Below are 144,179 nucleotides of genomic sequence, written 5' to 3'. Positions count from 1 at the left end.
TTTACTCACTCTGAGTTCTCAAAAAGGGTTTCTTCACCCCGGGAAGTTAATTAAATACCATTTGGAGGTATTTAATGTTCAAGCAAAAACGGCTGATTTTCGACAAAAGAGATAAGACCCCCCCATTACGTCATGCTTCAGAAATGTGGAAAATGGTCCGTTTTCAAATGTTTTATTTTTGAACGTCAGTTCACATTTGTAGGTGGATCATCAGTGTTAGAGCTAAAATTAGCATGTTTAAAGTGATTTTCATGCTTCCAGGGGCCCTAAACACAAGATTTATGGAATGGTTAAAAGTGCATGAAAATGGCCAATTTACTCACTCTGAGTTCGCAAAAAGGGGTTCTTCACCCCGGGAAGTTAATTAAATACCATTTGGAGGCATTTAATGTTCAAGCAAAAATGGCTGATTTTCGACAAAAGAGATAACACCCCCCCATTACGTCATGCTTCAGAAATGTGGAAAATGGTCCGTTTTCAAATGTTTTATTTTTGACCGTCAGTTCACATTTGTAGGTGGATCATCAGTGTTAGAGCTAAAATTAGCATGTTTAAAGTGATTTTCATGCTTCCAGGGGCCCTAAACACAAGATTTATGGAATGGTTAAAAGTGCATGAAAATGGCCAATTTACTCACTCTGAGTTCTCAAAAAGGGTTTCTTCACCCCGGGAAGTTAATTAAATACCATTTGGAGGCATTTAATGTTCGAGCAAAAACGGCTGATTTTCGACAAAAGAGATAACACCCCCCCCCATTACGTCATGCTTCAGAAATGTGGAAAATGGTCTGTTTTCAAATGTTTTATTTTTGAATGTCAGTTCACATTTGTAGGTGGATCATCAGTGTTAGAGCTAAAATTAGCATGTTTAAAGTGATTTTCATGCTTCCAGGGGCCCTAAACACAAGATTTATGGAATGGTTAAAAGTGCATGAAAATGCCCAATTTACTCACTCTGAGTTCTCAAAAAGGGTTTCTTCACCCCGGGAAGTTAATTAAATACCATTTGGAGGCATTTAATGTTCAAGCAAAAACAGCTGATTGTCGACAAAAGAGATAACACCCCCCCATTACGTCATGCTTCAGAAATGTGGAAAATGGTCCGTTTTCAAATGTTTTATTTTTGAACGTCAGTTCACATTTGTAGGTGGATCATCAGTGTTAGAGCTAAAATTAGCATGTTTAAAGTGATTTTCATGCTTCCAGGAGCTCGGGAAGTGAATTAAATACTATTTGGAGGCATTTAATGTTCAAGCAAAAACTGCTGATTTTCGACAAAAGAGATAACACCCCCCCATTACGTCATGCTTCAGAAATGTGGAAAATGGTCCGTTTTCAAATGTTTTATTTTTGAACGTCAGTTCACATTTGTAGGTGGATCATCAGTATTAGAGCTAAAATTAGCATGTTTAAAGTGATTTTCATGCTTCCAGGGCCCCTAAACACAAGATTTATGGAATGGTTAAAAGTGCATGAAAATGGCCAATTTACTCACTCTGAGTTCTCAAAAAGGGTTTCTTCACCCCGGGAAGTTAATTAAATACCATTTGTAGGCATTTAATGTTCAAGCAAAAACGGCTGATTTTCGACAAAAGAGATAACACCCCCCCATTACGTCATGCTTCAGAAATGTGGAAAATGGTCCGTTTTCAAATGTTTTATTTTTGAACGTCAGTTCACATTTGTAGGTGGATCATCAGTGTTAGAGCTAAAATTAGCATGTTTAGAGTGATTTTCATGCTTCCAGGGGCCCTAAACACAAGATTTATGGAATGGTTAAAAGTGCATGAAAATGGCCAATTTACTCACTCTGAGTTCTCAAAAAGGGTTTCTTAACCCCGGGAAGTTAATTAAATACCATTTGGAGGCATTTAATGTTCGAGCAAAAACTGCTGATTTTCGACAAAAGAGATAACACCCCCCCATTACGTCATGCTTCAGGAATGTAGAAAATGGTCCGTTTTCAAATGTTTTATTTTTGAACGTCAGTTCACATTTGTAGGTGGATCATCAGTGTTAGAGCTAAAATTAGCAGGTTTAAAGTGATTTTCATGCTTCCAGGGGCTCGGGAAGTGAATTAAATACTATTTGGAGGCATTTAATGTTCAAGCAAAAACGGCTGATTTTCAACAAAAGAGATAACACCCCCCATTACGTCATGCTTCAGAAATGTGGAAAATGGTCCGTTTTCAATTTTTTTATTTTTGAATGTCTTTTCACATTTGTAGGTGGATCATCAGTGTTAGAGCTAAAATTAGCATGTTTAACGTGATTTTCATGCTTCCAGGGGCCCTAAACACAAGATTTATGGAATGGTTAAAAGTGCATGAAAATGGCCACTTTACTCACTCTGAGTTCTCAAAAAGGGTTTCTTCACCCCGGGAAGTTAATTAAATACCATTTGGATGCATTTAATGTTCGAGCAAAAACGGCTGATTTTCGACAAAAGAGATAACACCCCCCCATTACGTCATGCTTCAGAAATGTGGAAAATGGTCCATTTTCACATTTTTTATTTTGGAACGTCAGTTCACATTTGTAGGTGGATCATCAGTGTTAGAGCTAAAATTAGCATGTTTAAAGTGATTTTCATGCTTCCAGGGGCTCGGGAAGTGAATTAAATACTATTTGGAGGCATTTAATGTTCAAGCAAAAACAGCTGATTTCTGACAAAAGAGATAACACCCCCCATTACGTCATGCTTCAGAAATGTGGAAAATGGTCTGTTTTCAAATGTTTAATTTTTGAACGTCAGTTTACATTTGTAGGTGGATCATCAGTGTTAGAGGTAAAATTAGCATGTTTAAAGTGATTTTCATGCTTCCAGGGGCTCGGGAAGTGAATTAAATACTATTTGGAGGCATTTAATGTTCAAGCAAAAACGGCTGATTTTCGACAAAAGAGATAACACCCCCCCATTACGTCATGCTTCAGAAATGTGGAAAATGGTCCGTTTTCAAATGTTTTATTTTTGAACGTCAGTTCACATTTGTAGGTGGATCATCAGTGTTAGAGCTAAAATTAGCATGTTTAAAGTGATTTTCATGCTTCCAGGGGCCCTAAACACAAGATTTATGGAATGGTAAAAAGTGCATGAAAATGCCCAATTTACTCACTCTGAGTTCTCAAAAAGGGTTTCTTCACCCCGGGAAGTTAATTAAATACCATTTGTAGGCATTTAATGTTCAAGCAAAAACGGCTGATTTTCGACAAAAGAGATAACACCCCCCCATTACGTCATGCTTCAGAAATGTGGAAAATGGTCCGTTTTCAAATGTTTTATTTTTGAACGTCAGTTCACATTTGTAGGTGGATCATCAGTGTTAGAGCTAAAATTAGCATGTTTAAAGTGATTTTCATGCTTCCAGGGGCCCTAAACACAAGATTTATGGAATGGTTAAAAGTGCATGAAAATGGCCAATTTACTCACTCTGAGTTCTCAAAAAGGGTTTCTTCACCCCGGGAAGTTAATTAAATACCATTTGGAGGTATTTAATGTTCAAGCAAAAACGGCTGATTTTCGACAAAAGAGATAAGACCCCCCCATTACGTCATGCTTCAGAAATGTGGAAAATGGTCCGTTTTCAAATGTTTTATTTTTGAACGTCAGTTCACATTTGTAGGTGGATCATCAGTGTTAGAGCTAAAATTAGCATGTTTAAAGTGATTTTCATGCTTCCAGGGGCCCTAAACACAAGATTTATGGAATGGTTAAAAGTGCATGAAAATGGCCAATTTACTCACTCTGAGTTCGCAAAAAGGGGTTCTTCACCCCGGGAAGTTAATTAAATACCATTTGGAGGCATTTAATGTTCAAGCAAAAACGGCTGATTTTCGACAAAAGAGATAACACCCCCCCATTACGTCATGCTTCAGAAATGTGGAAAATGGTCCGTTTTCAAATGTTTTATTTTTGACCGTCAGTTCACATTTGTAGGTGGATCATCAGTGTTAGAGCTAAAATTAGCATGTTTAAAGTGATTTTCATGCTTCCAGGAGCTCGGGAAGTGAATTAAATACTATTTGGAGGCATTTAATGTTCAAGCAAAAACTGCTGATTTTCGACAAAAGAGATAACACCCCCCCATTACGTCATGCTTCAGAAATGTGGAAAATGGTCCGTTTTCAAATGTTTTATTTTTGAACGTCAGTTCACATTTGTAGGTGGATCATCAGTGTTAGAGCTAAAATTAGCATGTTTAAAGTGATTTTCATGCTTCCAGGGGCCCTAAACACAAGATTTATGGAATGGTTAAAAGTGCATGAAAATGCCCAATTTACTCACTCTGAGTTCTCAAAAAGGGTTTCTTCACCCCGGGAAGTTAATTAAATACCATTTGGAGGCATTTAATGTTGAAGCAAAAACGGCTGATTTTCGACAAAAGAGATAACACCCCCCATTACGTCATGCTTCAGAAATGTGGAAAATGGTCTGTTTTCAAATGTTTAATTTTTGAACGTCAGTTTACATTTGTAGGTGGATCATCAGTGTTAGAGGTAAAATTAGCATGTTTAAAGTGATTTTCATGCTTCCAGGGGCTCGGGAAGTGAATTAAATACTATTTGGAGGCATTTAATGTTCAAGCAAAAACGGCTGATTTTCGACAAAAGAGATAACACCCCCCCATTACGTCATGCTTCAGAAATGTGGAAAATGGTCCGTTTTCAAATGTTTTATTTTTGAACGTCAGTTCACATTTGTAGGTGGATCATCAGTGTTAGAGCTAAAATTAGCATGTTTAAAGTGATTTTCATGCTTCCAGGGGCCCTAAACACAAGATTTATGGAATGGTAAAAAGTGCATGAAAATGCCCAATTTACTCACTCTGAGTTCTCAAAAAGGGTTTCTTCACCCCGGGAAGTTAATTAAATACCATTTGTAGGCATTTAATGTTCAAGCAAAAACGGCTGATTTTCGACAAAAGAGATAACACCCCCCCATTACGTCATGCTTCAGAAATGTGGAAAATGGTCCATTTTCAAATGTTTTATTTTTGAACGTCAGTTCACATTTGTAGGTGGATCATCAGTGTTAGAGCTAAAATTAGCATGTTTAAAGTGATTTTCATGCTTCCAGGGGCCCTAAACACAAGATTTATGGAATGGTTAAAAGTGCATGAAAATGGCCAATTTACTCACTCTGAGTTCTCAAAAAGGGTTTCTTAACCCCGGGAAGTTAATTAAATACCATTTGGAGGCATTTAATGTTCGAGCAAAAACTGCTGATTTTCGACAAAAGAGATAACACCCCCCCATTATGTCATGCTTCAGAAATGTAGAAAATGGTCCGTTTTCAAATGTTTTATTTTTGAACGTCAGTTCACATTTGTAGGTGGATCATCAGTGTTAGAGCTAAAATTAGCATGTTTAAAGTGATTTTCATGCTTCCAGGGGCCCTAAACACAAGATTTATGGAATGGTTAAAAGTGCATGAAAATGGCCAATTTACTCACTCTGAGTTCTCAAAAAGGGTTTCTTAACCCCGGGAAGTTAATTAAATACCATTTGGAGGCATTTAATGTTCGAGCAAAAACTGCTGATTTTCGACAAAAGAGATAACACCCCCCCATTATGTCATGCTTCAGAAATGTAGAAAATGGTCCGTTTTCAAATGTTTTATTTTTGAACGTCAGTTCACATTTGTAGGTGGATCATCAGTGTTAGAGCTAAAATTAGCATGTTTAAAGTGATTTTCATGCTTCCAGGGGCCCTAAACACAAGATTTATGGAATGGTTAAAAGTGCATGAAAATGGCCAATTTACTCACTCTGAGTTCTCAAAAAGGGTTTCTTAACCCCGGGAAGTTAATTAATTACCATTTGGAGGCATTTAATGTTCAAGCAAAAACAGCTGATTTTCGATAAAAGAGATTAACCCCCCCCCATTACGTCATGCTTCAGAAATGTGGAAAATGGTCCGTTTTCAAATGTTTTATTTTTGAACGTCAGTTCACATTTGTAGGTGGATCATCAGTGTTAGAGCTAAAATTAGCATGTTTAAAGTGATTTTCATGCTTCCAGGGGCTCGGGAAGTGAATTAAATACTATTTGGAGGCATTTAATGTTCAAGCAAAAACGGCTGATTTTCAACAAAAGAGATAACACCCCCCCATTACGTCATGCTTCAGAAATGTGGAAAATGGTCCGTTTTGAAATTTTTTATTTTTGAATGTCTTTTCACATTTGTAGGTGGATCATCAGTGTTAGAGCTAAAATTAGCATGTTTAAAGTGATTTTCATGCTTCCAGGGGCCCTAAACACAAGATTTATGGAATGGTTAAAAGTGCATGAAAATGGCCAATTTACTCACTCTGAGTTCTCAAAAAGGGTTTCTTCACCCCGGGAAGTTAATTAAATACCATTTGGAGGCATTTAATGTTCGAGCAAAAACGGCTGATTTTCGACAAAAGAGATAACACCCCCCTTACGTCATGCTTCAGAAATGTGGAAAATGGTCCGTTTTCAAATGTTTTATTTTTGAACGTCAGTTCACATTTGTAGGTGGATCATCAGTGTTAGAGCTAAAATTAGCATGTTTAAAGGGATTTTCATGCTTCCAGGGGCTCGGGAAGTGAATTAAATACTATTTGGAGACATTTAATGTTCAAGCAAAAACAGCTGATTTCTGACAAAAGAGATAACCCCCCCCCATTACGTCATGCTTCAGAAATGTGGAAAATGGTCCGTTTTCAAATGTTTAATTTTTAACGTCAGTTCACATTTGTAGGTCGATCATCAGTGTTAGAGCTAAAATTAGCATGTTTAAAGTGATTTTCATGCTTCCAGGGGCCCTAAACACAAGATTTATGGAATGGTTAAAAGTGCATGAAAATGGCCAATTTACTCACTCTGAGTTCTCAAAAAGGGTTTCTTCACCCCGGGAAGTTAATTAAATACCATTTGGAGGTATTTAATGTTCAAGCAAAAACGGCTGATTTTCGACAAAAGAGATAAGACCCCCCCATTACGTCATGCTTCAGAAATGTGGAAAATGGTCCGTTTTCAAATGTTTTATTTTTGAACGTCAGTTCACATTTGTAGGTGGATCATCAGTGTTAGAGCTAAAATTAGCATGTTTAAAGTGATTTTCATGCTTCCAGGGGCCCTAAACACAAGATTTATGGAATGGTTAAAAGTGCATGAAAATGGCCAATTTACTCACTCTGAGTTCGCAAAAAGGGGTTCTTCACCCCGGGAAGTTAATTAAATACCATTTGGAGGCATTTAATGTTCAAGCAAAAATGGCTGATTTTCGACAAAAGAGATAACACCCCCCCATTACGTCATGCTTCAGAAATGTGGAAAATGGTCCGTTTTCAAATGTTTTATTTTTGACCGTCAGTTCACATTTGTAGGTGGATCATCAGTGTTAGAGCTAAAATTAGCATGTTTAAAGTGATTTTCATGCTTCCAGGGGCCCTAAACACAAGATTTATGGAATGGTTAAAAGTGCATGAAAATGGCCAATTTACTCACTCTGAGTTCTCAAAAAGGGTTTCTTCACCCCGGGAAGTTAATTAAATACCATTTGGAGGCATTTAATGTTCGAGCAAAAACGGCTGATTTTCGACAAAAGAGATAACACCCCCCCCCATTACGTCATGCTTCAGAAATGTGGAAAATGGTCTGTTTTCAAATGTTTTATTTTTGAATGTCAGTTCACATTTGTAGGTGGATCATCAGTGTTAGAGCTAAAATTAGCATGTTTAAAGTGATTTTCATGCTTCCAGGGGCCCTAAACACAAGATTTATGGAATGGTTAAAAGTGCATGAAAATGCCCAATTTACTCACTCTGAGTTCTCAAAAAGGGTTTCTTCACCCCGGGAAGTTAATTAAATACCATTTGGAGGCATTTAATGTTCAAGCAAAAACAGCTGATTTTCGACAAAAGAGATAACACCCCCCCATTACGTCATGCTTCAGAAATGTGGAAAATGGTCCGTTTTCAAATGTTTTATTTTTGAACGTCAGTTCACATTTGTAGGTGGATCATCAGTGTTAGAGCTAAAATTAGCATGTTTAAAGTGATTTTCATGCTTCCAGGAGCTCGGGAAGTGAATTAAATACTATTTGGAGGCATTTAATGTTCAAGCAAAAACTGCTGATTTTCGACAAAAGAGATAACACCCCCCCATTACGTCATGCTTCAGAAATGTGGAAAATGGTCCGTTTTCAAATGTTTTATTTTTGAACGTCAGTTCACATTTGTAGGTGGATCATCAGTATTAGAGCTAAAATTAGCATGTTTAAAGTGATTTTCATGCTTCCAGGGCCCCTAAACACAAGATTTATGGAATGGTTAAAAGTGCATGAAAATGGCCAATTTACTCACTCTGAGTTCTCAAAAAGGGTTTCTTCACCCCGGGAAGTTAATTAAATACCATTTGTAGGCATTTAATGTTCAAGCAAAAACGGCTGATTTTCGACAAAAGAGATAACACCCCCCCATTACGTCATGCTTCAGAAATGTGGAAAATGGTCCGTTTTCAAATGTTTTATTTTTGAACGTCAGTTCACATTTGTAGGTGGATCATCAGTGTTAGAGCTAAAATTAGCATGTTTAGAGTGATTTTCATGCTTCCAGGGGCCCTAAACACAAGATTTATGGAATGGTTAAAAGTGCATGAAAATGGCCAATTTACTCACTCTGAGTTCTCAAAAAGGGTTTCTTAACCCCGGGAAGTTAATTAAATACCATTTGGAGGCATTTAATGTTCGAGCAAAAACTGCTGATTTTCGACAAAAGAGATAACACCCCCCCATTACGTCATGCTTCAGGAATGTAGAAAATGGTCCGTTTTCAAATGTTTTATTTTTGAACGTCAGTTCACATTTGTAGGTGGATCATCAGTGTTAGAGCTAAAATTAGCAGGTTTAAAGTGATTTTCATGCTTCCAGGGGCTCGGGAAGTGAATTAAATACTATTTGGAGGCATTTAATGTTCAAGCAAAAACGGCTGATTTTCAACAAAAGAGATAACACCCCCCATTACGTCATGCTTCAGAAATGTGGAAAATGGTCCGTTTTCAATTTTTTTATTTTTGAATGTCTTTTCACATTTGTAGGTGGATCATCAGTGTTAGAGCTAAAATTAGCATGTTTAACGTGATTTTCATGCTTCCAGGGACCCTAAACACAAGATTTATGGAATGGTTAAAAGTGCATGAAAATGGCCACTTTACTCACTCTGAGTTCTCAAAAAGGGTTTCTTCACCCCGGGAAGTTAATTAAATACCATTTGGATGCATTTAATGTTCGAGCAAAAACGGCTGATTTTCGACAAAAGAGATAACACCCCCCCATTACGTCATGCTTCAGAAATGTGGAAAATGGTCCATTTTCACATTTTTTATTTTGGAACGTCAGTTCACATTTGTAGGTGGATCATCAGTGTTAGAGCTAAAATTAGCATGTTTAAAGTGATTTTCATGCTTCCAGGGGCTCGGGAAGTGAATTAAATACTATTTGGAGGCATTTAATGTTCAAGCAAAAACAGCTGATTTCTGACAAAAGAGATAACACCCCCCATTACGTCATGCTTCAGAAATGTGGAAAATGGTCTGTTTTCAAATGTTTAATTTTTGAACGTCAGTTTACATTTGTAGGTGGATCATCAGTGTTAGAGGTAAAATTAGCATGTTTAAAGTGATTTTCATGCTTCCAGGGGCTCGGGAAGTGAATTAAATACTATTTGGAGGCATTTAATGTTCAAGCAAAAACGGCTGATTTTCGACAAAAGAGATAACACCCCCCCATTACGTCATGCTTCAGAAATGTGGAAAATGGTCCGTTTTCAAATGTTTTATTTTTGAACGTCAGTTCACATTTGTAGGTGGATCATCAGTGTTAGAGCTAAAATTAGCATGTTTAAAGTGATTTTCATGCTTCCAGGGGCCCTAAACACAAGATTTATGGAATGGTAAAAAGTGCATGAAAATGCCCAATTTACTCACTCTGAGTTCTCAAAAAGGGTTTCTTCACCCCGGGAAGTTAATTAAATACCATTTGTAGGCATTTAATGTTCAAGCAAAAACGGCTGATTTTCGACAAAAGAGATAACACCCCCCCATTACGTCATGCTTCAGAAATGTGGAAAATGGTCCGTTTTCAAATGTTTTATTTTTGAACGTCAGTTCACATTTGTAGGTGGATCATCAGTGTTAGAGCTAAAATTAGCATGTTTAAAGTGATTTTCATGCTTCCAGGGGCCCTAAACACAAGATTTATGGAATGGTTAAAAGTGCATGAAAATGGCCAATTTACTCACTCTGAGTTCTCAAAAAGGGTTTCTTCACCCCGGGAAGTTAATTAAATACCATTTGGAGGTATTTAATGTTCAAGCAAAAACGGCTGATTTTCGACAAAAGAGATAAGACCCCCCCATTACGTCATGCTTCAGAAATGTGGAAAATGGTCCGTTTTCAAATGTTTTATTTTTGAACGTCAGTTCACATTTGTAGGTGGATCATCAGTGTTAGAGCTAAAATTAGCATGTTTAAAGTGATTTTCATGCTTCCAGGGGCCCTAAACACAAGATTTATGGAATGGTTAAAAGTGCATGAAAATGGCCAATTTACTCACTCTGAGTTCGCAAAAAGGGGTTCTTCACCCCGGGAAGTTAATTAAATACCATTTGGAGGCATTTAATGTTCAAGCAAAAATGGCTGATTTTCGACAAAAGAGATAACACCCCCCCATTACGTCATGCTTCAGAAATGTGGAAAATGGTCCGTTTTCAAATGTTTTATTTTTGACCGTCAGTTCACATTTGTAGGTGGATCATCAGTGTTAGAGCTAAAATTAGCATGTTTAAAGTGATTTTCATGCTTCCAGGGGCCCTAAACACAAGATTTATGGAATGGTTAAAAGTGCATGAAAATGGCCAATTTACTCACTCTGAGTTCTCAAAAAGGGTTTCTTCACCCCGGGAAGTTAATTAAATACCATTTGGAGGCATTTAATGTTCGAGCAAAAACGGCTGATTTTCGACAAAAGAGATAACACCCCCCCCCATTACGTCATGCTTCAGAAATGTGGAAAATGGTCTGTTTTCAAATGTTTTATTTTTGAATGTCAGTTCACATTTGTAGGTGGATCATCAGTGTTAGAGCTAAAATTAGCATGTTTAAAGTGATTTTCATGCTTCCAGGGGCCCTAAACACAAGATTTATGGAATGGTTAAAAGTGCATGAAAATGCCCAATTTACTCACTCTGAGTTCTCAAAAAGGGTTTCTTCACCCCGGGAAGTTAATTAAATACCATTTGGAGGCATTTAATGTTCAAGCAAAAACAGCTGATTTTCGACAAAAGAGATAACACCCCCCCATTACGTCATGCTTCAGAAATGTGGAAAATGGTCCGTTTTCAAATGTTTTATTTTTGAACGTCAGTTCACATTTGTAGGTGGATCATCAGTGTTAGAGCTAAAATTAGCATGTTTAAAGTGATTTTCATGCTTCCAGGAGCTCGGGAAGTGAATTAAATACTATTTGGAGGCATTTAATGTTCAAGCAAAAACTGCTGATTTTCGACAAAAGAGATAACACCCCCCCATTACGTCATGCTTCAGAAATGTGGAAAATGGTCCGTTTTCAAATGTTTTATTTTTGAACGTCAGTTCACATTTGTAGGTGGATCATCAGTATTAGAGCTAAAATTAGCATGTTTAAAGTGATTTTCATGCTTCCAGGGGCCCTAAACACAAGATTTATGGAATGGTTAAAAGTGCATGAAAATGGCCAATTTACTCACTCTGAGTTCTCAAAAAGGGTTTCTTCACCCCGGGAAGTTAATTAAATACCATTTGTAGGCATTTAATGTTCGAGCAAAAACGGCTGATTTTCGACAAAAGAGATAACACCCCCCCATTACGTCATGCTTCAGAAATGTGGAAAATGGTCCGTTTTCAAATGTTTTATTTTTGAACGTCAGTTCACATTTGTAGGTGGATCATCAGTGTTAGAGCTAAAATTAGCATGTTTAAAGTGATTTTCATGCTTCCAGGGGCTCGGGAAGTGAATTAAATACTATTTGGAGGCATTTAATGTTCAAGCAAAAACAGCTGATTTCTGACAAAAGAGATAACACCCCCCCCATTACGTCATGCTTCAGAAATGTGGAAAATGGTCCGTTTTCAAATGTTTTATTTTTGAACGTCAGTTCACATTTGTAGGTGGATCATCAGTATTAGAGCTAAAATTAGCATGTTTAAAGTGATTTTCATGCTTCCAGGGGCCCTAAACACAAGATTTATGGAATGGTTAAAAGTGCATGAAAATGGCCAATTTACTCACTCTGAGTTCTCAAAAAGGGTTTCTTCACCCCGGGAAGTTAATTAAATACCATTTGTAGGCATTTAATGTTCGAGCAAAAACGGCTGATTTTCGACAAAAGAGATAACACCCCCCCATTACGTCATGCTTCAGAAATGTGGAAAATGGTCCGTTTTCAAATGTTTTATTTTTGAATGTCAGTTCACATTTGTAGGTGGATCATCAGTGTTAGAGCTAAAATTAGCATGTTTAAAGTGATTTTCATGCTTCCAGGGGCTCGGGAAGTGAATTAAATACTATTTGGAGGCATTTAATGTTCAAGCAAAAACGGCTGATTTTCAACAAAAGAGATAACACCCCCCCATTACGTCATGCTTCAGAAATGTGGAAAATGGTCCGTTTTGAAATTTTTTATTTTTGAATGTCTTTTCACATTTGTAGGTGGATCATCAGTGTTAGAGCTAAAATTAGCATGTTTAAAGTGATTTTCATGCTTCCAGGGGCCCTAAACACAAGATTTATGGAATGGTTAAAAGTGCATGAAAATGGCCAATTTACTCACTCTGAGTTCTCAAAAAGGGGTTCTTCACCCCGGGAAGTTAATTAAATACCATTTGGAGGCATTTAATGTTCGAGCAAAAACTGCTGATTTTCGACAAAAGAGATAACACCCCCCCATTATGTCATGCTTCAGAAATGTAGAAAATGGTCCGTTTTCAAATGTTTTATTTTTGAACGTCAGTTCACATTTGTAGGTGGATCATCAGTGTTAGAGCTAAAATTAGCATGTTTAAAGTGATTTTCATGCTTCCAGGGGCCCTAAACACAAGATTTATGGAATGGTTAAAAGTGCATGAAAATGGCCAATTTACTCACTCTGAGTTCTCAAAAAGGGTTTCTTCACCCCGGGAAGTTAATTAAATACCATTTGGAGGCATTTAATGTTCGAGCAAAAACGGCTGATTTTCGACAAAAGAGATAACACCCCCCTTACGTCATGCTTCAGAAATGTGGAAAATGGTCCGTTTTCAAATGTTTTATTTTTGAACGTCAGTTCACATTTGTAGGTGGATCATCAGTGTTAGAGCTAAAATTAGCATGTTTAAAGGGATTTTCATGCTTCCAGGGGCTCGGGAAGTGAATTAAATACTATTTGGAGGCATTTAATGTTCAAGCAAAAACAGCTGATTTCTGACAAAAGAGATAACACCCCCCCATTACGTCATGCTTCAGAAATGTGGAAAATGGTCCGTTTTCAAATGTTTAATTTTTAACGTCAGTTCACATTTGTAGGTCGATCATCAGTGTTAGAGCTAAAATTAGCATGTTTAAAGTGATTTTCATGCTTCCAGGGGCCCTAAACACAAGATTTATGGAATGGTTAAAAGTGCATGAAAATGGCCAATTTACTCACTCTGAGTTCTCAAAAAGGGTTTCTTCACCCCGGGAAGTTAATTAAATACCATTTGGAGGTATTTAATGTTCAAGCAAAAACGGCTGATTTTCGACAAAAGAGATAAGACCCCCCCATTACGTCATGCTTCAGAAATGTGGAAAATGGTCCGTTTTCAAATGTTTTATTTTTGAACGTCAGTTCACATTTGTAGGTGGATCATCAGTGTTAGAGCTAAAATTAGCATGTTTAAAGTGATTTTCATGCTTCCAGGGGCCCTAAACACAAGATTTATGGAATGGTTAAAAGTGCATGAAAATGGCCAATTTACTCACTCTGAGTTCGCAAAAAGGGGTTCTTCACCCCGGGAAGTTAATTAAATACCATTTGGAGGCATTTAATGTTCAAGCAAAAATGGCTGATTTTCGACAAAAGAGATAACACCCCCCCATTACGTCATGCTTCAGAAATGTGGAAAATGGTCCGTTTTCAAATGTTTTATTTTTGACCGTCAGTTCACATTTGTAGGTGGATCATCAGTGTTAGAGCTAAAATTAGCATGTTTAAAGTGATTTTCATGCTTCCAGGGGCCCTAAACACAAGATTTATGGAATGGTTAAAAGTGCATGAAAATGGCCAATTTACTCACTCTGAGTTCTCAAAAAGGGTTTCTTCACCCCGGGAAGTTAATTAAATACCATTTGGAGGCATTTAATGTTCGAGCAAAAACGGCTGATTTTCGACAAAAGAGATAACACCCCCCCCCATTACGTCATGCTTCAGAAATGTGGAAAATGGTCTGTTTTCAAATGTTTTATTTTTGAATGTCAGTTCACATTTGTAGGTGGATCATCAGTGTTAGGGCTAAAATTAGCATGTTTAAAGTGATTTTCATGCTTCCAGGGGCCCTAAACACAAGATTTATGGAATGGTTAAAAGTGCATGAAAATGCCCAATTTACTCACTCTGAGTTCTCAAAAAGGGTTTCTTCACCCCGGGAAGTTAATTAAATACCATTTGGAGGCATTTAATGTTCAAGCAAAAACAGCTGATTTTCGACAAAAGAGATAACACCCCCCATTACGTCATGCTTCAGAAATGTGGAAAATGGTCCGTTTTCAAATGTTTTATTTTTGAACGTCAGTTCACATTTGTAGGTGGATCATCAGTGTTAGAGCTAAAATTAGCATGTTTAAAGTGATTTTCATGCTTCCAGGAGCTCGGGAAGTGAATTAAATACTATTTGGAGGCATTTAATGTTCAAGCAAAAACTGCTGATTTTCGACAAAAGAGATAACACCCCCCCATTACGTCATGCTTCAGAAATGTGGAAAATGGTCCGTTTTCAAATGTTTTATTTTTGAACGTCAGTTCACATTTGTAGGTGGATCATCAGTATTAGAGCTAAAATTAGCATGTTTAAAGTGATTTTCATGCTTCCAGGGGCCCTAAACACAAGATTTATGGAATGGTTAAAAGTGCATGAAAATGGCCAATTTACTCACTCTGAGTTCTCAAAAAGGGTTTCTTCACCCCGGGAAGTTAATTAAATACCATTTGTAGGCATTTAATGTTCGAGCAAAAACGGCTGATTTTCGACAAAAGAGATAACACCCCCCCATTACGTCATGCTTCAGAAATGTGGAAAATGGTCCGTTTTCAAATGTTTTATTTTTGAACGTCAGTTCACATTTGTAGGTGGATCATCAGTGTTAGAGCTAAAATTAGCATGTTTAAAGTGATTTTCATGCTTCCAGGGGCTCGGGAAGTGAATTAAATACTATTTGGAGGCATTTAATGTTCAAGCAAAAACAGCTGATTTCTGACAAAAGAGATAACACCCCCCCCATTACGTCATGCTTCAGAAATGTGGAAAATGGTCCGTTTTCAAATGTTTTATTTTTGAACGTCAGTTCACATTTGTAGGTGGATCATCAGTATTAGAGCTAAAATTAGCATGTTTAAAGTGATTTTCATGCTTCCAGGGGCCCTAAACACAAGATTTATGGAATGGTTAAAAGTGCATGAAAATGGCCAATTTACTCACTCTGAGTTCTCAAAAAGGGTTTCTTCACCCCGGGAAGTTAATTAAATACCATTTGTAGGCATTTAATGTTCGAGCAAAAACGGCTGATTTTCGACAAAAGAGATAACACCCCCCCATTACGTCATGCTTCAGAAATGTGGAAAATGGTCCGTTTTCAAATGTTTTATTTTTGAATGTCAGTTCACATTTGTAGGTGGATCATCAGTGTTAGAGCTAAAATTAGCATGTTTAAAGTGATTTTCATGCTTCCAGGGGCTCGGGAAGTGAATTAAATACTATTTGGAGGCATTTAATGTTCAAGCAAAAACGGCTGATTTTCAACAAAAGAGATAACACCCCCCCATTACGTCATGCTTCAGAAATGTGGAAAATGGTCCGTTTTCAAATGTTTAATTTTTGAATGTCTTTTCACATTTGTAGGTGGATCATCAGTGTTAGAGCTAAAATTAGCATGTTTAAAGTGATTTTCATGCTTCCAGGGGCCCTAAACACAAGATTTATGGAATGGTTAAAAGTGCATGAAAATGGCCAATTTACTCACTCTGAGTTCTCAAAAAGGGTTTCTTCACCCCGGGAAGTTAATTAAATACCATTTGGAGGCATTTAATGTTCGAGCAAAAACGGCTGATTTTCGAGAAAAGAGATAACACCCCCCATTACGTCATGCTTCAGAAATGTGGAAAATGGTCCGTTTTCAAATGTTTTATTTTTGAACGTCAGTTCACATTTGTAGGTGGATCATCAGTGTTAGAGCTAAAATTAGCATGTTTAAAGGGATTTTCATGCTTCCAGGGGCTCGGGAAGTGAATTAAATACTATTTGGAGGCATTTAATGTTCAAGCAAAAACAGCTGATTTCTGACAAAAGAGATAACACCCCCCCATTACGTCATGCTTCAGAAATGTGGAAAATGGTCCGTTTTCAAATGTTTAATTTTTAACGTCAGTTCACATTTGTAGGTCGATCATCAGTGTTAGAGCTAAAATTAGCATGTTTAAAGTGATTTTCATGCTTCCAGGGGCCCTAAACACAAGATTTATGGAATGGTTAAAAGTGCATGAAAATGGCCAATTTACTCACTCTGAGTTCTCAAAAAGGGTTTCTTCACCCCGGGAAGTTAATTAAATACCATTTGGAGGTATTTAATGTTCAAGCAAAAACGGCTGATTTTCGACAAAAGAGATAAGACCCCCCCATTACGTCATGCTTCAGAAATGTGGAAAATGGTCCGTTTTCAAATGTTTTATTTTTGAACGTCAGTTCACATTTGTAGGTGGATCATCAGTGTTAGAGCTAAAATTAGCATGTTTAAAGTGATTTTCATGCTTCCAGGGGCCCTAAACACAAGATTTATGGAATGGTTAAAAGTGCATGAAAATGGCCAATTTACTCACTCTGAGTTCGCAAAAAGGGGTTCTTCACCCCGGGAAGTTAATTAAATACCATTTGGAGGCATTTAATGTTCAAGCAAAAATGGCTGATTTTCGACAAAAGAGATAACACCCCCCCATTACGTCATGCTTCAGAAATGTGGAAAATGGTCCGTTTTCAAATGTTTTATTTTTGACCGTCAGTTCACATTTGTAGGTGGATCATCAGTGTTAGAGCTAAAATTAGCATGTTTAAAGTGATTTTCATGCTTCCAGGAGCTCGGGAAGTGAATTAAATACTATTTGGAGGCATTTAATGTTCAAGCAAAAACTGCTGATTTTCGACAAAAGAGATAACACCCCCCCATTACGTCATGCTTCAGAAATGTGGAAAATGGTCCGTTTTCAAATGTTTTATTTTTGAACGTCAGTTCACATTTGTAGGTGGATCATCAGTATTAGAGCTAAAATTAGCATGTTTAAAGTGATTTTCATGCTTCCAGGGCCCCTAAACACAAGATTTATGGAATGGTTAAAAGTGCATGAAAATGGCCAATTTACTCACTCTGAGTTCTCAAAAAGGGTTTCTTCACCCCGGGAAGTTAATTAAATACCATTTGTAGGCATTTAATGTTCAAGCAAAAACGGCTGATTTTCGACAAAAGAGATAACACCCCCCCATTACGTCATGCTTCAGAAATGTGGAAAATGGTCCGTTTTCAAATGTTTTATTTTTGAACGTCAGTTCACATTTGTAGGTGGATCATCAGTGTTAGAGCTAAAATTAGCATGTTTAGAGTGATTTTCATGCTTCCAGGGGCCCTAAACACAAGATTTATGGAATGGTTAAAAGTGCATGAAAATGGCCAATTTACTCACTCTGAGTTCTCAAAAAGGGTTTCTTAACCCCGGGAAGTTAATTAAATACCATTTGGAGGCATTTAATGTTCGAGCAAAAACTGCTGATTTTCGACAAAAGAGATAACACCCCCCCATTACGTCATGCTTCAGGAATGTAGAAAATGGTCCGTTTTCAAATGTTTTATTTTTGAACGTCAGTTCACATTTGTAGGTGGATCATCAGTGTTAGAGCTAAAATTAGCAGGTTTAAAGTGATTTTCATGCTTCCAGGGGCTCGGGAAGTGAATTAAATACTATTTGGAGGCATTTAATGTTCAAGCAAAAACGGCTGATTTTCAACAAAAGAGATAACACCCCCCATTACGTCATGCTTCAGAAATGTGGAAAATGGTCCGTTTTCAATTTTTTTATTTTTGAATGTCTTTTCACATTTGTAGGTGGATCATCAGTGTTAGAGCTAAAATTAGCATGTTTAACGTGATTTTCATGCTTCCAGGGGCCCTAAACACAAGATTTATGGAATGGTTAAAAGTGCATGAAAATGGCCACTTTACTCACTCTGAGTTCTCAAAAAGGGTTTCTTCACCCCGGGAAGTTAATTAAATACCATTTGGATGCATTTAATGTTCGAGCAAAAACGGCTGATTTTCGACAAAAGAGATAACACCCCCCCATTACGTCATGCTTCAGAAATGTGGAAAATGGTCCATTTTCACATTTTTTATTTTGGAACGTCAGTTCACATTTGTAGGTGGATCATCAGTGTTAGAGCTAAAATTAGCATGTTTAAAGTGATTTTCATGCTTCCAGGGGCTCGGGAAGTGAATTAAATACTATTTGGAGGCATTTAATGTTCAAGCAAAAACAGCTGATTTCTGACAAAAGAGATAACACCCCCCATTACGTCATGCTTCAGAAATGTGGAAAATGGTCTGTTTTCAAATGTTTAATTTTTGAACGTCAGTTTACATTTGTAGGTGGATCATCAGTGTTAGAGGTAAAATTAGCATGTTTAAAGTGATTTTCATGCTTCCAGGGGCTCGGGAAGTGAATTAAATACTATTTGGAGGCATTTAATGTTCAAGCAAAAACGGCTGATTTTCGACAAAAGAGATAACACCCCCCCATTACGTCATGCTTCAGAAATGTGGAAAATGGTCCGTTTTCAAATGTTTTATTTTTGAACGTCAGTTCACATTTGTAGGTGGATCATCAGTGTTAGAGCTAAAATTAGCATGTTTAAAGTGATTTTCATGCTTCCAGGGGCCCTAAACACTAGATTTATGGAATGGTAAAAAGTGCATGAAAATGCCCAATTTACTCACTCTGAGTTCTCAAAAAGGGTTTCTTCACCCCGGGAAGTTAATTAAATACCATTTGTAGGCATTTAATGTTCAAGCAAAAACGGCTGATTTTCGACAAAAGAGATAACACCCCCCCATTACGTCATGCTTCAGAAATGTGGAAAATGGTCCGTTTTCAAATGTTTTATTTTTGAACGTCAGTTCACATTTGTAGGTGGATCATCAGTGTTAGAGCTAAAATTAGCATGTTTAAAGTGATTTTCATGCTTCCAGGGGCCCTAAACACAAGATTTATGGAATGGTTAAAAGTGCATGAAAATGGCCAATTTACTCACTCTGAGTTCTCAAAAAGGGTTTCTTCACCCCGGGAAGTTAATTAAATACCATTTGGAGGTATTTAATGTTCAAGCAAAAACGGCTGATTTTCGACAAAAGAGATAAGACCCCCCCATTACGTCATGCTTCAGAAATGTGGAAAATGGTCCGTTTTCAAATGTTTTATTTTTGAACGTCAGTTCACATTTGTAGGTGGATCATCAGTGTTAGAGCTAAAATTAGCATGTTTAAAGTGATTTTCATGCTTCCAGGGGCCCTAAACACAAGATTTATGGAATGGTTAAAAGTGCATGAAAATGGCCAATTTACTCACTCTGAGTTCGCAAAAAGGGGTTCTTCACCCCGGGAAGTTAATTAAATACCATTTGGAGGCATTTAATGTTCAAGCAAAAATGGCTGATTTTCGACAAAAGAGATAACACCCCCCCATTACGTCATGCTTCAGAAATGTGGAAAATGGTCCGTTTTCAAATGTTTTATTTTTGACCGTCAGTTCACATTTGTAGGTGGATCATCAGTGTTAGAGCTAAAATTAGCATGTTTAAAGTGATTTTCATGCTTCCAGGGGCCCTAAACACAAGATTTATGGAATGGTTAAAAGTGCATGAAAATGGCCAATTTACTCACTCTGAGTTCTCAAAAAGGGTTTCTTCACCCCGGGAAGTTAATTAAATACCATTTGGAGGCATTTAATGTTCGAGCAAAAACGGCTGATTTTCGACAAAAGAGATAACACCCCCCCCCATTACGTCATGCTTCAGAAATGTGGAAAATGGTCTGTTTTCAAATGTTTTATTTTTGAATGTCAGTTCACATTTGTAGGTGGATCATCAGTGTTAGAGCTAAAATTAGCATGTTTAAAGTGATTTTCATGCTTCCAGGAGCTCGGGAAGTGAATTAAATACTATTTGGAGGCATTTAATGTTCAAGCAAAAACTGCTGATTTTCGACAAAAGAGATAACACCCCCCCATTACGTCATGCTTCAGAAATGTGGAAAATGGTCCGTTTTCAAATGTTTTATTTTTGAACGTCAGTTCACATTTGTAGGTGGATCATCAGTATTAGAGCTAAAATTAGCATGTTTAAAGTGATTTTCATGCTTCCAGGGGCCCTAAACACAAGATTTATGGAATGGTTAAAAGTGCATGAAAATGGCCAATTTACTCACTCTGAGTTCTCAAAAAGGGTTTCTTCACCCCGGGAAGTTAATTAAATACCATTTGTAGGCATTTAATGTTCGAGCAAAAACGGCTGATTTTCGACAAAAGAGATAACACCCCCCCATTACGTCATGCTTCAGAAATGTGGAAAATGGTCCGTTTTCAAATGTTTTATTTTTGAACGTCAGTTCACATTTGTAGGTGGATCATCAGTGTTAGAGCTAAAATTAGCATGTTTAAAGTGATTTTCATGCTTCCAGGGGCTCGGGAAGTGAATTAAATACTATTTGGAGGCATTTAATGTTCAAGCAAAAACAGCTGATTTCTGACAAAAGAGATAACACCCCCCCCCATTACGTCATGCTTCAGAAATGTGGAAAATGGTCCGTTTTCAAATGTTTTATTTTTGAACGTCAGTTCACATTTGTAGGTGGATCATCAGTATTAGAGCTAAAATTAGCATGTTTAAAGTGATTTTCATGCTTCCAGGGGCCCTAAACACAAGATTTATGGAATGGTTAAAAGTGCATGAAAATGGCCAATTTACTCACTCTGAGTTCTCAAAAAGGGTTTCTTCACCCCGGGAAGTTAATTAAATACCATTTGTAGGCATTTAATGTTCGAGCAAAAACGGCTGATTTTCGACAAAAGAGATAACACCCCCCCATTACGTCATGCTTCAGAAATGTGGAAAATGGTCCGTTTTCAAATGTTTTATTTTTGAATGTCAGTTCACATTTGTAGGTGGATCATCAGTGTTAGAGCTAAAATTAGCATGTTTAAAGTGATTTTCATGCTTCCAGGGGCTCGGGAAGTGAATTAAATACTATTTGGAGGCATTTAATGTTCAAGCAAAAACGGCTGATTTTCAACAAAAGAGATAACACCCCCCCATTACGTCATGCTTCAGAAATGTGGAAAATGGTCCGTTTTGAAATTTTTTATTTTTGAATGTCTTTTCACATTTGTAGGTGGATCATCAGTGTTAGAGCTAAAATTAGCATGTTTAAAGTGATTTTCATGCTTCCAGGGGCCCTAAACACAAGATTTATGGAATGGTTAAAAGTGCATGAAAATGGCCAATTTACTCACTCTGAGTTCTCAAAAAGGGGTTCTTCACCCCGGGAAGTTAATTAAATACCATTTGGAGGCATTTAATGTTCGAGCAAAAACTGCTGATTTTCGACAAAAGAGATAACACCCCCCCATTATGTCATGCTTCAGAAATGTAGAAAATGGTCCGTTTTCAAATGTTTTATTTTTGAACGTCAGTTCACATTTGTAGGTGGATCATCAGTGTTAGAGCTAAAATTAGCATGTTTAAAGTGATTTTCATGCTTCCAGGGGCTCGGGAAGTGAATTAAATACTATTTGGAGGCATTTAATGTTCAAGCAAAAACGGCTGATTTTCAACAAAAGAGATAACACCCCCCCATTACGTCATGCTTCAGAAATGTGGAAAATGGTCCGTTTTGAAATTTTTTATTTTTGAATGTCTTTTCACATTTGTAGGTGGATCATCAGTGTTAGAGCTAAAATTAGCATGTTTAAAGTGATTTTCATGCTTCCAGGGGCCCTAAACACAAGATTTATGGAATGGTTAAAAGTGCATGAAAATGGCCAATTTACTCACTCTGAGTTCTCAAAAAGGGTTTCTTCACCCCGGGAAGTTAATTAAATACCATTTGGAGGCATTTAATGTTCGAGCAAAAACGGCTGATTTTCGACAAAAGAGATAACACCCCCCTTACGTCATGCTTCAGAAATGTGGAAAATGGTCCGTTTTCAAATGTTTTATTTTTGAACGTCAGTTCACATTTGTAGGTGGATCATCAGTGTTAGAGCTAAAATTAGCATGTTTAAAGGGATTTTCATGCTTCCAGGGGCTCGGGAAGTGAATTAAATACTATTTGGAGGCATTTAATGTTCAAGCAAAAACAGCTGATTTCTGACAAAAGAGATAACACCCCCCCATTACGTCATGCTTCAGAAATGTGGAAAATGGTCCGTTTTCAAATGTTTAATTTTTAACGTCAGTTCACATTTGTAGGTCGATCATCAGTGTTAGAGCTAAAATTAGCATGTTTAAAGTGATTTTCATGCTTCCAGGGGCCCTAAACACAAGATTTATGGAATGGTTAAAAGTGCATGAAAATGGCCAATTTACTCACTCTGAGTTCTCAAAAAGGGTTTCTTCACCCCGGGAAGTTAATTAAATACCATTTGGAGGTATTTAATGTTCAAGCAAAAACGGCTGATTTTCGACAAAAGAGATAAGACCCCCCCATTACGTCATGCTTCAGAAATGTGGAAAATGGTCCGTTTTCAAATGTTTTATTTTTGAACGTCAGTTCACATTTGTAGGTGGATCATCAGTGTTAGAGCTAAAATTAGCATGTTTAAAGTGATTTTCATGCTTCCAGGGGCCCTAAACACAAGATTTATGGAATGGTTAAAAGTGCATGAAAATGGCCAATTTACTCACTCTGAGTTCGCAAAAAGGGGTTCTTCACCCCGGGAAGTTAATTAAATACCATTTGGAGGCATTTAATGTTCAAGCAAAAATGGCTGATTTTCGACAAAAGAGATAACACCCCCCCATTACGTCATGCTTCAGAAATGTGGAAAATGGTCCGTTTTCAAATGTTTTATTTTTGACCGTCAGTTCACATTTGTAGGTGGATCATCAGTGTTAGAGCTAAAATTAGCATGTTTAAAGTGATTTTCATGCTTCCAGGGGCCCTAAACACAAGATTTATGGAATGGTTAAAAGTGCATGAAAATGGCCAATTTACTCACTCTGAGTTCTCAAAAAGGGTTTCTTCACCCCGGGAAGTTAATTAAATACCATTTGGAGGCATTTAATGTTCGAGCAAAAACGGCTGATTTTCGACAAAAGAGATAACACCCCCCCCCATTACGTCATGCTTCAGAAATGTGGAAAATGGTCTGTTTTCAAATGTTTTATTTTTGAATGTCAGTTCACATTTGTAGGTGGATCATCAGTGTTAGAGCTAAAATTAGCATGTTTAAAGTGATTTTCATGCTTCCAGGGGCCCTAAACACAAGATTTATGGAATGGTTAAAAGTGCATGAAAATGCCCAATTTACTCACTCTGAGTTCTCAAAAAGGGTTTCTTCACCCCGGGAAGTTAATTAAATACCATTTGGAGGCATTTAATGTTCAAGCAAAAACAGCTGATTTTCGACAAAAGAGATAACACCCCCCATTACGTCATGCTTCAGAAATGTGGAAAATGGTCCGTTTTCAAATGTTTTATTTTTGAACGTCAGTTCACATTTGTAGGTGGATCATCAGTGTTAGAGCTAAAATTAGCATGTTTAAAGTGATTTTCATGCTTCCAGGAGCTCGGGAAGTGAATTAAATACTATTTGGAGGCATTTAATGTTCAAGCAAAAACTGCTGATTTTCGACAAAAGAGATAACACCCCCCCATTACGTCATGCTTCAGAAATGTGGAAAATGGTCCGTTTTCAAATGTTTTATTTTTGAACGTCAGTTCACATTTGTAGGTGGATCATCAGTATTAGAGCTAAAATTAGCATGTTTAAAGTGATTTTCATGCTTCCAGGGGCCCTAAACACAAGATTTATGGAATGGTTAAAAGTGCATGAAAATGGCCAATTTACTCACTCTGAGTTCTCAAAAAGGGTTTCTTCACCCCGGGAAGTTAATTAAATACCATTTGTAGGCATTTAATGTTCGAGCAAAAACGGCTGATTTTCGACAAAAGAGATAACACCCCCCCATTACGTCATGCTTCAGAAATGTGGAAAATGGTCCGTTTTCAAATGTTTTATTTTTGAACGTCAGTTCACATTTGTAGGTGGATCATCAGTGTTAGAGCTAAAATTAGCATGTTTAAAGTGATTTTCATGCTTCCAGGGGCTCGGGAAGTGAATTAAATACTATTTGGAGGCATTTAATGTTCAAGCAAAAACAGCTGATTTCTGACAAAAGAGATAACACCCCCCCCATTACGTCATGCTTCAGAAATGTGGAAAATGGTCCGTTTTCAAATGTTTTATTTTTGAACGTCAGTTCACATTTGTAGGTGGATCATCAGTATTAGAGCTAAAATTAGCATGTTTAAAGTGATTTTCATGCTTCCAGGGGCCCTAAACACAAGATTTATGGAATGGTTAAAAGTGCATGAAAATGGCCAATTTACTCACTCTGAGTTCTCAAAAAGGGTTTCTTCACCCCGGGAAGTTAATTAAATACCATTTGTAGGCATTTAATGTTCGAGCAAAAACGGCTGATTTTCGACAAAAGAGATAACACCCCCCCATTACGTCATGCTTCAGAAATGTGGAAAATGGTCCGTTTTCAAATGTTTTATTTTTGAATGTCAGTTCACATTTGTAGGTGGATCATCAGTGTTAGAGCTAAAATTAGCATGTTTAAAGTGATTTTCATGCTTCCAGGGGCTCGGGAAGTGAATTAAATACTATTTGGAGGCATTTAATGTTCAAGCAAAAACGGCTCATTTTCAACAAAAGAGATAACACCCCCCCATTACGTCATGCTTCAGAAATGTGGAAAATGGTCCGTTTTGAAATTTTTTATTTTTGAATGTCTTTTCACATTTGTAGGTGGATCATCAGTGTTAGAGCTAAAATTAGCATGTTTAAAGTGATTTTCATGCTTCCAGGGGCCCTAAACACAAGATTTATGGAATGGTTAAAAGTGCATGAAAATGGCCAATTTACTCACTCTGAGTTCTCAAAAAGGGTTTCTTCACCCCGGGAAGTTAATTAAATACCATTTGGAGGCATTTAATGTTCGAGCAAAAACGGCTAATTTTCGAGAAAAGAGATAACACCCCCCATTACGTCATGCTTCAGAAATGTGGAAAATGGTCCGTTTTCAAATGTTTTATTTTTGAACGTCAGTTCACATTTGTAGGTGGATCATCAGTGTTAGAGCTAAAATTAGAATGTTTAAAGGGATTTTCATGCTTCCAGGGGCTCGGGAAGTGAATTAAATACTATTTGGAGGCATTTAATGTTCAAGCAAAAACAGCTGATTTCTGACAAAAGAGATAACACCCCCCCATTACGTCATGCTTCAGAAATGTGGAAAATGGTCCGTTTTCAAATGTTTAATTTTTAACGTCAGTTCACATTTGTAGGTCGATCATCAGTGTTAGAGCTAAAATTAGCATGTTTAAAGTGATTTTCATGCTTCCAGGGGCCCTAAACACAAGATTTATGGAATGGTTAAAAGTGCATGAAAATGGCCAATTTACTCACTCTGAGTTCTCAAAAAGGGTTTCTTCACCCCGGGAAGTTAATTAAATACCATTTGGAGGTATTTAATGTTCAAGCAAAAACGGCTGATTTTCGACAAAAGAGATAAGACCCCCCCATTACGTCATGCTTCAGAAATGTGGAAAATGGTCCGTTTTCAAATGTTTTATTTTTGAACGTCAGTTCACATTTGTAGGTGGATCATCAGTGTTAGAGCTAAAATTAGCATGTTTAAAGTGATTTTCATGCTTCCAGGGGCCCTAAACACAAGATTTATGGAATGGTTAAAAGTGCATGAAAATGGCCAATTTACTCACTCTGAGTTCGCAAAAAGGGGTTCTTCACCCCGGGAAGTTAATTAAATACCATTTGGAGGCATTTAATGTTCAAGCAAAAATGGCTGATTTTCGACAAAAGAGATAACACCCCCCCATTACGTCATGCTTCAGAAATGTGGAAAATGGTCCGTTTTCAAATGTTTTATTTTTGACCGTCAGTTCACATTTGTAGGTGGATCATCAGTGTTAGAGCTAAAATTAGCATGTTTAAAGTGATTTTCATGCTTCCAGGGGCCCTAAACACAAGATTTATGGAATGGTTAAAAGTGCATGAAAATGGCCAATTTACTCACTCTGAGTTCTCAAAAAGGGTTTCTTCACCCCGGGAAGTTAATTAAATACCATTTGGAGGCATTTAATGTTCGAGCAAAAACGGCTGATTTTCGACAAAAGAGATAACACCCCCCCCATTACGTCATGCTTCAGAAATGTGGAAAATGGTCTGTTTTCAAATGTTTTATTTTTGAATGTCAGTTCACATTTGTAGGTGGATCATCAGTGTTAGAGCTAAAATTAGCATGTTTAAAGTGATTTTCATGCTTCCAGGGGCCCTAAACACAAGATTTATGGAATGGTTAAAAGTGCATGAAAATGCCCAATTTACTCACTCTGAGTTCTCAAAAAGGGTTTCTTCACCCCGGGAAGTTAATTAAATACCATTTGGAGGCATTTAATGTTCAAGCAAAAACAGCTGATTTTCGACAAAAGAGATAACACCCCCCCATTACGTCATGCTTCAGAAATGTGGAAAATGGTCCGTTTTCAAATGTTTTATTTTTGAACGTCAGTTCACATTTGTAGGTGGATCATCAGTGTTAGAGCTAAAATTAGCATGTTTAAAGTGATTTTCATGCTTCCAGGGGCTCGGGAAGTGAATTAAATACTATTTGGAGGCATTTAATGTTCAAGCAAAAACAGCTGATTTCTGACAAAAGAGATAACACCCCCCCCATTACGTCATGCTTCAGAAATGTGGAAAATGGTCCGTTTTCAAATGTTTTATTTTTGAACGTCAGTTCACATTTGTAGGTGGATCATCAGTATTAGAGCTAAAATTAGCATGTTTAAAGTGATTTTCATGCTTCCAGGGGCCCTAAACACAAGATTTATGGAATGGTTAAAAGTGCATGAAAATGGCCAATTTACTCACTCTGAGTTCTCAAAAAGGGTTTCTTCACCCCGGGAAGTTAATTAAATACCATTTGTAGGCATTTAATGTTCGAGCAAAAACGGCTGATTTTCGACAAAAGAGATAACACCCCCCCATTACGTCATGCTTCAGAAATGTGGAAAATGGTCCGTTTTCAAATGTTTTATTTTTGAATGTCAGTTCACATTTGTAGGTGGATCATCAGTGTTAGAGCTAAAATTAGCATGTTTAAAGTGATTTTCATGCTTCCAGGGGCTCGGGAAGTGAATTAAATACTATTTGGAGGCATTTAATGTTCAAGCAAAAACGGCTGATTTTCAACAAAAGAGATAACACCCCCCCATTACGTCATGCTTCAGAAATGTGGAAAATGGTCCGTTTTGAAATTTTTTATTTTTGAATGTCTTTTCACATTTGTAGGTGGATCATCAGTGTTAGAGCTAAAATTAGCATGTTTAAAGTGATTTTCATGCTTCCAGGGGCCCTAAACACAAGATTTATGGAATGGTTAAAAGTGCATGAAAATGGCCAATTTACTCACTCTGAGTTCTCAAAAAGGGTTTCTTCACCCCGGGAAGTTAATTAAATACCATTTGGAGGCATTTAATGTTCGAGCAAAAATGGCTGATTTTCGACAAAAGAGATAACACCCCCCATTACGTCATGCTTCAGAAATGTGGAAAATGGTCCGTTTTCAAATGTTTTATTTTTGAACGTCAGTTCACATTTGTAGGTGGATCATCAGTGTTAGAGCTAAAATTAGCATGTTTAAAGGGATTTTCATGCTTCCAGGGGCTCGGGAAGTGAATTAAATACTATTTGGAGGCATTTAATGTTCAAGCAAAAACAGCTGATTTCTGACAAAAGAGATAACACCCCCCCATTACGTCATGCTTCAGAAATGTGGAAAATGGTCCGTTTTCAAATGTTTAATTTTTAACGTCAGTTCACATTTGTAGGTCGATCATCAGTGTTAGAGCTAAAATTAGCATGTTTAAAGTGATTTTCATGCTTCCAGGGGCCCTAAACACAAGATTTATGGAATGGTTAAAAGTGCATGAAAATGGCCAATTTACTCACTCTGAGTTCTCAAAAAGGGTTTCTTCACCCCGGGAAGTTAATTAAATACCATTTGGAGGTATTTAATGTTCAAGCAAAAACGGCTGATTTTCGACAAAAGAGATAAGACCCCCCCATTAAGTCATGTTTCAGAAATGTGGAAAATGGTCCGTTTTCAAATGTTTTATTTTTGAACGTCAGTTCACATTTGTAGGTGGATCATCAGTGTTAGAGCTAAAATTAGCATGTTTAAAGTGATTTTCATGCTTCCAGGGGCCCTAAACACAAGATTTATGGAATGGTTAAAAGTGCATGAAAATGGCCAATTTACTCACTCTGAGTTCGCAAAAAGGGGTTCTTCACCCCGGGAAGTTAATTAAATACCATTTGGAGGCATTTAATGTTCAAGCAAAAATGGCTGATTTTCGACAAAAGATATAACACCCCCCCATTACGTCATGCTTCAGAAATGTGGAAAATGGTCCGTTTTCAAATGTTTTATTTTTGACCGTCAGTTCACATTTGTAGGTGGATCATCAGTGTTAGAGCTAAAATTAGCATGTTTAAAGTGATTTTCATGCTTCCAGGGGCCCTAAACACAAGATTTATGGAATGGTTAAAAGTGCATGAAAATGGCCAATTTACTCACTCTGAGTTCTCAAAAAGGGTTTCTTCACCCCGGGAAGTTAATTAAATACCATTTGGAGGCATTTAATGTTCGAGCAAAAACGGCTGATTTTCGACAAAAGAGATAACACCCCCCCCCATTACGTCATGCTTCAGAAATGTGGAAAATGGTCTGTTTTCAAATGTTTTATTTTTGAATGTCAGTTCACATTTGTAGGTGGATCATCAGTGTTAGAGCTAAAATTAGCATGTTTAAAGTGATTTTCATGCTTCCAGGGGCCCTAAACACAAGATTTATGGAATGGTTAAAAGTGCATGAAAATGCCCAATTTACTCACTCTGAGTTCTCAAAAAGGGTTTCTTCACCCCGGGAAGTTAATTAAATACCATTTGGAGGCATTTAATGTTCAAGCAAAAACAGCTGATTTTCGACAAAAGAGATAACACCCCCCCATTACGTCATGCTTCAGAAATGTGGAAAATGGTCCGTTTTCAAATGTTTTATTTTTGAACGTCAGTTCACATTTGTAGGTGGATCATCAGTGTTAGAGCTAAAATTAGCATGTTTAAAGTGATTTTCATGCTTCCAGGAGCTCGGGAAGTGAATTAAATACTATTTGGAGGCATTTAATGTTCAAGCAAAAACTGCTGATTTTCGACAAAAGAGATAACACCCCCCCATTACGTCATGCTTCAGAAATGTGGAAAATGGTCCGTTTTCAAATGTTTTATTTTTGAACGTCAGTTCACATTTGTAGGTGGATCATCAGTATTAGAGCTAAAATTAGCATGTTTAAAGTGATTTTCATGCTTCCAGGGGCCCTAAACACAAGATTTATGGAATGGTTAAAAGTGCATGAAAATGGCCAATTTACTCACTCTGAGTTCTCAAAAAGGGTTTCTTCACCCCGGGAAGTTAATTAAATACCATTTGTAGGCATTTAATGTTCGAGCAAAAACGGCTGATTTTCGACAAAAGAGATAACACCCCCCCATTACGTCATGCTTCAGAAATGTGGAAAATGGTCCGTTTTCAAATGTTTTATTTTTGAACGTCAGTTCACATTTGTAGGTGGATCATCAGTGTTAGAGCTAAAATTAGCATGTTTAAAGTGATTTTCATGCTTCCAGGGGCTCGGGAAGTGAATTAAATACTATTTGGAGGCATTTAATGTTCAAGCAAAAACAGCTGATTTCTGACAAAAGAGATAACACCCCCCCCATTACGTCATGCTTCAGAAATGTGGAAAATGGTCCGTTTTCAAATGTTTTATTTTTGAACGTCAGTTCACATTTGTAGGTGGATCATCAGTATTAGAGCTAAAATTAGCATGTTTAAAGTGATTTTCATGCTTCCAGGGGCCCTAAACACAAGATTTATGGAATGGTTAAAAGTGCATGAAAATGGCCAATTTACTCACTCTGAGTTCGCAAGAAGGGTTTCTTCACCCCGGAAAGTTATTTAAATACCATTTGGAGGCATTTAATGTTCGAGCAAAAACGGCTGATTTTCGACAAAAGAGATAACACCCCCCCATTACGTCATGCTTCAGAAATGTGGAAAATGGTCCGTTTTCAAATGTTTTATTTTTGAACGTCAGTTCACATTTGTAGGTGGATCATCAGTGTTAGAGCTAAAATTAGCATGTTTAAAGTGATTTTCATGCTTCCAGGAGCTCGGGAAGTGAATTAAATACTATTTGGAGGCATTTAATGTTCAAGCAAAAACGGCTGATTTTCGACAAAAGAGATAACACCCCCCCCCATTACGTCATGCTTCAGAAATGTGGAAAATGGTCCGTTTTCAAATGTTTTATTTTTGAACGTCAGTTCACATTTGTAGGTGGATCATCAGTGTTAGAGCTAAAATTAGCATGTTTAAAGTGATTTTCATGCTTCCAGGGGCCCTAAACACAAGATTTATGGAATGGTTAAAAGTGCATGAAAATGGCCAATTTACTCACTCTGAGTTCTCAAAAAGGGTTTCTTCACCCCGGGAAGTTAATTAAATACCATTTGTAGGCATTTAATGTTCGAGCAAAAACGGCTGATTTTCGACAAAAGAGATAACACCCCCCCATTACGTCATGCTTCAGAAATGTGGAAAATGGTCCGTTTTCAAATGTTTTATTTTTGAATGTCAGTTCACATTTGTAGGTGGATCATCAGTGTTAGAGCTAAAATTAGCATGTTTAAAGTGATTTTCATGCTTCCAGGGGCTCGGGAAGTGAATTAAATACTATTTGGAGGCATTTAATGTTCAAGCAAAAACAGCTGATTTCTGACAAAAGAGATAACACCCCCCCCATTACGTCATGCTTCAGAAATGTGGAAAATGGTCCGTTTTCAAATGTTTTATTTTTGAACGTCAGTTCACATTTGTAGGTGGAGCATCAGTGTTACAGCTAAAATTAGCATGTTTAAAGTGATTTTCATGCTTCCAGGGGCCCTAAACACAAGATTTATGGAATGGTTAAAAGTGCATGAAAATGGCCAATTTACCCACTCTGAGTTCGCAAAAAGGGTTTCTTCACCCCGGGAAGTTAATTAAATACCATTTGGAGGCATTTAATGTTCAAGCCAAAACGGCTGATTTTCGACAAAAGAGATAACACCCCCCCATTACGTCATGCTTCAGAAATGTGGAAAATGGTCAGTTTTCAAATGTTTTATTTTTGAACGTCATTTCACATTTGTAGGTGGATCATCGGTGTTAGAGCTAAAATTAGCATGTTTAAAGTGATTTTCATGCTTACAGGGGCTCGGGAAGTGAATTAAATACTATTTGGAGGCATTTAATGTTCAAGCAAAAACAGCTGATTTCTGACAAAAGAGATAACACCCCCCATTACGTCATGATTCAGAAATGTGGAAAATGGTCTGTTTTCAAATGTTTTATTTTTGAACGTCAGTTCACATTTGTAGGTGGATCATCAGTGTTAGAGCTAAAATTAGCATGTTTAAAGTGATTTTCATGCTTCCAGGGGCCCTAAACACAAGATTTATGGAATGGTTAAAAGTGCATGAAAATGCCCAATTTACTCACTCTGAGTTCTCAAAAAGGGTTTCTTCACCCCGGGAAGTTAATTGAATACCATTTGGAGGCATTTAGTGTTCAAGCAAAAACGGCTGATTTTCGACAAAAGAGATAACACCCCCCCAATACGTCATGCTTCAGAAATGTGGAAAATGGTCTGTTTTCAAATGTTTTATTTTTGAATGTCAGTTCACATTTGTAGGTGGATCATCAGTGTTAGAGCTAAAATTAGCATGTTTAAAGTGATTTTCATGCTTCCAGGGGCTCGGGAAGTGAATTAAATACTATTTGGAGGCATTTAATGTTCAAGCAAAAACAGCTGATTTCTGACAAAAGAGATAACACCCCCCCATTACGTCATGCTTCAGAAATGTGGAAAATGGTCCGTTTTCAAATGTTTTATTTTTGAACGTCAGTTCACATTTGTAGGTGGATCATCAGTGTTAGAGCTAAAATTAGCATGTTTAAAGTGATTTTCATGCTTCCAGGGGCTCTGGAAGTGAATTAAATACTATTTGGAGGCATTTAATGTTCAAGCAAAAACAGCTGATTTCTGACAAAAGAGATAACACCCCCCATTATGTCATGCTTCAGAAATGTGGAAAATGGTCCGTTTTCAAATGTTTTATTTTTGAACGTCAGTTCACATTTGTAGGTGGATCATCAGTGTTAGAGCTAAAATTAGCATGTTTAAAGTGATTTTCATGCTTCCAGGGGCCCTAAACACAAGATTTATGGAATGGTTAAAAATGCATGAAAATGGCCAATTTACTCACTCTGAGTTCTCAAAAAGGGTTTCTTCACCCCGGGAAGTTAATTAAATACCATTTGGAGGCATTTAATGTTCAAACAAAAACGGCTGATTTTCGACAAAAGAGATAACACCCCCCATTACGTCATGCTTCAGAAATGTGAAAAATGGTCCGTTTTCAAATGTTTTATTTTTGAACGTCAGTTCACATTTGTAGGTGGATCATCAGTGTTAGAGCTAAAATTAGCATGTTTAAAGTGATTTTCATGCTTCCAGGGGCTCTGGAAGTGAATTAAATACAATTTGGAGGCATTTAATGTTCAATCAAAAACAGCTGATTTCTGACAAAAGAGATAACACCCCCCCATTACGTCCTGCTTCAGAAATGTGGAAAATGGTCCGTTTTCAAATGTTTTATTTTTGAACATCAGTTCACATTTGTAGGTGGATCATCAGTGTTAGAGCTAAAATTAGCATGTTTAAAGTGATTTTCATGCTTCCAGGGGCCCTAAACACAAGATTTATGGAATGGTTAAAAGTGCATGAAAATGGCCAATTTACTCACTCTGAGTTCGCAAAAAGGGTTTCTTCACCCCGGGAAGTTAATTAAATACCATTTGGAGGCATTTAATGTTCGAGCAAAAACGGCTGATTTTCGACAAAAGAGATAACACCCCCCCATTACGTCATGCTTCAGAAATGTGGAAAATGGTCCGTTTTCAAATGTTTTATTTTTGAACGTCAGTTCACATTTGTAGGTGGATCATCAGTGTTAGAGCTAAAATTAGCATGTTTAAAGTGATTTTCATGCTTCCAGGGGCCCTAAACACAAGATTTATGGAATGGTTAAAAGTGCATGAAAATGGCCAATTTACTCACTCTGAGTTCTCAAAAATGGTTTCTTAACCCCGGGAAGTTAATTAAATACAATTTGGAGGCATTTAATGTTCGAGCAAAAACTGCTGATTTTCGACAAAAGAGATAACACCCCCCCTATTACGTCATGCTTCAGAAATGTAGAAAATGGTCCGTTTTCAAATGTTTTATTTTTGAACGTCAGTTCACATTTGTAGGTGGATCATCAGTGTTAGAGCTAAAATTAGCACGTTTAAAGTGATTTTCATGCTTCCAGGGGCTCGGGAAGTGAATTAAATACAATTTGGAGGCATTTAATGTTCAATCAAAAACAGCTGATTTCTGACAAAAGCGATAACACCCCCCCATTTCGTCCTGCTTCAGAAATGTGGAAAATGGTCCGTTTTCAAATGTTTTATTTTTGAATATCAGTTCACATTTGTAGGTGGATCATCAGTGTTAGAGCTAAAATTAGCATGTTTAAAGTGATTTTCATGCTTCCAGGGGCCCTAAACACAAGATTTATGGAATGGTTAAAAGTGCATGAAATTTGGCCAATTTACTCACTCTGAGTTCTCAAAAAGGGTTTCTTCACCCCGGGAAGTTAATTAAATACCATTTGGAGGCATTTAATGTTCAAGCAAAAACAGCTGATTTCTGACAAAAGAGATAACACCCCCCTATTACGTCATGCTTCAGAAATGTGGAAAATGGTCCGTTTTCAAATGTTTTATTTTTGAACGTCAGTTCACATTTGTAGGTGGATCATCAGTGTTAGAGCTAAAATTAGCATGTTTAAAGTGATTTTCATGCTTCCAGGGGCCCTAAACACAAGATTTATGGAATGGTTAAAAGTGCATGAAAATGGCCAATTTACTCACTCTGAGTTCGCAAAAAGGGTTTCTTCACCCCGGAAAGTTATTTAAATACCATTTGGAGGCATTTAATGTTCGAGCAAAAACGGCTGATTTTCGACAAAAGAGATAACACCCCCCCATTACGTCATGCTTCAGAAATGTGGAAAATGGTCCGTTTTCAAATGTTTTATTTTTGAACGTCAGTTCACATTTGTAGGTGGATCATCAGTGTTAGAGCTAAAATTAGCATGTTTAAAGTGATTTTCATGCTTCCAGGAGCTCGGGAAGTGAATTAAATACTATTTGGAGGCATTTAATGTTCAAGCAAAAACGGCTGATTTTCGACAAAAGAGATAACACCCCCCCCCCATTACATCATGCTTCAGAAATGTGGAAAATGGTCCGTTTTCAAATGTTTTATTTTTGAACGTCAGTTCACATTTGTAGGTGGATCATCAGTGTTAGAGCTAAAATTAGCATGTTTAAAGTGATTTTCATGCTTCCAGGGGCCCTAAACACAAGATTTATGGAATGGTTAAAAGTGCATGAAAATGGCCAATTTACTCACTCTGAGTTCTCAAAAAGGGTTTCTTCACCCCGGGAAGTTAATTAAATACCATTTGTAGGCATTTAATGTTCGAGCAAAAACGGCTGATTTTCGACGAAAGAGATAACACCCCCCCATTACGTCATGCTTCAGAAATGTGGAAAATGGTCCGTTTTCAAATGTTTTATTTTTGAATGTCAGTTCACATTTGTAGGTGGATCATCAGTGTTAGAGCTAAAATTAGCATGTTTAAAGTGATTTTCATGCTTCCAGGGGCTCAGGAAGTGAATTAAATACTATTTGGAGGCATTTAATGTTCAAGCAAAAACAGCTGATTTCTGACAAAAGAGATAACACCCCCCCCCCATTACGTCATGCTTCAGAAATGTGGAAAATGGTCCGTTTTCAAATGTTTTATTTTTGAACGTCAGTTCACATTTGTAGGTGGAGCATCAGTGTTACAGCTAAAATTAGCATGTTTAAAGTGATTTTCATGCTTCCAGGGGCCCTAAACACAAGATTTATGGAATGGTTAAAAGTGCATGAAAATGGCCAATTTACCCACTCTGAGTTCGCAAAAAGGGTTTCTTCACCCCGGGAAGTTAATTAAATACCATTTGGAGGCATTTAATGTTCGAGCAAAAACGGCTGATTTTCGACAAAAGAGATAAACCCCCCCATTACGTCATGCTTCAGAAATGTGGAAAATGGTCCGTTTTCAAATGTTTTATTTTTGAACGTCAGTTCACATTTGTAGGTGGATCATCAGTGTTAGAGCTAAAATTAGCATGTTTAAAGTGATTTTCATGCTTCCAGGGGCTCGGGAAGTGAATTAAATACTATTTGGAGGCATTTAATGTTCAAGCAAAAACAGCTGATTTCTGACAAAAGAGATAACACCCCCCATTACGTCATGCTTCAGAAATGTGGAAAATGGTCTGTTTTCAAATGTTTTATTTTTGAACGTCAGTTCACATTTGTAGGTGGATCATCAGTGTTAGAGCTAAAATTAGCATGTTTAAAGTGATTTTCATGCTTCCAGGGGCTCGGGAAGTGAATTAAATACTATTTGGAGGCATTTAATGTTCAAGCAAAAACAGCTGATTTCTGACAAAAGAGATAACACCCCCCATTACGTCATGATTCAGAAATGTGGAAAATGGTCCGTTTTCAAATGTTTTATTTTTGAACGTCAGTTCACATTTGTAGGTGGATCATCAGTGTTAGAGCTAAAATTAGCATGTTTAAAGTGATTTTCATGCTTCCAGGGGCCCTAAACACAAGATTTATGGAATGGTTAAAAGTGCATGAAAATGGCCAATTTACTCACTCTGAGTTCGTAAAAAGGGTTTCTTCACCCCGGGAAGTTAATTAAATACCATTTGGAGGCATTTAATGTTCGAGCAAAAACAGCTGATTTTCGACAAAAGAGATAACACCCCCCCATTACGTCATGCTTCAGAAATGTGGAAAATGGTCCGTTTTCAAATGTTTTATTTTTGAACGTCAGTTCACATTTGTAGGTGGATCATCAGTGTTAGAGCTAAAATTAGCATGTTTAAAGTGATTTTCATGCTTCCAGGGGCTCTGGAAGTGAATTAAATACTATTTGGAGGCATTTAATGTTCAAGCAAAAACAGCTGATTTCTGACAAAAGAGATAACACCCCCCATTACGTCATGCTTCAGAAATGTGGAAAATGGTCCGTTTTCAAATGTTTTATTTTTGAACATCAGTTCACATTTGTAGGTGGATCATCAGTGTTAGAGCTAAAATTAGCATGTTTAAAGTGATTTTCATGCTTCCAGGGGCCCTAAACACAAGATTCATGGAATGGTTAAAAATGCATGAAAATGGCCAATTTACTCACTCTGAGTTCTCAAAAAGGGTTTCTTCACCCCGGGAAGTTAATTAAATACCATTTGGAGGCATTTAATGTTCGAACAAAAACGGCTGATTTTCGACAAAAGAGATAACACCCCCCATTACGTCATGCTTCAGAAATGTGAAAAATGGTCCGTTTTCAAATGTTTTATTTTTGAACGTCAGTTCACATTTGTAGGTGGATCATCAGTGTTAGAGCTAAAATTAGCATGTTTAAAGTGATTTTCATGCTTCCAGGGGCTCTGGAAGTGAATTAAATACAATTTGGAGGCATTTAATGTTCAATCAAAAACAGCTGATTTCTGACAAAAGAGATAACACCCCCCCATTACGTCCTGCTTCAGAAATGTGGAAAATGGTCCGTTTTCAAATGTTTTATTTTTGAACATCAGTTCACATTTGTAGGTGGATCATCAGTGTTAGAGCTAAAATTAGCATGTTTAAAGTGATTTTCATGCTTCTAGGGGCCCTAAACATAAGATTTATGGAATGGTTAAAAGTGCATGAAAATGGCCAATTTACTCACTCTGAGTTCGCAAAAAGGGTTTCTTCACCCCGGGAAGTTAATTAAATACCATTTGGAGGCATTTAATGTTCGAGCAAAAACGGCTGATTTTCGACAAAAGAGATAACACCCCCCCATTACGTCATGCTTCAGAAATGTGGAAAATGGTCCGTTTTCAAATGTTTTATTTTTGAACGTCAGTTCACATTTGTAGGTGGATCATCAGTGTTAGAGCTAAAATTAGCATGTTTAAAGTGATTTTCATGCTTCCAGGGGCCCTAAACACAAGATTTATGGAATGGTTAAAAGTGCATGAAAATGGCCAATTTACTCACTCTGAGTTCTCAAAAATGGTTTCTTAACCCCGGGAAGTTAATTAAATACCATTTGGAGGCATTTAATGTTCGAGCAAAAACTGCTGATTTTCGACAAAAGAGATAACACCCCCCCATTACGTCATGCTTCAGAAATGTAGAAAATGGTCCGTTTTCAAATGTTTTATTTTTGAAGTCAGTTCACATTTGTAGGTGGATTATCAGTGTTAGAGCTAAAATTAGCATGTTTAAAGTGATTTTCATGCTTCCAGGGGCCCGAAACACAAGATTTATGGAATGGTTAAAAGTGCATGAAAATGGCCAATTTACTCACTCTGAGTTCTCAAAAAGGGTTTCTTCAAGCCGGAAAGTTAATTAAATACCATTTGGAGGCATTTAATGTTCAAGCAAAAACGGCTGATTTTCGACAAAAGAGATAACATCCCCCCATTACGTCATGCTTCAGAAATGTGGAAAATGGTCCGTTTTCAAATGTTTTATTTTTGAACGTCAGTTCACATTTGTAGGTGGATCATCAGTGTTAGAGCTAAAATTAGCACGTTTAAAGGGATTTTCATGCTTCCAGGGGCTCTGGAAGTGAATTAAATACAATTTGGAGGCATTTAATGTTCAATCAAAAACAGCTGATTTCTGACAAAAGCGATAACACCCCCCCATTTCGTCCTGCTTCAGAAATGTGGAAAATGGTCCGTTTTCAAATATTTTATTTTTGAATATCAGTTCACATTTGTAGGTGGATCATCAGTGTTAGAGCTAAAATTAGCATGTTTAAAGTGATTTTCATGCTTCCAGGGGCCCTAAACACAAGATTTATGGAATGGTTAAAAGTGCATGAAATTTGGCCAATTTACTCACTCTGAGTTCTCAAAAAGGGTTTCTTCACCCCGGGAAGTTAATTAAATACCATTTGGAGGCATTTAATGTTCAAGCAAAAACAGCTGATTTTCAACAAAAGAGATAACACCCCCCCATTACGTCATGCTTCAGAAATGTGGAAAATGGTCCGTTTTCAAATGTTTTATTTTTGAACGTCAGTTCACATTTGTAGGTGGATCATCAGTGTTAGAGCTAAAATTAGCATGTTTAAAGTGATTTTCATGCTTCCAGGGGCCCTAAACACAAGATTTATGGAATGGTTAAAAGTGCATGAAAATGGCCAATTTACTCACTCTGAGTTCGCAAAAAGGGTTTCTTCACCCCGGAAAGTTAATTAAATACCATTTGGAGGCATTTAATGTTCGAGCAAAAACGGCTGATTTTCGACAAAAGAGATAACACCCCCCCATTACGTCATGCTTCAGAAATGTGGAAAATGGTCCGTTTTTAAAATTTTTATTTTTGAACGTCAGTTCACATTTGTAGGTGGATCATCAGTGTTAGAGCTAAAATTAGCATGTTTAAAGTGATTTTCCTGCTTCCAGGGGCCCTAAACACAAGATTTATGGAATGGTTAAAAGTGCATGAAAATGGCCAATTTACTCACTCTGAGTTCTCAAAAAGGGTTTCTTCACCCCGGGAATTTAATTAAATACCATTTGTAGGCATTTAATATTCGAGCAAAAACGGCTGATTTTCGACAAAAGAGATAACACCCCCCCATTACGTCATGCTTCAGAAATGTGGAAAATGGTCCGTTTTCAAATGTTTTATTTTTGAATGTCAGTTCACATTTGTAGGTGGATCATCAGTGTTAGAGCTAAAATTAGCATGTTTAAAGTGATTTTCATGCTTCCAGGGGCTCGGGAAGTGAATTAAATACTATTTGGAGGCATTTAATGTTCAAGCAAAAACAGCTGATTTCTGACAAAAGAGATAACACCCCCCCCCATTACGTCATGCTTCAGAAATGTGGAAAATGGTCCGTTTTCAAATGTTTTATTTTTGAACGTCAGTTCACATTTGTAGGTGGAGCATCAGTGTTACAGCTAAAATTAGCATGTTTAAAGTGATTTTCATGCTTCCAGGGGCCCTAAACACAAGATTTATGGAATGGTTAAAAGTGCATGAAAATGGCCAATTTACCCACTCTGAGTTCGCAAAAAGGGTTTCTTCACCCCGGGAAGTTAATTAAATACCATTTGGAGGCATTTAATGTTCGAGCAAAAACGGCTGATTTTCGACAAAAGAGATAAACCCCCCCATTACGTCATGCTTCAGAAATGTGGAAAATGGTCCGTTTTCAAATGTTTTATTTTTGAACGTCAGTTCACATTTGTAGGTGGATCATCAGTGTTAGAGCTAAAATTAGCATGTTTAAAGTGATTTTCATGCTTCCAGGGGCTCGGGAAGTGAATTAAATACTATTTGGAGGCATTTAATGTTCAAGCAAAAACAGCTGATTTCTGACAAAAGAGATAACACCCCCCATTACGTCATGCTTCAGAAATGTGGAAAATGGTCTGTTTTCAAATGTTTTATTTTTGAACGTCAGTTCACATTTGTAGGTGGATCATCAGTGTTAGAGCTAAAATTAGCATGTTTAAAGTGATTTTCATGCTTCCAGGGGCTCGGGAAGTGAATTAAATACTATTTGGAGGCATTTAATGTTCAAGCAAAAACAGCTGATTTCTGACAAAAGAGATAACACCCCCCATTACGTCATGATTCAGAAATGTGGAAAATGGTCCGTTTTCAAATGTTTTATTTTTGAACGTCAGTTCACATTTGTAGGTGGATCATCAGTGTTAGAGCTAAAATTAGCATGTTTAAAGTGATTTTCATGCTTCCAGGGGCCCTAAACACAAGATTTATGGAATGGTTAAACGTGCATGAAAATGGCCAATTTACCCACTCTGAGTTCGCAAAAAGGGTTTCTTCACCCCGGGAAGTTAATTAAATACCATTTGGAGGCATTTAATGTTCGAGCAAAAATGGCTGATTTTCGACAAAAGAGATAACACCCCCCATTACGTCATGCTTCAGAAATGTGGAAAATGGTCCGTTTTCAAATGTTTTATTTTTGAACGTCAGTTCACATTTGTAGGTGGATCATCAGTGTTAGAGCTAAAATTAGCATGTTTAAAGTGATTTTCATGCTTCCAGGGGCTCGGGAAGTGAATTAAATACTATTTGGAGGCATTTAATGTTCAAGCAAAAACAGCTGATTTCTGACAAAAGAGATAACACCCCCCCATTACGTCATGCTTCAGAAATGTGGAAAATGGTCCGTTTTCAAATGTTTTATTTTTGAACGTCAGTTCACATTTGTAGGTGGATCATCAGTGTTAGAGCTAAAATTAGCATGTTTAAAGTGATTTTCATGCTTCCAGGGGCCCTAAACACAAGATTTATGGAATGGTTAAAAGTGCATGAAAATGGCCAATTTACTCACTCTGAGTTCGCAAAAAGGGTTTCTTCACCTCGGGAAGTTAATTAAATACCATTTGGAGGCATTTAATGTTCGAGCAAAAACAGCTGATTTTCGACAAAAGAGATAACACCCCCCCATTACGTCATGCTTCAGAAATGTGGAAAATGGTCCGTTTTCAAATGTTTTATTTTTGAACGTCAGTTCACATTTGTAGGTGGATCATCAGTGTTAGAGCTAAAATTTGCATGTTTAAAGTGATTTTCATGCTTCCAGGGGCTCTGGAAGTGAATTAAATACTATTTGGAGGCATTTAATGTTCAAGCAAAAACAGCTGATTTCTGACAAAAGAGATAACACCCCCCATTACGTCATGCTTCAGAAATGTGGAAAATGGTCCGTTTTCAAATGTTTTATTTTTGAACTCCAGTTCACATTTGTAGGTGGATCATCAGTGTTAGAGCTAAAATTAGCATGTTTAAAGTGATTTTCATGCTTCCAGGGGCCCTAAACACAAGATTTATGGAATGGTTAAAAATGCATGAAAATGGCCAATTTACTCACTCTGAGTTCTCAAAAAGGGTTTCTTCACCCCGGGAAGTTAATTAAATACCATTTGGAGGCATTTAATGTTCGAACAAAAATGGCTGATTTTCGACAAAAGAGATAACACCCCCCATTACGTCATGCTTCAGAAATGTGAAAAATGGTCCGTTTTCAAATGTTTTATTTTTGAACGTCAGTTCACATTTGTAGGTGGATCATCAGTGTTAGAGCTAAAATTAGCATGTTTAAAGTGATTTTCATGCTTCCAGGAGCTCGGGAAGTGAATTAAATACTATTTGGAGGCATTTAATGTTCAAGCAAAAACGGCTGATTTTCGACAAAAGAGATAACACCCCCCCCCATTACGTCATGCTTCAGAAATGTGGAAAATGGTCCGTTTTCAAATGTTTTATTTTTGAACGTCAGTTCACATTTGTAGGTGGATCATCAGTGTTAGAGCTAAAATTAGCATGTTTAAAGTGATTTTCATGCTTCCAGGGGCCCTAAACACAAGATTTATGGAATGGTTAAAAGTGCATGAAAATGCCCAATTTACTCACTCTGAGTTCTCAAAAAGGGTTTCTTCACCCCGGGAAGTTAATTGAATACCATTTGGAGGCATTTAGTGTTCAAGCAAAAACGGCTGATTTTCGACAAAAGAGATAACACCCCCCCAATACGTCATGCTTCAGAAATGTGGAAAATGGTCTGTTTTCAAATGTTTTATTTTGGAATGTCAGTTCACATTTGTAGGTGGATCATCAGTGTTAGAGCTAAAATTAGCATGTTTAAAGTGATTTTCATGCTTCCAGGGGCTCGGGAAGTGAATTAAATACTATTTGGAGGCATTTAATGTTCAAGCAAAAACAGCTGATTTCTGACAAAAGAGATAACACCCCCCCATTACGTCATGCTTCAGAAATGTGGAAAATGGTCCGTTTTCAAATGTTTTATTTTTGAACGTCAGTTCACATTTGTAGGTGGATCATCAGTGTTAGAGCTAAAATTAGCATGTTTAAAGTGATTTTCATGCTTCCAGGGGCCCTAAACACAAGATTTATGGAATGGTTAAAAGTGCATGAAAATGGCCAATTTACTCACTCTGAGTTCGTAAAAAGGGTTTCTTCACCCCGGGAAGTTAATTAAATACCATTTGGAGGCATTTAATGTTCGAGCAAAAACAGCTGATTTTCGACAAAAGAGATAACACCCCCCCATTACGTCATGCTTCAGAAATGTGGAAAATGGTCCGTTTTCAAATGTTTTATTTTTGAACGTCAGTTCACATTTGTAGGTGGATCATCAGTGTTAGAGCTAAAATTAGCATGTTTAAAGTGATTTTCATGCTTCCAGGGGCTCTGGAAGTGAATTAAATACTATTTGGAGGCATTTAATGTTCAAGCAAAAACAGCTGATTTCTGACAAAAGAGATAACACCCCCCATTACGTCATGCTTCAGAAATGTGGAAAATGGTCCGTTTTCAAATGTTTTATTTTTGAACATCAGTTCACATTTGTAGGTGGATCATCAGTGTTAGAGCTAAAATTAGCATGTTTAAAGTGATTTTCATGCTTCCAGGGGCCCTAAACACAAGATTCATGGAATGGTTAAAAATGCATGAAAATGGCCAATTTACTCACTCTGAGTTCTCAAAAAGGGTTTCTTCACCCCGGGAAGTTAATTAAATACCATTTGGAGGCATTTAATGTTCGAACAAAAACGGCTGATTTTCGACAAAAGAGATAACACCCCCCATTACGTCATGCTTCAGAAATGTGAAAAATGGTCCGTTTTCAAATGTTTTATTTTTGAACGTCAGTTCACATTTGTAGGTGGATCATCAGTGTTAGAGCTAAAATTAGCATGTTTAAAGTGATTTTCATGCTTCCAGGGGCTCTGGAAGTGAATTAAATACAATTTGGAGGCATTTAATGTTCAATCAAAAACAGCTGATTTCTGACAAAAGAGATAACACCCCCCCATTACGTCCTGCTTCAGAAATGTGGAAAATGGTCAGTTTTCAAATGTTTTATTTTTGAACATCAGTTCACATTTGTAGGTGGATCATCAGTGTTAGAGCTAAAATTAGCATGTTTAAAGTGATTTTCATGCTTCTAGGGGCCCTAAACATAAGATTTATGGAATGGTTAAAAGTGCATGAAAATGGCCAATTTACTCACTCTGAGTTCGCAAAAAGTGTTTCTTCACCCCGGGAAGTTAATTAAATACCATTTGGAGGCATTTAATGTTCGAGCAAAAACGGCTGATTTTCGACAAAAGAGATAACACCCCCCCATTACGTCATGCTTCAGAAATGTGGAAAATGGTCCGTTTTCAAATGTTTTATTTTTGAACGTCAGTTCACATTTGTAGGTGGATCATCAGTGTTAGAGCTAAAATTAGCATGTTTAAAGTGATTTTCATGCTTCCAGGGGCCCTAAACACAAGATTTATGGAATGGTTAAAAGTGCATGAAAATGGCCAATTTACTCACTCTGAGTTCTCAAAAATGGTTTCTTAACCCCGGGAAGTTAATTAAATACCATTTGGAGGCATTTATTGTTCGGGAAAAAACTGCTGATTTTCGACAAAAGAGATAACACCCCCCCATTACGTCATGCTTCAGAAATGTAGAAAATGGTCCGTTTTCAAATGTTTTATTTTTGAAGTCAGTTCACATTTGTAGGTGGATTATCAGTGTTAGAGCTAAAATTAGCATGTTTAAAGTGATTTTCATGCTTCCAGGGGCCCGAAACACAAGATTTATGGAATGGTTAAAAGTGCATGAAAATGGCCAATTTACTCACTCTGAGTTCTCAAAAAGGGTTTCTTCAAGCCGGAAAGTTAATTAAATACCATTTGGAGGCATTTAATGTTCAAGCAAAAATGGCTGATTTTCGACAAAAGAGATAACATCCCCCCATTACGTCATGCTTCAGAAATGTGGAAAATGGTCCGTTTTCAAATGTTTTATTTTTGAACGTCAGTTCACATTTGTAGGTGGATCATCAGTGTTAGAGCTAAAATTAGCACGTTTAAAGTGATTTTCATGCTTCCAGGGGCTCTGGAAGTGAATTAAATACAATTTGGAGGCATTTAATGTTCAATCAAAAACAGCTGATTTCTGACAAAAGCGATAACACCCCCCCATTTCGTCCTGCTTCAGAAATGTGGAAAATGGTCCGTTTTCAAATGTTTTATTTTTGAATATCAGTTCACATTTGTAGGTGGATCATCAGTGTTAGAGCTAAAATTAGCATGTTTAAAGTGATTTTCATGCTTCCAGGGGCCCTAAACACAAGATTTATGGAATGGTTAAAAGTGCATGAAATTTGGCCAATTTACTCACTCTGAGTTCTCAAAAAGGGTTTCTTCACCCCGGGAAGTTAATTAAATACCATTTGGAGGCATTTAATGTTCAAGCAAAAACAGCTGATTTTCAACAAAAGAGATAACACCCCCCCATTACGTCATGCTTCAGAAATGTGGAAAATGGTCCGTTTTCAAATGTTTTATTTTTGAACGTCAGTTCACATTTGTAGGTGGATCATCAGTGTTAGAGCTAAAATTAGCATGTTTAAAGTGATTTTCATGCTTCCAGGGGCCCTAAACACAAGATTTATGGAATGGTTAAAAGTGCATGAAAATGGCCAATTTACTCACTCTGAGTTCGCAAAAAGGGTTTCTTCACCCCGGAAAGTTAATTAAATACCATTTGGAGGCATTTAATGTTCGAGCAAAAACGGCTGATTTTCGACAAAAGAGATAACACCCCCCCATTACGTCATGCTTCAGAAATGTGGAAAATGGTCCGTTTTCAAAATTTTTATTTTTGAACGTCAGTTCACATTTGTAGGTGGATCATCAGTGTTAGAGCTAAAATTAGCATGTTTAAAGTGATTTTCATGCTTCCAGGAGCTCGGGAAGTGAATTAAATACTATTTGGAGGCATTTAATGTTCAAGCAAAAACGGCTGATTTTCAACAAAAGAGATAACACCCCCCCCATTACGTCATGCTTCAGAAATGTGGAAAATGGTCCGTTTTCAAATGTTTAATTTTTGAACGTCAGTTCACATTTGTAGGTGGATCATCAGTGTTAGAGCTAAAATTAGCATGTTTAAAGTGATTTTCATGCTTCCAGGGGCTCGGGAAGTGAATTAAATACTATTTGGAGGCATTTAATGTTCAAGCAAAAACAGCTGATTTCTGACAAAAGAGATAACACCCCCCCCCATTACGTCATGCTTCAGAAATGTGGAAAATGGTCCGTTTTCAAATGTTTTATTTTTGAACGTCAGTTCACATTTGTAGGTGGAGCATCAGTGTTACAGCTAAAATTAGCATGTTTAAAGTGATTTTCATGCTTCCAGGGGCCCTAAACACAAGATTTATGGAATGGTTAAAAGTGCATGAAAATGGCCAATTTACCCACTCTGAGTTCGCAAAAAGGGTTTCTTCACCCCGGGAAGTTAATTAAATACCATTTGGAGGCATTTAATGTTCGAGCAAAAATGGCTGATTTTCGACAAAAGAGATAACACCCCCCATTACGTCATGCTTCAGAAATGTGGAAAATGGTCCGTTTTCAAATGTTTTATTTTTGAACGTCAGTTCACATTTGTAGGTGGATCATCAGTGTTAGAGCTAAAATTAGCATGTTTAAAGTGATTTTCATGCTTCCAGGGGCTCGGGAAGTGAATTAAATACTATTTGGAGGCATTTAATGTTCAAGCAAAAACAGCTGATTTCTGACAAAAGAGATAACACCCCCCCATTACGTCATGCTTCAGAAATGTGGAAAATGGTCCGTTTTCAAATGTTTTATTTTTGAACGTCAGTTCACATTTGTAGGTGGATCATCAGTGTTAGAGCTAAAATTAGCATGTTTAAAGTGATTTTCATGCTTCCAGGGGCCCTAAACACAAGATTTATGGAATGGTTAAAAGTGCATGAAAATGGCCAATTTACTCACTCTGAGTTCGCAAAAAGGGTTTCTTCACCTCGGGAAGTTAATTAAATACCATTTGGAGGCATTTAATGTTCGAGCAAAAACAGCTGATTTTCGACAAAAGAGATAACACCCCCCCATTACGTCATGCTTCAGAAATGTGGAAAATGGTCCGTTTTCAAATGTTTTATTTTTGAACGTCAGTTCACATTTGTAGGTGGATCATCAGTGTTAGAGCTAAAATTTGCATGTTTAAAGTGATTTTCATGCTTCCAGGGGCTCTGGAAGTGAATTAAGTACTATTTGGAGGCATTTAATGTTCAAGCAAAAACAGCTGATTTCTGACAAAAGAGATAACACCCCCCATTACGTCATGCTTCAGAAATGTGGAAAATGGTCCGTTTTCAAATGTTTTATTTTTGAACTCCAGTTCACATTTGTAGGTGGATCATCAGTGTTAGAGCTAAAATTAGCATGTTTAAAGTGATTTTCATGCTTCCAGGGGCCCTAAACACAAGATTTATGGAATGGTTAAAAGTGCATGAAAATGGCCAATTTACCCACTCTGAGTTCGCAAAAAGTGTTTCTTCACCCCGGGAAGTTAATTAAATACCATTTGGAGGCATTTAATGTTCAAGCCAAAACCGCTGATTTTCGACAAAAGAGATAACACCCCCCCATTACGTCATGCTTCAGAAATGTGGAAAATGGTCAGTTTTCAAATGTTTTATTTTTGAACGTCAGTTCACATTTGTAGGTGGATCATCAGTGTTAGAGCTAAAATTAGCATGTTTAAAGTGATTTTCATGCTTCCAGGGGCTCGGGAAGTGAATTAAATACTATTTGGAGGCATTTAATGTTCAAGCAAAAACAGCTGATTTCTGACAAAAGAGATAACACCCCCCATTACGTCATGATTCAGAAATGTGGAAAATGGTCTGTTTTCAAATGTTTTATTTTTGAACGTCAGTTCACATTTGTAGGTGGATCATCAGTGTTAGAGCTAAAATTAGCATGTTTAAAGTGATTTTCATGCTTCCAGGGGCCCTAAACACAAGATTTATGGAATGGTTAAAAGTGCATGAAAATGCCCAATTTACTCACTCTGAGTTCTCAAAAAGGGTTTCTTCACCCCGGGAATTTAATTAAATACCATTTGTAGGCATTTAATATTCGAGCAAAAACGGCTGATTTTCGACAAAAGAGATAACACCCCCCCATTACGTCATGCTTCAGAAATGTGGAAAATGGTCCATTTTCAAATGTTTTATTTTTGAATGTCAGTTCACATTTGTAGGTGGATCATCAGTGTTAGAGCTAAAATTAGCATGTTTAAAGTGATTTTCATGCTTCCAGGGGCTCGGGAAGTGAATTAAATACTATTTGGAGGCATTTAATGTTCAAGCAAAAACAGCTGATTTATGACAAAAGAGATAACACCCCCCCCATTACGTCATGCTTCAGAAATGTGGAAAATGGTCCGTTTTCAAATGTTTTATTTTTGAACGTCAGTTCACATTTGTAGGTGGAGCATCAGTGTTACAGCTAAAATTAGCATGTTTAAAGTGATTTTCATGCTTCCAGGGGCCCTAAACACAAGATTTATGGAATGGTTAAAAGTGCATGAAAATGGCCAATTTACCCACTCTGAGTTCGCAAAAAGGGTTTCTTCACCCCGGGAAGTGAATTAAATACTATTTGGAGGCATTTAATGTTCAAGCAAAAACGGCTGATTTTCGACAAAAGAGATAACACCCCCCCCCATTACGTCATGCTTCAGAAATGTGGAAAATGGTCCGTTTTCAAATGTTTTATTTTTGAACGTCAGTTCACATTTGTAGGTGGATCATCAGTGTTAGAGCTAAAATTAGCATGTTTAAAGTGATTTTCATGCTTCCAGGGGCCCTAAACACAAGATTTATGGAATGGTTAAAAGTGCAAGAAAATGGCCAATTTACTCACTCTGAGTTCTCAAAAAGGGTTTCTTCACCCCGGGAAGTTAATTAAATACCATTTGTAGGCATTTAATGTTCGAGCAAAAACGGCTGATTTTCGACGAAAGAGATAACACCCCCCCATTACGTCATGCTTCAGAAATGTGGAAAATGGTCCGTTTTCAAATGTTTTATTTTTGAATGTCAGTTCACATTTGTAGGTGGATCATCAGTGTTAGAGCTAAAATTAGCATGTTTAAAGTGATTTTCATGCTTCCAGGGGCTCAGGAAGTGAATTAAATACTATTTGGAGGCATTTCATGTTCAAGCAAAAACAGCTGATTTCTGACAAAAGAGATAACACCCCCCATTACGTCATGCTTCAGAAATGTGGAAAATGGTCTGTTTTCAAATGTTTTATTTTTGAACGTCAGTTCACATTTGTAGGTGGATCATCAGTGTTAGAGCTAAAATTAGCATGTTTAAAGTGATTTTCATGCTTCCAGGGGCCCTAAACACAAGATTTATGGAATGGTTAAAAGTGCATGAAAATGCCCAATTTACTCACTCTGAGTTCTCAAAAAGGGTTTCTTCACCCCGGGAAGTTAATTGAATACCATTTGGAGGCATTTAGTGTTCAAGCAAAAACGGCTGATTTTCGACAAAAGAGATAACACCCCCCCAATACGTCATGCTTCAGAAATGTGGAAAATGGTCTGTTTTCAAATGTTTTATTTTGGAATGTCAGTTCACATTTGTAGGTGGATCATCAGTGTTAGAGCTAAAATTAGCATGTTTAAAGTGATTTTCATGCTTCCAGGGGCTCGGGAAGTGAATTAAATACTATTTGGAGGCATTTAATGTTCAAGCAAAAACAGCTGATTTCTGACAAAAGAGATAACACCCCCCCATTACGTCATGCTTCAGAAATGTGGAAAATGGTCCGTTTTCAAATGTTTTATTTTTGAACGTCAGTTCACATTTGTAGGTGGATCATCAGTGTTAGAGCTAAAATTAGCATGTTTAAAGTGATTTTCATGCTTCCAGGGGCCCTAAACACAAGATTTATGGAATGGTTAAAAGTGCATGAAAATGGCCAATTTACTCACTCTGAGTTCGTAAAAAGGGTTTCTTCACCCCGGAAAGTTAATTAAATACCATTTGGAGGCATTTAATGTTCGAGCAAAAACGGCTGATTTTCGACAAAAGAGATAACACCCCCCCATTACGTCATGCTTCAGAAATGTGGAAAATGGTCCGTTTTCAAAATTTTTATTTTTGAACGTCAGTTCACATTTGTAGGTGGATCATCAGTGTTAGAGCTAAAATTAGCATGTTTAAAGTGATTTTCATGCTTCCAGGAGCTCGGGAAGTGAATTAAATACTATTTGGAGGCATTTAATGTTCAAGCAAAAACGGCTGATTTTCGACAAAAGAGATAACACCCCCCCCATTACGTCATGCTTCAGAAATGTGGAAAATGGTCCGTTTTCAAATGTTTAATTTTTGAACGTCAGTTCACATTTGTAGGTGGATCATCAGTGTTAGAGCTAAAATTAGCATGTTTAAAGTGATTTTCATGCTTCCAGGGGCCCTAAACACAAGATTTATGGAATGGTTAAAAGTGCATGAAAATGGCCACTTTACTCACTCTGAGTTCTCAAAAAGGGTTTCTTCACCCCGGGAATTTAATTAAATACCATTTGTAGGCATTTAATATTCGAGCAAAAACGGCTGATTTTCGACAAAAGAGATAACACCCCCCCATTACGTCATGCTTCAGAAATGTGGAAAATGGTCCGTTTTCAAATGTTTTATTTTTGAATGTCAGTTCACATTTGTAGGTGGATCATCAGTGTTAGAGCTAAAATTAGCATGTTTAAAGTGATTTTCATGCTTCCAGGGGCTCGGGAAGTGAATTAAATACTATTTGGAGGCATTTAATGTTCAAGCAAAAACAGCTGATTTCTGACAAAAGAGATAACACCCCCCCCCCATTACGTCATGCTTCAGAAATGTGGAAAATGGTCCGTTTTCAAATGTTTTATTTTTGAACGTCAGTTCACATTTGTAGGTGGAGCATCAGTGTTACAGCTAAAATTAGCATGTTTAAAGTGATTTTCATGCTTCCAGGGGCCCTAAACACAAGATTTATGGAATGGTTAAAAGTGCATGAAAATGGCCAATTTACCCACTCTGAGTTCGCAAAAAGGGTTTCTTCACCCCGGGAAGTTAATTAAATACCATTTGGAGGCATTTAATGTTCGAGCAAAAATGGCTGATTTTCGACAAAAGAGATAACACCCCCCATTACGTCATGCTTCAGAAATGTGGAAAATGGTCCGTTTTCAAATGTTTTATTTTTGAACGTCAGTTCACATTTGTAGGTGGATCATCAGTGTTAGAGCTAAAATTAGCATGTTTAAAGTGATTTTCATGCTTCCAGGGGCTCGGGAAGTGAATTAAATACTATTTGGAGGCATTTAATGTTCAAGCAAAAACAGCTGATTTCTGACAAAAGAGATAACACCCCCCCATTACGTCATGCTTCAGAAATGTGGAAAATGGTCCGTTTTCAAATGTTTTATTTTTGAACGTCAGTTCACATTTGTAGGTGGATCATCAGTGTTAGAGCTAAAATTAGCATGTTTAAAGTGATTTTCATGCTTCCAGGGGCCCTAAACACAAGATTTATGGAATGGTTAAAAGTGCATGAAAATGGCCAATTTACTCACTCTGAGTTCGCAAAAAGGGTTTCTTCACCTCGGGAAGTTAATTAAATACCATTTGGAGGCATTTAATGTTCGAGCAAAAACAGCTGATTTTCGACAAAAGAGATAACACCCCCCATTACGTCATGCTTCAGAAATGTGGAAAATGGTCCGTTTTCAAATGTTTTATTTTTGAACGTCAGTTCACATTTGTAGGTGGATCATCAGTGTTAGAGCTAAAATTTGCATGTTTAAAGTGATTTTCATGCTTCCAGGGGCTCTGGAAGTGAATTAAGTACTATTTGGAGGCATTTAATGTTCAAGCAAAAACAGCTGATTTCTGACAAAAGAGATAACACCCCCCATTACGTCATGCTTCAGAAATGTGGAAAATGGTCCGTTTTCAAATGTTTTATTTTTGAACTCCAGTTCACATTTGTAGGTGGATCATCAGTGTTAGAGCTAAAATTAGCATGTTTAAAGTGATTTTCATGCTTCCAGGGGCCCTAAACACAAGATTTATGGAATGGTTAAAAATGCATGAAAATGGCCAATTTACTCACTCTGAGTTCTCAAAAAGGGTTTCTTCACCCCGGGAAGTTAATTAAATACCATTTGGAGGCATTTAATGTTCGAACAAAAATGGCTGATTTTCGACAAAAGAGATAACACCCCCCATTACGTCATGCTTCAGAAATGTGAAAAATGGTCCGTTTTCAAATGTTTTATTTTTGAACGTCAGTTCACATTTGTAGGTGGATCATCAGTGTTAGAGCTAAAATTAGCATGTTTAAAGTGATTTTCATGCTTCCAGGGGCTCTGGAAGTGAATTAAATACAATTTGGAGGCATTTAATGTTCAATCAAAAACAGCTGATTTCTGACAAAAGAGATAACACCCCCCCATTACGTCCTGCTTCAGAAATGTGGAAAATGGTCCGTTTTCAAATGTTTTATTTTTGAACATCAGTTCACATTTGTAGGTGGATCATCAGTGTTAGAGCTAAAATTAGCATGTTTAAAGTGATTTTCATGCTTCCAGGGGCTCGGGAAGTGAATTAAATACTATTTGGAGGCATTTAATGTTCAAGCAAAAACAGCTGATTTCTGACAAAAGAGATAACACCCCCCCCATTACGTCATGCTTCAGAAATGTGGAAAATGGTCCGTTTTCAAATGTTTTATTTTTGAACGTCAGTTCACATTTGTAGGTGGAGCATCAGTGTTACAGCTAAAATTAGCATGTTTAAAGTGATTTTCATGCTTCCAGGGGCCCTAAACACAAGATTTATGGAATGGTTAAAAGTGCATGAAAATGGCCAATTTACCCACTCTGAGTTCGCAAAAAGTGTTTCTTCACCCCGGGAAGTTAATTAAATACCATTTGGAGGCATTTAATGTTCAAGCCAAAACGGCTGATTTTCGACAAAAGAGATAACACCCCCCCATTACGTCATGCTTCAGAAATGTGGAAAATGGTCAGTTTTCAAATGTTTTATTTTTGAACGTCAGTTCACATTTGTAGGTGGATCATCAGTGTTAGAGCTAAAATTAGCATGTTTAAAGTGATTTTCATGCTTCCAGGGGCTTGGGAAGTGAATTAAATACTATTTGGAGGCATTTAATGTTCAAGCAAAAACAGCTGATTTCTGACAAAAGAGATAACACCCCCCATTACGTCATGATTCAGAAATGTGGAAAATGGTCTGTTTTCAAATGTTTTATTTTTGAACGTCAGTTCACATTTGTAGGTGGATCATCAGTGTTAGAGCTAAAATTAGCATGTTTAAAGTGATTTTCATGCTTCCAGGGGCCCTAAACACAAGATTTATGGAATGGTTAAAAGTGCATGAAAATGCCCAATTTACTCACTCTGAGTTCTCAAAAAGGGTTTCTTCACCCCGGGAATTTAATTAAATACCATTTGTAGGCATTTAATATTCGAGCAAAAACGGCTGATTTTCGACAAAAGAGATAACACCCCCCCATTACGTCATGCTTCAGAAATGTGGAAAATGGTCCATTTTCAAATGTTTTATTTTTGAATGTCAGTTCACATTTGTAGGTGGATCATCAGTGTTAGAGCTAAAATTAGCATGTTTAAAGTGATTTTCATGCTTCCAGGGGCTCGGGAAGTGAATTAAATACTATTTGGAGGCATTTAATGTTCAAGCAAAAACAGCTGATTTATGACAAAAGAGATAACACCCCCCCCATTACGTCATGCTTCAGAAATGTGGAAAATGGTCCGTTTTCAAATGTTTTATTTTTGAACGTCAGTTCACATTTGTAGGTGGAGCATCAGTGTTACAGCTAAAATTAGCATGTTTAAAGTGATTTTCATGCTTCCAGGGGCCCTAAACACAAGATTTATGGAATGGTTAAAAGTGCATGAAAATGGCCAATTTACCCACTCTGAGTTCGCAAAAAGGGTTTCTTCACCCCGGGAAGTTAATTAAATACCATTTGGAGGCATTTAATGTTCGAGCAAAAATGGCTGATTTTCGACAAAAGAGATAACACCCCCCCATTACGTCATGCTTCAGAAATGTGGAAAATGGTCCTTTTTCAAATGTTTTATTTTTGAACGTCAGTTCACATTTGTAGGTGGATCATCAGTGTTAGAGCTAAAATTAGCATGTTTAAAGTGATTTTCATGCTTCCAGGGGCTCGGGAAGTGAATTAAATACTATTTGGAGGCATTTAATGTTCAAGCAAAAACAGCTGATTTCTGACAAAAGAGATAACACCCCCCCCCATTACGTCATGCTTCAGAAATGTGGAAAATGGTCCGTTTTCAAATGTTTTATTTTTGAACGTCAGTTCACATTTGTAGGTGGAGCATCAGTGTTACAGCTAAAATTAGCATGTTTAAAGTGATTTTCATGCTTCCAGGGGCCCTAAACACAAGATTTATGGAATGGTTAAAAGTGCATGAAAATGGCCAATTTACCCACTCTGAGTTCGCAAAAAGGGTTTCTTCACCCCGGGAAGTTAATTAAATACCATTTGGAGGCATTTAATGTTCGAGCAAAAATGGCTGATTTTCGACAAAAGAGATAACACCCCCCATTACGTCATGCTTCAGAAATGTGGAAAATGGTCCGTTTTCAAATGTTTTATTTTTGAACGTCAGTTCACATTTGTAGGTGGATCATCAGTGTTAGAGCTAAAATTAGCATGTTTAAAGTGATTTTCATGCTTCCAGGGGCTCGGGAAGTGAATTAAATACTATTTGGAGGCATTTAATGTTCAAGCAAAAACAGCTGATTTCTGACAAAAGAGATAACACCCCACCATTACGTCATGCTTCAGAAATGTGGAAAATGGTCCGTTTTCAAATGTTTTATTTTTGAACGTCAGTTCACATTTGTAGGTGGATCATCAGTGTTAGAGCTAAAATTAGCATGTTTAAAGTGATTTTCATGCTTCCAGGGGCCCTAAACACAAGATTTATGGAATGGTTAAAAGTGCATGAAAATGGCCAATTTACTCACTCTGAGTTCGCAAAAAGGGTTTCTTCACCTCGGGAAGTTAATTAAATACCATTTGGAGGCATTTAATGTTCGAGCAAAAACAGCTGATTTTCGACAAAAGAGATAACACCCCCCCATTACGTCATGCTTCAGAAATGTGGAAAATGGTCCGTTTTCAAATGTTTTATTTTTGAACGTCAGTTCACATTTGTAGGTGGATCATCAGTGTTAGAGCTAAAATTTGCATGTTTAAAGTGATTTTCATGCTTCCAGGGGCTCTGGAAGTGAATTAAGTACTATTTGGAGGCATTTAATGTTCAAGCAAAAACAGCTGATTTCTGACAAAAGAGATAACACCCCCCATTACGTCATGCTTCAGAAATGTGGAAAATGGTCCGTTTTCAAATGTTTTATTTTTGAACTCCAGTTCACATTTGTAGGTGGATCATCAGTGTTAGAGCTAAAATTAGCATGTTTAAAGTGATTTTCATGCTTCCAGGGGCCCTAAACACAAGATTTATGGAATGGTTAAAAATGCATGAAAATGGCCAATTTACTCACTCTGAGTTCTCAAAAAGGGTTTCTTCACCCCGGGAAGTTAATTAAATACCATTTGGAGGCATTTAATGTTCGAACAAAAATGGCTGATTTTCGACAAAAGAGATAACACCCCCCATTACGTCATGCTTCAGAAATGTGAAAAATGGTCCGTTTTCAAATGTTTTATTTTTGAACGTCAGTTCACATTTGTAGGTGGATCATCAGTGTTAGAGCTAAAATTAGCATGTTTAAAGTGATTTTCATGCTTCCAGGGGCTCTGGAAGTGAATTAAATACAATTTGGAGGCATTTAATGTTCAATCAAAAACAGCTGATTTCTGACAAAAGAGATAACACCCCCCCATTACGTCCTGCTTCAGAAATGTGGAAAATGGTCCGTTTTCAAATGTTTTATTTTTGAACATCAGTTCACATTTGTAGGTGGATCATCAGTGTTAGAGCTAAAATTAGCATGTTTAAAGTGATTTTCATGCTTCCAGGGGCTCGGGAAGTGAATTAAATACTATTTGGAGGCATTTAATGTTCAAGCAAAAACAGCTGATTTCTGACAAAAGAGATAACACCCCCCCATTACGTCATGCTTCAGAAATGTGGAAAATGGTCCGTTTTCAAATGTTTTATTTTTGAACGTCAGTTCACATTTGTAGGTGGAGCATCAGTGTTACAGCTAAAATTAGCATGTTTAAAGTGATTTTCATGCTTCCAGGGGCCCTAAACACAAGATTTATGGAATGGTTAAAAGTGCATGAAAATGGCCAATTTACCCACTCTGAGTTCGCAAAAAGGGTTTCTTCACCCCGGGAAGTTAATTAAATACCATTTGGAGGCATTTAATGTTCAAGCCAAAACGGCTGATTTTCGACAAAAGAGATAACACCCCCCCATTACGTCATGCTTCAGAAATGTGGAAAATGGTCAGTTTTCAAATGTTTTATTTTTGAACGTCAGTTCACATTTGTAGGTGGATCATCAGTGTTAGAGCTAAAATTAGCATGTTTAAAGTGATTTTCATGCTTCCAGGGGCTCGGGAAGTGAATTAAATACTATTTGGAGGCATTTAATGTTCAAGCAAAAACAGCTGATTTCTGACAAAAGAGATAACACCCCCCATTACGTCATGATTCAGAAATGTGGAAAATGGTCTGTTTTCAAATGTTTTATTTTTGAACGTCAGTTCACATTTGTAGGTGGATCATCAGTGTTAGAGCTAAAATTAGCATGTTTAAAGTGATTTTCATGCTTCCAGGGGCCCTAAACACAAGATTTATGGAATGGTTAAAAGTGCATGAAAATGCCCAATTTACTCACTCTGAGTTCTCAAAAAGGGTTTCTTCACCCCGGGAATTTAATTAAATACCATTTGTAGGCATTTAATATTCGAGCAAAAACGGCTGATTTTCGACAAAAGAGATAACACCCCCCCATTACGTCATGCTTCAGAAATGTGGAAAATGGTCCATTTTTAAATGTTTTATTTTTGAATGTCAGTTCACATTTGTAGGTGGATCATCAGTGTTAGAGCTAAAATTAGCATGTTTAAAGTGATTTTCATGCTTCCAGGGGCTCGGGAAGTGAATTAAATACTATTTGGAGGCATTTAATGTTCAAGCAAAAACAGCTGATTTATGACAAAAGAGATAACACCCCCCCCATTACGTCATGCTTCAGAAATGTGGAAAATGGTCCGTTTTCAAATGTTTTATTTTTGAACGTCAGTTCACATTTGTAGGTGGAGCATCAGTGTTACAGCTAAAATTAGCATGTTTAAAGTGATTTTCATGCTTCCAGGGGCCCTAAACACAAGATTTATGGAATGGTTAAAAGTGCATGAAAATGGCCAATTTACCCACTCTGAGTTCGCAAAAAGGGTTTCTTCACCCCGGGAAGTTAATTAAATACCATTTGGAGGCATTTAATGTTCGAGCAAAAATGGCTGATTTTCGACAAAAGAGATAACACCCCCCCATTACGTCATGCTTCAGAAATGTGGAAAATGGTCCTTTTTCAAATGTTTTATTTTTGAACGTCAGTTCACATTTGTAGGTGGATCATCAGTGTTAGAGCTAAAATTAGCATGTTTAAAGTGATTTTCATGCTTCCAGGGGCTCGGGAAGTGAATTAAATACTATTTGGAGGCATTTAATGTTCAAGCAAAAACAGCTGATTTCTGACAAAAGAGATAACACCCCCCCATTACGTCCTGCTTCAGAAATGTGGAAAATGGTCCGTTTTCAAATGTTTTATTTTTGAACATCAGTTCACATTTGTAGGTGGATCTTCAGTGTTAGAGCTAAAATTAGCATGTTTAAAGTGATTTTCATGCTTCCAGGGGCCCTAAACACAAGATTTATGGAATGGTTAAAAGTGCATGAAAATGGCCAATTTACTCACTCTGAGTTCGCAAAAAGGGTTTCTTCACTCCGGGAAGTTAATTAAATACCATTTGGAGGCATTTAATGTTCGAGCAAAAACGGCTGATTTTCGACAAAAGAGATAACACCCCCCCATTACGTCATGCTTCAGAAATGTGGAAAATGGTCCGTTTTCAAATGTTTTATTTTTGAACGTCAGTTCACATTTGTAGGTGGATCATCAGTGTTAGAGCTAAAATTAGCATGTTTAAAGTGATTTTCATGCTTCCAGGGGCCCTAAACACAAGATTTATGGAATGGTTAAAAGTGCATGAAAATGGCCAATTTACTCACTCTGAGTTCTCAAAAATGGTTTCTTAACCCCGGGAAGTTAATTAAATACCATTTGGAGGCATTTAATGTTCGAGCAAAAACTGCTGATTTTCGACAAAAGAGATAACACCCCCCATTACGTCATGCTTCAGAAATGTGGAAAATGGTCCGTTTTCAAATGTTTTATTTTTGAACGTCAGTTCACATTTGTAGGTGGATCATCAGTGTTAGAGCTAAAATTAGCATGTTTACAGTGATTTTCATGCTTCCAGGGGCCCGAAACACAAGATTTATGGAATGGTTAAAAGTGCATGAAAATGGCCAATTTACTCACTCTGAGTTCTCAAAAAGGGTTTCTTCACCCCGGAAAGTTAATTAAATACCATTTGGAGGCATTTAATGTTCAAGCAAAAACGGCTGATTTTCAACAAAAGAGATAACATCCCCCCATTACGTCATGCTTCAGAAATGTGGAAAATGGTCCGTTTTCAAATGTTTTATTTTTGAACGTCAGTTCACATTTGTAGGTGGATCATCAGTGTTAGAGCTAAAATTAGCATGTTTAAAGTGATTTTCACGCTTGCAGGGGCTCGGGAAGTGAATTAAATACAATTTGGAGGCATTTAATGTTCAATCAAAAACAGCTGATTTCTGACAAAAGAGATAACACCCCCCCATTACGTCCTGCTTCAGAAATGTGGAAAATGGTCCGTTTTCAAATGTTTTATTTTTGAATATCAGTTCACATTTGTAGGTGGATCATCAGTGTTAGAGCTAAAATTAGCATGTTTAAAGTGATTTTCATGCTTCCAGGGGCCCTAAACACAAGATTTATGGAATGGTTAAAAGTGCATGAAATTTGGCCAATTTACTCACTCTGAGTTCTCAAAAAGGGTTTCTTCACCCCGGGAAGTTAATTAAATACCATTTGGAGGCATTTAATGTTCAAGCAAAAACAGCTGATTTTCAACAAAAGAGATAACACCCCCCCATTACGTCATGCTTCAGAAATGTGGAAAATAGTCCGTTTTCAAATGTTTTATTTTTGAACGTCAGTTCACATTTGTAGGTGGATCATCAGTGTTAGAGCTAAAATTAGCATGTTTAAAGTGATTTTCATGCTTCCAGGGGCTCGGGAAAAGAATTAAATACTATTTGGAGGCATTTAATGTTCAAGCAAAAATGGCTGATTTTCGACAAAAGACATAACACCCCCCCATTACGTCATGCTTCAGAAATGTGGAAAATGGTCCGTTTTCAATTTTTTTATATATGAATGTCAGTTCACATTTGTAGGTGGATCATCAGTGTTAGAGCTAAAATTAGCATGTTTAAAGTGATTTTCATGCTTCCAGGGGCCCTAAACACAAGATTTATGGAATGGTTAAAAGTGCATGAAAATGGCCAATTTACTCACTCTGAGTTCTCAAAAAGGGTTTCTTCACCCCGGGAAGTTAATTAAATACCATTTGGAGGCATTTAATGTTCGAGCAAAAACGGCTGATTTTCGACAACAGAGATAACACCCCCCCATTACGTCATGCTTCAGAAATGTGGAAAATGGTCCGTTTTCAAATGTTTTATTTTTGAACATCAGTTCACATTTGTAGGTGGATCATCAGTGTTAGAGCTAAAATTAGCATGTTTAAAGTGATTTTCATGCTTCCAGGGGCTCGGGAAGTGAATTAAATACTATTTGGAGGCATTTAATGTTCAATCAAAAACAGCTGATTTCTGACAAAAGAGATAACACCCCCCCATTACGTCCTGCTTCAGAAATGTGGAAAATGGTCCGTTTTCAAATGTTTTATTTTTGAACATCAGTTCACATTTGTAGGTGGATCATCAGTGTTAGAGCTAAAATTAGCATGTTTAAAGTGATGTTCATGCTTCCAGGGGCCCTAAACACAAGATTTATGGAATGGTTAAAAGTGCATGAAAATGGCCAATTTACTCACTCTGAGTTCGCAAAAAGGGTTTCTTCACCCCGGGAAGTTAATTAAATACCATTTGGAGGCATTTAATGTTCGAGCAAAAATGGCTGATTTTCGACAAACGAGATAACACCCCCCCATTACGTCATGCTTCAGAAATGTGGAAAATGGTCCGTTTTCAAATGTTTTATTTTTGAACGTCAGTTCACATTTGTAGGTGGATCATCAGTGTTAGAGCTAAAATTAGCATGTTTAAAGTGATTTTCATGCTTCCAGGGGCTCGGGAAGTGAATTAAATACTATTTGGAGGCATTTAATGTTCAAGCAAAAACGGCTGATTTTCGACAAGAGAGATAACACCCCCCCCATTACGTCATGCTTCAGAAATGTGGAAAATGGTCCGTTTTCAAATGTTTTATTTTTGAACGTCAGTTCACATTTGTAGGTAGATCATCAGTGTTAGAGCTAAAATTAGCATGTTTAAAGTGATTTTCATGCTTTCAGGGGCCCTAAACACAAGATTTATGGAATGGTTAAAAGTGCATGAAAATGGCCAATTTACTCACTCTGAGTTCTCAAAAAGGGTTTCTTCACCCCGGCAAGTTAATTAAATACCATTTGGAGGCATTTAATGTTCAAGCAAAAACAGCTGATTTTCGACAAAAGAGATAACAACCCCCCCATTACGTCATGCTTCAGAAATGTGGAAAATGGTCCGTTTTCAAATGTTTTATTTTTGAACGTCAGTTCACATTTGTAGGTGGATCATCAGTGTTAGAGCTAAAATTAGCATGTTTAAAGTGATTTTCATGCTTCCAGGGGCTCGGGAAGTGAATTAAATACTATTTGGAGGCATTTAATGTTCAAGCAAAAACAGCTGATTTTCGACAAAAGAGATAACACCCCCCATTACGTCATGCTTCAGAAATGTGGAAAATGGTCCGTTTTCAAATGTTTTATTTTTGAACGTCAGTTCACATTTGTAGGTGGATCATCAGTGTTAGAGCTCAAATTAGCATGTTTAAAGTGATTTTCATGCTTCCAGGGGCCCTAAACACAAGATTTATGGAATGGTTAAAAGTGCATGAAAATGGCCAATTTACTCACTCTGAGTTCTCAAAAAGGGTTTCTTAACCCCGGGAAGTTAATTAAATACCATTTGGAGGCATTTAATGTTCGAGCAAAAACTGCTGATTTTCGACAAAAGAGATAACACCCCCCCATTACGTCATGCTTCAGGAATGTAGAAAATGGTCCGTTTTCAAATGTTTTATTTTTGAACGTCAGTTCACATTTGTAGGTGGATCATCAGTGTTAGAGCTAAAATTAGCACGTTTAAAGTGATTTTCATGCTTCCAGGGGCTCGGGAAGTGAATTAAATACAATTTGGAGGCATTTAATGTTCTATCAAAAACAGCTGATTTCTGACAAAAGAGATAACACCCCCCCATCACGTCATGCTTCAGAAATGTGGAAAATGGTCCGTTTTCAAATGTTTTATTTTTGAACATCAGTTCACATTTGTAGGTGGATCATCAGTGTTAGAGCTAAAATTAGCATGTTTAAAGTGATTTTCATGCTTCCAGGGGCCCTAAACACAAGATTTATGGAATGGTTAAAAGTGCATGAAAATGGCCAATTTACTCACTCTGAGTTCTCAAAAAGGGTTTCTTCACCCCGGGAAGTTAATTAATTACCATTTGGAGGCATTTAATGTTCAAGCAAAAACAGCTGATTTTCGATAAAAGAGATAACCCCCCCCATTACGTCATGCTTCAGAAATGTGGAAAATGGTCCGTTTTTAAATGTTTTATTTTTGAACGTCAGTTCACATTTGTAGGTGGATCATCAGTGTTAGAGCTAAAATTAGCAGGTTTAAAGTGATTTTCATGCTTCCAGGGGCTCGGGAAGTGAATTAAATACTATTTGGAGGCATTTAATGTTCAAGCAAAAACGGCTGATTTTCAACAAAAGAGATAACACCCCCCCATTACGTCATGCTTCAGAAATGTGGAAAATGGTCCATTTTCAATTTTTTTATTTTTGAATGTCTTTTCACATTTGTAGGTGGATCATCAGTGTTAGAGCTAAAATTAGCATGTTTAAAGTGATTTTCATGCTTCCAGGGGCCCTAAACACAAGATTTATGGAATGGTTAAAAGTGCATGAAAATGGCCAATTTACTCACTCTGAGTTCTCAAAAAGGGTTTCTTCACCCCGGGAAGTTAATTAAATACCATTTGGAGGCATTTAATGTTCGAGCAAAAACGGCTGATTTTCGACAAAAGAGATAACACCCCCCCCCATTACGTCATGCTTCAGAAATGTGGAAAATGGTCCATTTTCAAATTTTTTATTTTTGAACGTCAGTTCACATTTGTAGGTGGATCATCAGTGTTAGAGCTAAAATTAGCATGTTTAAAGTGATTTTCATGCTTCCAGGGGCTCGGGAAGTGAATTAAATACTATTTGGAGGCCTTTAATGTTCAAGCAAAAACAGCTGATTTCTGACAAAAGAGATAACACCCCCCCATTACGCCATGCTTCAGAAATGTGGAAAATGGTCTGTTTTCAAATGTTTTATTTTTGAACGTCAGTTCACATTTGTAGGTGGATCATCAGTGTTAGAGCTAAAATTAGCATGTTTAAAGAGATTTTCATGCTTCCAGGGGCTCGGGAAGTGAATTAAATACTATTTGGAGGCATTTAATGTTCAAGCAAAAACGGCTGATTTTCGACAAAAGAGATAACACCCCCCCCATTACGTCATGCTTCAGAAATGTGGAAAATGGTCCATTTTCAAATGTTTTATTTTTGAACTTCAGTTCACATTTGTAGGTGGATCATCAGTGTTAGAGCTAAAACTAGCATGTTTAAAGTGATTTTCATGCTTCCAGGGGCTCGGGAAGTGAATTAAATACCATTTGGAGGCATTTAATGTTGAAGCAAAAACAGCTGATTTTCGACAAAAGAGATAACACCCCCCCATTACGTCATGCTTCAGAAATGTGGAAAATGGTCTGTTTTCAAATGTTTTATTTTTGAACGTCAGTTTACATTTGTAGGTGGATCATCAGTGTTAGAGCTAAAATTAGCATGTTTAAAGTGATTTTCATGCTTCCAGGGGCTCGGGAAGTGAATTAAATACTATTTGGAGGCATTTAATGTTCAAGCAAAAACGGCTGATTTTCGACAAAAGAGATAACACCCCCCCATTACGTCATGCTTCAGAAATGTGGAAAATGGTCCGTTTTCAAATGTTTTATTTTTGAACGTCAGTTCACATTTGTAGGTGGATCATCAGTGTTAGAGCTAAAATTAGCATGTTTAAAGTGATTTTCATGCTTCCAGGGGCCCTAAACACAAGATTTATGGAATGGTAAAAAGTGCATGAAAATGCCCAATTTACTCACTCTGAGTTCTCAAAAAGGGTTTCTTCACCCCGGGAAGTTAATTAAATACCATTTGTAGGCATTTAATGTTCAAGCAAAAACGGCTGATTTTCGACAAAAGAGATAACACCCCCCCATTACGTCATGCTTCAGAAATGTGGAAAATGGTCCATTTTCAAATGTTTTATTTTTGAACGTCAGTTCACATTTGTAGGTGGATCATCAGTGTTAGAGCTAAAATTAGCATGTTTAAAGTGATTTTCATGCTTCCAGGGGCCCTAAACACAAGATTTATGGAATGGTTAAAAGTGCATGAAAATTGACAATTTACTCACTCTGAGTTCTCAAAAAGGGTTTCTTAACCCCGGGAAGTTAATTAATTACCATTTGGAGGCATTTAATGTTCAAGCAAAAACAGCTGATTTTCGATAAAAGAGATTAGCCCCCCCATTACGTCATGCTTCAGAAATGTGGAAAATGGTCCGTTTTGAAATGTTTTATTTTTGAACGTCAGTTCACATTTGTAGGTGGATCATCAGTGTTAGAGCTAAAATTAGCATGTTTAAAGTGATTTTCATGCTTCCAGGGGCTCGGGAAGTGAATTAAATACCATTTGGAGGCCTTTAATGTTCGAGCAAAAACGGCTGATTTTCGACAAAAGAGATAACACCCCCCCCCCATTACGTCATGCTTCAGAAATGTGGAAAATGGTCTGTTTTCAAATGTTTTATTTTTGAATGTCAGTTCACATTTGTAGGTGGATCATCAGTGTTAGAGCTAAAATTAGCATGTTTAAAGTGATTTTCATGCTTCCAGGGGCCCTAAACACAAGATTTATGGAATGGTTAAAAGTGCATGAAAATGCCCAATTTACTCACTCTGAGTTCTCAAAAAGGGTTTCTTCACCCCGGGAAGTTAATTAAATACCATTTGGAGGCATTTAATGTTCAAGCAAAAACAGCTGATTTTCGACAAAAGAGATAACACCCCCCCATTACGTCATGCTTCAGAAATGTGGAAAATGGTCCGTTTTCAAATGTTTTATTTTTGAACGTCAGTTCACATTTGTAGGTGGATCATCAGTGTTAGAGCTAAAATTAGCATGTTTAAAGTGATTTTCATGCTTCCAGGAGCTCGGGAAGTGAATTAAATACTATTTGGAGGCATTTAATGTTCAAGCAAAAACTGCTGATTTTCGACAAAAGAGATAACACCCCCCCATTACGTCATGCTTCAGAAATGTGGAAAATGGTCCGTTTTCAAATGTTTTATTTTTGAACGTCAGTTCACATTTGTAGGTGGATCATCAGTATTAGAGCTAAAATTAGCATGTTTAAAGTGATTTTAATGCTTCCAGGGGCCCTAAACACAAGATTTATGGAATGGTTAAAAGTGCATGAAAATGGCCAATTTACTCACTCTGAGTTCGCAAAAAGGGGTTCTTCACCCCGGGAAGTTAATTAAATACCATTTGAAGGCATTTAATGTTCAAGCAAAAATGGCTGATTTTCGACAAAAGAGATAACACCCCCCCATTACGTCATGCTTCAGAAATGTGGAAAATGGTCCGTTTTCAAATGTTTTATTTTTGACCGTCAGTTCACATTTGTAGGTGATTCATCAGTGTTAGAGCTAAAATTAGCATGTTTAAAGTGATTTTCATGCTTCCAGGGGCCCTAAACACAAGATTTATGGAATGGTTAAAAGTGCATGAAAATGGCCAATTTACTCACTCTGAATTCTCAAAAAGGGTTTCTTCACCCCGGGAAGTTAATTAAATACCATTTGGAGGCATTTAATGTTCGAGCAAAAACGGCTGATTTTCGACAAAAGAGATAACACCCCCCCCCATTACGTCATGCTTCAGAAATGTGGAAAATGGTCTGTTTTCAAATGTTTTATTTTTGAATGTCAGTTCACATTTGTAGGTGGATCATCAGTGTTAGAGCTAAAATTAGCATGTTTAAAGTGATTTTCATGCTTCCAGGGGCCCTAAACACAAGATTTATGGAATGGTTAAATGTGCATGAAAATGCCCAATTTACTCACTCTGAGTTCTCAAAAAGGGTTTCTTCACCCCGGGAAGTTAATTAAATACCATTTGGAGGCATTTAATGTTCAAGCAAAAACAGCTGATTTTCGACAAAAGAGATAACACCCCCCCATTACGTCATGCTTCAGAAATGTGGAAAATGGTCCGTTTTCAAATGTTTTATTTTTGAACGTCAGTTCACATTTGTAGGTGGATCATCAGTGTTAGAGCTAAAATTAGCATGTTTAAAGTGATTTTCATGCTTCCAGGAGCTCGGGAAGTGAATTAAATACTATTTGGAGGCATTTAATGTTCAAGCAAAAACTGCTGATTTTCGACAAAAGAGATAACACCCCCCCATTACATCATGCTTCAGAAATGTGGAAAATGGTCCGTTTTCAAATGTTTTATTTTTGAACGTCAGTTCACATTTGTAGGTGGATCATCAGTATTAGAGCTAAAATTAGCATGTTTAAAGTGATTTTCATGCTTCCAGGGGCCCTAAACACAAGATTTATGGAATGGTTAAAAGTGCATGAAAATGGCCAATTTACTCACTCTGAGTTCGCAAAAAGGGGTTCTTCACCCCGGGAAGTTAATTAAATACCATTTGAAGGCATTTAATGTTCAAGCAAAAATGGCTGATTTTCGACAAAAGAGATAACACCCCCCCCATTACGTCATGCTTCAGAAATGTGGAAAATGGTCCGTTTTCAAATGTTTTATTTTTGACCGTCAGTTCACATTTGTAGGTGATTCATCAGTGTTAGAGCTAAAATTAGCATGTTTAAAGTGATTTTCATGCTTCCAGGGGCCCTAAACACAAGATTTATGGAATGGTTAAAAGTGCATGAAAATGGCCAATTTACTCACTCTGAATTCTCAAAAAGGGTTTCTTCACCCCGGGAAGTTAATTAAATACCATTTGGAGGCATTTAATGTTCGAGCAAAAACGGCTGATTTTCGACAAAAGAGATAACACCCCCCCCCCATTACGTCATGCTTCAGAAATGTGGAAAATGGTCTGTTTTCAAATGTTTTATTTTTGAATGTCAGTTCACATTTGTAGGTGGATCATCAGTGTTAGAGCTAAAATTAGCATGTTTAAAGTGATTTTCATGCTTCCAGGGGCCCTAAACACAAGATTTATGGAATGGTTAAAAGTGCATGAAAATGGCCAATTTACTCACTCTGAGTTCTCAAAAAGGGTTTCTTCACCCCGGGAAGTTAATTAAATACCATTTGTAGGCATTTAATGTTCGAGCAAAAACGGCTGATTTTCGACAAAAGAGATAACACCCCCCCATTACGTCATGCTTCAGAAATGTGGAAAATGGTCCGTTTTCAAATGTTTTATTTTTGAACGTCAGTTCACATTTGTAGGTGGATCATCAGTGTTAGAGCTAAAATTAGCATGTTTAAAGTGATTTTCATGCTTCCAGGAGCTCGGGAAGTGAATTAAATACTATTTGGAGGCATTTAATGTTCAAGCAAAAACGGCTGATTTTCGACAAAAGAGATAACACCCCCCCCCATTACGTCATGCTTCAGAAATGTGGAAAATGGTCAGTTTTCAAATGTTTTATTTTTGAACGTCAGTTCACATTTGTAGGTGGATCATCAGTGTTAGAGCTAAAATTAGCATGTTTAAAGTGATTTTCATGCTTCCAGGGGCCCTAAACACAAGATTTATGGAATGGTTAAAAGTGCCTGAAAATGGCCAATTTACTCACTCTGAGTTCTCAAAAAGGGTTTCTTCACCCCGGGAAGTTAATTAAATACCATTTGTAGGCATTTAATGTTCGAGCAAAAACGGCTGATTTTCGACAAAAGAGATAACACCCCCCCATTACGTCATGCTTCAGAAATGTGGAAAATGGTCCGTTTTCAAATGTTTTATTTTTGAATGTCAGTTCACATTTGTAGGTGGATCATCAGTGTTAGAGCTAAAATTAGCATGTTTAAAGTGATTTTCATGCTTCCAGGGGCTCGGGAAGTGAATTAAATACTATTTGGAGGCATTTAATGTTCAAGCAAAAACAGCTGATTTCTGACAAAAGAGATAACACCCCCCCCCATTACGTCATGCTTCAGAAATGTGGAAAATGGTCCGTTTTCAAATGTTTTATTTTTGAACGTCAGTTCACATTTGTAGGTGGAGCATCAGTGTTACAGCTAAAATTAGCATGTTTAAAGTGATTTTCATGCTTCCAGGGGCCCTAAACACAAGATTTATGGAATGGTTAAAAATGCATGAAAATGGCCAATTTACTCACTCTGAGTTCTCAAAAAGGGTTTCTTCACCCCGGGAAGTTAATTAAATACCATTTGGAGGAATTTAATGTTCGAACAAAAACGGCTGATTTTCGACAAAAGAGATAACACCCCCCATTACGTCATGCTTCAGAAATGTGAAAAATGGTCCGTTTTCAAATGTTTTATTTTTGAACGTCAGTTCACATTTGTAGGTGGATCATCAGTGTTAGAGCTAAAATTAGCATGTTTAAAGTGATTTTCATGCTTCCAGGGGCTCTGGAAGTGAATTAAATACAATTTGGAGGCATTTAATGTTCAATCAAAAACAGCTGATTTTTGACAAAAGAGATAACACCCCCCCATTACGTCCTGCTTCAGAAATGTGGAAAATGGTCCGTTTTCAAATGTTTTATTTTTGAACATCAGTTCACATTTGTAGGTGGATCATCAGTGTTAGAGCTAAAATTAGCATGTTTAAAGTGATTTTCATGCTTCTAGGGGCCCTAAACATAAGATTTATGGAATGGTTAAAAGTGCATGAAAATGGCCAATTTACTCACTCTGAGTTCGCAAAAAGGGTTTCTTCACCCCGGGAAGTTAATTAAATACCATTTGGAGGCATTTAATGTTCGAGCAAAAACGGCTGATTTTCGACAAAAGAGATAACACCCCCCCATTACGTCATGCTTCAGAAATGTGGAAAATGGTCCATTTTCAAATGTTTTATTTTTGAACGTCAGTTCACATTTGTAGGTGGATCATCAGTGTTAGAGCTAAAATTAGCATGTTTAAAGTGATTTTCATGCTTCCAGGGGCCCTAAACACAAGATTTATGGAATGGTTAAAAGTGCATGAAAATGGCCAATTTACTCACTCTGAGTTCTCAAAAATGGTTTCTTAACCCCGGGAAGTTAATTAAATACCATTTGGAGGCATTTAATGTTCGAGCAAAAACTGCTGATTTTCGACAAAAGAGATAACACCCCCCCATTACGTCATGCTTCAGAAATGTAGAAAATGGTCCGTTTTCAAATGTTTTATTTTTGAAGTCAGTTCACATTTGTAGGTGAATCATCAGTGTTAGAGCTAAAATTAGCATGTTTAAAGTGATTTTCATGCTTCCAGGGGCCCGAAACACAAGATTTATGGAATGGTTAAAAGTGCATGAAAATGGCCAATTTACTCACTCTGAGTTCTCAAAAAGGGTTTCTTCAAGCCGGAAAGGTAATTAAATACCATTTGGAGGCATTTAATGTTCAAGCAAAAACGGCTGATTTTCGACAAAAGAGATAACATCCCCCCATTACGTCATGCTTCAGAAATGTGGAAAATGGTCCGTTTTCAAATGTTTTATTTTTGAACGTCAGTTCACATTTGTAGGTGGGTCATCAGTGTTAGAGCTAAAATTAGCACGTTTAAAGTGATTTTCATGCTTCCAGGGGCTCGGGAAGTGAATTAAATACAATTTGGAGGCATTTAATGTTCAATCAAAAACAGCTGATTTCTGACAAAAGCGATAACACCCCCCCATTTCGTCCTGCTTCAGAAATGTGGAAAATGGCCCGTTTTCAAATGTTTTATTTTTGAATATCAGTTCACATTTGTAGGTGGATCATCAGTGTTAGAGCTAAAATTAGCATGTTTAAAGTGATTTTCATGCTTCCAGGGGCCCTAAACACAAGATTTATGGAATGGTTAAAAGTGCATGAAATTTGGCCAATTTACTCACTCTGAGTTCTCAAAAAGGGTTTCTTCACCCCGGGAAGTTAATTAAATACCATTTGGAGGCATTTAATGTTCAAGCAAAAACAGCTGATTTTCAACAAAAGAGATAACACCCCCCCCCATTACATCATGCTTCTGAAATGTGGAAAATGGTCCGTTTTCAAATGTTTTATTTTTGAACGTCAGTTCACATTTGTAGGTGGATCATCAGTGTTAGAGCTAAAATTAGCATGTTTAAAGTGATTTTCATGCTTCCAGGGGCCCTAAACACAAGATTTATGGAATGGTTAAAAGTGCATGAAAATGGCCAATTTACTCACTCTGAGTTCGCAAAAAGGGTTTCTTCACCCCGGAAAGTTAATTAAATACCATTTGGAGGCATTTAATGTTCGAGCAAAAACGGCTGATTTTCGACAAAAGAGATAACACCCCCCCATTACGTCATGCTTCAGAAATGTGGAAAATGGTCTGTTTTCAAAATTTTTATTTTTGAACGTCAGTTCACATTTGTAGGTGGATCATCAGTGTTAGAGCTAAAATTACCATGTTTAAAGTGATTTTCATGCTTCCAGGAGCTCGGGAAGTGAATTAAATACTATTTGGAGGCATTTAATGTTCAAGCAAAAACGGCTGATTTTCGACAAAAGAGATAACACCCCCCCCATTACGTCATGCTTCAGAAATGTGGAAAATGGTCCGTTTTCAAATGTTTTATTTTTGAACGTCAGTTCACATTTGTAGGTGGATCATCAGTGTTAGAGCTAAAATTAGCATGTTTAAAGTGATTTTCATGCTTCCAGGGGCCCTAAACACAAGATTTATGGAATGGTTAAAAGTGCATGAAAATGGCCAATTTACTCACTCTGAGTTCTCAAAAAGGGTTTCTTCACCCCGGGAATTTAATTAAATACCATTTGTAGGCATTTAATATTCGAGCAAAAACGGCTGATTTTCGACAAAAGAGATAACACCCCCCCCATTACGTCATGCTTCAGAAATGTGGAAAATGGTCCGTTTTCAAATGTTTTATTTTTGAATGTCAGTTCACATTTGTAGGTGGATCATCAGTGTTAGAGCTAAAATTAGCATGTTTAAAGTGATTTTCATGCTTCCAGGGGCTCTGGAAGTGAATTAAATACAATTTGGAGGCATTTAATGTTCAATCAAAAACAGCTGATTTCTGACAAAAGAGATAACACCCCCCCATTACGTCCTGCTTCAGAAATGTGGAAAATGGTCCGTTTTCAAATGTTTTATTTTTGAACATCAGTTCACATTTGTAGGTGGATCATCAGTGTTAGAGCTAAAATTAGCATGTTTAAAGTGATTTTCATGCTTCCAGGGGCCCTAAACACAAGATTTATGCAATGGTTAAAAGTGCATGAAAATGGCCAATTTACTCACTCTGAGTTCGCAAAAAGGGTTTCTTCACTCCGGGAAGTTAATTAAATACCATTTGGAGGCATTTAATGTTCGAGCAAAAACGGCTGATTTTCGACAAAAGAGATAACACCCCCCCATTACGTCATGCTTCAGAAATGTGGAAAATGGTCCGTTTTCAAATGTTTTATTTTTGAACGTCAGTTCACATTTGTAGGTGGATCATCAGTGTTAGAGCTAAAATTAGCATGTTTAAAGTGATTTTCATGCTTCCAGGGGCCCTAAACACAAGATTTATGGAATGGTTAAAAGTGCATGAAAATGGCCAATTTACTCACTCTGAGTTCTCAAAAATGGTTTCTTAACCCCGGGAAGTTAATTAAATACCATTTGGAGGCATTTAATGTTCGAGCAAAAACTGCTGATTTTCGACAAAAGAGATAACACCCCCCATTACGTCATGCTTCAGAAATGTGGAAAATGGTCCGTTTTCAAATGTTTTATTTTTGAACGTCAGTTCACATTTGTAGGTGGATCATCAGTGTTAGAGCTAAAATTAGCATGTTTACAGTGATTTTCATGCTTCCAGGGGCCCGGAACACAAGATTTATGGAATGGTTAAAAGTGCATGAAAATGGCCAATTTACTCACTCTGAGTTCTCAAAAAGGGTTTCTTCACCCCGGAAAGTTAATTAAATACCATTTGGAGGCATTTAATGTTCAAGCAAAAACGGCTGATTTTCAACAAAAGAGATAACATCCCCCCATTACGTCATGCTTCAGAAATGTGGAAAATGGTCCGTTTTCAAATGTTTTATTTTTGAACGTCAGTTCACATTTGTAGGTGGATCATCAGTGTTAGAGCTAAAATTAGCACGTTTAAAGTGATTTTCACGCTTCCAGGGGCTCGGGAAGTGAATTAAATACAATTTGGAGGCATTTAATGTTCAATCAAAAACAGCTGATTTCTGACAAAAGAGATAACACCCCCCCATTACGTCCTGCTTCAGAAATGTGGAAAATGGTCCGTTTTCAAATGTTTTATTTTTGAATATCAGTTCACATTTGTAGGTGGATCATCAGTGTTAGAGCTAAAATTAGCATGTTTAAAGTGATTTTCATGCTTCCAGGGGCCCTAAACACAAGATTTATGGAATGGTTAAAAGTGCATGAAATTTGGCCAATTTACTCACTCTGAGTTCTCAAAAAGGGTTTCTTCACCCCGGGAAGTTAATTAAATACCATTTGGAGGCATTTAATGTTCAAGCAAAAACAGCTGATTTTCAACAAAAGAGATAACACCCCCCCATTACGTCATGCTTCAGAAATGTGGAAAATAGTCCGTTTTCAAATGTTTTATTTTTGAACGTCAGTTCACATTTGTAGGTGGATCATCAGTGTTAGAGCTAAAATTAGCATGTTTAAAGTGATTTTCATGCTTCCAGGGGCTCGGGAAAAGAATTAAATACTATTTGGAGGCATTTAATGTTCAAGCAAAAATGGCTGATTTTCGACAAAAGACATAACACCCCCCATTACGTCATGCTTCAGAAATGTGGAAAATGGTCCGTTTTCAATTTTTTTATATTTGAATGTCAGTTCACATTTGTAGGTGGATCATCAGTGTTAGAGCTAAAATTAGCATGTTTAAAGTGATTTTCATGCTTCCAGGGGCCCTAAATACAAGATTTATGGAATGGTTAAAAGTGCATGAAAATGGCCAATTTACTCACTCTGAGTTCTCAAAAAGGGTTTCTTCACCCCGGGAAGTTAATTAAATACCATTTGGAGGCATTTAATGTTCGAGCAAAAACGGCTGATTTTCGACAACAGAGATAACACCCCCCCATTACGTCATGCTTCAGAAATGTGGAAAATGGTCCGTTTTCAAATGTTTTATTTTTGAACATCAGTTCACATTTGTAGGTGGATCATCAGTGTTAGAGCTAAAATTAGCATGTTTAAAGTGATTTTCATGCTTCCAGGGGCTCGGGAAGTGAATTAAATACTATTTGGAGGCATTTAATGTTCAATCAAAAACAGCTGATTTCTGACAAAAGAGATAACACCCCCCCCATTACGTCCTGCTTCAGAAATGTGGGAAATGGTCCGTTTTCAAATGTTTTATTTTTGAACATCAGTTCACATTTGTAGGTGGATCATCAGTGTTAGAGCTAAAATTAGCATGTTTAAAGTGATGTTCATGCTTCCAGGGGCCCTAAACACAAGATTTATGGAATGGTTAAAAGTGCATGAAAATGGCCAATTTACTCACTCTGAGTTCGCAAAAAGGGTTTCTTCACCCCGGGAAGTTAATTAAATACCATTTGGAGGCATTTAATGTTCGAGCAAAAATGGCTGATTTTCGACAAACGAGATAACACCCCCCCATTACGTCATGCTTCAGAAATGTGGAAAATGGTCCGTTTTCAAATGTTTTATTTTTGAACGTCAGTTCACATTTGTAGGTGGATCATCAGTGTTAGAGCTAAAATTAGCATGTTTAAAGTGATTTTCATGCTTCCAGGGGCTCGGGAAGTGAATTAAATACTATTTGGAGGCATTTAATGTTCAAGCAAAAACGGCTGATTTTCGACAAGAGAGATAACACCCCCCCCATTACGTCATGCTTCAGAAATGTGGAAAATGGTCCGTTTTCAAATGTTTTATTTTTGAACGTCAGTTCACATTTGTAGGTAGATCATCAGTGTTAGAGCTAAAATTAGCATGTTTAAAGTGATTTTCATGCTTTCAGGGGCCCTAAACACAAGATTTATGGAATGGTTAAAAGTGCATGAAAATGGCCAATTTACTCACTCTGAGTTCTCAAAAAGGGTTTCTTCACCCCGGCAAGTTAATTAAATACCATTTGGAGGCATTTAATGTTCAAGCAAAAACAGCTGATTTTCGACAAAAGAGATAACAACCCCCCCATTACGTCATGCTTCAGAAATGTGGAAAATGGTCCGTTTTCAAATGTTTTATTTTTGAACGTCAGTTCACATTTGTAGGTGGATCATCAGTGTTAGAGCTAAAATTAGCATGTTTAAAGTGATTTTCATGCTTCCAGGGGCTCGGGAAGTGAATTAAATACTATTTGGAGGCATTTAATGTTCAAGCAAAAACAGCTGATTTTCGACAAAAGAGATAACACCCCCCATTACGTCATGCTTCAGAAATGTGGAAAATGGTCCGTTTTCAAATGTTTTATTTTTGAACGTCAGTTCACATTTGTAGGTGGATCATCAGTGTTAGAGCTAAAATTAGCATGTTTAAAGTGATTTTCATGCTTCCAGGGGCCCTAAACACAAGATTTATGGAATGGTTAAAAGTGCATGAAAATGGCCAATTTACTCACTCTGAGTTCTCAAAAAGGGTTTCTTCACCCCGGGAAGTTAATTAAATACCATTTGTAGGCATTTAATGTTCAAGCAAAAACGGCTGATTTTCGACAAAAGAGATAACACCCCCCCATTACGTCATGCTTCAGAAATGTGGAAAATGGTCCGTTTTCAAATGTTTTATTTTTGAACGTCAGTTCACATTTGTAGGTGGATCATCAGTGTTAGAGCTAAAATTAGCATGTTTAGAGTGATTTTCATGCTTCCAGGGGCCCTAAACACAAGATTTATGGAATGGTTAAAAGTGCATGAAAATGGCCAATTTACTCACTCTGAGTTCTCAAAAAGGGTTTCTTAACCCCGGGAAGTTAATTAAATACCATTTGGAGGCATTTAATGTTCGAGCAAAAACTGCTGATTTTCGACAAAAGAGATAACACCGCCCCATTACGTCATGCTTCAGAAATGTAGAAAATGGTCCGTTTTCAAATGTTTTATTTTTGAACGTCAGTTCACATTTGTAGGTGGATCATCAGTGTTAGAGCTCAAATTAGCATGTTTAAAGTGATTTTCATGCTTCCAGGGGCCCTAAACACAAGATTTATGGAATGGTTAAAAGTGCATGAAAATGGCCAATTTACTCACTCTGAGTTCTCAAAAAGGGTTTCTTAACCCCGGGAAGTTAATTAAATACCATTTGGAGGCATTTAATGTTCGAGCAAAAACTGCTGATTTTCGACAAAAGAGATAACACCCCCCCATTACGTCATGCTTCAGGAATGTAGAAAATGGTCCGTTTTCAAATGTTTTATTTTTGAACGTCAGTTCACATTTGTAGGTGGATCATCAGTGTTAGAGCTAAAATTAGCACGTTTAAAGTGATTTTCATGCTTCCAGGGGCTCGGGAAGTGAATTAAATACAATTTGGAGGCATTTAATGTTCTATCAAAAACAGCTGATTTCTGACAAAAGAGATAACACCCCCCCATCACGTCATGCTTCAGAAATGTGGAAAATGGTCCGTTTTCAAATGTTTTATTTTTGAACATCAGTTCACATTTGTAGGTGGATCATCAGTGTTAGAGCTAAAATTAGCATGTTTAAAGTGATTTTCATGCTTCCAGGGGCCCTAAACACAAGATTTATGGAATGGTTAAAAGTGCATGAAAATGGCCAATTTACTCACTCTGATTTCTCAAAAAGGGTTTCTTCACCCCGGGAAGTTAATTAATTACCTTTTGGAGGCATTTAATGTTCAAGCAAAAACAGCTGATTTTCGATAAAAGAGATAACCCCCCCCCATTACGTCATGCTTCAGAAATGTGGAAAATGGTCCGTTTTTAAATGTTTTATTTTTGAACGTCAGTTCACATTTGTAGGTGGATCATCAGTGTTAGAGCTAAAATTAGCAGGTTTAAAGTGATTTTCATGCTTCCAGGGGCTCGGGAAGTGAATTAAATACTATTTGGAGGCATTTAATGTTCAAGCAAAAACGGCTGATTTTCAACAAAAGAGATAACACCCCCCCATTACGTCATGCTTCAGAAATGTGGAAAATGGTCCATTTTCAATTTTTTTATTTTTGAATGTCTTTTCACATTTGTAGGTGGATCATCAGTGTTAGAGCTAAAATTAGCATGTTTAAAGTGATTTTCATGCTTCCAGGGGCCCTAAACACAAGATTTATGGAATGGTTAAAAGTGCATGAAAATGGCCAATTTACTCACTCTGAGTTCTCAAAAAGGGTTTCTTCACCCCGGGAAGTTAATTAAATACCATTTGGAGGCATTTAATGTTCGAGCAAAAACGGCTGATTTTCGACAAAAGAGATAACCCCCCCCCATTACGTCATGCTTCAGAAATGTGGAAAATGGTCCATTTTCAAATTTTTTATTTTTGAACGTCAGTTCACATTTGTAGGTGGATCATCAGTGTTAGAGCTAAAATTAGCATGTTTAAAGTGATTTTCATGCTTCCAGGGGCTCGGGAAGTGAATTAAATACTATTTGGAGGCATTTAATGTTCAAGCAAAAACAGCTGATTTCTGACAAAAGAGATAACACCCCCCCATTACGCCATGCTTCAGAAATGTGGAAAATGGTCTGTTTTCAAATGTTTTATTTTTGAACGTCAGTTCACATTTGTAGGTGGATCATCAGTGTTAGAGCTAAAATTAGCATGTTTAAAGAGATTTTCATGCTTCCAGGGGCTCGGGAAGTGAATTAAATACTATTTGGAGGCATTTAATGTTCAAGCAAAAACGGCTGATTTTCGACAAAAGAGATAACACCCCCCCCCATTACGTCATGCTTCAGAAATGTGGAAAATGGTCCATTTTCAAATGTTTTATTTTTGAACTTCACTTCACATTTGTAGGTGGATCATCAGTGTTAGAGCTAAAATTAGCATGTTTAAAGTGATTTTCATGCTTCCAGGGGCCCTAAACACAAGATTTATGGAATGGTTAAAAGTGCATGAAAATGCCCAATTTACTCACTCTGAGTTCTCAAAAAGGGTTTCTTCACCCCGGGAAGTTAATTAAATACCATTTGGAGGCATTTAATGTTGAAGCAAAAACGGCTGATTTTCGACAAAAGAGATAACACCCCCCCATTACGTCATGCTTCAGAAATGTGGAAAATGGTCTGTTTTCAAATGTTTTATTTTTGAACGTCAGTTTACATTTGTAGGTGGATCATCAGTGTTAGAGCTAAAATTAGCATGTTTAAAGTGATTTTCATGCTTCCAGGGGCTCGGGAAGTGAATTAAATACTATTTGGAGGCATTTAATGTTCAAGCAAAAACGGCTGATTTTCGACAAAAGAGATAACACCCCCCCATTACGTCATGCTTCAGAAATGTGGAAAATGGTCCGTTTTCAAATGTTTTATTTTTGAACGTCAGTTCACATTTGTAGGTGGATCATCAGTGTTAGAGCTAAAATTAGCATGTTTAAAGTGATTTTCATGCTTCCAGGGGCCCTAAACACAAGATTTATGGAATGGTAAAAAGTGCATGAAAATGCCCAATTTACTCACTCTGAGTTCTCAAAAAGGGTTTCTTCACCCCGGGAAGTTAATTAAATACCATTTGTAGGCATTTAATGTTCAAGCAAAAACGGCTGATTTTCGACAAAAGAGATAACACCCCCCCATTATGTCATGCTTCAGAAATGTGGAAAATGGTCCATTTTCAAATGTTTTATTTTTGAACGTCAGTTCACATTTGTAGGTGGATCATCAGTGTTAGAGCTAAAATTAGCATGTTTAAAGTGATTTTCATGCTTCCAGGGGCCCTAAACACAAGATTTATGGAATGGTTAAAAGTGCATGAAAATGGACAATTTACTCACTCTGAGTTCTCAAAAAGGGTTTCTTAACCCCAGGAAGTTAATTAATTACCATTTGGAGGCATTTAATGTTCAAGCAAAAACAGCTGATTTTCGATAAAAGAGATTAGCCCCCCCCATTACGTCATGCTTCAGAAATGTGGAAAATGGTCCGTTTTGAAATGTTTTATTTTTGAACGTCAGTTCACATTTGTAGGTGGATCATCAGTGTTAGAGCTAAAATTAGCATGTTTAAAGTGATTTTCATGCTTCCAGGGGCTCGGGAAGTGAATTAAATACCATTTGGAGGCATTTAATGTTCGAGCAAAAACGGCTGATTTTCGACAAAAGAGATAACACCCCCCCCCATTACGTCATGCTTCAGAAATGTGGAAAATGGTCTGTTTTCAAATGTTTTATTTTTGAATGTCAGTTCACATTTGTAGGTGGATCATCAGTGTTAGAGCTAAAATTAGCATGTTTAAAGTGATTTTCATGCTTCCAGGGGCCCTAAACACAAGATTTATGGAATGGTTAAAAGTGCATGAAAATGCCCAATTTACTCACTCTGAGTTCTCAAAAAGGGTTTCTTCACCCCGGGAAGTTAATTAAATACCATTTGGAGGCATTTAATGTTCAAGCAAAAACAGCTGATTTTCGACAAAAGAGATAACACCCCCCCATTACGTCATGCTTCAGAAATGTGGAAAATGGTCCGTTTTCAAATGTTTTATTTTTGAACGTCAGTTCACATTTGTAGGTGGATCATCAGTGTTAGAGCTAAAATTAGCATGTTTAAAGTGATTTTCATGCTTCCAGGAGCTCGGGAAGTGAATTAAATACTATTTGGAGGCATTTAATGTTCAAGCAAAAACTGCTGATTTTCGACAAAAGAGATAACACCCCCCCATTACGTCATGCTTCAGAAATGTGGAAAATGGTCCGTTTTCAAATGTTTTATTTTTGAACGTCAGTTCACATTTGTAGGTGGATCATCAGTATTAGAGCTAAAATTAGCATGTTTAAAGTGATTTTCATGCTTCCAGGGGCCCTAAACACAAGATTTATGGAATGGTTAAAAGTGCATGAAAATGGCCAATTTACTCACTCTGAGTTCGCAAAAAGGGGTTCTTCACCCCGGGAAGTTAATTAAATACCATTTGAAGGCATTTAATGTTCAAGCAAAAATGGCTGATTTTCGACAAAAGAGATAACACCCCCCCCATTACGTCATGCTTCAGAAATGTGGAAAATGGTCCGTTTTCAAATGTTTTATTTTTGACCGTCAGTTCACATTTGTAGGTGATTCATCAGTGTTAGAGCTAAAATTAGCATGTTTAAAGTGATTTTCATGCTTCCAGGGGCCCTAAACACAAGATTTATGGAATGGTTAAAAGTGCATGAAAATGGCCAATTTACTCACTCTGAATTCTCAAAAAGGGTTTCTTCACCCCGGGAAGTTAATTAAATACCATTTGGAGGCATTTAATGTTCGAGCAAAAACGGCTGATTTTCGACAAAAGAGATAACACCCCCCCCCATTACGTCATGCTTCAGAAATGTGGAAAATGGTCTGTTTTCAAATGTTTTATTTTTGAATGTCAGTTCACATTTGTAGGTGGATCATCAGTGTTAGAGCTAAAATTAGCATGTTTAAAGTGATTTTCATGCTTCCAGGGGCCCTAAACACAAGATTTATGGAATGGTTAAAAGTGCATGAAAATGCCCAATTTACTCACTCTGAGTTCTCAAAAAGGGTTTCTTCACCCCGGGAAGTTAATTAAATACCATTTGGAGGCATTTAATGTTCAAGCAAAAACAGCTGATTTTCGACAAAAGAGATAACACCCCCCCATTACGTCATGCTTCAGAAATGTGGAAAATGGTCCGTTTTCAAATGTTTTATTTTTGAACGTCAGTTCACATTTGTAGGTGGATCATCAGTGTTAGAGCTAAAATTAGCATGTTTAAAGTGATTTTCATGCTTCCAGGAGCTCGGGAAGTGAATTAAATACTATTTGGAGGCATTTAATGTTCAAGCAAAAACGGCTGATTTTCGACAAAAGAGATAACACCCCCCCCATTACGTCATGCTTCAGAAATGTGGAAAATGGTCAGTTTTCAAATGTTTTATTTTTGAACGTCAGTTCACATTTGTAGGTGGATCATCAGTGTTAGAGCTAAAATTAGCATGTTTAAAGTGATTTTCATGCTTCCAGGGGCCCTAAACACAAGATTTATGGAATGGTTAAAAGTGCATGAAAATGGCCAATTTACTCACTCTGAGTTCTCAAAAAGGGTTTCTTCACCCCGGGAAGTTAATTAAATACCATTTGTAGGCATTTAATGTTCGAGCAAAAACGGCTGATTTTCGACAAAAGAGATAACACCCCCCCATTACGTCATGCTTCAGAAATGTGGAAAATGGTCCGTTTTCAAATGTTTTATTTTTGAATGTCAGTTCACATTTGTAGGTGGATCATCAGTGTTAGAGCTAAAATTAGCATGTTTAAAGTGATTTTCATGCTTCCAGGGGCTCGGGAAGTGAATTAAATACTATTTGGAGGCATTTAATGTTCAAGCAAAAACAGCTGATTTCTGACAAAAGAGATAACACCCCCCCCATTACGTCATGCTTCAGAAATGTGGAAAATGGTCCGTTTTCAAATGTTTTATTTTTGAACGTCAGTTCACATTTGTAGGTGGAGCATCAGTGTTACAGCTAAAATTAGCATGTTTAAAGTGATTTTCATGCTTCCAGGGGCCCTAAATACAAGATTTATGGAATGGTTAAAAGTGCATGAAAATGGCCAATTTACTCACTCTGAGTTCTCAAAAAGGGTTTCTTCACCCCGGGAAGTTAATTAAATACCATTTGGAGGCATTTAATGTTCGAGCAAAAACGGCTGATTTTCGACAACAGAGATAACACCCCCCCATTACGTCATGCTTCAGAAATGTGGAAAATGGTCCGTTTTCAAATGTTTTATTTTTGAACATCAGTTCACATTTGTAGGTGGATCATCAGTGTTAGAGCTAAAATTAGCATGTTTAAAGTGATTTTCATGCTTCCAGGGGCTCGGGAAGTGAATTAAATACTATTTGGAGGCATTTAATGTTCAATCAAAAACAGCTGATTTCTGACAAAAGAGATAACACCCCCCCATTACGTCCTGCTTCAGAAATGTGGAAAATGGTCCGTTTTCAAATGTTTTATTTTTGAACATCAGTTCACATTTGTAGGTGGATCATCAGTGTTAGAGCTAAAATTAGCATGTTTAAAGTGATGTTCATGCTTCCAGGGGCCCTAAACACAAGATTTATGGAATGGTTAAAAGTGCATGAAAATGGCCAATTTACTCACTCTGAGTTCGCAAAAAGGGTTTCTTCACCCCGGGAAGTTAATTAAATACCATTTGGAGGCATTTAATGTTCGAGCAAAAATGGCTGATTTTCGACAAACGAGATAACACCCCCCCATTACGTCATGCTTCAGAAATGTGGAAAATGGTCCGTTTTCAAATGTTTTATTTTTGAACGTCAGTTCACATTTGTAGGTGGATCATCAGTGTTAGAGCTAAAATTAGCATGTTTAAAGTGATTTTCATGCTTCCAGGGGCTCGGGAAGTGAATTAAATACTATTTGGAGGCATTTAATGTTCAAGCAAAAACGGCTGATTTTCGACAAGAGAGATAACACCCCCCCCATTACGTCATGCTTCAGAAATGTGGAAAATGGTCCGTTTTCAAATGTTTTATTTTTGAACGTCAGTTCACATTTGTAGGTAGATCATCAGTGTTAGAGCTAAAATTAGCATGTTTAAAGTGATTTTCATGCTTTCAGGGGCCCTAAACACAAGATTTATGGAATGGTTAAAAGTGCATGAAAATGGCCAATTTACTCACTCTGAGTTCTCAAAAAGGGTTTCTTCACCCCGGCAAGTTAATTAAATACCATTTGGAGGCATTTAATGTTCAAGCAAAAACAGCTGATTTTCGACAAAAGAGATAACAACCCCCCCATTACGTCATGCTTCAGAAATGTGGAAAATGGTCCGTTTTCAAATGTTTTATTTTTGAACGTCAGTTCACATTTGTAGGTGGATCATCAGTGTTAGAGCTAAAATTAGCATGTTTAAAGTGATTTTCATGCTTCCAGGGGCTCGGGAAGTGAATTAAATACTATTTGGAGGCATTTAATGTTCAAGCAAAAACAGCTGATTTTCGACAAAAGAGATAACACCCCCCATTACGTCATGCTTCAGAAATGTGGAAAATGGTCCGTTTTCAAATGTTTTATTTTTGAACGTCAGTTCACATTTGTAGGTGGATCATCAGTGTTAGAGCTAAAATTAGCATGTTTAAAGTGATTTTCATGCTTCCAGGGGCCCTAAACACAAGATTTATGGAATGGTTAAAAGTGCATGAAAATGGCCAATTTACTCACTCTGAGTTCTCAAAAAGGGTTTCTTCACCCCGGGAAGTTAATTAAATACCATTTGTAGGCATTTAATGTTCAAGCAAAAACGGCTGATTTTCGACAAAAGAGATAACACCCCCCCATTACGTCATGCTTCAGAAATGTGGAAAATGGTCCGTTTTCAAATGTTTTATTTTTGAACGTCAGTTCACATTTGTAGGTGGATCATCAGTGTTAGAGCTAAAATTAGCATGTTTAGAGTGATTTTCATGCTTCCAGGGGCCCTAAACACAAGATTTATGGAATGGTTAAAAGTGCATGAAAATGGCCAATTTACTCACTCTGAGTTCTCAAAAAGGGTTTCTTAACCCCGGGAAGTTAATTAAATACCATTTGGAGGCATTTAATGTTCGAGCAAAAACTGCTGATTTTCGACAAAAGAGATAACACCGCCCCATTACGTCATGCTTCAGAAATGTAGAAAATGGTCCGTTTTCAAATGTTTTATTTTTGAACGTCAGTTCACATTTGTAGGTGGATCATCAGTGTTAGAGCTCAAATTAGCATGTTTAAAGTGATTTTCATGCTTCCAGGGGCCCTAAACACAAGATTTATGGAATGGTTAAAAGTGCATGAAAATGGCCAATTTACTCACTCTGAGTTCTCAAAAAGGGTTTCTTAACCCCGGGAAGTTAATTAAATACCATTTGGAGGCATTTAATGTTCGAGCAAAAACTGCTGATTTTCGACAAAAGAGATAACACCCCCCCATTACGTCATGCTTCAGGAATGTAGAAAATGGTCCGTTTTCAAATGTTTTATTTTTGAACGTCAGTTCACATTTGTAGGTGGATCATCAGTGTTAGAGCTAAAATTAGCACGTTTAAAGTGATTTTCATGCTTCCAGGGGCTCGGGAAGTGAATTAAATACAATTTGGAGGCATTTAATGTTCTATCAAAAACAGCTGATTTCTGACAAAAGAGATAACACCCCCCCATCACGTCATGCTTCAGAAATGTGGAAAATGGTCCGTTTTCAAATGTTTTATTTTTGAACATCAGTTCACATTTGTAGGTGGATCATCAGTGTTAGAGCTAAAATTAGCATGTTTAAAGTGATTTTCATGCTTCCAGGGGCCCTAAACACAAGATTTATGGAATGGTTAAAAGTGCATGAAAATGGCCAATTTACTCACTCTGATTTCTCAAAAAGGGTTTCTTCACCCCGGGAAGTTAATTAATTACCTTTTGGAGGCATTTAATGTTCAAGCAAAAACAGCTGATTTTCGATAAAAGAGATAACCCCCCCCCATTACGTCATGCTTCAGAAATGTGGAAAATGGTCCGTTTTTAAATGTTTTATTTTTGAACGTCAGTTCACATTTGTAGGTGGATCATCAGTGTTAGAGCTAAAATTAGCAGGTTTAAAGTGATTTTCATGCTTCCAGGGGCTCGGGAAGTGAATTAAATACTATTTGGAGGCATTTAATGTTCAAGCAAAAACGGCTGATTTTCAACAAAAGAGATAACACCCCCCCATTACGTCATGCTTCAGAAATGTGGAAAATGGTCCATTTTCAATTTTTTTATTTTTGAATGTCTTTTCACATTTGTAGGTGGATCATCAGTGTTAGAGCTAAAATTAGCATGTTTAAAGTGATTTTCATGCTTCCAGGGGCCCTAAACACAAGATTTATGGAATGGTTAAAAGTGCATGAAAATGGCCAATTTACTCACTCTGAGTTCTCAAAAAGGGTTTCTTCACCCCGGGAAGTTAATTAAATACCATTTGGAGGCATTTAATGTTCGAGCAAAAACGGCTGATTTTCGACAAAAGAGATAACCCCCCCCCCATTACGTCATGCTTCAGAAATGTGGAAAATGGTCCATTTTCAAATTTTTTATTTTTGAACGTCAGTTCACATTTGTAGGTGGATCATCAGTGTTAGAGCTAAAATTAGCATGTTTAAAGTGATTTTCATGCTTCCAGGGGCTCGGGAAGTGAATTAAATACTATTTGGAGGCATTTAATGTTCAAGCAAAAACAGCTGATTTCTGACAAAAGAGATAACACCCCCCCATTACGCCATGCTTCAGAAATGTGGAAAATGGTCTGTTTTCAAATGTTTTATTTTTGAACGTCAGTTCACATTTGTAGGTGGATCATCAGTGTTAGAGCTAAAATTAGCATGTTTAAAGAGATTTTCATGCTTCCAGGGGCTCGGGAAGTGAATTAAATACTATTTGGAGGCATTTAATGTTCAAGCAAAAACGGCTGATTTTCGACAAAAGAGATAACACCCCCCCCCATTACGTCATGCTTCAGAAATGTGGAAAATGGTCCATTTTCAAATGTTTTATTTTTGAACTTCACTTCACATTTGTAGGTGGATCATCAGTGTTAGAGCTAAAATTAGCATGTTTAAAGTGATTTTCATGCTTCCAGGGGCCCTAAACACAAGATTTATGGAATGGTTAAAAGTGCATGAAAATGCCCAATTTACTCACTCTGAGTTCTCAAAAAGGGTTTCTTCACCCCGGGAAGTTAATTAAATACCATTTGGAGGCATTTAATGTTGAAGCAAAAACGGCTGATTTTCGACAAAAGAGATAACACCCCCCCATTACGTCATGCTTCAGAAATGTGGAAAATGGTCTGTTTTCAAATGTTTTATTTTTGAACGTCAGTTTACATTTGTAGGTGGATCATCAGTGTTAGAGCTAAAATTAGCATGTTTAAAGTGATTTTCATGCTTCCAGGGGCTCGGGAAGTGAATTAAATACTATTTGGAGGCATTTAATGTTCAAGCAAAAACGGCTGATTTTCGACAAAAGAGATAACACCCCCCCATTACGTCATGCTTCAGAAATGTGGAAAATGGTCCGTTTTCAAATGTTTTATTTTTGAACGTCAGTTCACATTTGTAGGTGGATCATCAGTGTTAGAGCTAAAATTAGCATGTTTAAAGTGATTTTCATGCTTCCAGGGGCCCTAAACACAAGATTTATGGAATGGTAAAAAGTGCATGAAAATGCCCAATTTACTCACTCTGAGTTCTCAAAAAGGGTTTCTTCACCCCGGGAAGTTAATTAAATACCATTTGTAGGCATTTAATGTTCAAGCAAAAACGGCTGATTTTCGACAAAAGAGATAACACCCCCCCATTACGTCATGCTTCAGAAATGTGGAAAATGGTCCATTTTCAAATGTTTTATTTTTGAACGTCAGTTCACATTTGTAGGTGGATCATCAGTGTTAGAGCTAAAATTAGCATGTTTAAAGTGATTTTCATGCTTCCAGGGGCCCTAAACACAAGATTTATGGAATGGTTAAAAGTGCATGAAAATGGACAATTTACTCACTCTGAGTTCTCAAAAAGGGTTTCTTAACCCCGGGAAGTTAATTAATTACCATTTGGAGGCATTTAATGTTCAAGCAAAAACAGCTGATTTTCGATAAAAGAGATTAGCCCCCCCCATTACGTCATGCTTCAGAAATGTGGAAAATGGTCCGTTTTGAAATGTTTTATTTTTGAACGTCAGTTCACATTTGTAGGTGGATCATCAGTGTTAGAGCTAAAATTAGCATGTTTAAAGTGATTTTCATGCTTCCAGGGGCTCGGGAAGTGAATTAAATACCATTTGGAGGCATTTAATGTTCGAGCAAAAACGGCTGATTTTCGACAAAAGAGATAACACCCCCCCCCATTACGTCATGCTTCAGAAATGTGGAAAATGGTCTGTTTTCAAATGTTTTATTTTTGAATGTCAGTTCACATTTGTAGGTGGATCATCAGTGTTAGAGCTAAAATTAGCATGTTTAAAGTGATTTTCATGCTTCCAGGGGCCCTAAACACAAGATTTATGGAATGGTTAAAAGTGCATGAAAATGCCCAATTTACTCACTCTGAGTTCTCAAAAAGGGTTTCTTCACCCCGGGAAGTTAATTAAATACCATTTGGAGGCATTTAATGTTCAAGCAAAAACAGCTGATTTTCGACAAAAGAGATAACACCCCCCCATTACGTCATGCTTCAGAAATGTGGAAAATGGTCCGTTTTCAAATGTTTTATTTTTGAACGTCAGTTCACATTTGTAGGTGGATCATCAGTGTTAGAGCTAAAATTAGCATGTTTAAAGTGATTTTCATGCTTCCAGGAGCTCGGGAAGTGAATTAAATACTATTTGGAGGCATTTAATGTTCAAGCAAAAACTGCTGATTTTCGACAAAAGAGATAACACCCCCCCATTACGTCATGCTTCAGAAATGTGGAAAATGGTCCGTTTTCAAATGTTTTATTTTTGAACGTCAGTTCACATTTGTAGGTGGATCATCAGTATTAGAGCTAAAATTAGCATGTTTAAAGTGATTTTCATGCTTCCAGGGGCCCTAAACACAAGATTTATGGAATGGTTAAAAGTGCATGAAAATGGCCAATTTACTCACTCTGAGTTCGCAAAAAGGGGTTCTTCTCCCCGGGAAGTTAATTAAATACCATTTGAAGGCATTTAATGTTCAAGCAAAAATGGCTGATTTTCGACAAAAGAGATAACACCCCCCCCATTACGTCATGCTTCAGAAATGTGGAAAATGGTCCGTTTTCAAATGTTTTATTTTTGACCGTCAGTTCACATTTGTAGGTGATTCATCAGTGTTAGAGCTAAAATTAGCATGTTTAAAGTGATTTTCATGCTTCCAGGGGCCCTAAACACAAGATTTATGGAATGGTTAAAAGTGCATGAAAATGGCCAATTTACTCACTCTGAATTCTCAAAAAGGGTTTCTTCACCCCGGGAAGTTAATTAAATACCATTTGGAGGCATTTAATGTTCGAGCAAAAACGGCTGATTTTCGACAAAAGAGATAACACCCCCCCCCATTACGTCATGCTTCAGAAATGTGGAAAATGGTCTGTTTTCAAATGTTTTATTTTTGAATGTCAGTTCACATTTGTAGGTGGATCATCAGTGTTAGAGCTAAAATTAGCATGTTTAAAGTGATTTTCATGCTTCCAGGGGCCCTAAACACAAGATTTATGGAATGGTTAAAAGTGCATGAAAATGCCCAATTTACTCACTCTGAGTTCTCAAAAAGGGTTTCTTCACCCCGGGAAGTTAATTAAATACCATTTGGAGGCATTTAATGTTCAAGCAAAAACAGCTGATTTTCGACAAAAGAGATAACACCCCCCCATTACGTCATGCTTCAGAAATGTGGAAAATGGTCCGTTTTCAAATGTTTTATTTTTGAACGTCAGTTCACATTTGTAGGTGGATCATCAGTGTTAGAGCTAAAATTAGCATGTTTAAAGTGATTTTCATGCTTCCAGGAGCTCGGGAAGTGAATTAAATACTATTTGGAGGCATTTAATGTTCAAGCAAAAACTGCTGATTTTCGACAAAAGAGATAACACCCCCCCATTACGTCATGCTTCAGAAATGTGGAAAATGGTCCGTTTTCAAATGTTTTATTTTTGAATGTCAGTTCACATTTGTAGGTGGATCATCAGTATTAGAGCTAAAATTAGCATGTTTAAAGTGATTTTCATGCTTCCAGGGGCCCTAAACACAAGATTTATGGAATGGTTAAAAGTGCATGAAAATGGCCAATTTACTCACTCTGAGTTCTCAAAAAGGGTTTCTTCACCCCGGGAAGTTAATTAAATACCATTTGTAGGCATTTAATGTTCGAGCAAAAACGGCTGATTTTCGACAAAAGAGATAACACCCCCCCATTACGTCATGCTTCAGAAATGTGGAAAATGGTCCGTTTTCAAATGTTTTATTTTTGAACGTCAGTTCACATTTGTAGGTGGATCATCAGTGTTAGAGCTAAAATTAGCATGTTTAAAGTGATTTTCATGCTTCCAGGAGCTCGGGAAGTGAATTAAATACTATTTGGAGGCATTTAATGTTCAAGCAAAAACGGCTGATTTTCGACAAAAGAGATAACACCCCCCCCATTACGTCATGCTTCAGAAATGTGGAAAATGGTCAGTTTTCAAATGTTTTATTTTTGAACGTCAGTTCACATTTGTAGGTGGATCATCAGTGTTAGAGCTAAAATTAGCATGTTTAAAGTGATTTTCATGCTTCCAGGGGCCCTAAACACAAGATTTATGGAATGGTTAAAAGTGCATGAAAATGGCCAATTTACTCACTCTGAGTTCTCAAAAAGGGTTTCTTCACCCCGGGAAGTTAATTAAATACCATTTGTAGGCATTTAATGTTCGAGCAAAAACGGCTGATTTTCGACAAAAGAGATAACACCCCCCCATTACGTCATGCTTCAGAAATGTGGAAAATGGTCCGTTTTCAAATGTTTTATTTTTGAATGTCAGTTCACATTTGTAGGTGGATCATCAGTGTTAGAGCTAAAATTAGCATGTTTAAAGTGATTTTCATGCTTCCAGGGGCTCGGGAAGTGAATTAAATACTATTTGGAGGCATTTAATGTTCAAGCAAAAACAGCTGATTTCTGACAAAAGAGATAACACCCCCCCCATTACGTCATGCTTCAGAAATGTGGAAAATGGTCCGTTTTCAAATGTTTTATTTTTGAACGTCAGTTCACATTTGTAGGTGGAGCATCAGTGTTACAGCTAAAATTAGCATGTTTAAAGTGATTTTCATGCTTCCAGGGGCCCTAAACACAAGATTTATGGAATGGTTAAAAATGCATGAAAATGGCCAATTTACTCACTCTGAGTTCTCAAAAAGGGTTTCTTCACCCCGGGAAGTTAATTAAATACCATTTGGAGGCATTTAATGTTCGAACAAAAACGGCTGATTTTCGACAAAAGAGATAACACCCCCCATTACGTCATGCTTCAGAAATGTGAAAAATGGTCCGTTTTCAAATGTTTTATTTTTGAACGTCAGTTCACATTTGTAGGTGGATCATCAGTGTTAGAGCTAAAATTAGCATGTTTAAAGTGATTTTCATGCTTCCAGGGGCTCTGGAAGTGAATTAAATACAATTTGGAGGCATTTAATGTTCAATCAAAAACAGCTGATTTCTGACAAAAGAGATAACACCCCCCCATTACGTCCTGCTTCAGAAATGTGGAAAATGGTCCGTTTTCAAATGTTTTATTTCTGAACATCAGTTCACATTTGTAGGTGGATCATCAGTGTTAGAGCTAAAATTAGCATGTTTAAAGTGATTTTCATGCTTCTAGGGGCCCTAAACATAAGATTTATGGAATGGTTAAAAGTGCATGAAAATGGCCAATTTACTCACTCTGAGTTCGCAAAAAGGGTTTCTTCACCCCGGGAAGTTAATTAAATACCATTTGGAGGCATTTAATGTTCGAGCAAAAACGGCTGATTTTCGACAAAAGAGATAACACCCCCCCATTACGTCATGCTTCAGAAATGTGGAAAATGGTCCATTTTCAAATGTTTTATTTTTGAACGTCAGTTCACATTTGTAGGTGGATCATCAGTGTTAGAGCTAAAATTAGCATGTTTAAAGTGATTTTCATGCTTCCAGGGGCCCTAAACACAAGATTTATGGAATGGTTAAAAGTGCATGAAAATGGCCAATTTACTCACTCTGAGTTCTCAAAAATGGTTTCTTAACCCCGGGAAGTTAATTAAATACCATTTGGAGGCATTTAATGTTCGAGCAAAAACGGCTGATTTTCGACAAAAGAGATAACACCCCCCCATTACGTCATGCTTCAGAAATGTAGAAAATGGTCCGTTTTCAAATGTTTTATTTTTGAAGTCAGTTCACATTTGTAGGTGAATCATCAGTGTTAGAGCTAAAATTAGCATGTTTAAAGTGATTTTCATGCTTCCAGGGGCCCGAAACACAAGATTTATGGAATGGTTAAAAGTGCATGAAAATGGCCAATTTACTCACTCTGAGTTCTCAAAAAGGGTTTCTTCAAGCCGGAAAGGTAATTAAATACCATTTGGAGGCATTTAATGTTCAAGCAAAAACGGCTGATTTTCGACAAAAGAGATAACATCCCCCCATTACGTCATGCTTCAGAAATGTGGAAAATGGTCCGTTTTCAAATGTTTTATTTTTGAACGTCAGTTCACATTTGTAGGTGGATCATCAGTGTTAGAGCTAAAATTAGCACGTTTAAAGTGATTTTCATGCTTCCAGGGGCTCGGGAAGTGAATTAAATACAATTTGGAGGCATTTAATGTTCAATCAAAAACAGCTGATTTCTGACAAAAGCGATAACACCCCCCCATTTCGTCCTGCTTCAGAAATGTGGAAAATGGTCCGTTTTCAAATGTTTTATTTTTGAATATCAGTTCACATTTGTAGGTGGATCATCAGTGTTAGAGCTAAAATTAGCATGTTTAAAGTGATTTTCATGCTTCCAGGGGCCCTAAACACCAGATTTATGGAATGGTTAAAAGTGCATGAAATTTGGCCAATTTACTCACTCTGAGTTCTCAAAAAGGGTTTCTTCACCCCGGGAAGTTAATTAAATACCATTTGGAGGCATTTAATGTTCAAGCAAAAACAGCTGATTTTCAACAAAAGAGATAACACCCCCCCCATTACGTCATGCTTCAGAAATGTGGAAAATGGTCCGTTTTCAAATGTTTTATTTTTGAACGTCAGTTCACATTTGTAGGTGGATCATCAGTGTTAGAGCTAAAATTAGCATGTTTAAAGTGATTTTCATGCTTCCAGGGGCCCTAAACACAAGATTTATGGAATGGTTAAAAGTGCATGAAAATGGCCAATTTACTCACTCTGAGTTCGCAAAAAGGGTTTCTTCACCCCGGAAAGTTAATTAAATACCATTTGGAGGCATTTAATGTTCGAGCAAAAACGGCTGATTTTCGACAAAAGAGATAACACCCCCCCATTACGTCATGCTTTAGAAATGTGGAAAATGGTCCGTTTTCAAAATTTTTATTTTTGAACGTCAGTTCACATTTGTAGGTGGATCATCAGTGTTAGAGCTAAAATTAGCATGTTTAAAGTGATTTTCATGCTTCCAGGAGCTCGGGAAGTGAATTAAATACTATTTGGAGGCATTTAATGTTCAAGCAAAAACGGCTGATTTTCGACAAAAGAGATAACACCCCCCCCATTACGTCATGCTTCAGAAATGTGGAAAATGGTCCGTTTTCAAATGTTTTATTTTTGAACGTCAGTTCACATTTGTAGGTGGATCATCAGTGTTAGAGCTAAAATTAGCATGTTTAAAGTGATTTTCATGCTTCCAGGGGCCCTAAACACAAGATTTATGGAATGGTTAAAAGTGCATGAAAATGGCCAATTTACTCACTCTGAGTTCTCAAAAAGGGTTTCTTCACCCCGGGAATTTAATTAAATACCATTTGTAGGCATTTAATATTCGAGCAAAAACGGCTGATTTTCGACAAAAGAGATAACACCCCCCCATTACGTCATGCTTCAGAAATGTGGAAAATGGTCCGTTTTCAAATGTTTTATTTTTGAATGTCAGTTCACATTTGTAGGTGGATCATCAGTGTTAGAGCTAAAATTAGCATGTTTAAAGTGATTTTCATGCTTCCAGGGGCTCGGGAAGTGAATTAAATACTATTTGGAGGCATTTAATGTTCAAGCAAAAACAGCTGATTTCTGACAAAAGAGATAACACCCCCCCCCATTACGTCATGCTTCAGAAATGTGGAAAATGGTCCATTTTCAAATGTTTTATTTTTGAACGTCAGTTCACATTTGTAGGTGGAGCATCAGTGTTACAGCTAAAATTAGCATGTTTAAAGTGATTTTCATGCTTCCAGGGGCCCTAAACACAAGATTTATGGAATGGTTAAAAGTGCATGAAAATGGCCAATTTACCCACTCTGAGTTCGCAAAAAGGGTTTCTTCACCCCGGGAAGTTAATTAAATACCATTTGGAGGCATTTAATGTTCGAGCAAAAATGGCTGATTTTCGACAAAAGAGATAACACCCCCCCATTACGTCATGCTTCAGAAATGTGGAAAATGGTCCGTTTTCAAATGTTTTATTTTTGAACGTCAGTTCACATTTGTAGGTGGATCATCAGTGTTAGAGCTAAAATTAGCATGTTTAAAGTGATTTTCATGCTTCCAGGGGCTCGGGAAGTGAATTAAATACTATTTGGAGGCATTTAATGTTCAAGCAAAAACAGCTGATTTCTGACAAAAGAGATAACACCCCCCCCCATTACGTCATGCTTCAGAAATGTGGAAAATGGTCCATTTTCAAATGTTTTATTTTTGAACGTCAGTTCACATTTGTAGGTGGAGCATCAGTGTTACAGCTAAAATTAGCATGTTTAAAGTGATTTTCATGCTTCCAGGGGCCCTAAACACAAGATTTATGGAATGGTTAAAAGTGCATGAAAATGGCCAATTTACCCACTCTGAGTTCGCAAAAAGGGTTTCTTCACCCCGGGAAGTTAATTAAATACCATTTGGAGGCATTTAATGTTCGAGCAAAAATGGCTGATTTTCGACAAAAGAGATAACACCCCCCCATTACGTCATGCTTCAGAAATGTGGAAAATGGTCCATTTTCAAATGTTTTATTTTTGAACGTCAGTTCACATTTGTAGGTGGATCATCAGTGTTAGAGCTAAAATTAGCATGTTTAAAGTGATTTTCATGCTTCCAGGGGCTCGGGAAGTGAATTAAATACTATTTGGAGGCATTTAATGTTCAAGCAAAAACAGCTGATTTCTGACAAAAGAGATAACACCCCCCCATTACGTCATGCTTCAGAAATGTGGAAAATGGTCCGTTTTCAAATGTTTTATTTTTGAACGTCAGTTCACATTTGTAGGTGGATCATCAGTGTTAGAGCTAAAATTAGCATGTTTAAAGTTATTTTCATGCTTCCAGGGGCCCTAAACACAAGATTTATGGAATGGTTAAAAGTGCATGAAAATGGCCAATTTACTCACTCTGAGTTCGCAAAAAGGGTTTCTTCACCTCGGGAAGTTAATTAAATACCATTTGGAGGCATTTAATGTTCGAGCAAAAACAGATGATTTTCGACAAAAGAGATAACACCCCCCCATTACGTCATGCTTCAGAAATGTGGAAAATGGTCCGTTTTCAAATGTTTTATTTTTGAACGTCAGTTCACATTTGTAGGTGGATCATCAGTGTTAGAGCTAAAATTTGCATGTTTAAAGTGATTTTCATGCTTCCAGGGGCTCTGGAAGTGAATTAAATACTATTTGGAGGCATTTATTGTTCAAGCAAAAACAGCTGATTTCTGACAAAAGAGATAACACCCCCCATTACGTCATGCTTCAGAAATGTGGAAAATGGTCCGTTTTCAAATGTTTTATTTTTGAACTCCAGTTCACATTTGTAGGTGGATCATCAGTGTTAGAGCTAAAATTAGCATGTTTAAAGTGATTTTCATGCTTCCAGGGGCCCTAAACACAAGATTTATGGAATGGTTAAAAATGCATGAAAATGGCCAATTTACTCACTCTGAGTTCTCAAAAAGGGTTTCTTCACCCCGGGAAGTTAATTAAATACCATTTGGAGGCATTTAATGTTCGAACAAAAACGGCTGATTTTCGACAAAAGAGATAACACCCCCCATTACGTCATGCTTCAGAAATGTGAAAAATGGTCCGTTTTCAAATGTTTTATTTTTGAACGTCAGTTCACATTTGTAGGTGGATCATCAGTGTTAGAGCTAAAATTAGCATGTTTAAAGTGATTTTCATGCTTCCAGGGGCTCTGGAAGTGAATTAAATACAATTTGGAGGCATTTAATGTTCAATCAAAAACAGCTGATTTCTGACAAAAGAGATAACACCCCCCCATTACGTCCTGCTTCAGAAATGTGGAAAATGGTCCGTTTTCAAATGTTTTATTTTTGAACATCAGTTCACATTTGTAGGTGGATCATCAGTGTTAGAGCTAAAATTAGCATGTTTAAAGTGATTTTCATGCTTCCAGGGGCCCTAAACACAAGATTTATGGAATGGTTAAAAGTGCATGAAAATGGCCAATTTACTCACTCTGAGTTCGCAAAAAGGGTTTCTTCACTCCGGGAAGTTAATTAAATACCATTTGGAGGCATTTAATGTTCGAGCAAAAACGGCTGATTTTCGACAAAAGAGATAACACCCCCCCATTACGTCATGCTTCAGAAATGTGGAAAATGGTCCGTTTTCAAATGTTTTATTTTTGAACGTCAGTTCACATTTGTAGGTGGATCATCAGTGTTAGAGCTAAAATTAGCATGTTTAAAGTGATTTTCATGCTTCCAGGGGCCCTAAACACAAGATTTATGGAATGGTTAAAAGTGCATGAAAATGGCCAATTTACTCACTCTGAGTTCTCAAAAATGGTTTCTTAACCCCGGGAAGTTAATTAAATACCATTTGGAGGCATTTAATGTTCGAGCAAAAACTGCTGATTTTCGACAAAAGAGATAACACCCCCCCATTACGTCATGCTTCAGAAATGTGGAAAATGGTCCGTTTTCAAATGTTTTATTTTTGAACGTCAGTTCACATTTGTAGGTGGATCATCAGTGTTAGAGCTAAAATTAGCATGTTTACAGTGATTTTCATGCTTCCAGGGGCCCTAAACACAAGATTTATGGAATGGTTAAAAGTGCATGAAAATGGCCAATTTACTCACTCTGAGTTCTCAAAAAGGGTTTCTTCACCCCGGGAAGTTAATTAAATACCATTTGGAGGCATTTAATGTTCGAGCAAAAACGGCTGATTTTCGACAAAAGAGATAACACCCCCCCCCATTACGTCATGCTTCAGAAATGTGGAAAATGGTCCATTTTCGAATTTTTTATTTTTGAACGTCAGTTCACATTTGTAGGTGGATCATCAGTGTTAGAGCTAAAATTAGCATGTTTAAAGTGATTTTCATGCTTCCAGGGGCTCGGGAAGTGAATTAAATACTATTTGGAGGCATTTAATGTTCAAGCAAAAACAGCTGATTTCTGACAAAAGAGATAACACCCCCCCATTACGCCATGCTTCAGAAATGTGGAAAATGGTCTGTTTTCAAATGTTTTATTTTTGAACGTCAGTTCACATTTGTAGGTGGATCATCAGTGTTAGAGCTAAAATTAGCATGTTTAAAGTGATTTTCATGCTTCCAGGGGCCCTAAACACAAGATTTATGGAATGGTTAAAAGTGCATGAAAATGGCCAATTTACTCACTCTGAGTTCTCAAAAATGGTTTCTTAACCCCGGGAAGTTAATTAAATACCATTTGGAGGCATTTAATGTTCGAGCAAAAACTGCTGATTTTCGACAAAAGAGATAACACCCCCCCATTACGTCATGCTTCAGAAATGTAGAAAATGGTCCGTTTTCAAATGTTTTATTTTTGAAGTCAGTTCACATTTGTAGGTGAATCATCAGTGTTAGAGCTAAAATTAGCATGTTTAAAGTGATTTTCATGCTTCCAGGGGCCCGAAACACAAGATTTATGGAATGGTTAAAAGTGCATGAAAATGGCCAATTTACTCACTCTGAGTTCTCAAAAAGGGTTTCTTCAAGCCGGAAAGGTAATTAAATACCATTTGGAGGCATTTAATGTTCAAGCAAAAACGGCTGATTTTCGACAAAAGAGATAACATCCCCCCATTACGTCATGCTTCAGAAATGTGGAAAATGGTCCGTTTTCAAATGTTTTATTTTTGAACGTCAGTTCACATTTGTAGGTGGATAATCAGTGTTAGAGCTAAAATTAGCACGTTTAAAGTGATTTTCATGCTTCCAGGGGCTCGGGAAGTGAATTAAATACAATTTGGAGGCATTTAATGTTCAATCAAAAACAGCTGATTTCTGACAAAAGCGATAACACTCCCCCATTTCGTCCTGCTTCAGAAATGTGGAAAATGGTCCGTTTTCAAATGTTTTATTTTTGAATATCAGTTCACATTTGTAGGTGGATCATCAGTGTTAGAGCTAAAATTAGCATGTTTAAAGTGATTTTCATGCTTCCAGGAGCTCGGGAAGTGAATTAAATACTATTTGGAGGCATTTAATGTTCGAGCAAAAACTGCTGATTTTCGACAAAAGAGATAACACCCCCCCATTACGTCATGCTTCAGAAATGTAGAAAATGGTCCGTTTTCAAATGTTTTATTTTTGAAGTCAGTTCACATTTGTAGGTGAATCATCAGTGTTAGAGCTAAAATTAGCATGTTTAAAGTGATTTTCATGCTTCCAGGGGCCCGAAACACAAGATTTATGGAATGGTTAAAAGTGCATGAAAATGGCCAATTTACTCACTCTGAGTTCGCAAAAAGGGTTTCTTCACCCCGGAAAGTTAATTAAATACCATTTGGAGGCATTTAATGTTCGAGCAAAAACGGCTGATTTTCGACAAAAGAGATAACACCCCCCCATTACGTCATGCTTTAGAAATGTGGAAAATGGTCCGTTTTCAAAATTTTTATTTTTGAACGTCAGTTCACATTTGTAGGTGGATCATCAGTGTTAGAGCTAAAATTAGCATGTTTAAAGTGATTTTCATGCTTCCAGGAGCTCGGGAAGTGAATTAAATACTATTTGGAGGCATTTAATGTTCAAGCAAAAACGGCTGATTTTCGACAAAAGAGATAACACCCCCCCCATTACGTCATGCTTCAGAAATGTGGAAAATGGTCCGTTTTCAAATGTTTTATTTTTGAACGTCAGTTCACATTTGTAGGTGGATCATCAGTGTTAGAGCTAAAATTAGCATGTTTAAAGTGATTTTCATGCTTCCAGGGGCCCTAAACACAAGATTTATGGAATGGTTAAAAGTGCATGAAAATGGCCAATTTACTCACTCTGAGTTCTCAAAAAGGGTTTCTTCACCCCGGGAATTTAATTAAATACCATTTGTAGGCATTTAATATTCGAGCAAAAACGGCTGATTTTCGACAAAAGAGATAACACCCCCCCATTACGTCATGCTTCAGAAATGTGGAAAATGGTCCGTTTTCAAATGTTTTATTTTTGAATGTCAGTTCACATTTGTAGGTGGATCATCAGTGTTAGAGCTAAAATTAGCATGTTTAAAGTGATTTTCATGCTTCCAGGGGCTCGGGAAGTGAATTAAATACTATTTGGAGGCATTTAATGTTCAAGCAAAAACAGCTGATTTCTGACAAAAGAGATAACACCCCCCCCCATTACGTCATGCTTCAGAAATGTGGAAAATGGTCCATTTTCAAATGTTTTATTTTTGAACGTCAGTTCACATTTGTAGGTGGAGCATCAGTGTTACAGCTAAAATTAGCATGTTTAAAGTGATTTTCATGCTTCCAGGGGCCCTAAACACAAGATTTATGGAATGGTTAAAAGTGCATGAAAATGGCCAATTTACCCACTCTGAGTTCGCAAAAAGGGTTTCTTCACCCCGGGAAGTTAATTAAATACCATTTGGAGGCATTTAATGTTCGAGCAAAAATGGCTGATTTTCGACAAAAGAGATAACACCCCCCCATTACGTCATGCTTCAGAAATGTGGAAAATGGTCCGTTTTCAAATGTTTTATTTTTGAACGTCAGTTCACATTTGTAGGTGGATCATCAGTGTTAGAGCTAAAATTAGCATGTTTAAAGTGATTTTCATGCTTCCAGGGGCTCGGGAAGTGAATTAAATACTATTTGGAGGCATTTAATGTTCAAGCAAAAACAGCTGATTTCTGACAAAAGAGATAACACCCCCCCCCATTACGTCATGCTTCAGAAATGTGGAAAATGGTCCATTTTCAAATGTTTTATTTTTGAACGTCAGTTCACATTTGTAGGTGGAGCATCAGTGTTACAGCTAAAATTAGCATGTTTAAAGTGATTTTCATGCTTCCAGGGGCCCTAAACACAAGATTTATGGAATGGTTAAAAGTGCATGAAAATGGCCAATTTACCCACTCTGAGTTCGCAAAAAGGGTTTCTTCACCCCGGGAAGTTAATTAAATACCATTTGGAGGCATTTAATGTTCGAGCAAAAATGGCTGATTTTCGACAAAAGAGATAACACCCCCCCATTACGTCATGCTTCAGAAATGTGGAAAATGGTCCATTTTCAAATGTTTTATTTTTGAACGTCAGTTCACATTTGTAGGTGGATCATCAGTGTTAGAGCTAAAATTAGCATGTTTAAAGTGATTTTCATGCTTCCAGGGGCTCGGGAAGTGAATTAAATACTATTTGGAGGCATTTAATGTTCAAGCAAAAACAGCTGATTTCTGACAAAAGAGATAACACCCCCCCATTACGTCATGCTTCAGAAATGTGGAAAATGGTCCGTTTTCAAATGTTTTATTTTTGAACGTCAGTTCACATTTGTAGGTGGATCATCAGTGTTAGAGCTAAAATTAGCATGTTTAAAGTTATTTTCATGCTTCCAGGGGCCCTAAACACAAGATTTATGGAATGGTTAAAAGTGCATGAAAATGGCCAATTTACTCACTCTGAGTTCGCAAAAAGGGTTTCTTCACCTCGGGAAGTTAATTAAATACCATTTGGAGGCATTTAATGTTCGAGCAAAAACAGATGATTTTCGACAAAAGAGATAACACCCCCCCATTACGTCATGCTTCAGAAATGTGGAAAATGGTCCGTTTTCAAATGTTTTATTTTTGAACGTCAGTTCACATTTGTAGGTGGATCATCAGTGTTAGAGCTAAAATTTGCATGTTTAAAGTGATTTTCATGCTTCCAGGGGCTCTGGAAGTGAATTAAATACTATTTGGAGGCATTTAATGTTCAAGCAAAAACAGCTGATTTCTGACAAAAGAGATAACACCCCCCATTACGTCATGCTTCAGAAATGTGGAAAATGGTCCGTTTTCAAATGTTTTATTTTTGAACTCCAGTTCACATTTGTAGGTGGATCATCAGTGTTAGAGCTAAAATTAGCATGTTTAAAGTGATTTTCATGCTTCCAGGGGCCCTAAACACAAGATTTATGGAATGGTTAAAAATGCATGAAAATGGCCAATTTACTCACTCTGAGTTCTCAAAAAGGGTTTCTTCACCCCGGGAAGTTAATTAAATACCATTTGGAGGCATTTAATGTTCGAACAAAAACGGCTGATTTTCGACAAAAGAGATAACACCCCCCATTACGTCATGCTTCAGAAATGTGAAAAATGGTCCGTTTTCAAATGTTTTATTTTTGAACGTCAGTTCACATTTGTAGGTGGATCATCAGTGTTAGAGCTAAAATTAGCATGTTTAAAGTGATTTTCATGCTTCCAGGGGCTCTGGAAGTGAATTAAATACAATTTGGAGGCATTTAATGTTCAATCAAAAACAGCTGATTTCTGACAAAAGAGATAACACCCCCCCATTACGTCCTGCTTCAGAAATGTGGAAAATGGTCCGTTTTCAAATGTTTTATTTTTGAACATCAGTTCACATTTGTAGGTGGATCATCAGTGTTAGAGCTAAAATTAGCATGTTTAAAGTGATTTTCATGCTTCCAGGGGCCCTAAACACAAGATTTATGGAATGGTTAAAAGTGCATGAAAATGGCCAATTTACTCACTCTGAGTTCGCAAAAAGGGTTTCTTCACTCCGGGAAGTTAATTAAATACCATTTGGAGGCATTTAATGTTCGAGCAAAAACGGCTGATTTTCGACAAAAGAGATAACACCCCCCCATTACGTCATGCTTCAGAAATGTGGAAAATGGTCCGTTTTCAAATGTTTTATTTTTGAACGTCAGTTCACATTTGTAGGTGGATCATCAGTGTTAGAGCTAAAATTAGCATGTTTAAAGTGATTTTCATGCTTCCAGGGGCCCTAAACACAAGATTTATGGAATGGTTAAAAGTGCATGAAAATGGCCAATTTACTCACTCTGAGTTCTCAAAAATGGTTTCTTAACCCCGGGAAGTTAATTAAATACCATTTGGAGGCATTTAATGTTCGAGCAAAAACTGCTGATTTTCGACAAAAGAGATAACACCCCCCCATTACGTCATGCTTCAGAAATGTGGAAAATGGTCCGTTTTCAAATGTTTTATTTTTGAACGTCAGTTCACATTTGTAGGTGGATCATCAGTGTTAGAGCTAAAATTAGCATGTTTACAGTGATTTTCATGCTTCCAGGGGCCCTAAACACAAGATTTATGGAATGGTTAAAAGTGCATGAAAATGGCCAATTTACTCACTCTGAGTTCTCAAAAAGGGTTTCTTCACCCCGGGAAGTTAATTAAATACCATTTGGAGGCATTTAATGTTCGAGCAAAAACGGCTGATTTTCGACAAAAGAGATAACACCCCCCCCCATTACGTCATGCTTCAGAAATGTGGAAAATGGTCCATTTTCGAATTTTTTATTTTTGAACGTCAGTTCACATTTGTAGGTGGATCATCAGTGTTAGAGCTAAAATTAGCATGTTTAAAGTGATTTTCATGCTTCCAGGGGCTCGGGAAGTGAATTAAATACTATTTGGAGGCATTTAATGTTCAAGCAAAAACAGCTGATTTCTGACAAAAGAGATAACACCCCCCCATTACGCCATGCTTCAGAAATGTGGAAAATGGTCTGTTTTCAAATGTTTTATTTTTGAACGTCAGTTCACATTTGTAGGTGGATCATCAGTGTTAGAGCTAAAATTAGCATGTTTAAAGAGATTTTCATGCTTCCAGGGGCTCGGGAAGTGAATTAAATACTATTTGGAGGCATTTAATGTTCAAGCAAAAACGGCTGATTTTCGACAAAAGAGATAACACCCCCCCCATTACGTCATGCTTCAGAAATGTGGAAAATGGTCCATTTTCAAATGTTTTATTTTTGAACTTCAGTTCACATTTGTAGGTGGATCATCAGTGTTAGAGCTAAAATTAGCATGTTTAAAGTGATTTTCATGCTTCCAGGGGCTCGGGAAGTGAATTAAATACCATTTGGAGGCATTTAATGTTGAAGCAAAAACGGCTGATTTTCGACAAAAGAGATAACACCCCCCCATTACGTCATGCTTCAGAAATGTGGAAAATGGTCTGTTTTCAAATGTTTTATTTTTGAACGTCAGTTTACATTTGTAGGTGGATCATCAGTGTTAGAGCTAAAATTAGCATGTTTAAAGTGATTTTCATGCTTCCAGGGGCTCGGGAAGTGAATTAAATACTATTTGGAGGCATTTAATGTTCAAGCAAAAACGGCTGATTTTCAACAAAAGAGATAACACCCCCCCATTACGTCATGCTTCAGAAATGTGGAAAATGGTCCGTTTTCAAATGTTTTATTTTTGAACGTCAGTTCACATTTGTAGGTGGATCATCAGTGTTAGAGCTAAAATTAGCATGTTTAAAGTGATTTTCATGCTTCCAGGGGCCCTAAACACAAGATTTATGGAATGGTAAAAAGTGCATGAAAATGCCCAATTTACTCACTCTGAGTTCTCAAAAAGGGTTTCTTCACCCCGGGAAGTTAATTAAATACCATTTGTAGGCATTTAATGTTCAAGCAAAAACGGCTGATTTTCGACAAAAGAGATAACACCCCCCCATTACGTCATGCTTCAGAAATGTGGAAAATGGTCCATTTTCAAATGTTTTATTTTTGAACGTCAGTTCACATTTGTAGGTGGATCATCAGTGTTAGAGCTAAAATTAGCATGTTTAAAGTGATTTTCATGCTTCCAGGGGCCCTAAACACAAGATTTATGGAATGGTTAAAAGTGCATGAAAATTGACAATTTACTCACTCTGAGTTCTCAAAAAGGGTTTCTTAACCCCGGGAAGTTAATTAATTACCATTTGGAGGCATTTAATGTTCAAGCAAAAACAGCTGATTTTCGATAAAAGAGATTAGCCCCCCCCATTACGTCATGCTTCAGAAATGTGGAAAATGGTCCGTTTTGAAATGTTTTATTTTTGAACGTCAGTTCACATTTGTAGGTGGATCATCAGTGTTAGAGCTAAAATTAGCATGTTTAAAGTGATTTTCATGCTTCCAGGGGCTCGGGAAGTGAATTAAATACCATTTGGAGGCATTTAATGTTCGAGCAAAAACGGCTGATTTTCGACAAAAGAGATAACACCCCCCCCCCCATTACGTCATGCTTCAGAAATGTGGAAGATGGTCTGTTTTCAAATGTTTTATTTTTGAATGTCAGTTCACATTTGTAGGTGGATCATCAGTGTTAGAGCTAAAATTAGCATGTTTAAAGTGATTTTCATGCTTCCAGGGGCCCTAAACACAAGATTTATGGAATGGTTAAAAGTGCATGAAAATGCCCAATTTACTCACTCTGAGTTCTCAAAAAGGGTTTCTTCACCCCGGGAAGTTAATTAAATACCATTTGGAGGCATTTAATGTTCAAGCAAAAACAGCTGATTTTCGACAAAAGAGATAACACCCCCCCATTACGTCATGCTTCAGAAATGTGGAAAATGGTCCGTTTTCAAATGTTTTATTTTTGAACGTCAGTTCACATTTGTAGGTGGATCATCAGTGTTAGAGCTAAAATTAGCATGTTTAAAGTGATTTTCATGCTTCCAGGAGCTCGGGAAGTGAATTAAATACTATTTGGAGGCATTTAATGTTCAAGCAAAAACTGCTGATTTTCGACAAAAGAGATAACACCCCCCCATTACGTCATGCTTCAGAAATGTGGAAAATGGTCCGTTTTCAAATGTTTTATTTTTGAACGTCAGTTCACATTTGTAGGTGGATCATCAGTATTAGAGCTAAAATTAGCATGTTTAAAGTGATTTTCATGCTTCCAGGGGCCCTAAACACAAGATTTATGGAATGGTTAAAAGTGCATGAAAATGGCCAATTTACTCACTCTGAGTTCTCAAAAAGGGGTTCTTCACCCCGGGAAGTTAATTAAATACCATTTGAAGGCATTTAATGTTCAAGCAAAAATGGCTGATTTTCGACAAAAGAGATAACACCCCCCCCATTACGTCATGCTTCAGAAATGTGGAAAATGGTCCGTTTTCAAATGTTTTATTTTTGACCGTCAGTTCACATTTGTAGGTGATTCATCAGTGTTAGAGCTAAAATTAGCATGTTTAAAGTGATTTTCATGCTTCCAGGGGCCCTAAACACAAGATTTATGGAATGGTTAAAAGTGCATGAAAATGGCCAATTTACTCACTCTGAATTCTCAAAAAGGGTTTCTTCACCCCGGGAAGTTAATTAAATACCATTTGGAGGCATTTAATGTTCGAGCAAAAACGGCTGATTTTCGACAAAAGAGATAACACCCCCCCCATTACGTCATGCTTCAGAAATGTGGAAAATGGTCTGTTTTCAAATGTTTTATTTTTGAATGTCAGTTCACATTTGTAGGTGGATCATCAGTGTTAGAGCTAAAATTAGCATGTTTAAAGTGATTTTCATGCTTCCAGGGGCCCTAAACACAAGATTTATGGAATGGTTAAAAGTGCATGAAAATGCCCAATTTACTCACTCTGAGTTCTCAAAAAGGGTTTCTTCACCCCGGGAAGTTAATTAAATACCATTTGGAGGCATTTAATGTTCAAGCAAAAACAGCTGATTTTCGACAAAAGAGATAACACCCCCCCATTACGTCATGCTTCAGAAATGTGGAAAATGGTCCGTTTTCAAATGTTTTATTTTTGAACGTCAGTTCACATTTGTAGGTGGATCATCAGTGTTAGAGCTAAAATTAGCATGTTTAAAGTGATTTTCATGCTTCCAGGAGCTCGGGAAGTGAATTAAATACTATTTGGAGGCATTTAATGTTCAAGCAAAAACTGCTGATTTTCGACAAAAGAGATAACACCCCCCCATTACGTCATGCTTCAGAAATGTGGAAAATGGTCCGTTTTCAAATGTTTTATTTTTGAACGTCAGTTCACATTTGTAGGTGGATCATCAGTATTAGAGCTAAAATTAGCATGTTTAAAGTGATTTTCATGCTTCCAGGGGCCCTAAACACAAGATTTATGGAATGGTTAAAAGTGCATGAAAATGGCCAATTTACTCACTCTGAGTTCGCAAAAAGGGGTTCTTCACCCCGGGAAGTTAATTAAATACCATTTGAAGGCATTTAATGTTCAAGCAAAAATGGCTGATTTTCGACAAAAGAGATAACACCCCCCCCATTACGTCATGCTTCAGAAATGTGGAAAATGGTCCGTTTTCAAATGTTTTATTTTTGACCGTCAGTTCACATTTGTAGGTGATTCATCAGTGTTAGAGCTAAAATTAGCATGTTTAAAGTGATTTTCATGCTTCCAGGGGCCCTAAACACAAGATTTATGGAATGGTTAAAAGTGCATGAAAATGGCCAATTTACTCACTCTGAATTCTCAAAAAGGGTTTCTTCACCCCGGGAAGTTAATTAAATACCATTTGGAGGCATTTAATGTTCGAGCAAAAACGGCTGATTTTCGACAAAAGAGATAACACCCCCCCATTACGTCATGCTTCAGAAATGTGGAAAATGGTCCGTTTTCAAATGTTTTATTTTTGAACGTCAGTTCACATTTGTAGGTGGATCATCAGTGTTAGAGCTAAAATTAGCATGTTTAAAGTGATTTTCATGCTTCCAGGAGCTCGGGAAGTGAATTAAATACTATTTGGAGGCATTTAATGTTCAAGCAAAAACGGCTGATTTTCGACAAAAGAGATAACACCCCCCCCATTACGTCATGCTTCAGAAATGTGGAAAATGGTCAGTTTTCAAATGTTTTATTTTTGAACGTCAGTTCACATTTGTAGGTGGATCATCAGTGTTAGAGCTAAAATTAGCATGTTTAAAGTGATTTTCATGCTTCCAGGGGCCCTAAACACAAGATTTATGGAATGGTTAAAAGTGCCTGAAAATGGCCAATTTACTCACTCTGAGTTCTCAAAAAGGGTTTCTTCACCCCGGGAAGTTAATTAAATACCATTTGTAGGCATTTAATGTTCGAGCAAAAACGGCTGATTTTCGACAAAAGAGATAACACCCCCCCATTACGTCATGCTTCAGAAATGTGGAAAATGGTCCGTTTTCAAATGTTTTATTTTTGAATGTCAGTTCACATTTGTAGGTGGATCATCAGTGTTAGAGCTAAAATTAGCATGTTTAAAGTGATTTTCATGCTTCCAGGGGCTCGGGAAGTGAATTAAATACTATTTGGAGGCATTTAATGTTCAAGCAAAAACAGCTGATTTCTGACAAAAGAGATAACACCCCCCCCCATTACGTCATGCTTCAGAAATGTGGAAAATGGTCCGTTTTCAAATGTTTTATTTTTGAACGTCAGTTCACATTTGTAGGTGGAGCATCAGTGTTACAGCTAAAATTAGCATGTTTAAAGTGATTTTCATGCTTCCAGGGGCCCTAAACACAAGATTTATGGAATGGTTAAAAATGCATGAAAATGGCCAATTTACTCACTCTGAGTTCTCAAAAAGGGTTTCTTCACCCCGGGAAGTTAATTAAATACCATTTGGAGGAATTTAATGTTCGAACAAAAACGGCTGATTTTCGACAAAAGAGATAACACCCCCCATTACGTCATGCTTCAGAAATGTGAAAAATGGTCCGTTTTCAAATGTTTTATTTTTGAACGTCAGTTCACATTTGTAGGTGGATCATCAGTGTTAGAGCTAAAATTAGCATGTTTAAAGTGATTTTCATGCTTCCAGGGGCTCTGGAAGTGAATTAAATACAATTTGGAGGCATTTAATGTTCAATCAAAAACAGCTGATTTCTGACAAAAGAGATAACACCCCCCCATTACGTCCTGCTTCAGAAATGTGGAAAATGGTCCGTTTTCAAATGTTTTATTTTTGAACATCAGTTCACATTTGTAGGTGGATCATCAGTGTTAGAGCTAAAATTAGCATGTTTAAAGTGATTTTCATGCTTCTAGGGGCCCTAAACATAAGATTTATGGAATGGTTAAAAGTGCATGAAAATGGCCAATTTACTCACTCTGAGTTCGCAAAAAGGGTTTCTTCACCCCGGGAAGTTAATTAAATACCATTTGGAGGCATTTAATGTTCGAGCAAAAACGGCTGATTTTCGACAAAAGAGATAACACCCCCCCATTACGTCATGCTTCAGAAATGTGGAAAATGGTCCATTTTCAAATGTTTTATTTTTGAACGTCAGTTCACATTTGTAGGTGGATCATCAGTGTTAGAGCTAAAATTAGCATGTTTAAAGTGATTTTCATGCTTCCAGGGGCCCTAAACACAAGATTTATGGAATGGTTAAAAGTGCATGAAAATGGCCAATTTACTCACTCTGAGTTCTCAAAAATGGTTTCTTAACCCCGGGAAGTTAATTAAATACCATTTGGAGGCATTTAATGTTCGAGCAAAAACTGCTGATTTTCGACAAAAGAGATAACACCCCCCCATTACGTCATGCTTCAGAAATGTAGAAAATGGTCCGTTTTCAAATGTTTTATTTTTGAAGTCAGTTCACATTTGTAGGTGAATCATCAGTGTTAGAGCTAAAATTAGCATGTTTAAAGTGATTTTCATGCTTCCAGGGGCCCGAAACACAAGATTTATGGAATGGTTAAAAGTGCATGAAAATGGCCAATTTACTCACTCTGAGTTCTCAAAAAGGGTTTCTTCAAGCCGGAAAGGTAATTAAATACCATTTGGAGGCATTTAATGTTCAAGCAAAAACGGCTGATTTTCGACAAAAGAGATAACATCCCCCCATTACGTCATGCTTCAGAAATGTGGAAAATGGTCCGTTTTCAAATGTTTTATTTTTGAACGTCAGTTCACATTTGTAGGTGGATCATCAGTGTTAGAGCTAAAATTAGCACGTTTAAAGTGATTTTCATGCTTCCAGGGGCTCGGGAAGTGAATTAAATACAATTTGGAGGCATTTAATGTTCAATCAAAAACAGCTGATTTCTGACAAAAGCGATAACACCCCCCCATTTCGTCCTGCTTCAGAAATGTGGAAAATGGTCCGTTTTCAAATGTTTTATTTTTGAATATCAGTTCACATTTGTAGGTGGATCATCAGTGTTAGAGCTAAAATTAGCATGTTTAAAGTGATTTTCATGCTTCCAGGGGCCCTAAACACAAGATTTATGGAATGGTTAAAAGTGCATGAAATTTGGCCAATTTACTCACTCTGAGTTCTCAAAAAGGGTTTCTTCACCCCGGGAAGTTAATTAAATACCATTTGGAGGCATTTAATGTTCAAGCAAAAACAGCTGATTTTCAACAAAAGAGATAACACCCCCCCCATTACATCATGCTTCTGAAATGTGGAAAATGGTCCGTTTTCAAATGTTTTATTTTTGAACGTCAGTTCACATTTGTAGGTGGATCATCAGTGTTAGAGCTAAAATTAGCATGTTTAAAGTGATTTTCATGCTTCCAGGGGCCCTAAACACAAGATTTATGGAATGGTTAAAAGTGCATGAAAATGGCCAATTTACTCACTCTGAGTTCGCAAAAAGGGTTTCTTCACCCCGGAAAGTTAATTAAATACCATTTGGAGGCATTTAATGTTCGAGCAAAAACGGCTGATTTTCGACAAAAGAGATAACACCCCCCCATTACGTCATGCTTCAGAAATGTGGAAAATGGTCTGTTTTCAAAATTTTTATTTTTGAACGTCAGTTCACATTTGTAGGTGGATCATCAGTGTTAGAGCTAAAATTATCATGTTTAAAGTGATTTTCATGCTTCCAGGAGCTCGGGAAGTGAATTAAATACTATTTGGAGGCATTTAATGTTCAAGCAAAAACGGCTGATTTTCGACAAAAGAGATAACACCCCCCCCATTACGTCATGCTTCAGAAATGTGGAAAATGGTCCGTTTTCAAATGTTTTATTTTTGAACGTCAGTTCACATTTGTAGGTGGATCATCAGTGTTAGAGCTAAAATTAGCATGTTTAAAGTGATTTTCATGCTTCCAGGGGCCCTAAACACAAGATTTATGGAATGGTTAAAAGTGCATGAAAATGGCCAATTTACTCACTCTGAGTTCTCAAAAAGGGTTTCTTCACCCCGGGAATTTAATTAAATACCATTTGTAGGCATTTAATATTCGAGCAAAAACGGCTGATTTTCGACAAAAGAGATAACACCCCCCCATTACGTCATGCTTCAGAAATGTGGAAAATGGTCCGTTTTCAAATGTTTTATTTTTGAATGTCAGTTCACATTTGTAGGTGGATCATCAGTGTTAGAGCTAAAATTAGCATGTTTAAAGTGATTTTCATGCTTCCAGGGGCTCTGGAAGTGAATTAAATACAATTTGGAGGCATTTAATGTTCAATCAAAAACAGCTGATTTCTGACAAAAGAGATAACACCCCCCCATTACGTCCTGCTTCAGAAATGTGGAAAATGGTCCGTTTTCAAATGTTTTATTTTTGAACATCAGTTCACATTTGTAGGTGGATCATCAGTGTTAGAGCTAAAATTAGCATGTTTAAAGTGATTTTCATGCTTCCAGGGGCCCTAAACACAAGATTTATGCAATGGTTAAAAGTGCATGAAAATGGCCAATTTACTCACTCTGAGTTCGCAAAAAGGGTTTCTTCACTCCGGGAAGTTAATTAAATACCATTTGGAGGCATTTAATGTTCGAGCAAAAACGGCTGATTTTCGACAAAAGAGATAACACCCCCCCATTACGTCATGCTTCAGAAATGTGGAAAATGGTCCGTTTTCAAATGTTTTATTTTTGAACGTCAGTTCACATTTGTAGGTGGATCATCAGTGTTAGAGCTAAAATTAGCATGTTTAAAGTGATTTTCATGCTTCCAGGGGCCCTAAACACAAGATTTATGGAATGGTTAAAAGTGCATGAAAATGGCCAATTTACTCACTCTGAGTTCTCAAAAATGGTTTCTTAACCCCGGGAAGTTAATTAAATACCATTTGGAGGCATTTAATGTTCGAGCAAAAACTGCTGATTTTCGACAAAAGAGATAACACCCCCCATTACGTCATGCTTCAGAAATGTGGAAAATGGTCCGTTTTCAAATGTTTTATTTTTGAACGTCAGTTCACATTTGTAGGTGGATCATCAGTGTTAGAGCTAAAATTAGCATGTTTACAGTGATTTTCATGCTTCCAGGGGCCCGAAACACAAGATTTATGGAATGGTTAAAAGTGCATGAAAATGGCCAATTTACTCACTCTGAGTTCTCAAAAAGGGTTTCTTCACCCCGGAAAGTTAATTAAATACCATTTGGAGGCATTTAATGTTCAAGCAAAAACGGCTGATTTTCAACAAAAGAGATAACATCCCCCCATTACGTCATGCTTCAGAAATGTGGAAAATGGTCCGTTTTCAAATGTTTTATTTTTGAACGTCAGTTCACATTTGTAGGTGGATCATCAGTGTTAGAGCTAAAATTAGCACGTTTAAAGTGATTTTCACGCTTCCAGGGGCTCGGGAAGTGAATTAAATACAATTTGGAGGCATTTAATGTTCAATCAAAAACAGCTGATTTCTGACAAAAGAGATAACACCCCCCCATTACGTCCTGCTTCAGAAATGTGGAAAATGGTCCGTTTTCAAATGTTTTATTTTTGAATATCAGTTCACATTTGTAGGTGGATCATCAGTGTTAGAGCTAAAATTAGCATGTTTAAAGTGATTTTCATGCTTCCAGGGGCCCTAAACACAAGATTTATGGAATGGTTAAAAGTGCATGAAATTTGGCCAATTTACTCACTCTGAGTTCTCAAAAAGGGTTTCTTCACCCCGGGAAGTTAATTAAATACCATTTGGAGGCATTTAATGTTCAAGCAAAAACAGCTGATTTTCAACAAAAGAGATAACACCCCCCCATTACGTCATGCTTCAGAAATGTGGAAAATAGTCCGTTTTCAAATGTTTTATTTTTGAACGTCAGTTCACATTTGTAGGTGGATCATCAGTGTTAGAGCTAAAATTAGCATGTTTAAAGTGATTTTCATGCTTCCAGGGGCTCGGGAAAAGAATTAAATACTATTTGGAGGCATTTAATGTTCAAGCAAAAATGGCTGATTTTCGACAAAAGACATAACACCCCCCATTACGTCATGCTTCAGAAATGTGGAAAATGGTCCGTTTTCAATTTTTTTATATTTGAATGTCAGTTCACATTTGTAGGTGGATCATCAGTGTTAGAGCTAAAATTAGCATGTTTAAAGTGATTTTCATGCTTCCAGGGGCCCTAAACACAAGATTTATGGAATGGTTAAAAGTGCATGAAAATGGCCAATTTACTCACTCTGAGTTCTCAAAAAGGGTTTCTTCACCCCGGGAAGTTAATTAAATACCATTTGGAGGCATTTAATGTTCGAGCAAAAACGGCTGATTTTCGACAACAGAGATAACACCCCCCCATTACGTCATGCTTCAGAAATGTGGAAAATGGTCCGTTTTCAAATGTTTTATTTTTGAACATCAGTTCACATTTGTAGGTGGATCATCAGTGTTAGAGCTAAAATTAGCATGTTTAAAGTGATTTTCATGCTTCCAGGGGCTCGGGAAGTGAATTAAATACTATTTGGAGGCATTTAATGTTCAATCAAAAACAGCTGATTTCTGACAAAAGAGATAACACCCCCCCATTACGTCCTGCTTCAGAAATGTGGAAAATGGTCCGTTTTCAAATGTTTTATTTTTGAACATCAGTTCACATTTGTAGGTGGATCATCAGTGTTAGAGCTAAAATTAGCATGTTTAAAGTGATGTTCATGCTTCCAGGGGCCCTAAACACAAGATTTATGGAATGGTTAAAAGTGCATGAAAATGGCCAATTTACTCACTCTGAGTTCGCAAAAAGGGTTTCTTCACCCCGGGAAGTTAATTAAATACCATTTGGAGGCATTTAATGTTCAAGCAAAAACAGCTGATTTTCAACAAAAGAGATAACACCCCCCCATTACGTCATGCTTCAGAAATGTGGAAAATAGTCCGTTTTCAAATGTTTTATTTTTGAACGTCAGTTCACATTTGTAGGTGGATCATCAGTGTTAGAGCTAAAATTAGCATGTTTAAAGTGATTTTCATGCTTCCAGGGGCTCGGGAAAAGAATTAAATACTATTTGGAGGCATTTAATGTTCAAGCAAAAATGGCTGATTTTCGACAAAAGACATAACACCCCCCATTACGTCATGCTTCAGAAATGTGGAAAATGGTCCGTTTTCAATTTTTTTATATTTGAATGTCAGTTCACATTTGTAGGTGGATCATCAGTGTTAGAGCTAAAATTAGCATGTTTAAAGTGATTTTCATGCTTCCAGGGGCCCTAAACACAAGATTTATGGAATGGTTAAAAGTGCATGAAAATGGCCAATTTACTCACTCTGAGTTCTCAAAAAGGGTTTCTTCACCCCGGGAAGTTAATTAAATACCATTTGGAGGCATTTAATGTTCGAGCAAAAACGGATGATTTTCGACAACAGAGATAACACCCCCCCATTACGTCATGCTTCAGAAATGTGGAAAATGGTCCGTTTTCAAATGTTTTATTTTTGAACATCAGTTCACATTTGTAGGTGGATCATCAGTGTTAGAGCTAAAATTAGCATGTTTAAAGTGATTTTCATGCTTCCAGGGGCTCGGGAAGTGAATTAAATACTATTTGGAGGCATTTAATGTTCAATCAAAAACAGCTGATTTCTGACAAAAGAGATAACACCCCCCCATTACGTCCTGCTTCAGAAATGTGGAAAATGGTCCGTTTTCAAATGTTTTATTTTTGAACATCAGTTCACATTTGTAGGTGGATCATCAGTGTTAGAGCTAAAATTAGCATGTTTAAAGTGATGTTCATGCTTCCAGGGGCCCTAAACACAAGATTTATGGAATGGTTAAAAGTGCATGAAAATGGCCAATTTACTCACTCTGAGTTCGCAAAAAGGGTTTCTTCACCCCGGGAAGTTAATTAAATACCATTTGGAGGCATTTAATGTTCGAGCAAAAATGGCTGATTTTCGACAAACGAGATAACACCCCCCCATTACGTCATGCTTCAGAAATGTGGAAAATGGTCCGTTTTCAAATGTTTTATTTTTGAACGTCAGTTCACATTTGTAGGTGGATCATCAGTGTTAGAGCTAAAATTAGCATGTTTAAAGTGATTTTCATGCTTCCAGGGGCTCGGGAAGTGAATTAAATACTATTTGGAGGCATTTAATGTTCAAGCAAAAACGGCTGATTTTCGACAAGAGAGATAACACCCCCCCCATTACGTCATGCTTCAGAAATGTGGAAAATGGTCCGTTTTCAAATGTTTTATTTTTGAACGTCAGTTCACATTTGTAGGTAGATCATCAGTGTTAGAGCTAAAATTAGCATGTTTAAATTGATTTTCATGCTTTCAGGGGCCCTAAACACAAGATTTATGGAATGGTTAAAAGTGCATGAAAATGGCCAATTTACTCACTCTGAGTTCTCAAAAAGGGTTTCTTCACCCCGGCAAGTTAATTAAATACCATTTGGAGGCATTTAATGTTCAAGCAAAAACAGCTGATTTTCGACAAAAGAGATAACAACCCCCCCATTACGTCATGCTTCAGAAATGTGGAAAATGGTCCGTTTTCAAATGTTTTATTTTTGAACGTCAGTTCACATTTGTAGGTGGATCATCAGTGTTAGAGCTAAAATTAGCATGTTTAAAGTGATTTTCATGCTTCCAGGGGCTCGGGAAGTGAATTAAATACTATTTGGAGGCATTTAATGTTCAAGCAAAAACAGCTGATTTTCGACAAAAGAGATAACACCCCCCATTACGTCATGCTTCAGAAATGTGGAAAATGGTCCGTTTTCAAATGTTTTATTTTTGAACGTCAGTTCACATTTGTAGGTGGATCATCAGTGTTAGAGCTAAAATTAGCATGTTTAAAGTGATTTTCATGCTTCCAGGGGCCCTAAACACAAGATTTATGGAATGGTTAAAAGTGCATGAAAATGGCCAATTTACTCACTCTGAGTTCTCAAAAAGGGTTTCTTCACCCCGGGAAGTTAATTAAATACCATTTGTAGGCATTTAATGTTCAAGCAAAAACGGCTGATTTTCGACAAAAGAGATAACACCCCCCCATTACGTCATGCTTCAGAAATGTGGAAAATGGTCCGTTTTCAAATGTTTTATTTTTGAACGTCAGTTCACATTTGTAGGTGGATCATCAGTGTTAGAGCTAAAATTAGCATGTTTAGAGTGATTTTCATGCTTCCAGGGGCCCTAAACACAAGATTTATGGAATGGTTAAAAGTGCATGAAAATGGCCAATTTACTCACTCTGAGTTCTCAAAAAGGGTTTCTTAACCCCGGGAAGTTAATTAAATACCATTTGGAGGCATTTAATGTTCGAGCAAAAACTGCTGATTTTCGACAAAAGAGATAACACCGCCCCATTACGTCATGCTTCAGAAATGTAGAAAATGGTCCGTTTTCAAATGTTTTATTTTTGAACGTCAGTTCACATTTGTAGGTGGATCATCAGTGTTAGAGCTCAAATTAGCATGTTTAAAGTGATTTTCATGCTTCCAGGGGCCCTAAACACAAGATTTATGGAATGGTTAAAAGTGCATGAAAATGGCCAATTTACTCACTCTGAGTTCTCAAAAAGGGTTTCTTAACCCCGGGAAGTTAATTAAATACCATTTGGAGGCATTTAATGTTCGAGCAAAAACTGCTGATTTTCGACAAAAGAGATAACACCCCCCCATTACGTCATGCTTCAGGAATGTAGAAAATGGTCCGTTTTCAAATGTTTTATTTTTGAACGTCAGTTCACATTTGTAGGTGGATCATCAGTGTTAGAGCTAAAATTAGCACGTTTAAAGTGATTTTCATGCTTCCAGGGGCTCGGGAAGTGAATTAAATACAATTTGGAGGCATTTAATGTTCTATCAAAAACAGCTGATTTCTGACAAAAGAGATAACACCCCCCCATCACGTCATGCTTCAGAAATGTGGAAAATGGTCCGTTTTCAAATGTTTTATTTTTGAACATCAGTTCACATTTGTAGGTGGATCATCAGTGTTAGAGCTAAAATTAGCATGTTTAAAGTGATTTTCATGCTTCCAGGGGCCCTAAACACAAGATTTATGGAATGGTTAAAAGTGCATGAAAATGGCCAATTTACTCACTCTGATTTCTCAAAAAGGGTTTCTTCACCCCGGGAAGTTAATTAATTACCATTTGGAGGCATTTAATGTTCAAGCAAAAACAGCTGATTTTCGATAAAAGAGATAACCCCCCCCCATTACGTCATGCTTCAGAAATGTGGAAAATGGTCCGTTTTTAAATGTTTTATTTTTGAACGTCAGTTCACATTTGTAGGTGGATCATCAGTGTTAGAGCTAAAATTAGCAGGTTTAAAGTGATTTTCATGCTTCCAGGGGCTCGGGAAGTGAATTAAATACTATTTGGAGGCATTTAATGTTCAAGCAAAAACGGCTGATTTTCAACAAAAGAGATAACACCCCCCCATTACGTCATGCTTCAGAAATGTGGAAAATGGTCCATTTTCAATTTTTTTATTTTTGAATGTCTTTTCACATTTGTAGGTGGATCATCAGTGTTAGAGCTAAAATTAGCATGTTTAAAGTGATTTTCATGCTTCCAGGGGCCCTAAACACAAGATTTATGGAATGGTTAAAAGTGCATGAAAATGGCCAATTTACTCACTCTGAGTTCTCAAAAAGGGTTTCTTCACCCCGGGAAGTTAATTAAATACCATTTGGAGGCATTTAATGTTCGAGCAAAAACGGCTGATTTTCGACAAAAGAGATAACCCCCCCCCCATTACGTCATGCTTCAGAAATGTGGAAAATGGTCCATTTTCAAATTTTTTATTTTTGAACGTCAGTTCACATTTGTAGGTGGATCATCAGTGTTAGAGCTAAAATTAGCATGTTTAAAGTGATTTTCATGCTTCCAGGGGCTCGGGAAGTGAATTAAATACTATTTGGAGGCATTTAATGTTCAAGCAAAAACAGCTGATTTCTGACAAAAGAGATAACACCCCCCCATTACGCCATGCTTCAGAAATGTGGAAAATGGTCTGTTTTCAAATGTTTTATTTTTGAACGTCAGTTCACATTTGTAGGTGGATCATCAGTGTTAGAGCTAAAATTAGCATGTTTAAAGAGATTTTCATGCTTCCAGGGGCTCGGGAAGTGAATTAAATACTATTTGGAGGCATTTAATGTTCAAGCAAAAACGGCTGATTTTCGACAAAAGAGATAACACCCCCCCCCCATTACGTCATGCTTCAGAAATGTGGAAAATGGTCCATTTTCAAATGTTTTATTTTTGAACTTCAGTTCACATTTGTAGGTGGATCATCAGTGTTAGAGCTAAAATTAGCATGTTTAAAGTGATTTTCATGCTTCCAGGGGCCCTAAACACAAGATTTATGGAATGGTTAAAAGTGCATGAAAATGCCCAATTTACTCACTCTGAGTTCTCAAAAAGGGTTTCTTCACCCCGGGAAGTTAATTAAATACCATTTGGAGGCATTTAATGTTGAAGCAAAAACGGCTGATTTTCGACAAAAGAGATAACACCCCCCCATTACGTCATGCTTCAGAAATGTGGAAAATGGTCTGTTTTCAAATGTTTTATTTTTGAACGTCAGTTTACATTTGTAGGTGGATCATCAGTGTTAGAGCTAAAATTAGCATGTTTAAAGTGATTTTCATGCTTCCAGGGGCTCGGGAAGTGAATTAAATACTATTTGGAGGCATTTAATGTTCAAGCAAAAACGGCTGATTTTCGACAAAAGAGATAACACCCCCCCATTACGTCATGCTTCAGAAATGTGGAAAATGGTCCGTTTTCAAATGTTTTATTTTTGAACGTCAGTTCACATTTGTAGGTGGATCATCAGTGTTAGAGCTAAAATTAGCATGTTTAAAGTGATTTTCATGCTTCCAGGGGCCCTAAACACAAGATTTATGGAATGGTAAAAAGTGCATGAAAATGCCCAATTTACTCACTCTGAGTTCTCAAAAAGGGTTTCTTCACCCCGGGAAGTTAATTAAATACCATTTGTAGGCATTTAATGTTCAAGCAAAAACGGCTGATTTTCGACAAAAGAGATAACACCCCCCCATTACGTCATGCTTCAGAAATGTGGAAAATGGTCCATTTTCAAATGTTTTATTTTTGAACGTCAGTTCACATTTGTAGGTGGATCATCAGTGTTAGAGCTAAAATTAGCATGTTTAAAGTGATTTTCATGCTTCCAGGGGCCCTAAACACAAGATTTATGGAATGGTTAAAAGTGCATGAAAATGGACAATTTACTCACTCTGAGTTCTCAAAAAGGGTTTCTTAACCCCGGGAAGTTAATTAATTACCATTTTTAGGCATTTAATGTTCAAGCAAAAACAGCTGATTTTCGATAAAAGAGATTAGCCCCCCCCATTACGTCATGCTTCAGAAATGTGGAAAATGGTCCGTTTTGAAATGTTTTATTTTTGAACGTCAGTTCACATTTGTAGGTGGATCATCAGTGTTAGAGCTAAAATTAGCATGTTTAAAGTGATTTTCATGCTTCCAGGGGCTCGGGAAGTGAATTAAATACCATTTGGAGGCATTTAATGTTCGAGCAAAAACGGCTGATTTTCGACAAAAGAGATAACACCCCCCCCCATTACGTCATGCTTCAGAAATGTGGAAAATGGTCTGTTTTCAAATGTTTTATTTTTGAATGTCAGTTCACATTTGTAGGTGGATCATCAGTGTTAGAGCTAAAATTAGCATGTTTAAAGTGATTTTCATGCTTCCAGGGGCCCTAAACACAAGATTTATGGAATGGTTAAAAGTGCATGAAAATGCCCAATTTACTCACTCTGAGTTCTCAAAAAGGGTTTCTTCACCCCGGGAAGTTAATTAAATACCATTTGGAGGCATTTAATGTTCATGCAAAAACAGCTGATTTTCGACAAAAGAGATAACACCCCCCCATTACGTCATGCTTCAGAAATGTGGAAAATGGTCCGTTTTCAAATGTTTTATTTTTGAACGTCAGTTCACATTTGTAGGTGGATCATCAGTGTTAGAGCTAAAATTAGCATGTTTAAAGTGATTTTCATGCTTCCAGGAGCTCGGGAAGTGAATTAAATACTATTTGGAGGCATTTAATGTTCAAGCAAAAACTGCTGATTTTCGACAAAAGAGATAACACCCCCCCATTACGTCATGCTTCAGAAATGTGGAAAATGGTCCGTTTTCAAATGTTTTATTTTTGAACGTCAGTTCACATTTGTAGGTGGATCATCAGTATTAGAGCTAAAATTAGCATGTTTAAAGTGATTTTCATGCTTCCAGGGGCCCTAAACACAAGATTTATGGAATGGTTAAAAGTGCATGAAAATGGCCAATTTACTCACTCTGAGTTCGCAAAAAGGGGTTCTTCACCCCGGGAAGTTAATTAAATACCATTTGAAGGCATTTAATGTTCAAGCAAAAATGGCTGATTTTCGACAAAAGAGATAACACCCCCCCCATTACGTCATGCTTCAGAAATGTGGAAAATGGTCCGTTTTCAAATGTTTTATTTTTGACCGTCAGTTCACATTTGTAGGTGATTCATCAGTGTTAGAGCTAAAATTAGCATGTTTAAAGTGATTTTCATGCTTCCAGGGGCCCTAAACACAAGATTTATGGAATGGTTAAAAGTGCATGAAAATGGCCAATTTACTCACTCTGAATTCTCAAAAAGGGTTTCTTCACCCCGGGAAGTTAATTAAATACCATTTGGAGGCATTTAATGTTCGAGCAAAAACGGCTGATTTTCGACAAAAGAGATAACACCCCCCCCCATTACGTCATGCTTCAGAAATGTGGAAAATGGTCTGTTTTCAAATGTTTTATTTTTGAATGTCAGTTCACATTTGTAGGTGGATCATCAGTGTTAGAGCTAAAATTAGCATGTTTAAAGTGATTTTCATGCTTCCAGGGGCCCTAAACACAAGATTTATGGAATGGTTAAAAGTGCATGAAAATGCCCAATTTACTCACTCTGAGTTCTCAAAAAGGGTTTCTTCACCCTGGGAAGTTAATTAAATACCATTTGGAGGCATTTAATGTTCAAGCAAAAACAGCTGATTTTCGACAAAAGAGATAACACCCCCCCATTACGTCATGCTTCAGAAATGTGGAAAATGGTCCGTTTTCAAATGTTTTATTTTTGAACGTCAGTTCACATTTGTAGGTGGATCATCAGTGTTAGAGCTAAAATTAGCATGTTTAAAGTGATTTTCATGCTTCCAGGAGCTCGGGAAGTGAATTAAATACTATTTGGAGGCATTTAATGTTCAAGCAAAAACTGCTGATTTTCGACAAAAGAGATAACACCCCCCCATTACGTCATGCTTCAGAAATGTGGAAAATGGTCCGTTTTCAAATGTTTTATTTTTGAATGTCAGTTCACATTTGTAGGTGGATCATCAGTATTAGAGCTAAAATTAGCATGTTTAAAGTGATTTTCATGCTTCCAGGGGCCCTAAACACAAGATTTATGGAATGGTTAAAAGTGCATGAAAATGGCCAATTTACTCACTCTGAGTTCTCAAAAAGGGTTTCTTCACCCCGGGAAGTTAATTAAATACCATTTGTAGGCATTTAATGTTCGAGCAAAAACGGCTGATTTTCGACAAAAGAGATAACACCCCCCCATTACGTCATGCTTCAGAAATGTGGAAAATGGTCCGTTTTCAAATGTTTTATTTTTGAACGTCAGTTCACATTTGTAGGTGGATCATCAGTGTTAGAGCTAAAATTAGCATGTTTAAAGTGATTTTCATGCTTCCAGGAGCTCGGGAAGTGAATTAAATACTATTTGGAGGCATTTAATGTTCAAGCAAAAACGGCTGATTTTCGACAAAAGAGATAACACCCCCCCCATTACGTCATGCTTCAGAAATGTGGAAAATGGTCCGTTTTCAAATGTTTTATTTTTGAACGTCAGTTCACATTTGTAGGTGGATCATCAGTGTTAGAGCTAAAATTAGCATGTTTAAAGTGATTTTCATGCTTCCAGGGGCCCTAAACACAAGATTTATGGAATGGTTAAAAGTGCATGAAAATGGCCAATTTACTCACTCTGAGTTCTCAAAAAGGGTTTCTTCACCCCGGGAAGTTAATTAAATACCATTTGTAGGCATTTAATGTTCGAGCAAAAACGGCTGATTTTCGACAAAAGAGATAACACCCCCCCATTACGTCATGCTTCAGAAATGTGGAAAATGGTCCGTTTTCAAATGTTTTATTTTTGAATGTCAGTTCACATTTGTAGGTGGATCATCAGTGTTAGAGCTAAAATTAGCATGTTTAAAGTGATTTTCATGCTTCCAGGGGCTCGGGAAGTGAATTAAATACTATTTGGAGGCATTTAATGTTCAAGCAAAAACAGCTGATTTCTGACAAAAGAGATAACACCCCCCCCCATTACGTCATGCTTCAGAAATGTGGAAAATGGTCCGTTTTCAAATGTTTTATTTTTGAACGTCAGTTCACATTTGTAGGTGGAGCATCAGTGTTACAGCTAAAATTAGCATGTTTAAAGTGATTTTCATGCTTCCAGGGGCCCTAAACACAAGATTTATTGAAAGGTTAAAAATGCATGAAAATGGCCAATTTACTCACTCTGAGTTCTCAAAAAGGGTTTCTTCACCCCGGGAAGTTAATTAAATACCATTTGGAGGCATTTAATGTTCGAACAAAAACGGCTGATTTTCGACAAAAGAGATAACACCCCCCATTACGTCATGCTTCAGAAATGTGAAAAATGGTCCGTTTTCAAATGTTTTATTTTTGAACGTCAGTTCACATTTGTAGGTGGATCATCAGTGTTAGAGCTAAAATTAGCATGTTTAAAGTGATTTTCATGCCTCCAGGGGCTCTGGAAGTGAATTAAATACAATTTGGAGGCATTTAATGTTCAATCAAAAACAGCTGATTTCTGACAAAAGAGATAACACCCCCCCATTACGTCCTGCTTCAGAAATGTGGAAAATGGTCCGTTTTCAAATGTTTTATTTTTGAACATCAGTTCACATTTGTAGGTGGATCATCAGTGTTAGAGCTAAAATTAGCATGTTTAAAGTGATTTTCATGCTTCTAGGGGCCCTAAACATAAGATTTATGGAATGGTTAAAAGTGCATGAAAATGGCCAATTTACTCACTCTGAGTTCGCAAAAAGGGTTTCTTCACCCCGGGAAGTTAATTAAATACCATTTGGAGGCATTTAATGTTCGAGCAAAAACGGCTGATTTTCGACAAAAGAGATAACACCCCCCCATTACGTCATGCTTCAGAAATGTGGAAAATGGTCCATTTTCAAATGTTTTATTTTTGAACGTCAGTTCACATTTGTAGGTGGATCATCAGTGTTAGAGCTAAAATTAGCATGTTTAAAGTGATTTTCATGCTTCCAGGGGCCCTAAACACAAGATTTATGGAATGGTTAAAAGTGCATGAAAATGGCCAATTTACTCACTCTGAGTTCTCAAAAATGGTTTCTTAACCCCGGGAAGTTAATTAAATACCATTTGGAGGCATTTAATGTTCGAGCAAAAACTGCTGATTTTCGACAAAAGAGATAACACCCCCCCATTACGTCATGCTTCAGAAATGTAGAAAATGGTCCGTTTTCAAATGTTTTATTTTTGAAGTCAGTTCACATTTGTAGGTGAATCATCAGTGTTAGAGCTAAAATTAGCATGTTTAAAGTGATTTTCATGCTTCCAGGGGCCCGAAACACAAGATTTATGGAATGGTTAAAAGTGCATGAAAATGGCCAATTTACTCACTCTGAGTTCTCAAAAAGGGTTTCTTCAAGCCGGAAAGGTAACTAAATACCATTTGGAGGCATTTAATGTTCAAGCAAAAACGGCTGATTTTCGACAAAAGAGATAACATCCCCCCATTACGTCATGCTTCAGAAATGTGGAAAATGGTCCGTTTTCAAATGTTTTATTTTTGAACGTCAGTTCACATTTGTAGGTGGATCATCAGTGTTAGAGCTAAAATTAGCACGTTTAAAGTGATTTTCATGCTTCCAGGGGCTCGGGAAGTGAATTAAATACAATTTGGAGGCATTTAATGTTCAATCAAAAACAGCTGATTTCTGACAAAAGCGATAACACCCCCCCATTTCGTCCTGCTTCAGAAATGTGGAAAATGGTCCGTTTTCAAATGTTTTATTTTTGAATATCAGTTCACATTTGTAGGTGGATCATCAGTGTTAGAGCTAAAATTAGCATGTTTAAAGTGATTTTCATGCTTCCAGGGGCCCTAAACACAAGATTTATGGAATGGTTAAAAGTGCATGAAATTTGGCCAATTTACTCACTCTGAGTTCTCAAAAAGGGTTTCTTCACCCCGGGAAGTTAATTAAATACCATTTGGAGGCATTTAATGTTCAAGCAAAAACAGCTGATTTTCAACAAAAGAGATAACACCCCCCCCATTACGTCATGCTTCAGAAATGTGGAAAATGGTCCGTTTTCAAATGTTTTATTTTTGAACGTCAGTTCACATTTGTAGGTGGATCATCAGTGTTAGAGCTAAAATTAGCATGTTTAAAGTGATTTTCATGCTTCCAGGGGCCCTAAACACAAGATTTATGGAATGGTTAAAAGTGCATGAAAATGGCCAATTTACTCACTCTGAGTTCGCAAAAAGGGTTTCTTCACCCCGGAAAGTTAATTAAATACCATTTGGAGGCATTTAATGTTCGAGCAAAAACGGCTGATTTTCGACAAAAGAGATAACACCCCCCCCATTACGTCATGCTTCAGAAATGTGGAAAATGGTCCGTTTTCAAAATTTTTATTTTTGAACGTCAGTTCACATTTGTAGGTGGATCATCAGTGTTAGAGCTAAAATTAGCATGTTTAAAGTGATTTTCATGCTTCCAGGAGCTCGGGAAGTGAATTAAATACTATTTGGAGGCATTTAATGTTCAAGCAAAAACGGCTGATTTTCGACAAAAGAGATAACACCCCCCCCATTACGTCATGCTTCAGAAATGTGGAAAATGGTCCGTTTTCAAATGTTTTATTTTTGAACGTCAGTTCACATTTGTAGGTGGATCATCAGTGTTAGAGCTAAAATTAGCATGTTTAAAGTGATTTTCATGCTTCCAGGGGCCCTAAACACAAGATTTATGGAATGGTTAAAAGTGCATGAAAATGGCCAATTTACCCACTCTGAGTTCGCAAAAAGGGTTTCTTCACCCCGGGAAGTTAATTAAATACCATTTGGAGGCATTTAATGTTCGAGCAAAAATGGCTGATTTTCGACAAAAGAGATAACACCCCCCCATTACGTCATGCTTTAGAAATGTGGAAAATGGTCCGTTTTCAAATGTTTTATTTTTGAACGTCAGTTCACATTTGTAGGTGGATCATCAGTGTTAGAGCTAAAATTAGCATGTTTAAAGTGATTTTCATGCTTCCAGGGGCTCGGGAAGTGAATTAAATACTATTTGGAGGCATTTAATGTTCAAGCAAAAACAGCTGATTTCTGACAAAAGAGATAACACCCCCCCATTACGTCATGCTTCAGAAATGTGGAAAATGGTCCGTTTTCAAATGTTTTATTTTTGAACGTCAGTTCACATTTGTAGGTGGATCATCAGTGTTAGAGCTAAAATTAGCATGTTTAAAGTTATTTTCATGCTTCCAGGGGCCCTAAACACAAGATTTATGGAATGGTTAAAAGTGCATGAAAATGGCCAATTTACTCACTCTGAGTTCGCAAAAAGGGTTTCTTCACCTCGGGAAGTTAATTAAATACCATTTGGAGGCATTTAATGTTCGAGCAAAAACAGATGATTTTCGACAAAAGAGATAACACCCCCCCATTACGTCATGCTTCAGAAATGTGGAAAATGGTCCGTTTTCAAATGTTTTATTTTTGAACGTCAGTTCACATTTGTAGGTGGATCATCAGTGTTAGAGCTAAAATTTGCATGTTTAAAGTGATTTTCATGCTTCCAGGAGCTCGGGAAGTGAATTAAATACTATTTGGAGGCATTTAATGTTCAAGCAAAAACTGCTGATTTTCGACAAAAGAGATAACACCCCCCCATTACGTCATGCTTCAGAAATGTGGAAAATGGTCCGTTTTCAAATGTTTTATTTTTGAACGTCAGTTCACATTTGTAGGTGGATCATCAGTATTAGAGCTAAAATTAGCATGTTTAAAGTGATTTTCATGCTTCCAGGGGCCCTAAACACAAGATTTATGGAATGGTTAAAAGTGCATGAAAATGGCCAATTTACTCACTCTGAGTTCGCAAAAAGGGGTTCTTCACCCCGGGAAGTTAATTAAATACCATTTGAAGGCATTTAATGTTCAAGCAAAAATGGCTGATTTTCGACAAAAGAGATAACACCCCCCCCATTACGTCATGCTTCAGAAATGTGGAAAATGGTCCGTTTTCAAATGTTTTATTTTTGACCGTCAGTTCACATTTGTAGGTGATTCATCAGTGTTAGAGCTAAAATTAGCATGTTTAAAGTGATTTTCATGCTTCCAGGGGCCCTAAACACAAGATTTATGGAATGGTTAAAAGTGCATGAAAATGGCCAATTTACTCACTCTGAATTCTCAAAAAGGGTTTCTTCACCCCGGGAAGTTAATTAAATACCATTTGGAGGCATTTAATGTTCGAGCAAAAACGGCTGATTTTCGACAAAAGAGATAACACCCCCCCCCCATTACGTCATGCTTCAGAAATGTGGAAAATGGTCTGTTTTCAAATGTTTTATTTTTGAATGTCAGTTCACATTTGTAGGTGGATCATCAGTGTTAGAGCTAAAATTAGCATGTTTAAAGTGATTTTCATGCTTCCAGGGGCCCTAAACACAAGATTTATGGAATGGTTAAAAGTGCATGAAAATGCCCAATTTACTCACTCTGAGTTCTCAAAAAGGGTTTCTTCACCCCGGGAAGTTAATTAAATACCATTTGGAGGCATTTAATGTTCAAGCAAAAACAGCTGATTTTCGACAAAAGAGATAACACCCCCCCATTACGTCATGCTTCAGAAATGTGGAAAATGGTCCGTTTTCAAATGTTTTATTTTTGAACGTCAGTTCCCATTTGTAGGTGGATCATCAGTGTTAGAGCTAAAATTAGCATGTTTAAAGTGATTTTCATGCTTCCAGGAGCTCGGGAAGTGAATTAAATACTATTTGGAGGCATTTAATGTTCAAGCAAAAACTGCTGATTTTCGACAAAAGAGATAACACCCCCCCATTACGTCATGCTTCAGAAATGTGGAAAATGGTCCGTTTTCAAATGTTTTATTTTTGAATGTCAGTTCACATTTGTAGGTGGATCATCAGTATTAGAGCTAAAATTAGCATGTTTAAAGTGATTTTCATGCTTCCAGGGGCCCTAAACACAAGATTTATGGAATGGTTAAAAGTGCATGAAAATGGCCAATTTACTCACTCTGAGTTCTCAAAAAGGGTTTCTTCACCCCGGGAAGTTAATTAAATATCATTTGTAGGCATTTAATGTTCGAGCAAAAACGGCTGATTTTCGACAAAAGAGATAACACCCCCCCATTACGTCATGCTTCAGAAATGTGGAAAATGGTCCGTTTTCAAATGTTTTATTTTTGAACGTCAGTTCACATTTGTAGGTGGATCATCAGTGTTAGAGCTAAAATTAGCATGTTTAAAGTGATTTTCATGCTTCCAGGAGCTCGGGAAGTGAATTAAATACTATTTGGAGGCATTTAATGTTCAAGCAAAAACGGCTGATTTTCGACAAAAGAGATAACACCCCCCCCATTACGTCATGCTTCAGAAATGTGGAAAATGGTCAGTTTTCAAATGTTTTATTTTTGAACGTCAGTTCACATTTGTAGGTGGATCATCAGTGTTAGAGCTAAAATTAGCATGTTTAAAGTGATTTTCATGCTTCCAGGGGCCCTAAACACAAGATTTATGGAATGGTTAAAAGTGCATGAAAATGGCCAATTTACTCACTCTGAGTTCTCAAAAAGGGTTTCTTCACCCCGGGAAGTTAATTAAATACCATTTGTAGGCATTTAATGTTCGAGCAAAAACGGCTGATTTTCGACAAAAGAGATAACACCCCCCCATTACGTCATGCTTCAGAAATGTGGAAAATGGTCCGTTTTCAAATGTTTTATTTTTGAATGTCAGTTCACATTTGTAGGTGGATCATCAGTGTTAGAGCTAAAATTAGCATGTTTAAAGTGATTTTCATGCTTCCAGGGGCTCGGGAAGTGAATTAAATACTATTTGGAGGCATTTAATGTTCAAGCAAAAACAGCTGATTTCTGACAAAAGAGATAACACCCCCCCCATTACGTCATGCTTCAGAAATGTGGAAAATGGTCCGTTTTCAAATGTTTTATTTTTGAACGTCAGTTCACATTTGTAGGTGGAGCGTCAGTGTTACAGCTAAAATTAGCATGTTTAAAGTGATTTTCATGCTTCCAGGGGCCCTAAACACAAGATTTATGGAATGGTTAAAAATGCATGAAAATGGCCAATTTACTCACTCTGAGTTCTCAAAAAGGGTTTCTTCACCCCGGGAAGTTAATTAAATACCATTTGGAGGCATTTAATGTTCGAACAAAAACGGCTGATTTTCGACAAAAGAGATAACACCCCCCATTACGTCATGCTTCAGAAATGTGAAAAATGGTCCGTTTTCAAATGTTTTATTTTTGAACGTCAGTTCACATTTGTAGGTGGATCATCAGTGTTAGAGCTAAAATTAGCATGTTTAAAGTGATTTTCATGCTTCCAGGGGCTCTGGAAGTGAATTAAATACCATTTGGAGGCATTTAATGTTCGAGCAAAAACTGCTGATTTTCGACAAAAGAGATAACACCCCCCCATTACGTCATGCTTCAGAAATGTGGAAAATGGTCCATTTTCAAATGTTTTATTTTTGAACGTCAGTTCACATTTGTAGGTGGATCATCAGTGTTAGAGCTAAAATTAGCATGTTTAAAGTGATTTTCATGCTTCCAGGGGCCCTAAACACAAGATTTATGGAATGGTAAAAGTGCATGAAAATGGCCAATTTACTCACTCTGAGTTCTCAAAAATGGTTTCTTAACCCCGGGAAGTTAATTAAATACCATTTGGAGGCATTTAATGTTCGAGCAAAAACTGCTGATTTTCGACAAAAGAGATAACACCCCCCCATTACGTCATGCTTCAGAAATGTAGAAAATGGTCCGTTTTCAAATGTTTTATTTTTGAAGTCAGTTCACATTTGTAGGTGAATCATCAGTGTTAGAGCTAAAATTAGCATGTTTAAAGTGATTTTCATGCTTCCAGGGGCCCGAAACACAAGATTTATGGAATGGTTAAAAGTGCATGAAAATGGCCAATTTACTCACTCTGAGTTCTCAAAAAGGGTTTCTTCAAGCCGGAAAGGTAATTAAATACCATTTGGAGGCATTTAATGTTCAAGCAAAAACGGCTGATTTTCGACAAAAGAGATAACATCCCCCCATTACGTCATGCTTCAGAAATGTGGAAAATGGTCCGTTTTCAAATGTTTTATTTTTGAACGTCAGTTCACATTTGTAGGTGGATCATCAGTGTTAGAGCTAAAATTAGCACGTTTAAAGTGATTTTCATGCTTCCAGGGGCTCGGGAAGTGAATTAAATACAATTTGGAGGCATTTAATGTTCAATCAAAAACAGCTGATTTCTGACAAAAGCGATAACACCCCCCCATTTCGTCCTGCTTCAGAAATGTGGAAAATGGTCCGTTTTCAAATGTTTTATTTTTGAATATCAGTTCACATTTGTAGGTGGATCATCAGTGTTAGAGCTAAAATTAGCATGTTTAAAGTGATTTTCATGCTTCCAGGGGCCCTAAACACAAGATTTATGGAATGGTTAAAAGTGCATGAAAATGGCCAATTTACTCACTCTGAGTTCGCAAAAAGGGTTTCTTCACCCCGGAAAGTTAATTAAATACCATTTGGAGGCATTTAATGTTCGAGCAAAAACGGCTGATTTTCGACAAAAGAGATAACACCCCCCCATTACGTCATGCTTCAGAAATGTGGAAAATGGTCCGTTTTCAAAATTTTTATTTTTGAACGTCAGTTCACATTTGTAGGTGGATCATCAGTGTTAGAGCTAAAATTAGCATGTTTAAAGTGATTTTCATGCTTCCAGGAGCTCGGGAAGTGAATTAAATACTATTTGGAGGCATTTAATGTTCAAGCAAAAACGGCTGATTTTCGACAAAAGAGATAACACCCCCCCCATTACGTCATGCTTCAGAAATGTGGAAAATGGTCCGTTTTCAAATGTTTTATTTTTGAACGTCAGTTCACATTTGTAGGTGGATCATCAGTGTTAGAGCTAAAATTAGCATGTTTAAAGTGATTTTCATGCTTCCAGGGGCCCTAAACACAAGATTTATGGAATGGTTAAAAGTGCATGAAAATGGCCAATTTACTCACTCTGAGTTCTCAAAAAGGGTTTCTTCACCCCGGGAATTTAATTAAATACCATTTGTAGGCATTTAATATTCGAGCAAAAACGGCTGATTTTCGACAAAAGAGATAACACCCCCCCATTACGTCATGCTTCAGAAATGTGGAAAATGGTCCGTTTTCAAATGTTTTATTTTTGAATGTCAGTTCACATTTGTAGGTGGATCATCAGTGTTAGAGCTAAAATTAGCATGTTTAAAGTGATTTTCATGCTTCCAGGGGCTCGGGAAGTGAATTAAATACTATTTGGAGGCATTTAATGTTCAAGCAAAAACAGCTGATTTCTGACAAAAGAGATAACACCCCCCCCCATTACGTCATGCTTCAGAAATGTGGAAAATGGTCCATTTTCAAATGTTTTATTTTTGAACGTCAGTTCACATTTGTAGGTGGAGCATCAGTGTTACAGCTAAAATTAGCATGTTTAAAGTGATTTTCATGCTTCCAGGGGCCCTAAACACAAGATTTATGGAATGGTTAAAAGTGCATGAAAATGGCTAATTTACCCACTCTGAGTTCGCAAAAAGGGTTTCTTCACCCCGGGAAGTTAATTAAATACCATTTGGAGGCATTTAATGTTCGAGCAAAAATGGCTGATTTTCGACAAAAGAGATAACACCCCCCCATTACGTCATGCTTTAGAAATGTGGAAAATGGTCCGTTTTCAAATGTTTTATTTTTGAACGTCAGTTCACATTTGTAGGTGGATCATCAGTGTTAGAGCTAAAATTAGCATGTTTAAAGTGATTTTCATGCTTCCAGGGGCTCGGGAAGTGAATTAAATACTATTTGGAGGCATTTAATGTTCAAGCAAAAACAGCTGATTTCTGACAAAAGAGATAACACCCCCCCATTACGTCATGCTTCAGAAATGTGGAAAATGGTCCGTTTTCAAATGTTTTATTTTTGAACGTCAGTTCACATTTGTAGGTGGATCATCAGTGTTAGAGCTAAAATTAGCATGTTTAAAGTTATTTTCATGCTTCCAGGGGCCCTAAACACAAGATTTATGGAATGGTTAAAAGTGCATGAAAATGGCCAATTTACTCACTCTGAGTTCGCAAAAAGGGTTTCTTCACCTCGGGAAGTTAATTAAATACCATTTGGAGGCATTTAATGTTCGAGCAAAAACAGATGATTTTCGACAAAAGAGATAACACCCCCCCATTACGTCATGCTTCAGAAATGTGGAAAATGGTCCGTTTTCAAATGTTTTATTTTTGAACGTCAGTTCACATTTGTAGGTGGATCATCAGTGTTAGAGCTAAAATTTGCATGTTTAAAGTGATTTTCATGCTTCCAGGGGCTCTGGAAGTGAATTAAATACTATTTGGAGGCATTTAATGTTCAAGCAAAAACAGCTGATTTCTGACAAAAGAGATAACACCCCCCATTACGTCATGCTTCAGAAATGTGGAAAATGGTCCGTTTTCAAATGTTTTATTTTTGAACTCCAGTTCACATTTGTAGGTGGATCATCAGTGTTAGAGCTAAAATTAGCATGTTTAAAGTGATTTTCATGCTTCCAGGGGCCCTAAACACAAGATTTATGGAATGGTTAAAAATGCATGAAAATGGCCAATTTACTCACTCTGAGTTCTCAAAAAGGGTTTCTTCACCCCGGGAAGTTAATTAAATACCATTTGGAGGCATTTAATGTTCGAACAAAAACGGCTGATTTTCGACAAAAGAGATAACACCCCCCATTACGTCATGCTTCAGAAATGTGAAAAATGGTCCGTTTTCAAATGTTTTATTTTTGAACGTCAGTTCACATTTGTAGGTGGATCATCAGTTTTAGAGCTAAAATTAGCATGTTTAAAGTGATTTTCATGCTTCCAGGGGCCCTAAACACAAGATTTATGGAATGGTTAAAAGTGCATGAAAATGGCCAATTTACTCACTCTGAGTTCTCAAAAATGGTTTCTTAACCCCGGGAAGTTAATTAAATACCATTTGGAGGCATTTAATGTTCGAGCAAAAACTGCTGATTTTCGACAAAAGAGATAACACCCCCCCATTACGTCATGCTTCAGAAATGTGGAAAATGGTCCGTTTTCAAATGTTTTATTTTTGAACGTCAGTTCACATTTGTAGGTGGATCATCAGTGTTAGAGCTAAAATTAGCATGTTTACAGTGATTTTCATGCTTCCAGGGGCCCGAAACACAAGATTTATGGAATGGTTAAAAGTGCATGAAAATGGCCAATTTACTCACTCTGAGTTCTCAAAAATGGTTTCTTAACCCCGGGAAGTTAATTAAATACCATTTGGAGGCATTTAATGTTCGAGCAAAAACTGCTGATTTTCGACAAAAGAGATAACACCCCCCCATTACGTCATGCTTCAGAAATGTGGAAAATGGTCCGTTTTCAAATGTTTTATTTTTGAACGTCAGTTCACATTTGTAGGTGGATCATCAGTGTTAGAGCTAAAATTAGCACGTTTAAAGTGAATTTCACGCTTCCAGGGGCTCGGGAAGTGAATTAAATACAATTTGGAGGCATTTAATGTTCAATCAAAAACAGCTGATTTCTGACAAAAGAGATAACACCCCCCCCATTACGTCCTGCTTCAGAAATGTGGAAAATGGTCCGTTTTCAAATGTTTTATTTTTGAATATCAGTTCACATTTGTAGGTGGATCATCAGTGTTAGAGCTAAAATTAGCATGTTTAAAGTGATTTTCATGCTTCCAGGGGCCCTAAACACAAGATTTATGGAATGGTTAAAAGTGCATGAAATTTGGCCAATTTACTCACTCTGAGTTCTCAAAAAGGGTTTCTTCACCCCGGGAAGTTAATTAAATACCATTTGGAGGCATTTAATGTTCAAGCAAAAACAGCTGATTTTCAACAAAAGAGATAACACCCCCCCATTACGTCATGCTTCAGAAATGTGGAAAATAGTCCGTTTTCAAATGTTTTATTTTTGAACGTCAGTTCACATTTGTAGGTGGATCATCAGTGTTAGAGCTAAAATTAGCATGTTTAAAGTGATTTTCATGCTTCCAGGGGCTCGGGAAAAGAATTAAATACTATTTGGAGGCATTTAATGTTCAAGCAAAAATGGCTGATTTTCGACAAAAGACATAACACCCCCCCATTACGTCATGCTTCAGAAATGTGGAAAATGGTCCGTTTTCAATTTTTTTATATTTGAATGTCAGTTCACATTTGTAGGTGGATCATCAGTGTTAGAGCTAAAATTAGCATGTTTAAAGTGATTTTCATGCTTCCAGGGGCCCTAAACACAAGATTTATGGAATGGTTAAAAGTGCATGAAAATGGCCAATTTACTCACTCTGAGTTCTCAAAAAGGGTTTCTTCACCCCGGGAAGTTAATTAAATACCATTTGGAGGCATTTAATGTTCGAGCAAAAACGGCTGATTTTCGACAACAGAGATAACACCCCCCCATTACGTCATGCTTCAGAAATGTGGAAAATGGTCCGTTTTCAAATGTTTTATTTTTGAACATCAGTTCACATTTGTAGGTGGATCATCAGTGTTAGAGCTAAAATTAGCATGTTTAAAGTGATTTTCATGCTTCCAGGGGCTCGGGAAGTGAATTAAATACTATTTGGAGGCATTTAATGTTCAATCAAAAACAGCTGATTTCTGACAAAAGAGATAACACCCCCCCATTACGTCCTGCTTCAGAAATGTGGAAAATGGTCCGTTTTCAAATGTTTTATTTTTGAACGTCAGTTCACATTTGTAGGTGGATCATCAGTGTTAGAGCTAAAATTAGCATGTTTAAAGTGATTTTCATGCTTCCAGGGGCTCGGGAAGTGAATTAAATACTATTTGGAGGCATTTAATGTTCAAGCAAAAACGGCTGGTTTTCGACAAGAGAGATAACACCCCCCCATTACGTCATGCTTCAGAAATGTGGAAAATGGTCCGTTTTCAAATGTTTTATTTTTGAACGTCAGTTCACATTTGTAGGTAGATCATCAGTGTTAGAGCTAAAATTAGCATGTTTAAAGTGATTTTCATGCTTTCAGGGGCCCTAAACACAAGATTTATGGAATGGTTAAAAGTGCATGAAAATGGCCAATTTACTCACTCTGAGTTCTCAAAAAGGGTTTCTTCACCCCGGCAAGTTAATTAAATACCATTTGGAGGCATTTAATGTTCAAGCAAAAACAGCTGATTTTCGACAAAAGAGATAACAACCCCCCCATTACGTCATGCTTCAGAAATGTGGAAAATGGTCCGTTTTCAAATGTTTTATTTTTGAACGTCAGTTCACATTTGTAGGTGGATCATCAGTGTTAGAGCTAAAATTAGCATGTTTAAAGTGATTTTCATGCTTCCAGGGGCTCGGGAAGTGAATTAAATACTATTTGGAGGCATTTAATGTTCAAGCAAAAACAGCTGATTTCTGACAAAAGAGATAACACCCCCCCCATTACGTCATGCTTCAGAAATGTGGAAAATGGTCCGTTTTCAAATGTTTTATTTTTGAACGTCAGTTCACATTTGTAGGTGGAGCATCAGTGTTACAGCTAAAATTAGCATGTTTAAAGTGATTTTCATGCTTCCAGGGGCCCTAAACACAAGATTTATGGAATGGTTAAAAGTGCATGAAAATGGCCAATTTACCCACTCTGAGTTCGCAAAAAGGGTTTCTTCACCCCGGGAAGTTAATTAAATACCATTTGGAGGCATTTAATGTTCGAGCAAAAACGGCTGATTTTCGACAAAAGAGATAACACCCCCCCCATTACGTCATGCTTCAGAAATGTGGAAAATGGTCCGTTTTCAAATGTTTTATTTTTGAACGTCAGTTCACATTTGTAGGTGGATCATCAGTGTTAGAGCTAAAATTAGCATGTTTAAAGTGATTTTCATGCTTCCAGGGGCTCGGGAAGTGAATTAAATACTATTTGGAGGCATTTAATGTTCAAGCAAAAACAGCTGATTTCTGACAAAAGAGATAACACCCCCCCATTACGTCATGCTTCAGAAATGTGGAAAATGGTCCGTTTTCAAATGTTTTATTTTTGAACGTCAGTTCACATTTGTAGGTGGATCATCAGTGTTAGAGCTAAAATTAGCATGTTTAAAGTGATTTTCATGCTTCCAGGGGCCCTAAACACAAGATTTATGGAATGGTTAAAAGTGCATGAAAATGGCCAATTTACTCACTCTGAGTTCTCAAAAAGGGTTTCTTCACCCCAAGAAGTTAATTAAATACCATTTGGAGGCATTTAATGTTCGAGCAAAAACGGCTGAGTTTCGACAAAAGAGATAACACCCCCCCAATACGTCATGCTTCAGAAATGTGGAAAATGGTCTGTTTTCAAATGTTTTATTTTTGAACGTCAGTTCACATTTGTAGGTGGAGCATCAGTGTTAGAGCTAAAATTAGCATGTTTAAAGTGATTTTCATGCTTCCAGGGGCCCTAAACACAAGATTTATGGAATGGTTAAAAGTGCATGAAAATGCCCAATTTACTCACTCTGAGTTTTCAAAAAGGGTTTCTTCACCCCGGGAAGTTAATTGAATACCATTTGGAGGCATTTAGTGTTCAAGCAAAAACGGCTGATTTTCGACAAAAGAGATAACACCCCCCCATTACGTCATGCTTCAGAAATGTGGAAAATGGTCCGTTTTCAAATGTTTTATTTTTGAACGTCAGTTCACATTTGTAGGTGGATCATCAGTGTTAGAGCTAAAATTAGCATGTTTAAAGTGATTTTCATGCTTCCAGGGGCTCGGGAAGTGAATTAAATACTATTTGGAGGCATTTAATGTTCAAGCAAAAACGGCTGATTTTCGACAAAAGAGATAACACCCCCCATTACGTCATGCTTCAGAAATGTGGAAAATGGTCCGTTTTCAAATGTTTTATTTTTGAACGTCAGTTCACATTTGTAGGTGGATCATCAGTGTTAGAGCTAAAATTAGCATGTTTAAAGTGATTTTCATGCTTCCAGGGGCCCTAAACACAAGATTTATGGAATGGTTAAAAATGCATGAAAATGGCCAATTTACTCACTCTGAGTTCTCAAAAAGGGTTTCTTCACCCCGGGAAGTTAATTAAATACCATTTGGAGGCATTTAATGTTCGAACAAAAACGGCTGATTTTCGACAAAAGAGATAACATCCCCCATTACGTCATGCTTCAGAAATGTGAAAAATGGTCCGTTTTCAAATGTTTTATTTTTGAACGTCAGTTCACATTTGTAGGTGGATCATCAGTGTTAGAGCTAAAATTAGCATGTTTAAAGTGATTTTCATGCTTCCAGGGGCTCTGGAAGTGAATTAAATACAATTTGGAGGCATTTAATGTTCAATCAAAAACAGCTGATTTCTGACAAAAGAGATAACACCCCCCCATTACGTCATGCTTCAGAAATGTGGAAAATGGTCCGTTTTCAAATGTTTTATGTTTGAACGTCAGTTCACATTTGTAGGTGGATCATCAGTGTTAGAGCTAAAATTAGCTTGATTAAAGTGATTTTCATGCTTCCAGGGGCCCTAAACACAAGATTTATGGAATGGTTAAAAGTGCATGAAAATGGCCAATTTACTCACTCTGAGTTCTCAAAAAGGGTTTCTTCACCCCGGGAAGTTAATTAAATACCATTTGGAGGCATTTAATGTTCGAGCAAAAACGGCTGATTTTCGACAAAAGAGATAACACCCCCCCCATTACGTCATGCTTCAGAAATGTGGAAAATGGTCCATTTTCAAATTTTTCATTTTTGAACGTCAGTTCACATTTGTAGGTGGATCATCAGTGTTAGAGCTAAAATTAGCATGTTTAAAGTGATTTTCATGCTTCCAGGGGCTCGGGAAGTGAATTAAATACTATTTGGAGGCATTTAATGTTCAAGCAAAAACAGCTGATTTCTGACAAAAGAGATAACACCCCCCCATTACGCCATGCTTCAGAAATGTGGAAAATGGTCTGTTTTCAAATGTTTTATTTTTGAACGTCAGTTCACATTTGTAGGTGGATCATCAGTGTTAGAGCTAAAATTAGCATGTTTAAAGAGATTTTCATGCTTCCAGGGGCTCGGGAAGTGAATTAAATACTATTTGGAGGCATTTAATGTTCAAGCAAAAACGGCTGATTTTCGACAAAAGAGATAACACCCCCCCATTACGTCATGCTTCAGAAATGTGGAAAATGGTCCATTTTCAAATGTTTTATTTTTGAACGTCAGTTCACATTTGTAGGTGGATCATCAGTGTTAGAGCTAAAATTAGCATGTTTAAAGTGATTTTCATGCTTCCAGGGGCCCTAAACACAAGATTTATGGAATGGTTAAAAGTGCATGAAAATGCCCAATTTACTCACTCTGAGTTCTCAAAAAGGGTTTCTTCACCCCGGGAAGTTAATTAAATACCATTTGGAGGTTTTAATGTTGAAGCAAAAACGGCTGATTTTCGACAAAAGAGATAACACCCCCCCATTACGTCATGCTTCAGAAATGTGGAAAATGGTCTGTTTTCAAATGTTTTATTTTTGAACGTCAGTTTACATTTGTAGGTGGATCATCAGTGTTAGAGCTAAAATTAGCATGTTTAAAGTGATTTTCATGCTTCCAGGGGCTCGGGAAGTGAATTAAATACTATTTGGAGGCATTTAATGTTCAAGCAAAAACGGCTGATTTTCGACAAAAGAGATAACACCCCCCCATTACGTCATGCTTCAGAAATGTGGAAAATGGTCCGTTTTCAAATGTTTTATTTTTGAACGTCAGTTCACATTTGTAGGTGGATCATCAGTGTTAGAGCTAAAATTAGCATGTTTAAAGTGATTTTCATGCTTCCAGGGGCCCTAAACACAAGATTTATGGAATGGTAAAAAGTGCATGAAAATGCCCAATTTACTCACTCTGAGTTCTCAAAAAGGGTTTCTTCACCCCGGGAAGTTAATTAAATACCATTTGTAGGCATTTAATGTTCAAGCAAAAACGGCTGATTTTCGACAAAAGAGATAACACCCCCCCATTACGTCATGCTTCAGAAATGTGGAAAATGGTCCATTTTCAAATGTTTTATTTTTGAACGTCAGTTCACATTTGTAGGTGGATCATCAGTGTTAGAGCTAAAATTAGCATGTTTAAAGTGATTTTCATGCTTCCAGGGGCCCTAAACACAAGATTTATGGAATGGTTAAAAGTGCATGAAAATGTTCAATTTACTCACTCTGAGTTCTCAAAAAGGGTTTCTTAACCCCGGGAAGTTAATTAAATACCATTTGGAGGCATTTAATGTTCGAGCAAAAACTGCTGATTTTCGACAAAAGAGATAACACCCCCCCATTACGTCATGCTTCAGAAATGTAGAAAATGGTCCGTTTTCAAATGTTTTATTTTTGAACGTCAGTTCACATTTGTAGGTGGATCATCAGTGTTAGAGCTAAAATTAGCATGTTTAAAGTGATTTTCATGCTTCCAGGGGCCCTAAACACAAGATTTATGGAATGGTTAAAAGTGCATGAAAATGGCCAATTTACTCACTCTGAGTTCTCAAAAAGGGTTTCTTAACCCCGGGAAGTTAATTAATTACCATTTGGAGGCATTTAATGTTCAAGCAAAAACAGCTGATTTTCGATAAAAGAGATTAGCCCCCCCCATTACGTCATGCTTCAGAAATGTGGAAAATGGTCCGTTTTGAAATGTTTTATTTTTGAACGTCAGTTCACATTTGTAGGTGGATCATCAGTGTTAGAGCTAAAATTAGCATGTTTAAAGTGATTTTCATGCTTCCAGGGGCTCGGGAAGTGAATTAAATACTATTTGGAGGCATTTAATGTTCAAGCAAAAACGGCTGATTTTCAACAAAAGAGATAACACCCCCCATTACGTCATGCTTCAGAAATGTGGAAAATGGTCCGTTTTCAAATTTTTTATTTTTGAATGTCTTTTCACATTTGTAGGTGGATCATCAGTGTTAGAGCTAAAATTAGCATGTTTAAAGTGATTTTCATGCTTCAAGGGGCCCTAAACACAAGATTTATGGAATGGTTAAAAGTGCATGAAAATGGCCAATTTACTCACTCTGAGTTCTCAAAAAGTGTTTCTTCACCCCGGGAAGTTAATTAAATACCATTTGGAGGCATTTAATGTTCGAGCAAAAACGGCTGATTTTCGACAAAAGAGATAACACCCCCCATTACGTCATGCTTCAGAAATGTGGAAAATGGTCCGTTTTCAAATGTTTTATTTTTGAACGTCAGTTCACATTTGTAGGTGGATCATCAGTGTTAGAGCTAAAATTAGCATGTTTAAAGGGATTTTCATGCTTCCAGGGGCTCGGGAAGTGAATTAAATACTATTTGGAGGCATTTAATGTTCAAGCAAAAACAGCTGATTTCTGACAAAAGAGATAACACCCCCCCCCATTACGTCATGCTTCAGAAATGTGGAAAATGGTCCGTTTTCAAATGTTTTATTTTTGAACGTCAGTTCACATTTGTAGGTGGATCATCAGTGTTAGAGCTAAAATTAGCATGTTTAAAGTGATTTTCATGCTTCCAGGAGCTCGGGAAGTGAATTAAATACTATTTGGAGGCATTTAATGTTCAAGCAAAAACGGCTGATTTTCGACAAAAGAGATAACACCCCCCCCATTACGTCATGCTTCAGAAATGTGGAAAATGGTCCGTTTTCAAATGTTTTATTTTTGAACGTCAGTTCACATTTGTAGGTGGATCATCAGTGTTAGAGCTAAAATTAGCATGTTTAAAGTGATTTTCATGCTTCCAGGGGCCCTAAACACAAGATTTATGGAATGGTTAAAAGTGCATGAAAATGGCCAATTTACTCACTCTGAGTTCTCAAAAAGGGTTTCTTCACCCCGGGAAGTTAATTAAATACCATTTGTAGGCATTTAATGTTCGAGCAAAAACGGCTGATTTTCGACAAAAGAGATAACACCCCCCCACTACGTCATGCTTCAGAAATGTGGAAAATGGTCCGTTTTCAAATGTTTTATTTTTGAATGTCAGTTCACATTTGTAGGTGGATCATCAGTGTTAGAGCTAAAATTAGCATGTTTAAAGTGATTTTCATGCTTCCAGGGGCTCGGGAAGTGAATTAAATACTATTTGGAGGCATTTAATGTTCAAGCAAAAACAGCTGATTTCTGACAAAGAGATAACCCCCCCCCATTACGTCATGCTTCAGAAATGTGGAAAATGGTCCGTTTTCAAATGTTTTATTTTTGAACGTCAGTTCACATTTGTAGGTGGAGCATCAGTGTTACAGCTAAAATTAGCATGTTTAAAGTGATTTTCATGCTTCCAGGGGCCCTAAACACAAGATTTATGGAATGGTTAAAAGTGCATGAAAATGGCCAATTTACCCACTCTGAGTTCGCAAAAAGGGTTTCTTCACCCCGGGAAGTTAATTAAATACCATTTGGAGGCATTTAATGTTCGAGCAAAAACGACTGATTTTCGACAAAAGAGATAACACCCCCCCATTACGTCATGCTTCAGAAATGTGGAAAATGGTCCGTTTTCAAATGTTTTATTTTTGAACGTCAGTTCACATTTGTAGGTGGATCATCAGTGTTAGAGCTAAAATTAGCATGTTTAAAGTGATTTTCATGCTTCCAGGGGCTCGGGAAGTGAATTAAATACTATTTGGAGGCATTTAATGTTCAAGCAAAAACAGGTGATTTCTGACAAAAGAGATAACACCCCCCCATTACGTCATGCTTCAGAAATGTGGAAAATGGTCCGTTTTCAAATGTTTTATTTTTGAACGTCAGTTCACATTTGTAGGTGGATCATCAGTGTTAGAGCTAAAATTAGCATGTTTAAAGTGATTTTCATGCTTCCAGGGGCCCTAAACACAAGATTTATGGAATGGTTAAAAGTGCATGAAAATGGCCAATTTACTCACTCTGAGTTCTCAAAAAGGGTTTCTTCACCCCGGGAAGTTAATTAAATACCATTTGGAGGCATTTAATGTTCGAGCAAAAACGGCTGAGTTTCGACAAAAGAGATAACACCCCCCCATTACGTCATGCTTCAGAAATGTGGAAAATGGTCTGTTTTCAAATGTTTTATTTTTGAACGTCAGTTCACATTTGTAGGTGGATCATCAGTGTTAGAGCTAAAATTAGCATGTTTAAAGTGATTTTCATGCTTCCAGGGGCCCTAAACACAAGATTTATGGAATGGTTAAAAGTGCATGAAAATGCCCAATTTACTCACTCTGAGTTCTCAAAAAGGGTTTCTTCACCCCGGGAAGTTAATTAAATACCATTTGGAGGCATTTAATGTTGAAGCAAAAACGGCTGATTTTCGACAAAAGAGATAACACCCCCCCATTACGTCATGCTTCAGAAATGTGGAAAATGGTCTGTTTTCAAATGTTTTATTTTTGAACGTCAGTTTACATTTGTAGGTGGATCATCAGTGTTAGAGCTAAAATTAGCATGTTTAAAGTGATTTTCATGCTTCCAGGGGCTCGGGAAGTGAATTAAATACTATTTGGAGGCATTTAATGTTCAAGCAAAAACGGCTGATTTTCGACAAAAGAGATAACACCCCCCCATTACGTCATGCTTCAGAAATGTGGAAAATGGTCCATTTTCAAATGTTTTATTTTTGAACGTCAGTTCACATTTGTAGGTGGATCATCAGTGTTAGAGCTAAAATTAGCATGTTTAAAGTGATTTTCATGCTTCCAGGGGCCCTAAACACAAGATTTATGGAATGGTTAAAAGTGCATGAAAATGGCCAATTTACTCACTCTGAGTTCTCAAAAAGGGTTTTTTAACCCCAGGAAGTTAATTAAATACCATTTGGAGGCATTTAATGTTCGAGCAAAAACTGCTGATTTTCGACAAAAGAGATAACACCCCCCCATTACGTCATGCTTCAGAAATGTAGAAAATGGTCCGTTTTCAAATGTTTTATTTTTGAACGTCAGTTCACATTTGTAGGTGGATCATCAGTGTTAGAGCTAAAATTAGCATGTTTAAAGTGATTTTCATGCTTCCAGGGGCCCTAAACACAAGATTTATGGAATGGTTAAAAGTGCATGAAAATGGCCAATTTACTCACTCTGAGTTCTCAAAAAGGGTTTCTTAACCCCGGGAATTTAATTAATTACCATTTGGAGGCATTTAATGTTCAAGCAAAAACAGCTGATTTTCGATAAAAGAGATTAACCCCCCCCATTACGTCCTGCTTCAGAAATGTGGAAAATGGTCCGTTTTCAAATGTTTTATTTTTGAACGTCAGTTCACATTTGTAGGTGGATCATCAGTGTTAGAGCTAAAATTAGCATGTTTAAAGTGATTTTCATGCTTCCAGGGGCTCGGGAAGTGAATTAAATACTATTTGGAGGCATTTAATGTTCAAGCAAAAACGGCTGATTTTCAACAAAAGAGATAACACCCCCCCATTACGTCATGCTTCAGAAATGTGGAAAATGGTCTGTTTTCAAATGTTTTATTTTTGAACGTCAGTTCACATTTGTAGGTGGATCATCAGTGTTAGAGCTAAAATTAGCATGTTTAAAGAGATTTTCATGCTTCCAGGGGCTCGGGAAGTGAATTAAATACTATTTGGAGGCATTTAATGTTCAAGCAAAAACGGCTGATTTTCGACAAAAGAGATAACACCCCCCCATTACGTCATGCTTCAGAAATGTGGAAAATGGTCCATTTTCAAATGTTTTATTTTTGAACGTCAGTTCACATTTGTAGGTGGATCATCAGTGTTAGAGCTAAATTTAGCATGTTTAAAGTGATTTTCATGCTTCCAGGGGCCCTAAACACAAGATTTATGGAATGGTTAAAAGTGCATGAAAATGGCCAATTTACTCACTCTGAGTTCTCAAAAAGGGTTTCTTCACCCCGGGAAGTTAATTAAATACCATTTGTAGGCATTTAATGTTCGAGCAAAAACGGCTGATTTTCGACAAAAGAGATAACACCCCCCCATTACGTCATGCTTCAGAAATGTGGAAAATGGTCCGTTTTCAAATGTTTTATTTTTGAATGTCAGTTCACATTTGTAGGTGGATCATCAGTGTTAGAGCTAAAATTAGCATGTTTAAAGTGATTTTCATGCTTCCAGGGGCTCGGGAAGTGAATTAAATACTATTTGGAGGCATTTAATGTTCAAGCAAAAACAGCTGATTTCTGACAAAAGAGATAACACCCCCCCCATTACGTCATGCTTCAGAAATGTGGAAAATGGTCCGTTTTCAAATGTTTTATTTTTGAACGTCAGTTCACATTTGTAGGTGGAGCATCAGTGTTACAGCTAAAATTAGCATGTTTAAAGTGATTTTCATGCTTCCAGGGGCCCTAAACACAAGATTTATGGAATGGTTAAAAGTGCATGAAAATGGCCAATTTACCCACTCTGAGTTCGCAAAAAGGGTTTCTTCACCCCGGGAAGTTAATTAAATACCATTTGGAGGCATTTAATGTTCGAGCAAAAACGGCTGATTTTCGACAAAAGAGATAACACCCCCCCCATTACGTCATGCTTCAGAAATGTGGAAAATGGTCCGTTTTCAAATGTTTTATTTTTGAACGTCAGTTCACATTTGTAGGTGGATCATCAGTGTTAGAGCTAAAATTAGCATGTTTAAAGTGATTTTCATGCTTCCAGGGGCTCGGGAAGTGAATTAAATACTATTTGGAGGCATTTAATGTTCAAGCAAAAACAGCTGATTTCTGACAAAAGAGATAACACCCCCCCATTACGTCATGCTTCAGAAATGTGGAAAATGGTCCGTTTTCAAATGTTTTATTTTTGAACGTCAGTTCACATTTGTAGGTGGATCATCAGTGTTAGAGCTAAAATTAGCATGTTTAAAGTGATTTTCATGCTTCCAGGGGCCCTAAACACAAGATTTATGGAATGGTTAAAAGTGCATGAAAATGGCCAATTTACTCACTCTGAGTTCTCAAAAAGGGTTTCTTCACCCCAAGAAGTTAATTAAATACCATTTGGAGGCATTCAATGTTCGAGCAAAAACGGCTGAGTTTCGACAAAAGAGATAACACCCCCCCAATACGTCATGCTTCAGAAATGTGGAAAATGGTCTGTTTTCAAATGTTTTATTTTTGAACGTCAGTTCACATTTGTAGGTGGATCATCAGTGTTAGAGCTAAAATTAGCATGTTTAAAGTGATTTTCATGCTTCCAGGGGCCCTAAACACAAGATTTATGGAATGGTTAAAAGTGCATGAAAATGCCCAATTTACTCACTCTGAGTTTTCAAAAAGGGTTTCTTCACCCCGGGAAGTTAATTGAATACCATTTGGAGGCATTTAGTGTTCAAGCAAAAACGGCTGATTTTCGACAAAAGAGATAACACCCCCCCATTACGTCATGCTTCAGAAATGTGGAAAATGGTCCGTTTTCAAATGTTTTATTTTTGAACGTCAGTTCACATTTGTAGGTGGATCATCAGTGTTAGAGCTAAAATTAGCATGTTTAAAGTGATTTTCATGCTTCCAGGGGCTCGGGAAGTGAATTAAATACTATTTGGAGGCATTTAATGTTCAAGCAAAAACGGCTGATTTTCGACAAAAGAGATAACACCCCCCATTACGTCATGCTTCAGAAATGTGGAAAATGGTCCGTTTTCAAATGTTTTATTTTTGAACGTCAGTTCACATTTGTAGGTGGATCATCAGTGTTAGAGCTAAAATTAGCATGTTTAAAGTGATTTTCATGCTTCCAGGGGCCCTAAACACAAGATTTATGGAATGGTTAAAAATGCATGAAAATGGCCAATTTACTCACTCTGAGTTCTCAAAAAGGGTTTCTTCACCCCGGGAAGTTAATTAAATACCATTTGGAGGCATTTAATGTTCGAACAAAAACGGCTGATTTTCGACAAAAGAGATAACATCCCCCATTACGTCATGCTTCAGAAATGTGAAAAATGGTCCGTTTTCAAATGTTTTATTTTTGAACGTCAGTTCACATTTGTAGGTGGATCATCAGTGTTAGAGCTAAAATTAGCATGTTTAAAGTGATTTTCATGCTTCCAGGGGCTCTGGAAGTGAATTAAATACAATTTGGAGGCATTTAATGTTCAATCAAAAACAGCTGATTTCTGACAAAAGAGATAACACCCCCCCATTACGTCATGCTTCAGAAATGTGGAAAATGGTCCGTTTTCAAATGTTTTATGTTTGAACGTCAGTTCACATTTGTAGGTGGATCATCAGTGTTAGAGCTAAAATTAGCTTGATTAAAGTGATTTTCATGCTTCCAGGGGCCCTAAACACAAGATTTATGGAATGGTTAAAAGTGCATGAAAATGGCCAATTTACTCACTCTGAGTTCTCAAAAAGGGTTTCTTCACCCCGGGAAGTTAATTAAATACCATTTGGAGGCATTTAATGTTCGAGCAAAAACGGCTGATTTTCGACAAAAGAGATAACACCCCCCCCATTACGTCATGCTTCAGAAATGTGGAAAATGGTCCATTTTCAAATTTTTCATTTTTGAACGTCAGTTCACATTTGTAGGTGGATCATCAGTGTTAGAGCTAAAATTAGCATGTTTAAAGTGATTTTCATGCTTCCAGGGGCTCGGGAAGTGAATTAAATACTATTTGGAGGCATTTAATGTTCAAGCAAAAACAGCTGATTTCTGACAAAAGAGATAACACCCCCCCATTACGCCATGCTTCAGAAATGTGGAAAATGGTCTGTTTTCAAATGTTTTATTTTTGAACGTCAGTTCACATTTGTAGGTGGATCATCAGTGTTAGAGCTAAAATTAGCATGTTTAAAGAGATTTTCATGCTTCCAGGGGCTCGGGAAGTGAATTAAATACTATTTGGAGGCATTTAATGTTCAAGCAAAAACGGCTGATTTTCGACAAAAGAGATAACACCCCCCCATTACGTCATGCTTCAGAAATGTGGAAAATGGTCCATTTTCAAATGTTTTATTTTTGAACGTCAGTTCACATTTGTAGGTGGATCATCAGTGTTAGAGCTAAAATTAGCATGTTTAAAGTGATTTTCATGCTTCCAGGGGCCCTAAACACAAGATTTATGGAATGGTTAAAAGTGCATGAAAATGCCCAATTTACTCACTCTGAGTTCTCAAAAAGGGTTTCTTCACCCCGGGAAGTTAATTAAATACCATTTGGAGGTTTTAATGTTGAAGCAAAAACGGCTGATTTTCGACAAAAGAGATAACACCCCCCCATTACGTCATGCTTCAGAAATGTGGAAAATGGTCTGTTTTCAAATGTTTTATTTTTGAACGTCAGTTTACATTTGTAGGTGGATCATCAGTGTTAGAGCTAAAATTAGCATGTTTAAAGTGATTTTCATGCTTCCAGGGGCTCGGGAAGTGAATTAAATACTATTTGGAGGCATTTAATGTTCAAGCAAAAACGGCTGATTTTCGACAAAAGAGATAACACCCCCCCATTACGTCATGCTTCAGAAATGTGGAAAATGGTCCGTTTTCAAATGTTTTATTTTTGAACGTCAGTTCACATTTGTAGGTGGATCATCAGTGTTAGAGCTAAAATTAGCATGTTTAAAGTGATTTTCATGCTTCCAGGGGCCCTAAACACAAGATTTATGGAATGGTAAAAAGTGCATGAAAATGCCCAATTTACTCACTCTGAGTTCTCAAAAAGGGTTTCTTCACCCCGGGAAGTTAATTAAATACCATTTGTAGGCATTTAATGTTCAAGCAAAAACGGCTGATTTTCGACAAAAGAGATAACACCCCCCCATTACGTCATGCTTCAGAAATGTGGAAAATGGTCCATTTTCAAATGTTTTATTTTTGAACGTCAGTTCACATTTGTAGGTGGATCATCAGTGTTAGAGCTAAAATTAGCATGTTTAAAGTGATTTTCATGCTTCCAGGGGCCCTAAACAC

The sequence above is a fragment of the Lissotriton vulgaris genome, chromosome 10 (genome assembly GCF_964263255.1).
Source record: "Lissotriton vulgaris chromosome 10, aLisVul1.2, whole genome shotgun sequence".
Taxonomy (NCBI): domain Eukaryota; kingdom Metazoa; phylum Chordata; class Amphibia; order Caudata; family Salamandridae; genus Lissotriton; species Lissotriton vulgaris.
This window is presented reverse-complemented; position numbering follows the sequence as displayed.